General features: G+C 36.8%; 1 protein-coding gene across 2 annotated transcripts; it reads left to right on the top strand.

Moving 5' to 3' along the window:
- Positions 1–2997: 2997 nt before the first annotated feature.
- Positions 2998–120443, top strand: smg7 (SMG7 nonsense mediated mRNA decay factor). Of its 2 annotated transcripts, XM_028811344.2 has the most exons (23): positions 2998–3578; positions 47747–47778; positions 59168–59285; positions 59503–59635; positions 66535–66706; positions 70534–70605; positions 73549–73699; positions 78668–78803; positions 87714–87876; positions 91100–91256; positions 91368–91438; positions 91610–91670; positions 92113–92232; positions 92522–92957; positions 93043–93190; positions 96452–96819; positions 97461–97847; positions 98614–98763; positions 115279–115365; positions 116182–116341; positions 116801–116971; positions 117284–117432; positions 117973–120443. In XM_028811344.2, the coding sequence occupies exons 1-23, from the start codon at positions 3550–3552 to the stop codon at positions 118084–118086; spliced, it is 3585 nt and encodes a 1194-aa protein (XP_028667177.1). In that variant the 5' UTR covers positions 2998–3549; the 3' UTR covers positions 118087–120443. The 2 variants fall into 2 exon arrangements, with proteins under 2 accessions (XP_028667177.1, XP_028667178.1); XM_028811345.2 differs by lacking the exon at positions 98614–98763 and having other exon boundaries at positions 3000–3578.
- Positions 120444–128154: the final 7711 nt, after the last annotated feature.

A 128154-nucleotide genomic window follows, 5' to 3' on the forward strand; every position in this document is an offset into this window, starting at 1 on the left:
ATTTTACAGTTGCAGATCACAGAAAGCTGTTTATTGCTACTTCTTGTGCTGGAGTTGGAAACAGTAATTAATGACAAGTATCACATTTCTGGTTACTACCTTTGAATCTGAGGCAGATGTGTGGCTTCATTTCTTGGAGTACCACAAACACAGTACAAGTTACATAGGAGAACATCCATTTACGCACATATACATAATATTTATACATTAAATAGCTAAAGAAAGTAAGAGCAGGAAAAACATTTTACATGGGTAGAGAACAGAAAACAAGGAAACTTAATAAATAACAATGATAACTTTAAATACATAAGAAATAAACATAAGCCAGACTTGACTATAACACTCCAATTCATGGTTTGTGTAGGATTTTCACATTTCTCTCTCCATTTTCTACTTGTGAATTCTCAAGAATGGTAGTTTCTTCAGACATTAAAAGGAAAGAGAAGATTATCATGACTTGCTATTCAAATAGCGCACCCTAAGAAGAACTAGCATTTCATTTTGGATAAATTACTGCTCAATATGTCTGTTCCTATTGGGATACAGTTCAGAAAATAAATTAAGGAATATATGAATTAATATATAAAAAATCAGTTGTTAAAATTCCCAAAAAATGTATTATATAGAATGAATTAAAGAAAAATTGCCGTTAGTAAGACAATTCAGTACTTAACTATTTAAGACTGGAAAAATGGTGGCACAAAGCAATTTATTTCCAAGAGGTGGTACACTAAGAAAAAAACAATAGTACCCCGGTCTAGAGCAATCTGAAATTAATAAAATGTTGCCATGAAACTTTGTTTTCAGCTATGACAAAGAAAATGTGAGTATGTCTTTGACAAGTCTCCACCCAGTCACATTTATGGTTAATTAATTTTTTATAGATCTACTTTAGAGTTGTGGGGATGCAGGGAGTATGCTGGCAGCACCAATAGCAAGATAAGAACAAACCAAAGATGAGAAAGTACATATCAGGACTCACTTAGTTACTATCATGTTCTAATTATGGCCAGACTGTCTGGAGCTGTGAGGAAGAAGTACTTAGTCTTAACACTGAACGTGCATACAACTGTGTAGTATTAGAATGTTCATACTCCAGGAACCACATTTGTGTGCAAATACTGCTTTCCTGCAAGACTCTGTTTTTCAGAAGATGCAATCCACTAATTATTAAGATAATGCAATAAACTAATAATTAGCTTTAAATGGGTTTTTAACTGTGGTTCAAACACAGATAGTGTGTTTCAAGAACTTTATATAAACACACCTTGAAATAAATCAGATTATAAAAGAAACTATAAATCAACTTCTATCAATTATCAGTTTCAACGTCTTTTTTTTCAACCTTTCAAAGTATATTGTGTGTATTTTTTAAAATAATTATGCCGAGGTTAAAGATTGCTTTTCAACACTGCTATTTGGTCACGTACAGTATGCATGAACAGTCTGCTGTAAGCATTAACTGGGAATAATAAATGCTGTTATCCAAAATCATACTGCGTGACAGCTGTTAGCAGAAACCAGATTCGTAGCGTTGGGTTTATATTGTTGTGGGGTAGAGGGGAACTAGGTGGTGTAACATTTTGGAGATCATTAACTTAATAAATTTGGGAACCCCCGCCATAAGTGAGCTCGCCTTTTTTAGCTTAGCTTATTGATTTGGAGGACCCTTTTTGAAGTGTTTTTGCAAGCCCAGTACACAACATCGTTGAAAATCGCAAAGGCCATCACAGAGTTGGAGAATAGGTGAAGGATGCCACTAGCCACATTAAAGAAGCGCAGTCTTCTAAGGAAAAGGAGTTGGTTCTGCCATTTTATATAGTTCTAGTTTCGAGACGTATCGATCTTCTAATTTTTTTTTTTTTGATACTGCATTGTACTTTAGTTTCCTCCACAAAAACAATGAGATGGTGCATGAGCTAATGGCGCTATACAAATAAATATTGATTTATTGTTACGTGTGCTTGTTTTATTGATGTTTATAACGAAAGTGTAATATCCAGTATATGACTTCCTAATTTCGAAAATTCAGATATTGCACATCATCTAAATGTTGCAGTGGCATATGTTTTAAAATGACCAGGTATGCTCGTACAAGGATTGTGTTCAGCATTCGGGTATACGTTGTTTCTTTCATGTGGATGGTGCTCCATCCCCGTTTAATTGTCGCTTTCCATCCAGTGCTTCCGGATAATGATAGGTAGTTTGGTGCGCCCTGGCGACCCATATCTGGATAAAGGAAGCTACATTCAGATGCTTACTGTGCAGCACTGCGTAATACGTTGCAAGACTCCTGGAGTGAAGGTGTGGCATTGAGCAGTGTCGTAACGTGAGTGTCCCACGTGGCTTTTCAGTGCACATCGTCAATATTTTGCAGTTATTTTTAATCATTTAGCAAGTCCCAAGTCGTGATACATAGGTTCCTTTTCTATTCCAACTGTGATAGAATCGAGAAGCCTTGATGTGCGTTATGGGCCTGGGGCGAAGTATTCAGAATTTATTTTACTACAGGTTTTATCAGTTCAATTGTGGGTTTTAAGCAGGACGAGACCGTAAGATCCCCTTCAAAACTGGTCCTATCGAGTGTACGTAACCATTTCTAAAGGATCCACAGCAAAACGATGCTCTGGACATGTCAGAAGCATCACTTAACTGACAGTTTATAAACTGTTGTGTTGTCCTCGATTCGAGTCTACCTTATGCTGCCAGACTCATGCTCCCTGCTTCTCTGCAACGGAATACCACGCGTTCAAAAAATCGGATGAGGCAGAAATTAAGAGAGCTGTGTTGGATGCTTAAACCACTCAATAGAGGAATCCTCTGTGCAGTTATTCTTTCCTCCGGAGGAGAGATGGCGCTAGAGAATTATGTTTGTATATGAAAGTTTCCTCCGTTGCGCGGTTCCTCAATGGTTTCCTGGCGGCGCCGTATTGCGGACACTCATAGAGAGGGCGGGGGAGGGCATAATGTACAGAGGAGGATTCAGCTCTGGAAGCTGTTAGGGCTAGCGTCCACCATTTTGGCTCTAGCGATTCTGTCTTGTCATTTTTTCTGTCTGCCCGGCGTTTGAGCCACAATGGCGTTAGTCGTATAACCTCCTCGACTCAACAAGCCCGCGGGGGAAAGAGATAATACTGGGGGTAAATATTCGGGCAGTTCGTGAATGTGTTCTTTCTGTGGTTGTCTGTTGGGAGTGTTTATTATTTTTTACTGACAGGTGCTTTCATAAAGGGCCCATTGAGGCTCGTTTTTCTTAATTTCTTCGAAACGGAACGAAGGTTGGATTTCTTCCTGATTACAGGAGAGTTTCTTTGACAACAGACGTGCAAGGCGATGTGAACGCGGGGGCAGACAAGCGCCAGTTTGTTGCAGCGCCGACATCGCGACTCGCTGTAAACCTTGCCTACATTTAAATTGCCCTCTGTTCATCGGAGCCCGGAGATGATAAGTTTCCCCGGTTTGGCCACTGCTGGCGACGGTGAGAGGAACAATATGGCGCCGGGATTCTCTGCCGCTGGACCAGTCCGAGCCTGAAGCCGGGGACGTTACATGATGAACCTCTGCGCGCAGTACTTAAGGTACACTGGCTTCCTTCAATTTTAAAATGCCTGTTGTGATTTAATGTTACCTTGGACGTTTTTAATGCCAGAGGATATTTTTTCCACGGTGCTGTATCAAGAGTATACAATACAGATTGTCGCGACATACAATTTTGGCGATAGGTTAAAATTATGTATTGTCCGTCTTTTGACTTGTGGCGTGTCGTCCGTAGACACAGTAAAGCAGGGTGTTTAGCATATCCAGAAACAAGTGGTGAGTCTGGAATGACTAACTGGGCAGCTTTGTTGTGCTCTGACTATTGAGCCTTGGGTTTGTAAGCCACTCTGGTAATTTTCATTTAGAACCTTTTCTCAGAATTGTGGGTCTCCTCCAGCTTAATCCCAAATATCTTACAAAAGGTGGGGATAACTTGCTTGACTTGCAGCGCAGAATCCAGTTGTATGTTTACGGTTTCGATTTTTTTGTCTCAGTCACGTGGGTTCACGTTCAAGGTTGTAAAGCGAATCATCACTGAACATGCTTGCTTCAAAATTTTTTTAATATAATGTTGTACTTATAGGTAAACTTAACGAGGGTTGTAAACCAACTAATTGGATCTTTCATAAATAGTCAAGATGATCCAAAAACCAGAAGCTTCGCTTAATTTTTAAGGACCCCTTGGGAAGGTTTAGTGTATTTTCATACTCTTCCTGCTTAGAAGCGATTTCAGTATCATCTTTTCACCTGCACGTGGGAGATTAGCTTATTGAGCGCGGTATTTCAAATATATTCGACATGAAAAGGGTGCCCATTATTCATCGCTTCCGCACAGGACTTTTCATCGCACCGCTGGTAAACGTGGTACTTTTGCTGGGTTGGTTTGAACGACATTGTTGTATTCTGGTTTCCGGATCACTCATCGTGGCCTAGTTCCTGGCAGAGCAAGCATGTCACGTTTAAGGTCGAATAGAGTTTAAGTTTTAGATTACATATTACATTGGTAAGGCAGAGAAAGATCGAAAGCCTGTTTCCGGTACAAACATGGCAACAAAACATCGCCCTGCTATAGTTTTCATACTAATAAACTGCCGCAGTGATGACATGCCAAATAGTGAGTCGGTATGGTTCCATTTGTCAGTTGCTTCCTGCCAAATGCTGAGCCATTTGAAATCTACTTAAACAGTAGATGCTAAAGCGATTATTCAGGTGTTTTTGTACCATTTTATATTTTAATAGTCTTTTTAGGTGAGATGTGACAAAATGAATAGCATTTTGTTTGCCATAGGTCAAGTGGAAAGTTTTGTTTTAATTACTATTCTGTCCTTTGTTGTACAATAATGTTTGAATTGGGTTTGATCTTCACAAACAGGGTTTTTCGAACTTTTCCCCGTCCTAGGGTAAAAAAGTGAAGAGTTTTCATTAAATCCTTGTTAGTGTAGTTTATATAGTTCGTTTCAGATGTCACTTCAGCCAGCCACCTATACATGTATAGAATTCCTCGTTTTGGGAAGACTTTACCTGAATGCCATGTGCAATTTATTTAGTCAGAACAAAATGTAAATTTTATGTTTGTTTGGCTTGTAAAAATTTGTTTTTGTGTGCCATATAACAGTAAATCTTTCAGAGCACCGTGTTGTGTATACATACGTCTTAAGTAAAACACAGTGTTGAACAGCAATCTTTAACCTCGGCATAATGTGAATTTGCCCTTGGGGATCTATCTCTGTACTTATCTATCATTTAAAAAAATGCACACAAAATACTTTGAAAAGTTGAAAAAAAGACATTTAAACTGATACTTTATAGAAGTTAATTTATAGTTTCTTTTATAATCTGATTTATTTCAGGGTGTGTTTATATAAAGTTCTTGCAACTCACCATTTGTGTTTGCACCACAGTTAAAAACCCATTTAAAGCTAATTATTAGTTTATTGCATCTTAATAATTAATGGATTGCATCTCCCGAAAAACAGTCTTGCAGGGAAGCCGTATTTGCACAAAAATTTGGTTCCTGGAGTATGAACATTCTAATACTACACAGTTGTATGCATGTTCAGTGTTAAGACTAAGTACTTCTTCCTCGCAGCTCCAGACAGTCTGGCCATACTTAGAACATTATACCGTAGTAAATAAGTGAGACCTGATGTGTACTTTCTCATCTTTGGGTTGTTCTTACCTTGCTCTTGGTGCTGCCAGTATACTTCATGCATCCCCACAACTATAAAGTAGATCTATGGAATTTAATTAACCATAAATGTGACTGGGTGAAGTCTTGTGAAAGATGTACTCACATTTTCTTTGTCATAGCTGAAAACAAAGTTTCATGGCAAAATTTTATTATTTTCAGTTTTGGAGTAGGCTAGTTTAGAATTTGTTAATCCTAATATTTTATTGTAATCAATGCATAAATATTTCACAATTAAAACAATTATACTAAAGAATAGAAAGAAAACTTTATTAAAGGTTTAAGTTTGAAATAATTTTGCATGATTTTTGGGCATGTTCATGAACACTTAACTACTCTTTTGTTGAATAGTACCCAACATTTGCTTTTGATTAAGATTTAATATTTTGATTTATGTGAGCTCTTAACAAGTAATGCATCATGATGTCTCTGATCTGTGTTGTTGTGGCTAAACTGTTCTTGTCAGTCACAAATTTGAAGGCCTTCAGCCATTTCATCTCACTGAACTAAAGATCATCAACTCTTAAGACCTGTGACACACTACACTACTTTGTCAAAGAGCATGTCAAACTTAACAGCAGCAGTTGCTGGGTCTCTTCACCTTGAGAATGCCAGATTAGATGATGGAGATCCCAACTTGTTCATTGCTTCTCAGCACAGCTTCAGATTTCCAAAGTATCATGAGCTCACCACATTTTGACAGCTTATTAACATGCTGCCTGATAGCATTAGTGGTTGTACAAATGTTTTTCAGTTGTGTTGAGTTCAGCTGTAGTCTCTGACAGTCTTTTTCCATTCTGTATTGGATTGACAAACTTGAGACATTGGACAGACAAACTTCTCTTCTGCTTTCACAGTCCAGAACACCTGTTTTACTCCATTCAGACTGAACACCTCTTGGTTGTCCGCTCTCACACACATGAGCCAACTTGGTAACAAAATCTAACCTGTTGAATTTGTTGTGGTTTGTCACGGGCTACTATGACTGAGTCACTGGGGATGGTCACAATATATGATTTGTGGTCACAGGCATGTGCTGCAACTGTCGACAACTTACTGAGGTTATGTACATGATGGCTACTATTGGAAAAAAAATTTAGAAGATTTAGTGTGATGGGGGCTTAATTTGCATGGCAGGTTTCCTTCTGTGTGTGGTCCTCAACTGTTGCGTATGGAAACCCAATTTTATAGAATTATGTCTTTGTTTTAGGTCATGACTCAAGTGTTTTATGGTGTTTATATCTTGATTTTGATTTAACTGCTGTTAAGAAATGGTTTCTGTTTTCAACAGTATACTCGCATATGTTTGGAATCGTCTGTATTGCTGCATGACCTAATTATGCATCACTTGGTCAGATGGTTTGCAATAGCACTTACAAATGTAGAACAAATGAAATAACTTCCTCGAATTGTAAAGTATTAAAGCATCTGTTCATTTTCTAAACACATTTATCCAAAGCAGGGTTATGAGAAAGCTGGAGCCTATCCCAGCAAGCATTGGACACAGTACATGAAAAGTATTAAGATGTACCTAGGAGTGCTCTGAACCCACACTCTTCTTGGATGTCATTTGTAAAACATTTGTAAATTTGAGTTCATTTGCGTTTAAGAAGGCTGTTCTGATAAATTTTCATGCTGGACTCATTAATGCTGCGTTAAACCCAGATTTGATCGTAACCAGCTGCATAGGTTCATGATACCCCAGTCAAGTGTAGAGAAAAGCCAAGCAAAATGACACCTTTTATTGGCTAACTAGAAAGATTACAATATGCAAGCTTTCGAGGCAACTCAGGCCCCTTCTTCAGGCAAGATGTAATCAAGTACCCCAGTCAAGTGTAAATAGTATAGTCACGTTATTACAAAGAGAGCATAAATTCACACCCTTTAATGTCCAGATACTACCATATAAGATGGTAGAGATTAATATGGATATAAGGTCTTCCGTAATGTCCCAACAGAGACAAGAAAAAAGGAAAAAACTTTTCGGCTTGGCTACTTTGAGAGAGGTGGTTATAGCTAAGTTGGACAAAAGGACAAAACTTCTAGTGACAGTAGTGAAGTAACCAAATCAAAAACTTGAAAAGAGATAATACATTAACTAAATGTCATTCACCATATAAACTGTCCTGGAAGTCAGACAAATGGTTTGATTTTGAATTGAATGACAAAAAACATATAATTTTACACAATTAAGGCTTTACAGCTACCAGAGGAGGCAGAGACTGTTCTGAACATTCTGCAACAGCTATTCTCTATGTCATTAGAGAAATGTTATCAAGCAGTGACCTGCCTCTAAATTCAGATTTTTTTTTTTTTTTTTTTTTTTATGGGCTAATTTTTTTAGAGACCAGGTTGTTTGTATAGCCTGATGCCTTTTTCAATTTTATTTGTAGAGCAGATATTTGAACTTTTCTTGCACTGCAGTGTGTTTAATGCCGGCTTTGTTATTATGGAGTTTAATTCTCAGAAGATTTGTTAATCAAGGTATTGCTGTATTTAGGAAAGAGTCTTACTTTATTATAACTGCTCTTATAAATGCCAACTTTCTTTTATTGTGCCCAGATTGGCAAGATCAACAACTAGTTCTTCATGCATTTGCTCTTATTAAGGTACACTGGGAATATCTGACAGTGGAATGCAGTAAGGACTATTTCATGTCTCTGTTGTGTAAGGCATAGCTAACCAGGATTTTGCACAATTTCTTTAACTGATGTCACATTATGTGATTTCTAGTTGTGGGGTAGGTCAGATTTGCTGACCACAATGGCTGTTGTCGTCTCCGGACCATGTCAGTTTAAACAAATGAAAATTGCTGGGTGCGTCTGCTCTACCAAGTGCATGATGACCTTCCAGCACAGTTGTCCTCGCCCCATTTTGTGTCTGCTGATAGCCCACTGCCCGATGGAGCCGATGTTGTACAAAGGATTACCAAAGTATGGCGAGTTCAACTACAATCTCATCCCTTTTTTTCTTTTTCTATTCTGTTGTGTTATGTAAAATACAAGACATCGGACTGACAAGATTCTCTTGTGAGGTCCAAAACACCTGCATTCCTTATTGCTTGTTGCTGCATTATGTGCATTGTACTTCCAGATGAGCATTCATTGGTTGTCAGCTTTCACGCAAACAGAGTTCGCCCTTCTACTAAAGACAAAATCAAACTTTTTCCTTGTCATAGACAGTTGCAGAATAGTTGTGGTCATTTGCTGGGCATGTTATGTTACATAAGTGGATCCACGGGGGTCTGCTGCTGAGGTGGTGATTTCTTTAGACACCCTTTGATAATGTAATGTAAATGAAGACTACAACTGAAAATCTCTGGAAAAGTCACATAATGCAACATAACCTTTAGGTGTAGAAAAATGCTGCCATTTGCATCCAAGCATAGCTAATTTTGCTTTCAAACATCAATGGTGCACTCAATAATGGTCTGTATAGTTGTATGAGCATCATTAAAAACCTTCTTCTGTTATGTCTATGGGATGAACAGTGGAGTCATCAGGTATGGCTTCAATGGGTAAACCTTGTTACCATTGGTCAGTCTTTGGTTATTTAGCTACATCTTAAATAACGTACTACAACAGCCAGTCATCCCTTACACCTTCATGTTACAGATAAGTGGCAGTGGATTAAGCTGTTGTACATTTCACAGACCACAATTTTAAGCAACGCATAATTTGTGTTATTTGAGCTGGAAATGTGTAAAATAATTTCATACTTATGTATGAAAAAGCATTATTGAGTAGAGCCTTGATTTATACATGTGTACAGTATGACACAGGTGACATTAGGTAGGTTGGCAATCCTGTTAAAACCCTGCTTTACTTCAGTTTGCTGTTTCACACCATATGTAACTGAATGGAATATACAGTAGTATTAGTAGGGCTCTGAATATTTTTTTTTCATTGTATTTTTTCCCCCTCTTAATTCTCTGGTTTATTTTTTGTATTTTGACATTTGCTTTTTTTTACTCCGTTTACTGTAAGAAAGTATTTGTAAGCATCTATAATAATACAGACAATAGCTAAGTGAGGCTTTAAATTCTTTATAATGGCACTTCTGCATTTTTTTAATTGAAATTACATACTTGTACAAATTACATTTACACATATCCAGTAAGAGCAAGAAGGTTGTTAGACCATACATTGATTGAATGAATGATTAATGTTCACTCTATAACTGAAAGTAAATAGTTTATTCAAACATAAATAACAGTATGATTCACAGCTTAAATAATCTAAGTTAATTTAACTAACAGGGCATACATGTTATATGTTCTTAATCAGTTGTGTGAGATTCCATCTCTGATGTACACTGAATTTTGCAGTACTAGCTAAAAGTAAAAGAAGGTAAACTAATAGATATAAAAGAGGAGGATCTCTAAAAATTTGAACCCTCCTTTTGGTGCTGAAGTAAACCAACCTAATATCTAAATAATATCACCATTCTTATACAGGAACTGAATCTAATAAGTATTTCCCTACTCGAGACTGGTGATTAAAAAAAAAAAAAGAAAAAAAAAAGCTCTTTTTACTGGTGCAAAATGTTACTAAAATGATGTAAGCTCTATGGAGCATTAACAAATCTTGCAATACCTTCCACCACACCATCCTCAGTCAGTTTAAATATGGGTGTTCTTTTTGGGTTCAGAATGTCTGTATTGCAGGGAAAGCTTTTGTAACCCTCTCCAGAATTGTATTGCCTTGTATCAACTAATTTTTAGTAGCTGTTTAGGGCTTGAATAGTATCTTTTAATAGGGATGAAATAAACATATTGGGTAATTGAATATGCAGATAAATATTACTATGATTAGTTGGCTTAGAGGAACATTCTAATTTGTAAATGAAATAGACTCTAACAAATGATGCTTTTCTTTTTTTAATAGTTTTACACTGCATTGACTTTTACTATTAAGTTTCCAGGGAAATAAAGCTTTTTTTTTTTTTGTCTAAAGTTTGAAATAAATTTCAGAGTTGAAAAAGGTTCAGTAAATTTAAATAAAATTTATATAAGTCCAGCTGTGTACTCAAGTACATATTTTTAGTTTAAAGATGCCTACTGGGAACTTCAGAATATCATAATATTGAAAAAGGCAACCATGTCAGCATGTTCATACTGTATTTCAGGCTTGCTGCAGTATAAGAGATGCTCCAGTGGTGTCAGTTTAGCAGGAATATAAAGCAGCATTTCTCAGGAATAAATAATGTAGTGATGACAGCAGTGCACCAGATTTTCAGCCACCAAAATATTCATATAAAAATGGCAAAAAAGACCAACTGAGCATTTTGCCAAATTTGTAAAAATGCATATTTTATTGCTAAGTGTGTGATTTCCCACCCCCTCCCTCCAGGTAAAACTCTTGTGATGGTTATGGGTGACACTTTCAAACAGTGCTTGCTGTTGTATGTGGAGTGAGTGATAGCATTACATGGCATTGCACTGTTGTGTGTGAACTAGTTTTGTATTAGTTCTAAAATTATGACTTAGATATCGATACCAGCTTTCCGACCTTAGTACCAGTATGAGAATGGTTCAAAAGCAAATAAAGTATAACTCTGAGAATACCTGTTTTATTCCAGCCTTCCTGGTGCACAGCTTCCCTCTTGATAGCCATGAGGATTTCATCTAAGTGTTGTTTTATGAAGTTTCATGAAGTACATAAAATGCATGTTTTTTCTGAAACTACAATAGTAAGTGAAGAGTGAATGGGGGTGGGAAGATTGAGAGGAAAGCTGATGTTCACTTCTGATACTGAAAATTGCAAAATGCCAGTACTGTACCTTTTTAAAAACATTTTTTGTACTTTTCCAGTACTGGTTATACCACATGATCCTAGTGTGGACACCATCTTATTTTAGATGCTTGTTTTCAACAAGCAAAGAGAAGTAGTGACATTCTGTGGGAAACTACAATGCTTTTTACTAAAGCAGAGAAAGAGAACAGGTCATACTAGGACAATTTAAATTAGGTTGCAACGCAATGCTTTTTAAACCAGTTAAGTTTAAAGTATAAGTTCAGAAAAGTCTAGCAAAATGACACCTTTTATTGGCTAACTAAAAAGATTACAATATGCAAGCTTTCAAGTCAACTCAGGCCCCTTCTTCAGGCAAGATGTTGATTAGGTTGTTGAGGTGTTGGTCAAATCGGTAGTTCAGAAATAAGTGTAATATGATCAGTCAATCAGCCGTTGGTGATAAGTCTTAACTTTTAGTACCTTATGATTAACAGAGCTGATGAGATAGACTGAGTGAAGAATAGAGATGTAACAAGAACAATATTTTGGTTCTAATTTGGTACCAAAGCTCTGAAAATGTAATGGTACCAGCTTTTTTACAGAAACGGTAGTACTGATAAATTTGGTACTGTGCTCATGCGTGACGGTAGATGAATTACTCCAGAATGCAAAATAATGCATGAAATAAACTTGAGTGATACTACATAACAAAGGGCTTATAGTGTTGATGATACAGCGCCTCATCAACACACGTTGAAAAGAAAAACAGCAGAGATTATGTCTGGAAATGCTTCTGTGTTTGCACAGGAAAATTTCAGTATAAAGGTCATCGTACTTATTTAAAATTAATAATAAAAAAAAAAAAGAGAGACACACACACATTGGTTTGCATTTTTGTCACTTTTATCCCATTATGGAATTAATTCAGAAGCAGATTTGTGCATGTTTTGAGAACTAAGTAATGTAACTAATCAAAACGGTATATCATTTAGCTTGTATTGTCACACATTGTAAGATACATTAAATATGTAATTATTACTTATTTAATTATTATCAATTATGGAATTGAATTATTTGTAAGATATTTGTTAGGCAGCATAGAATGGTGGTCTGTAGGGTAATGTTGGATATCAAGAAGAAAATGAGAGTGAACTCAACACTAAGGTTGAGATCAGGGAATAGGTAAGACAGACACAGGGTGGCAGTGAACTGGGCAACTACAGCAGAAGTGGAAAGGGAGACAGCTAGAAGGGTGCTTGGTGTGATATCTGGACAGAGGAAGAAAGACAGATGCCTGGTGGTGGAAAGAAGTGCAGCAGAGGATACAGAGGAAGAGATAGGCAAAGAAGAAGTAGGATAGTCAGAGAGATGCAGAAAGTAGACAGGAATACAAGGAGACAAGGCGTAAGGTGAAGAGAGAGATGGTAATGGCTAAAGAACCTGTACCAATTGCCTAGACAGAGGGACCAAACTGAGAAAGATGTGCAGCAGGCTAGAGTGCTAAAAGATGGAAACATACAAGCAAGGAAAGTATGTTAAGCAGATGGAAAGACCATTTTGAAAGGCTGATGAATGAAGAGAGAGAGAGTGAAGGTTGAATGATGGAGAGAGAGTGAATCAGGAAGTGAAACGGATTAGCAAAGAGGAATTAATGACAGCTATGAAGTAGATGAAGAATGCAAAGGCCGTTGGTCGAGATCACATACCTGTGGAAGCATGGATGTGTTTAGGAGAGATGGCAGTGGAGATTTTAACCAGATTGTTTAATGGAATCTTGGAAAGTATGAGGATGCCTGAGGAGTGTAGAAGAAGTGTACTGGTACCGATTTTTAAGAATAAGGGGGATGTGCAGACCTATACTAACCACAGAGGGATAAAATTGATTACCCACAGTAGGAAGTTATGGGAAAGAGTAGTGGAAGCTAGGTTAAGAAGGAAGGTGATTGGTAAGCAGCAGTATGGTTTCATGCCAGGAAAGAGCACTACAGATGCAAAGTTTGCTCTGAGGGAGTTGATGGGGAAGTATAGATAAGGCCAGAAGTAGTTGCATTGTGTCGTTGCAGACTTAGAGAAAGCATATGACAGAGTGCTTAGAAAGGAGTTGTGATATTGTATGAGGAAGTCTTAAGTGGCAGAGAAGTAAGTAACAGTGGTACAGGATATGTATGAGGGAAGTGTGACAGTAGTGAAATCTGAAGTAGCAGTGATGAATGTATTCAAGGTAGAGGTGGGATTACATCAGGGATCAGCTGTGAGCCCTTTTATTTGCAATTGTGATGGACAGGTCGACAGACCAGATTAGACAGGAGAACCTGTGGACTATATTTGTTGATGACATTATGATCTGTATCGAGTATAAGGAGCAGGTCAAGGAGAGGTGGAGATGTTTTCTACATAGGAGAGCAGTAAAGGGCAGTAGGAACAACACAGAATACATGTGTGTAAATGATAGGGAGTGAGAAGAATGGTGAGGATGCAGAGAGTAGAGTTGGCGAAGGTGCATGAGTTTAAATACTCTGGATTACCAGTACAGAGTAACAGGGAGTGTGGAAGAGAGGTAAAGAAGAGTGCTGGCAGGGTGAAATGGTTGGAGAAGAGTGTCAGGAGTAATCTGTGACAGACAGGTATCAGCAAGAGTTAAAGGGAAGGTCTATAAGACAGTAGTGAGACTAGCTATGTTATATGGATTGGAGACTGTGGCACTGACCTAAAAACAGGAGATAGAGGTGGAGGTGGCAGAGTTAAAGATGTTAAATGTTTGCATTGGGCGTGACAAGGATGGACAGGATTACGAATGAGTACCTTAGAGTGTCAGCTCAGATTGGAAGGTTGGTAGACAAAGTCAGCGAGGTGAGATTGTGTTGGTTTGGACATGTGCAGAGGGGTGCTGGGTATATTGGGAAAAGGATGTTAAGGATGGAGCTGCCAGGCAAGAGGAAAAGAGGAAGGCATTTGAGGAGGTTTATAGATATGGTGAGAGAGGACATGCAGGTGGTGGTTGTAACGGAGTAATATGCAGAGGACAGGAAGATATGCATAAAGATGATCTACTGTGGCGATCCCTAATGAGAGCAGCTGAAAGAAGTCGTCTTTGTCACACATCTGTAAGAGGATAACAAAATTATTGCTTTTAAATAGTGTCCTATAAATGAACAAATGCTTTGTTTTCATTCTCTACTTCTAATGAGCTTCTGCATGTCCATCAGTTCAAGCATCTCTCTTTGTTCTAGCTGGTGCATATAGTTCAGGGTCATACTGTGGTGTGACTTACATGCATCCCCTGTTACTCATATAGGACTGTGGGATATGGGAAGACTGCCAGCTTAAACAGCAGTTATAGCAAGAAACATTGATGCAAGTGTCAAATGAAGTGGTTGTTTGGCTTGTTTACACCGGCGATGACATTAGTTGCTCCCTTTGTTGTTAATACCAAAAAAAAATTTATTTTGGTTGTCTGACAAAGCAGCATTAAATGCATATTGTTACAAAAACAGCTTTAAAGAGTTTATTTAAATGGGATATTTTTGGAATTGTCTTTTTAATTCACTAATTAAATAGTACACATATAAGGTTTGCACTTTTAGCATGGATTTTAAACAGTTTTCATTTACTGAACAGAACATCTCTGAGACTAAATTCAGAATTTTACACATGCCAAGATAAATTGGGCAGTTTGATATGTAATTTTTTGTAAACATTATGATGAAATCTCTCCCCCGAAAGATTATAAACCCTGTTTGTTGTTACACTGTGGGGATCCCATCTCTCCCATTCATTAAAACTGAAGCTTTGCATTGTATTTTGAAATTTATGAGTGCTAATACTTGTTTACTTAAGATAGTTGGACAACTAATTGTTGGATATACCAGTATTATAACGCTTTTGTTAATGTTAGTATTTGTATGTTTTATTAAAGCAAAATGCACAGTATTGTTTACTTCAATAAATTCAGACGCTTAAATTAAAAGCCATTGAATGGGATTTCTGTTTTTGCCATTCTGTTGAAACATATAGAATTGGTTTTGGTATCGGAATACAAAAACTCTGGTATTGTGACATTCCTAGTGAAGAATTCAAAAATATTAATAGTGGATATCTGACAAGTTAAAAAAAAAACCTTGTCCATTGCTCCAATATGGAATTAATCTTTTGCTTACGCATTTTAAATGTAATTGATTCATAGCTGTAGCATGCAAAATATTAAAAGAAATAATTGCTTAAATTGAAAGTTCTACCACTAGTCTGAAATCATGACTGAGCTCCTGTTTGAACTTTTAATGATGAAGGAATTATGTGTTAATACTGCTGTGCTGAACAGACATTCAAATAGTGCAGCTGATACTGACAAGATAAAAGAAAGTAAAGTTTTCACTGATCTATGTACATGTGATGATACCACTTCTACTAGTACAACTACTACTTATTGCTACTACTATGATACAGAAGCGAAGGGCCTATAGTTCTAAGTCTTAGTCTTACACATGTGCAGTTAATAGTGCTACTAAAAGTGAGTTTGTAAGCATTAAATTTGTACTGCTCTTTTTAAAATGTTATTAAAGAATTTAAACACATTTAACACAACACATATTTAAAGAGTATAGGGATATTGTTTTCAATCGTTTGTTGTTTAATGAAAGACATAAATGCTATAGTTAAGGCCAGTCCTGTATTTTAAATGAGTCCACAGACATGAGTAATGTCTGGTAGTTTTTGTTGATGAAACAACAAAGACAGATTATTATTGTATTATGAAATAATGGATAGCAAGGTAGATACCTTTTTAGTGTTGTTCATTTTTCCTAAATGTACTAATATAAACCTCACATCTCACAACAGTAAGTGTCAAACAAAGCAACTTTTAGGACAGTCCTGAACATGCAAAGATTTGTTGTTGACGGGCTGCAGGAGAGTTTTTACCCCCAAGCTGTTAGACTCCTTAACACTAGGCTGCCCCCTGGAACCTTCCACACTGCCTCAACCACTTCTAAAAACAGAACTTTTATACATGTAAGCCACTTTCATGGAAAGACTAGTATGCATGTAGAGAAGAACTGAAAATCTCATACTGACCTTTAAGTATTTTGACACTCTTGTTATACTTACCTGTCATTGTTTACACATGTCTTAAACAACTATTATACACTGATAATTTCTGTATTATCTATATCTATTATTTATTATTTATTATATTACATATCATACACATTAATATTGCTGCTAGTTTTTTGTCTTGTCTTTGTAAAATGTCTTGTCTTGTTTGTTTTTTAATTTTAAATTTAAATTTTAATTCTATTTTTTAATTTATTTACACATCATGTTGTTACACTGTGGACCCTGAGCTTCACAATTTCGTCTATCTGTATACTTGTATGTGGTTGAGATGACAATAAAGTTCACTTTGTAGCTTTAATAATTGCTGAGATTACTCCATAAATTTTAACTGACATCATTTGCTTGTTCGTGTGGCACTGATAGAATGGTGATTGGGATTTTATTTTTATTGTATTGTTTAAAGAAATATCTTTAAGTAAATTAAAACAATTTACCCTCACATATGCAAATAAATGAATCTATGATAATTTTGTATCACTTTGTGAAACTTGTTAAACGCTTCCCCTCCCCAGTCTAACAAAGTAAAGCCACTTGATATTACCAGCTGATCAAGTGCCCCATTTTGAGTTTTTTATTTTGAGGATACAGATCATAAATTAAGTGATTAATTAGATACTTATCTAGTAGTGAGTGAATGATCTATTTCCTGTAGTTAAAATAACAAACCACAAGTGTTAGTTGAAAAGGGCTGTTTAATTGTTCTCTGTCCACATTTGGCCTTCGGCATTTTTCTCTACATTTTTCTTCCCCAACATCCTAGAGCAGAACAATGTCTGAATGTTGCTCAATGTAAGAAGACGTGAACAGCACATGTAACAAATTGACTGAACAATATTACGAGAATGCCACATCAGCTGTGAGAATGACAGAGGCTGTGATTGTGCATTACAATCATCCAGCTCTGTCCTGTTCAGCAGGATGCACAACAATGCATCTTGGATGATTGTGAAGACATTCAGGTATAAATGTTACTGAAACACATTTGAAAATTGTGCCAAACATGACCTTCATAACTGTGAAAATTCATTGTTGTTTGTAAGATGAAAAATGTCATTAAATGACTTTCGTTGAGTACCCAGATATTCATAAAACAGTTTTTTGTAATTTTGGGAAGCATGTATATAAATCATTTTCATCAGAAACAAGTCTGGTTTTCCTCAACACATTTTTTTTAATGCGGTTTTCCATCCTGGGCTTGGTTTGTGGTAGCTAAATCCATGAAACCTGAAGTTACAAACACACTTTCATAATGGTTTTAGCTGGGGCCATCCATTTGGCTAAAAAAGTAAGGTTTAAATGTACCATATTAGCTCTTAGATATTTTGTTATTAATTTTTTTTACTTTTTGCTTGTGTTGCATCTGCAAAGAAAGACATGCTTATAACTTGTGCACTGATTATTAAGCAGGGGAAAACTATAGCCTTCAAATGAAAGTGACACATGAAAACAAGACCTTTGCAAAAAAGTGTGTCACCAGGGACAAACTGATGAATTTAAAAATTGAGAGTGCACACAAAAAATGTTGACAAAAAGTTAAATACAAACCTTAAAAAAATAGAATAAAAAAAATAAAATAAAAATGACAAGGTGTGCAGGACCATGTCTGACTGACAAGTTGAGTCTTGTGGACTGGAGGAGAGTGACCAATGAATAACAGATGAGACTAAATTTAACTTGTTTCCATTTTTTTTCCATTTTATAATTATAGCAGAAATGTGATACAGGTAGTGGTGTGCGTTATTGGCAAAATCTGTTTTGTAGGATTTTGTTGATGATAATTACACAATATTTTGCATCCTTCAAAAATGTGTTTGTAAAAGTCTTTAATTGTACTAGCTCTGGCTCACTCGTTAAGAGAATATTAATTGCTGCTTATTGATATTACTGGAAAAATGTATTTAAGGAAAACTAGTCATGTACTTTAAAAACAAATGATTCAAGTAACAATAAAAAACCTCTATCATTAGTACAAGTATTGCTGAGATCAAACAATGTAAGTAAAGTACGACACAAAAATTACCGGACTGGGCTTGGGGCTTTCCTGGCAAACTGTCTGGAGGTCGCCGAACGTGAATCATAGAACTATATCCCCTCCTACACGCCCTCTCAAACTGTCGACTGGCTAGGTATATCCAGTGAATAACCCAGTTAGTATTTACACAACAATCGCTACATGATTTGCTACTATAATGTCAGGTGAAAAAATCAAATTGCGAGTCAACATCAAATTTCTCATGAAATAGAACAAAATGGCCACAGAAACTTATGAAATGATAAAAACACTGCATGGTGATAACAGTTTGTCTTGCACACGAGTTTTTGAGCGGCACAAGTGTTTCAAGGAAGGACAAGAAAATGTGGAAGATGTTCAACGACAAGGTCGGCTGGAGGTGGCATTTGGGGGAGTTACTTGTTCCCAAAAATCAAAAGTGACCTGAATGGAACATATTTTTCTTCAGTGGATGATGTAAAGACAGAAACGGCAAGCCTGTTGAAGAGCCTCAAGCAAGAAGACTTACAGTACTGTTTCAATCAATGGAAGATACGTATGGAGTAGTGTAGAGATCAGGAGGGGGAGTATATAGAAGATGACAATGTTTAGAATGCTTTATCAATAAATATATTTTTTTTTTACCAATCCGGTTATTTTTGTGTCTCACCTCTTATAAGTAAACCATTTAAAAAGGGGCTATTTGATTTACTTTGTAAAACTTTGAACAAAGACCAAGAAAAACTATTATAATTAGAGCAACAGACACTACTGCTTAATGTAAACAAGACATAATACTAAGCATAATTGAACTACACGGCATGGGTAAACATTCAGCTACTCTCCTTTAAAGTTAATTGTGCAACATACAAGCAAGAATACAAATCGTAACATATTGTACTGTAAATCACCAAATCCAATCTTCAGGTTCTGTCAAATACTGCCCAAACAATTATAGCTTTTAATGGGTGCACACAGTAGGCTACATGTTGTATATCTGCCTGGAGACGTCCATGAGTGAATTTTGTTTAAAACTGGGTGGGAACAATTAGACGGATCGCTGAGTGTGTCATTTCTAAACCAGTCCAAAACCATGTGAGGGTAGCACTCAAATTAGGGGTGGTGATTTTGAACTGCAAAGAGCAATGGTACTGTTGTTAATTTGATTTGACAGAGAGCAAGTTTCTGATCCTGATAATCTTCTATGTTCGTGAAAATGTGAATTTTAAAATATACATCCAATGTAAACAGTGTCTCACCCCATTAAAAGGAGGTGAAAAGACTGTTTAACAGAGTTGATAATAAAGAGCCATGGGAGATGCAGATTTCAATTCTCAGTGCAGAGTTGTAAAATGTTTATCCATAGACTGCAATACTTATCTACATGCTGTACCCTGTTAATGACATATAGTGATGCAATAGTCAAAATGACTGAAAGATATCATAGCAGATAGTGCTGGGCGGTATACCGGTTCATACCGAAATCCGTTTTTTATTTTTTTATGATATGGATTTTTCTTATACCGCAACACCGGTTTAAATTGCCTAAACGATGTTCGGAACGTGGCGCAGCGGGAAACTGTTCAAGTGGCGACCTTTTTCACTGCTACACCGCTAAACACAGATTTGTTGCACTAGGGCTCTTTTTCACTGCTACACCACCAAATAGGTAGCGGTAGCATTGCGCGGTGAAAATGGACAGAGAACATTCCGAAACTAAAGCCAACGATAAAGTTGAACATGATGAACAGAAGAACTTTTGCCGGAAAAAAGGAGTCACGTCCGTCGCCTGGAGATACTTTAGTTTTAAAAGGTCAGATGTGTAAATACTGTTTCTATACTACTGGATAATACTGCAAGCCAAGTTGTACTTGTTTTGTTTGGTTTCAATACAGTGTTATGTACCTGGGTACTGTGTAATAGTGTGACGACATGTTGACTTTATTCTCAACATTTCCACTTTAATCTTGACGCTTATGACAAGAATAAAGTCGACATGTTGACTTTATTCTCGCCGTTTATGTCAAGATTAAAGTCGACATGTTGACTTTATTCTCGTAATTTGTCATTAAAGTAGAACATCGTAAACTAAGCTTCATCGTAAAATGAATATTTAATTTACTAGATTTTCTCAAACCCCGTCATAAGTTATATAGCACATTAAATGCTTTGTGTTAAGTGATTCTTAAACTGACTTCTTCTTGCACTAAGAGGAGGCGCCGGCAGCGATCGCCGCACAGAATACATTCACTTCATGATTTTCCTGCTCTCTGAACATTTAGAATGCTAAGATAAATACTTAATATAATTTTCATGGTGAAATGCATTAAAGCATGCATTAATCATATGGGGGCACGGCGGCGTGCCTGCCTTGCATTTGCATGTTTTTCTGGTGGGTTTACTCGGCGTGCTTCAGTTTCTTTTCAAAGTCATGTAGGATGTGGGGTTTTGTTGTGCTATATTGACCCTGCTAGTGTATGTTTTGCTTGTATTCATCCTGCGATGTGCTGGCGACTCGTTCAGAGATGGGCGCAACTCTGAATGGATGGCATAATTAAACACGTATAACGAAGATATTTTTAAAGTTCTGAACACTCTGTGGGCTAAGTTTATAACTAGTTTTAATTTCACAAAGACGTTTATTGTGTGGTGATTGGTTATGTGGTGAAAGAAAAAGGAAGGATAGGAACTGGGGTTTTGGTATGTCAGATAGAGACAGCATGCATGCAATAAAGCTCAGAAGAACATGCATTGAATTCTGTGTTCATGTCTCCGACCAGCAGATCACAAACCCAACATTTACACAATATTTAAGTTAAACCTGTGCGATAGCTATTCATACATCCAGTTTTTTGGAGCCTCGTCACACCTGCCATAAAGTTCTCTACACTGAACATACACCTGGGGACCCCTTACTGCGAGGGAGCAGCACTACCGCCTCACTACTGTGCATGTGTAATACCTGCTTTAATGCATTTCATCATGAAAATATCAAGTATTTATCTTAGCATTCTAAATTTTCAGAAAGCAGGAATATCATGAAGTGAATGGATTCTGTATGGTGATCGCTGTCTTCTCTTGTGCGGAGGAAGTCAGTTTAAGAAGCGTAGTGATTGACCACTGAGTCGGGGAACGTAACACAAACCATTTAATGTTGTGCATTAATTTATGACGGTGTAAATTAAGTAATTGATTAAACATTGATTTTAGGAAGAAGTTTAGTTTACGACATTCTACTTTAATTATGAAGTAAACTATGAGAATAAAGTGGAAATGTTGACTTTGTTCTCGACATATAGTTTGTTTTTTTCTTCCCAGTATAGCTTAGCTTTAAGCAAGGTCCATATTAATGCAGTTTGCCTAAATGATGGTTCAGTTGGTAAAGATGTCATCACCAAGTTGCACTTGTTTTATTTTATTTTAATTTGGTGAATACTGTGTAATGCACCTGGGCTTGAAGTCTTGAAGTAATAGTGCAACTATCAGTAATAATACTATTATTTATTTTATTATTATTTATTAGTTTAAATATTATGCAGTTTAATGATGATAAAGTTGTTTAAAAAGTCACTTTAACGTGTCAGTGGACAGAGATTGTTAACATTAACAGAAAGTGTAGTTGGTTTACAAAAAATATTTACTATTTATTCCTTTTCTAAGACATATTCAGTGCAATACAACTTTTGACAAGCACTTCTGGATATTTTACTAAGTCTAAATGCCTCTTTGTATGGTTGAAAATATGTTGTCAAAATTATAGTTTGTTTTTGCAAAATTTGTTCAATAAAAAGGTTCTATATTTTGACTGCATCTGTCATGCAATGTGATACCTTCTCCATTAGTGCCACCCCCTTGAAAACTATCACTTTATGGGGCAATGCAAAACTGTATTAATACTTGTGTGCACATTAAAATGTTTTTTTTGTACAATGTACAATACTCTTGACAGTGGAATAGGTTATTCTTAGCCAGTAATTGCAGTGGAAAATGTGGTTAACATCCAATCATGCATGGGGAAAAAAAATACCGTCGAATACCTTGAAACCGGGATAATTTAGAAAAATACCGTGATATAGAATTTTGGTCATACCGCCCACCCCTAGTAGCAGACAGAGACTGATACTTGGTTCCATGTGTCCCAGAAGTGCTTCTATCTCTCCTGTTAGCAGTGCTCAATTAGTTATTAAGCTTCAGTAACCTTATGTTACCATGTGTCCCTAACAGTGTAGCCTCCTTAGTGTTGTTTACTTCAGTAAAAATGAATCAGAAAAGTTGAATTTTTTTCAACAAGAAAATTTTTTTCTATATGTAACAAACATGTAAATACCAAAACATCAAAATAAAGTAGGACGGGTATGTCTAGTGTCCACTGCTGTATTGATGTAGATTTTTGTACATGTCTTTTGTGTGATTTGTTTTGAAACAGTTGCCAACGCACAGCCTGATTCCACTATCTGAAGAGTAGAAGTTTCTTTGTGCACTTTCTTTGCAATATTGTTTCTGTTGCTTGTGTTGAGAGAGTAGAATGTCGGTGCTGGATTAACATGATCAATGCGCCCCTTGTGTTACTTCCACATTTCTCCTAACATGAACAGTGCTAAGAGTTGTACCATCTTTTTCTTTTTTTTTGTCTTTGCACTCGATTGCAATCATTTTGCCATTTTTTCACACAGCTTCTGTCGCATCACAGTGATGCTTCACATGTCTGAATTCAGTGATTTGGTTATCCTGTGCCATATCATACTTCAGTTTCACTTTCCATGTCAGTGTTTAATGACCAATTCACATTGCCATTAATATTGCTGGAGTTGAGCAATTGTTCATTTTTAGTTTATTCTTAAACTGCCTTTACTGCTTTTCTTTGGCCATTGTGTTTTTCGTTCTCACGAATAGTGATGCGTGTCCATAGAGTTACCATAAAGTAGTGTTGGGCGGTATGACCAAAATTCTATATCAAAATTCTGCGACCTGTTCTAAACACAACTGAATCTATTATCACACTGTTTCTCAGTTATAGCAAGAAAGTTCTATCTCTTACTAACTTATAGGGGGAAAAGACTATACCATTGTCTATGACTATGGAAGAAATTATATTCTATTCAAATTAAGCAAACATTAATCTGAGTTTAACTCAAAACTTTAACTTTCTAAGATTGGCTCTTACACTTTTTATTGAATAATGTTTGCAAACAACTTAAACTAAAATTTTGACAACATATTTTCAACCATCCAAAGAGGCATTTTAGACTTAGTAAAATATCCAGAAGTGCTTGTCAAAAGTTGTATTGCACTGAACATGTCTTAGAAAAGAAATAAATAGTAAATATTTTTTGTGAACCAACTACACTTTGTTAATGTTAACAATCTCTGTCCACTGACATGTTAAAGTGACTTTTTAAACAACTTTACCATCATTAAACTGCGTAATATTTAAACTAATAAATAATAACAATAAAATAAATAATAGTTCAACTTCCAGTAATAATACTATTATTTCCAAGACTTCAAGCCTAGGTGCATTACACAGTATTCACCAAATAAAAATAAAATAAACTAAAACAAGTGCAACTTGGTGATGACATCTTTACCAACTGAACCATCATTAAGGCAAACTGCATTAATATGGACCTTGCTTCAAGCTAAGCTATATACATAAATAATAAAACTGCAACTTGCATTTATAATGCTGTTTGTGGTATAGCCCTACAGAAGCATATTAGGGCCATGATGAAGAAAAAAAAATACGGACACAGTGAAGAATTAAAAAAAAAAACTATGTCGAGATTAAAGTCGACATTTCCACTTTATTCTCGTAGTTTATTTTGTCATTAAAGTAGAAATGTCATAAACTAAACTTCATCCTAAAATCAATGTTTAACTCACTAGATTTTCTCAAACCCCGTCATAAGTTATGAAGCACATTAAATGCTTTGTGTTAAGTGTTCCCCGACCCAGTTGTTAATCACTATCTTCTTTTTAAACTGACTTCCTCTTGCACTAAGAGGCAGCGATCGCCGCACATAATACATTCACTTCATGATATTCCTGCTCTCTGAAAATGTAGAATGCTAAGATAATTTTTCATGATGAAATGCATTAAAACGTATTAAACATGCACGGTAGTGTGGCGGTAGTGCTGCTTCCTCGCAGTAAGGGGTCCCCAGGTGTACGTTCAGTGTAGAGAACTTTATGGCAGGTGTGACGAGGTTCCAAAAAACTGGATGTATGAATGGGTATTGCACAGGTTTAACTTAAATATTGTGTAAATGTTGGGTTTGTGATCTGGTGGTCGAAGACACAAACACAGAATTCAGTGATGAGCAGGCTTTCTTTATTGCATGCGTGCTGTCTCTTTCTGACGCATTAAACCCCCAGTTCCTATCCTTCTTTTTAGTTTCTCCACATAACCAATCGCCACACTATAAATGTCCTTGTGAAATTAAAACGTTATAAACTTAGACCACGGAGTGTCCAGAAGTTTAAAAAAAAAAAAAAAAAATCTTCGTTATACATGTTTAATTATGCCGTCCATTCAGGGTTGCGCCCATCCCAGCAAGCATTGTGTGCAAGGCAGGAGCAAATCCTGAGCGTGGCGCCAGCACATCGCAGGGTGAATACGAGCAATACATACACTGGCAGGATTAATATAGCATAACAAAACCAGCCATCCTACATGACCTTGAAAGGAAACTGCAGCACGCTCAGTAAACCCACCAGAAAAACATGCAAATTCAAGGCAAGAAATACCCGGGACCCCATTGCTGCAAGGCAGCAGTGCAACCTCCACGCCACTGTGCCCCCACATGATTAAAACATGCTTTAATGCATTTCATCATGAAAATTATATCAAGTATTTATCTTAGCATTCTAAATGTTCAGGGAGCAGGAATATCATGAAATTAATGTATTCTGTGTGCTGCCTGCGCCTCCTCTTAGTGCAAGAGGAAGTCAGTTTAACATGGCTCGGGTAACATAACATAAAGAATTTAATGTGCTACATAACTTATGACAGGGTTTGAGAAAATCTAGTAAATTAAATATTCATTTTAAGATGTTTAGTTTATGATGTTCTACTTTAATAACAAACAACGAGAATAAAGTAGAAATGTCGACTTTATTCTCGTCATAAGCGTCGAGATTAAAGTGGAAATGTCGAGAATAAAGTCAACATGTTGTCACACTATGACACAGTACCCAGGTACATTACACAGTATTGAAAAAATACAACTTGGCTTGCAGTATTATCCAGTAGTATAGAAACAGTATATTCACACATTTCAACATAATGGTCCACATCCGACCTATTAAATCCAAAGTATCTCCAGACAACAGACGTGACTCCTTTTTCCAGCAAATTTTTTTCTGTGTCATCATGTTCAACCTTATCGTCTGCTACAGCTTCAGTTTCAGAATGTTCTCTGTCCATTTGCACCACGCAATACCTCTACTAACGCATGTAATGATAATGATAAATTAGACTGGACTGCCAATACTGATGCGCTGTGCAAGAAAGGACAAAGCCGGTTATACTTCCTTAGAAGGCTGGCTTCCTTCAACATCTGCAATAAGATGCTGCAGATGTTCTATCAAACAGTTGTGGCGAGCGCCCTCTTCTACGCAGTGGTGTGCTGGGGAGGCAGCATTAAGAGGAAAGACGCCTCACGCCTGGACAAACTGGTGAGGAAGGCAGGCTCTATTGTTGGCATGGAACTGGACAGTTTAACATCTGTGGCAGAGCGAAGGGCGCTCAGCAGACTCCTATCAATTATGGAGAATCCACTGCATCCACTAAATAATGTCATCTCCAGACAGAAGAGCAGCTTCAGCGACAGACTGCTGTCACTGTCCTGCTCCACAGACAGATTGAGGAGATCGTTCCTCCCCCAAACTATGCGACTCTTTAATTCCACCAGGGGGGGTAAACGTTAATATTTAACATTATACATAGTTAGTGTCTGTTTTTTTTTCACCTGTATTATTATCATTCTTTAATTTAATATTATTTATTGTATCAGTATGCTGCTGCTGAAGAATGTGAATTTCCCCTTGGGATTAATAAAGTATCTGTCTGTCTGTCTGTCTGTCTGTCTGTCTGTCTGTCTGTCTGTCTGTCTGTCTGTCTGTCTGTCTGTCCGTCCGTACTCCGGTTTATGCTTGTTTAGTGGTGTAGCATTGAAAAAGAGCCCCTGCGCAACACCTCTGTGGCATGTGTTTAGCGGTTTAGCAGTGAAAAAGGTCCCCCTTAAACAGTTTCCCGCTGCGCCACGTTCCGAATGTTGTTTAGGCAATTTAAACCGGTGTTGCGGTATAAGAAAAATCCATATCATAACAAAAATAAAGTTTTCGGTGTGAACCGGTATACCGCCCAGCACTACCATAAAGTGGCGGAAAGCAAATATTTATTATTTTTTCTGCATGATATTTTATCGACTACATGGTAGCACAATACTGTCATAAGTGTTATTCAGACTTAACACTATATAAAGCATATTGTAAGTCACACATAGTGTGACTTATAGTTAACCATAATTGCCTGAGCCTGAGTCATGCTTGGGGTTAATGCCAAGGAGATTAAACTTCACTGACTGGAGGAATTGGGGGGCAGGTGATTCGGAAGAAGCCCTGTTGTCATGTCTAGCCCTGTAATGCTAGACAGATATGTGACATAGTAAATGCGCATTCTCTCAAGGCATATTTTTGACTGTTTTTTGCCAAGTGAGTGGCATACTCTGTCAGAAATTAAGATCTTATTGTACATAAACAAATGTCAGATTATTTTTTTTCTCATTGTGTATTTGTATTAGCCAATGAATCATGCACTGTTACTTAAGACATTATTGAAGACTTGAATGAGTGTGACTCTTGAAAACACAGCCTTTCACAAAAACCAGGATTCTTATAAGTGCACACAAAGTGAATACATGTCCTGCAAGATGTGTTTAAACCAGAGCAAAATTACTGGTGAATGTTTAAATACATTATGATAGCTTTGTTTCTTTTCATGCTTCTAGATGTAAAGAAGTATTACTGTGTTTTTTTTATTTTTTTTATTATTAAACCGAGGCACTGCGAGTTTAGACATGCTTCACAAAGAATGTATTTAATGTTAAATTTTAATAATCTTTACATATTTCCACAACATTAATAATTTCATGGATGGCTGTATTTGTAGCAACTTAGTAAAATTTTGTAAAAATGAGGTTTGAGTGTTTATGTTAAAACTAGTACAATAACGAACAATACAGAGCAAATTTTTAAAGCAGAACATGGAGTGAAGTCGAAGGACCTGTTGTACAGTGGAGCAGTCAGTCAAGAAGTAAATTTGGAACAAAGCTGTTTTTCTTTTTTAGGTGTGTTCACGTGTAATATGAAAAATACTGCTGTGGTCATGTCCTTCTCTCTGTCTGAAACAACTCTCCTCCCAGTGGACCGAGGTTTGTTAAAATTTGGCAAGCTTATTTTTCAAGGAAATTTGTCAGAAAAGTAACATTTTAATTCAAATACTGCAAATACACATTTGGAAAATATTTAATAAAAAGTGATAACTCTTTGAAGTCATAAGAAAATTTAAAAAATGCTCAAAACATTGTCTCCAAATCATCCTTGAATGTTGCACCATGTGTACATTTTCTTACCTGTCTCCATTTACAATTACATGCACAAACATGTCACCTGAGTATTTGTTTTTAATTAATGTAGGAAGGTTCATGAGAATTCCAGACACTGAAAGTGCTCTTAAAAGCAGTAATTTTAAAGTTATTATAATAAACAAAATCAGAATTATGGAAGTTATTTTACATGCCAGTAATTATAATGGAGCCAAGCTTTTGTTTGGTGTAATGGATACTTCCATCCATCCATCCTATAAACCCAGTTTATCTATATTACTAAACAACAGTTAATTTATGTGCGGCGGATGCACCGAAGCGCATGCGCACTGCGGCACAGCGCCCCAGAGTCAAACGCAGCGGGTTCCCAGAGTCAGTAGGTGGCGCCCAAACAACACAACCTGTAGCACACCAGAAGCAAAGACATCACGGCTCCACAATGAAAGAGCTCAACTAACGGAAATAGAAAACGAGCCCGTATGGATAAACACAATGAACGAGCGAGCCCACAACGCGCTTTTGACACAGCACAGGCAAAGGAGGTACGTATCCAAATGGAGGGAGCTCAACGATTAGTAATACAAACACGAGCCCATATGGCTACGACCTGTAAACGAGCCCGTATGGATAAAAACAATGAATGAAGGCACCCACACAAAGAAACCGCTTTAGTTCAAATAGGGTTATTGAATTAAATGGAAACTTTACCATGCCTACGACCTGTGAACTAAACCTGAGGTAAAGCATGCATGCCAGGTTGTACAGCCGCCCGGACGCGACCGCCCACACCACCGCATATACGACGACACAGCCTTAATAAAACAAAAATGAGACTGCATGAAGAAAAACAATAACAGAAGCGCGTTGAAATGAACTGTCCCAGGATGCACCCACCCTCTGATATTTCATCACGCAGCGGCTTCCCACCGAGGCGCATACGTACTGCGCCGTGGCGCACGCCCCAGAGTCAAATGCAGCGGCTTCCCAGACTCGGTGGCTGGCACACGATCACCACAACCTGTAAACTAAACTTGCTGTGCTCCACTCTGCCAGCAGTCGGTGTCAGCAAAGGCAACGGAATCACGTCTCCACAAAACGAAACCGCTTTAGTACAGATATGCTTATTTAATTAAATGACATTTCTCCAGACGCACCCACCCACCATGATATGTCATCCATCCTCCATCCAAATATCGGACGGAACAGAAACTGATTGCCATTCTTGGATTTACGATTCTCTAGAGAATCGCGGGCTTACTTGTAATGGATGATTCACAGTTCTAAAGCAGCAGTAACTCGGGGATTTCCTGTTCAAGAGTGAATTGGAACAGAATCCGCTGCAGACAAGTGTATAGAAATCTGTTCTTAATACAACTGTAGATTAAAAACTAGAGCTGTGAGGCAGAAAAGTCTGTCCTGATACATTTGACCTAATAGCCCTACTTTTGTTGCTAAGGCTATATGTTTGTATATGTATTTTGTTTTATTCATACATTTAAACAAACAAGCTGTCAATTTCGATTGATACATCTTGCTATTGGAGTAATAGCAGCTAAGCATTCATATTATTACTGAGCCTTATCTTTATGAGCCAGAATACACTGAGGAGATGCACCAGGTAGAGAAAAAAAGAGAAAGGCATTAACTGGAGAGGCAAACAGGAATTTATAACCTGTATTTTGTGTTAGGTGCACTTAGCAATTTGTAGTGGACATTTTTTAAATGTCAAATATTGCTTATTAGGAACACCTTTAATCAAACGTTTTGGGATGTGTTACTGTTGCTATTGGAAAACAAAGCTGTGCCTGAAGACAAAACTACTTTTTTTCTGTGAAGTAATGAATTTTGTTAGCAGGAATAAATTTCTGTTTTTTATTAAAGAGTCAAACATGCATTTCTCAATTCTTTTTCTTCATTTTTTTAATTGATTGGAACTAGAAATCATTGTTTGAAAGATCACACAGAGAGTTTTCATCAGAGTAAGTCTGATTGAAACCTCATCCAGCCACAGAACTTTAGGACAAACGGGGGGAAAATACCTCCAAATTAAGCAATTATACCAATTAAAGCACAACGTCAGAGACAAAACAAAACCTCAAAATGATGTATAATAATATTAGTAATTAATATGTAAGACTGATGTAATAAAACTCTGCTATCACTAGGGTTGCGAGTGAATTTTTTTTTTTTTTTTTTTTCTTGGTGCACTATCAAACAATGCAGTATATTTGCACTTGACTTCCAGGATCAGCCTACACATGTTTTTGAGTGGTAACCTTGTATGTTATTACTAAAACAGACAGGCTTCTAAATCACAGTCTTTCACAGTATATTTTCTAGACTGCTGCTCTGCTCATAGATGTGCAGCCCACCTTAATAGAAGCACAGGTACCTGTGTATGTGGGTGTGTGTTTTTATGTGTCCATCTGGTTGCTATGTCTATGTGACATACAATTTGGTATGGGATTTGTAAATGGCCCTGTTAATGTTTGTGATGTGCCATCTTTTGGAATGATAAAAGGCATTTAATAACTCCACACAGTACAAAATACATTCCAATACAGTACACCCTCGAAATTCGCATGGTTACGTTTCTAGAGCACCCGCGAATTGTGAAACTGCGAATTATGGATGCGGTTAAAAAAATTACTATTTTTAGTTTAAACCCTAAATATGCCCCTAAAACACTTTAATTTCATGTCAACCTCAGCTTAATACATTACCTAAAAAAAATGTAAAGGTTAACCTGTATACCGTACAGTATTATGCTGATAATAATAATACATTTATATAGCGCCTTTCCCGTGCTCAAGGCACTTACTGATATGTCACCCGCAGTGCTAGAATGTAAAATACCGAAGTTACCGCTATACAGTGCATCCGGAAAGTATTCACAGCGCATCACTTTTTCCACATTTTGTTATGTTACAGCCTTATTCCAAAATGGATTAAATTCATTTTTGTTCCTCAGAATTCTACACACAACACCCCATTATGGCAACGTGAAAAAAGTTTACTTGAGATTTTATACACTGCCAATTAACTGTAAAAACTATTTAAAAAAAACAACTGGAACAATATGTACGAGGTGCAACTGATGCCATTGATGAAATGCAGTAAATCACTGAGCCAACTGCGCTTGAACTGGCTGCATGCAAGCACACAGAGGTAAACGCTGATGCTGGCAGGCTAGTCTAGTGCAGCGGCTCAATCCCAGAGACAGTGAGGCTGCAGTGCTGTAGGTGCCAGCAGTGGTCATGAGCTGGCTGCTCAACGAATGTACGGCACTGACTGATCAGCTCCGGCGTGCTGGCAAATGCCACTGGGAAACGACAATAGCCTGTTGCGGTGGTTTAAGGATTAAGAAGAACAAAACGGAAAACATGAGAACACTCAGCTGGAGATGCGTCACAGGGCAGCAGTCAATCAGCAGCAAGGAAAAATGAATAACGCTGTAGTGGTCTGGTGCCGCTAAGATTCACACCGTCGAGAAGACGGTGATTTATTTATTTTTATGGTGGAGATTCCAGCAGCGCACCCAGCCTTGACCCGAACCATACGCGGATTCACAACTTCACGGGTTTTTAAATATAGTAGTAGTATTTCCTAGTCTAAGAACAACAAAACAAGTTCGGTGACTAAGTGCGTTGTAACACGGGCTGTGATTTGTTACATGGGAGGGAGACGACCAGTGATTGGTGCTTTGACTGATGCCTAGATCCCACAGTATCTCCCCTGGTCATTTCGCTTCAAGCTTTCTCGCCGAGCGGTTTACTTTACACTGTGCTGTTGAACTTTGCTTCAATTTTCACCCCCTGCAATGGCTCCCAAACGTGCTCCTTCTTCCAAGGCTGGTGCTGAGCCTAAACGACAACGAAGAATGATGATGATCGCTGAGAAGGTGAAACTTCTGGATATGTTGAAGGAAGGGAGAACGTTCGCGGCTGTGGCCCGCCAATATGGCGTGAACGAATCCACCGTTCGCTACATCAAGAAGGAAGAGGCGAACATTAGGAAGACGGCTACCATCACCTTTCGCAAGTCGCCGAAGAGAGTGGTTACGGCTCGTAATAAAACGATCGTCCGTATGGAATCTGCTTTGGCCGTATGGATAGCCGACTGCCAAAAGAAGAACATAACCTTGGATTCGAACATTATCCAAACAAAGGCTAAGAGCCTGTACGAGACCTTTGCCGCTAAGGAACCAGAGGACGACAGTGGCGACCGCAAAGAAGATGAAGAAGATGTAGAAGATCCGCAACCAGGGATGTCCAGTGATTCACCACGTAAGAAACTGCAATTTTATGCTAGCAAAGGGTGGTTTGCAAAGTTTCAGAAACGCTACGGCCTAAAAAGCGTTTCCCTGCAAGGCGAGGCTGCTTCGGCTGACACGATCGCTGCTGAAACTTACGTGAATGAAACGTTCAAGAAGATTATCTCCGAAGGTGGATATCGGCCCGAACAAGTTTTTAATATGGACGAGATGGGCTTGTTTTGGAAAAGAATGCCGTCGCGAACTTTCCTGTTCAAAGAAGAAGCAAAAGCCTCTGGCTTTAAAGCATACAAGGATTGTGTGACCCTCGTGATGTGTGGCAATGCTGCGGGATTTTTGTTAAAGCCAGGGTTTATTTACAAGTCTAAAAACCCAAGGGCTTTAAAAAAACAAGAATCTGCTTCCTGTACATTGGATGTACAATCCAAAAGCCTGGATGACGAAGATGCTGACCTCCGACTGGTTCCACCAGTGTTTTATCCGCAAGTGAAGGTGTATCTAGCAGAGAAGGGCATGACATTCAAAGTCCTTCTCATTATGGATAACGCTGGTGGTCACGCTACTGATCTGTCGTATTCAGGGGTACAGATTGAGTTCCTGGAATGGGACGACGATATGGTTTGATCGGTCCAATTTTGCAACAAGGTCGACGACGTCATGACCGCCTACAAGCTGCTCTTCAACCAGAAAAAGAAGCAGCAGCAGCAACTGCCGATCACAATGTTTTTGCAGCCTCGCAAAAAAAGAGCCAGTTCCTACTACTATGGATACACCTTCGGAAACTGTGGAGGAGGTGCCCCAGGAAATGGCACCGCCGTCTGAAGAGACGTAAAATACAGTCATCGGCTGTGCAGTAAAAGTCATCATCACCTTCATCGTCATCATTTTTACTGCGCAGCATATTCATCACCATCATCACGTCATATATAGCTACGTGTACTTCGATATACAGTAAGTGTAAGCTTATCTACCGATTTCATATTGCTTAGCAGTTGTCCCTGTTATTAATAGAGTAAAGGGTGGGATGTAAACAATACAGGGAGGGTTTAAAAACGTCCAAATACACGTTAAATAATTAAATAAATATGGTGTCCCTACTTCGCGGAAATTCAGTTATCGCGGTCGGCCTTGGAACCTATCTCCCGCGATAAGTGAGGGATTACTGTATTATTATTATTATTGGATGTCACTGGAGCTGAATTCATTTGCTATATGATATATACAGTTGTTCATAAGTAAACCATTCTTGCATTAGATCATTTCCTCTTTTTCCAAGTGACTTGGCTTTTGTTGATTGTCATTGCAAAATACAGTTTTTACAGAAAAGTGTATTCTTTTGAATTGGTAATCCTACTTTTGCTTTTTCAATTCTGTTTTTTCAACAGTTCTATTCCACCATGGCTTGTTATAATAGACAAATGCACACTCATATCATAGGATTGTTTCCTCCTTAACAGTGCTTGCTTTTTTACCCATTACATTCTGTGTTGTTGTTTTAAATTGCCTACAGAGCGACACAGCACTTACAGAACGACACAGCACTTACAGAGCACGTTGGATGTATCTCTCGGTTGCTTGACTCTATTAGCCCAGATGCCTAGCTACTTCCGAGGAGCCGGGGGAATGATTGGCCTATGGATTACTTATGACACCAGACCAGTAGAGTAAAGTGGAACTGGGTAGCATGCATGAGTGGGGGGAAAAGGATGAAGCAGCTTGGAGTACATATTGCCTTGTGGTGGAAGGTGGTCATTATAATATTGTCACTGAAGCACATGCATGCATTATCAATCTAGTGGCAGCAGGGAATATATTTGCAAAAGAATGAAAAAAGCTTCTGCATCATGAAAGAATTAAAGTGTCGTTTTCATTTACTATTGCCTTGTTGTCTACAGAAAAGGAACAGCAATTTGCATTTAGGCGTCAACACTTAATATCAAAAATGGTGCTTGGCAATGACTTTCTGAGACAAATCCATGCCACTGACCCTGATGAATGCTGTTTAAGGAAGAATGTGGTGAAGTAAAGCGTCCACTGTTCTTTTAAAATTGCTGAATGTCACAACAATATTTTGCTGTCTTTTTTTTAAGTTTTTTTTTTTATGCACCTTCTTAAAATTACTTCGATACACTGTTTTGCCTACGTATGAATCTTAAGACCCTGATTAATACTAGATAATATTCTTGGCTTGAAAAATAGATGTGGAAGTTTTTTGTATATGTTAAACAGGTTTACAAAAGGTTTAAAAATTGATGTAAACTTTTAAGTATGATTTAAGTCTGTACCACTCACTAAAAGAAATACAATGTTAAATGCCTACACCCTTCTCAGTCCTTGTTAAAGTGGCCCTCTTTGAGAGAAAACTGACATTCAAATTTATTAAAGTGTACCAAAATGACCCTCCTTAAAGGACAAGTTTGGTGTTTTTTGAGTCAGTTATTTCTTCAGTCATGGAATATATAAATTTGCCACATAAAATTGTTCTCTTAAGTGAAGCATATTTTAAAAAAATTACAAAATAACTAGCATGCTCTTGAAATTTATAATAGAGGTGAGGGATTTATTTTTTACAATGATAAATGCAGAAATATTTGCTATATAACATGGCACATTTTGCAATTGGACTTTGTGTTTTCTTCAGTCGTTCATTAATTTTCCAAACACACCTTAGTCAATATAGAAACCTGACCTGGGTGTTGTGCGAGGATAGCATAACATTTCCTTTTAAATTTGAATCTGGAGAATCAGCATAGTTTTATATAAATGAATCAGTAGTTGAAATTTGTAGATAAAACATAAAAAGTAGCTCAAAATACATCAATAGACAATGAAAAATTTGCACTGTCCACTCCATGACCCTTAGTGACCTTAAATTGGATAAAATGGGTTGCAAAAACAGGTTCATTTTATGATGCAACTTTTTCATTGTAATGACAAACAAGAAATGCTTTGCAAAAATCCATAGGTTCTTATTGGAATTCTTTGACAGATCAAATGGGTAAGTAGAACGGGCAGATTTTTGATAACAGAAGTCAACAACAACAAATGTGCACGGAGTTTAGTATTTACTTAGGACATTATCAATAATGTAGACAATAACAATTTGACTAGATATCATTGTCAATTATTTGTTTACATTTTCAAATGAAGGTCTAGTCTTTTTAAACCTGTTTCCAGAAACTTTTTATAGGGTCTCACTCAGGTCTTGGCTGCACCCACACAGAAAGGACCTCAATTCTTGTCCTCCACAGCTGCAGCACAGGTTTAGGAGCAAAAATAACACATTTTTAAAACTAACAAGCAAATTAAATGCTCATATAGCAATGCATAGGTTTTTAAGGTCAGTACTCAGTGATGGAACAGGGCAACAGTAGCTGTATCAAGTGTAAAGTATGTATTTGTTATTTTATGATGGGTCTCCTGTGGCAAGTAGCAGCCAAAAAAATAAAGTGGAACTTGTTATGCTTAGCTTCCTGGGGCTGCAATTTATTCTGTAGTTTGAAAGTCTCTGCTTGCATTCTTGCCTTCTCAAGTCTTGTCTTCTGCAGTACTTTGTATGCCTGTGTGGCACATCACTGCTAATTGGGTTTCAAGCCCACCTGTCTTCAGGGCAGTCAGCTGGCTGCTGCAGTATTATAGCATTTTAGTTAAATGCTGTTGCAATTTAATATCTAAATACTCTTATGCTGATTTTACTGTGATTATTTCCATGAGATGATGCTAGTGTCCTATGGGTAGAGTTGCCACACGGGGTCTGCCACTGCAGGTATGCATCAAGACTTAATTTTTCTTTTTTTTTTTTTTAGGTTTTGAGTAGTGCTGGGTGGTATACCGGTTCATACCGAAAACCGTTTTTAATTTTTTTTATGATATGGATTTTTCTTATACCGCAACACTGGTTTAAATTGCCTAAACGACGTTCGGAACATGGCACAGCGGGAAACTGTTCAAGTGGGATCCTTTTTCACTGCTACACCGCTAAACACAGATTTGTTGCACTAGGGCTCTTTTTCACTGCTACACCACCAAATAGTGGGCGGTAGCATAGGTATGCCGTGCGGTGAAAATGGACAGAGAGCCGAAAAAAAGCATTCACGTCTGTTGCCTGGAGTTGCTTTAGTTTTAAAAGGTCAGATGTGTAAATACTGTTTCTATACTACTGGATAATACTGCAAGCCAAGTTGTACTTGTTTTTGTACTTGCTAGTGTATGTTTTGCTTGTATTCATTCTGCGATGTGCTATCGACTCGTTCAGAGATGGGCGCAACTCTGAATGGATGGCATAATTAAACATGTATAACGAAGATATTTTTAAAGTTCTGAACACTCCGTCGGCTAAGTTAATAACTAGTTTTAATTTCACAAAGACGTTTATCTGTGCGGTGATTGCTGCAGGCGCCTGCTCTTAGTGCGGAGGAAGTCAGTTTAAGAAGTGTAGTGACTAACGACTGGGTCGGGGAACACTTAACACAAAGTATTTGATGTGCTGCATTAACTTGTGACGGGGTTTGAGAAAATCTAGTAAATTAAACATTGATTTTAGGATGAAGTTTAGTTTACAACATTCTACTTTAATTATAAAATAAACTATGAGAATAAAGTGGAAATGTCGACTTTAATCTTGACATAGTCAACATGTCGAATTTATTCTCGACATATAGTTTGTTTTTTTCTTCCGTGTCCATATTTTTTTTTCTTCATCATGGCCCTAATGCGCTTCCATAGGGCTATACCACAAACAGCATTATAAATGCAAGTTGCAGTTTTTATTATTTATGTATATAGCTTAGCTTGAAGCAAGGTCCATATTAATGCAGTTTGCCTAAATGATGGTACAGTTGGTAAGATGTCATCACCAAGTTGCACTTGTTTTATTTTATTTTAATTTGGTGAATACTGTGTAATGCACCTGGGCTTGAAGCCTTGAAGTAATGGTGCAGCTATCAGTAATACTATTATGTATTTTATTGTTATTATTTATTAGTTTAAATATTATGCAGTTTAATGATGGTAAAATTGTTTAAAAAGTCACTTAAACGTGTCAGTGGACAGAGATTGTTAACAACTGAAAGTGTAGTTGGTTTACAAAAAATATTTACTATTTATTCCTTTTCTAAGACGTGTTCAGTGCAATCCAACTTTTGACAAACACCTCTGGATATTTTACTAAGTCTAAATGCCTCTTTGGATGGTTGAAAATATGTTGTCAAAATCATAGTTTAAGCTTTTGCAAAATTTGTTCAATTAAAGGTTCTATATTTTGACTGCATCTGTCATGCAATGTGATTCCTTCTCTTTAGTGCCACCCCCTTGAAAACTATTACTTTATGGGGCCATGCAAACCTGGATTAATACTTTTGTGCACATTAAAATGTCTTTTTGTACGATGTACAATTCTCATAACAGTCTAATAGGTTATTCTTAGCCAGTCTACTACAGTAATTGCAGTGGAAAATGTGGTTAACATCCATTCATGCATGGGGAAAAAAATACCGTCTAATACCGTGAAACCGGCAGAACTTAGAAAAATACTGTGATATAGAATTTTGGTCATACCGCCCACCTCTAGTTTTGAGCAGCATTTGCTGATCATTTCTTAAACTTACCAAGGCACTGTAACAGTTTATGATGGAGATTCAGTGTATTTAATTGTGATATCCTAACTGGTTAAATACACACACAACTAGTATTATTGTTCAAATGCAGAAATAATTGTTTTGTCATTGAAGTCAATCACTTGTTAATTATAATTTATTTTTAGCAAAATGCTCCCTTATTTATTTATGCTACATATTTGCCTTTATGTTGCCCACATTGCCCTCTGCCAAGATTTTCCACTTCACACTTCCAGCCACAGTGACAACCCCTTTGATAATGTTGCAGATTCCTTTGACTGGTGCAGACACAGAGCAGCCAGACCCTTCTCGCAGCAGAAGTCCATAAAAGAAGTGAAAAATTTAGAGCCCCAAAGAAGTATAGGAGGCTCTAATTTTCATAGAGTTGTGTATGGCAAAGCAGAATACAAAATGAGTAAATAGAGAACACTTGAACACACACATCCACATTCACACTTTAGAAATAACCTACTGATTTACAGTGTGATGTTACTTTTTTTTGGTATTTGGTACACTGTATTAATCCCTGAGTGGAAATAATCTTTTTGCATGACCCTTGGGGGGTCAGAGTACAGAGTCAGCCATTGTTCAACACCTCTGCTGCAATTTTCAGGTTAAGGACTTTATGTGATGCAGCTTCACAAAAAGATAATGTATTTTCGTAGAACAACTCTAAAAACATTAATAATTCTTCCTGTAACATCTTACATTTTCATCTAGCTCGTCATAAGACTTGGCTTTAATGAACCATCTACCAAAATAAGAACTGCTTCAAAACATTACAAATGAAAAATGAGTGCACAGTTCTTTTAATTATGAATAAATGTTTTGGGTGGATTGAACTGTTTTGGTAATGTATATTGGCTGTATAAATTAAATTATTTCTAATTATAACATAAATCTGAAATTTACTTCTGTCTAGTATATCCAGTGTTTGATGAGAAAAATGCTTTCATGCTTTGATGTCAATTCATATGGATGCCATGACTCATGCTAAGCTGCTGTTCATGCAAATTTATTGAACTGGATAACAGTCAGCACCTCATCACACTATTTTGAACACAAGTTCACGTCACAGCTGAGTTGTTTAGAATCTTCTCCAATCAAGTTACAAATTTTGGGTGTTATGCCCAGTACCCACCAGTGCCATTTGAGAATGTCATAAGAATTGACTTTTTAGTGCTAAGCCAATACCAAAATGGCGAAAATGTTTATAGTATGAACTAGGGATGGACAAAATGTCCTATAAATAATCTTGCAATATTTTAGGCTATTTCATGATACACAGTATCTCAATATTTTGAAATCTCCTCTAAAGCACTTTATAAATGCTTGATTTAATACTTTGATTCATACAGTCGCACCAATATGATGATTATAGTAGTCTTTGCAGTCTGCAAAATATGTCTGCATTAAATCATTCTTGTTTGTATTCATTAGTGGTTTCTATTGAACCAATTTTAAACTTTTATGCAAAACAAGGAAATCACAACCAAGTTAAATTTACCAAAATAGTATTTATTCAAATCTGGTAATACCACAAACAAACATTTCAAAACAGCAGAAAGTGCACTTTTTGCGCATAATGTTAGTGTCAACAAGTCGGTTCAATTTGTTGTATAGTGGGTCCCCAGCTCCCATTAAAGGCCAGTTTTTTAAATAATCACCGCGCTCGTGGCTTAGCGAGGGGTCGTGGTGGTTGTGTGGCTGCAGCAGTTCTCAGGGCGATTTGTGATGTGGGCGTTTCTCACCTAAGTGCACAGGTGAGAGACTGCCCGCATCCGTGATTGTTCCTGGGACTGCTAATTTGCTGCAGCTGCTATGCCCTCTCGATAAGTAGAAGCGCAAGTCGGCTATGAACGGGAAAGAAGAAAAAGAAAAGGAAAGAAAGAAGAGAACGGGAGGTTGCAAGAGAAGGCAGGAAGCAGGTGAAGAGAGCTGGTGTGAGGAAGGAGAGCGAGCGAGCGAGCAAGGGCAGGCTCGAGTGAGAGAAAGCAGGCAGCTGGGAAGTGAGCCCACAAGGGGAGTGTTTGGCTGACACTCAGTGGGGCTGAAGGAAGCGGTCGCTCCAGCTGAGTGATTTTAGGAGCTGGAGTGACCAGTAGAGGAGATGACTGACCGTTGAAAGGAGCGGGAGTCGAGGAGGCTTTGGGATGGTTTAGCCCCAGCGTGAGCGCCTTGGCTGCTGGGGAAATAACCCAAGTCTTGGTCCGGTTTGGAGCCCGACGTAGCCAGGGATCGGAGGGCTACCGGACCAGAGTGAAAGGCAGCTGTTCCTGCAGGTAGACGACTCTCCTGTTGAGTAGCTGGGGAGCCGCCATGGTAAAAGACGACACCGGGCTTTGTGTTTTTAAAGGATTGCTTCCTGTGCTATTTTACCTCGTTGTTTTTAGAAGATTTTTCCATTTGTTTTTTAACCTCCACTTTTCACTTCTGGTATTATTGGATTATTTATTTATTGAAGACTATTTTGTAGACACTGCACTTTATTTATTTGAACACTGTTTAATAAAAGCACCTTGCACTTTTGCACCATCCCCTTACTATGTTGTGCCTCACTGCTAAGCTCATCGGTAACATTACCGACAGTGTAGGGTTCAAGGTCTCCCGGACAGATGATGGGAGCATGCAGCGAACCCGCATCGTCACAGACATACAGTGGTATCTTGAGATACGAGTGCCCCAACGTACGAGTTTTTTGAGATACGAGCCGTCACTAGGTTGATTTTTTTGCCTTGAGTTACGAGCCAAAATTCGAAATACGAGCCATCAAAGAGCTTGTCGCTGCATATTCCGAGGAAATGACGATGGAGGAGTTGACAGAACTACAAACACGGCAACACACGGAGGTTATGCAGGAGATCGGTATCGTGGAGGAGGTTGTCTTTTAAAGAGAGAGAAAGGAAGTGTTTGCAATGTGGGAAAAAGATTTGAACTTTAAAGAAAAAAAACACCCTGAAAAAGTTACAACTGTTCATGCAGCGGCGCTATTTAATGACACTTGTCTATCACTTGACTTTGTTGAAAAGAAACACCAGTTGCAACTGATTGTGCAACGGCGCTATTTAATGACACTTGCCTAACACTTGACTTTATTGTAAAGAAACACCAGTTGCAACTGATCGTGCAGCGGTGCTATTTAATGATTGACTTTATTGAAAAGAAACACCAGTTGCAACTGATTGTGCAACGGCGCTATTTAATGACACTTGCCTAACACTTGACTTTATTGTAAAGAAACACCAGTTGCAACTGATCGTGCAGCGGTGCTATTTAATGACACTTGCCTAACACTTGACTTTATTGAAAAGAAACACCATTTGCAACTGATCGTGCAGTGGCGCTATTTAATGACACTTGTCTAACTCATTTCAGAAGCATTCTAAAGGGGAGGACTAAACAAAGCTCTTTGGACAGGTTTCTATTGAAACCAGGGCCGGATTAAGAGCTTTGGGGGCCCGTAGCACATTTCAAATTTGGGGGCCCTTTTGGTCTGCATCATCTGAAGTTTAGATTCTGAACAGTTCAAACCGGACTAAATAATTATTTTACTCTTGATTATAATAAGAATCTTGTAATATTTATGTGAATTTTATGTATTGGGCCCCTAAAGTTTTGTTGTGTAAGAAATTTACAGTTTAAAAACGTAAAGAAAATATTTTTAAAGACCAGTTTTTCAATGCTACACTTTTTCATTAAATATTGGGTCCACCATTTGGGGGCCCCCAAAATTGCGGGGCCCGTAGCATATGCTACATGTGCCTATTGGTTAATCCGGCACTGATTGAAACGCCTGGAGAATGAAAGTGACGAAAGCGTGGCAAAAAGAAAAAAACTAGTGAAGAAGAAAATTAAGTTAAGCAGAAGTGAAAGAAAAAACATTACAATATGCTAATCGGCTTCGCCAACATCTATTTATTTCTTTAGATTCTCTTTTATGTATTAGGTTTTATTTTGTTTGTATACAATATTTGTTCATTATAAATACATTTTTCTTAAGTTGAAAACATTTAACAAAAAAATGGGGTGGATTTTTGGGGGCTGGCACGAATTAATCTCATTTCAATTAATTTCAATGGGGAAAATTGATTTGAGATACAAGCATTTTGACTTATGAGCTCGGTCCCGGAACGAATTAAACTTGTATCTCAAGTTATCACTGTATGTTTCTTTTCAACAGTTATGTTGTGCTTTTTTTTTTTTTTCTTTTTCAGAACCAATTTGCTCACCTTCGTCATCCGATCTCAGCAAAAAAATCACTCTTGCACTTTTTTTTTTTGCTCTTTCCAGACTCTCACCCTTTAAATCCACATCGAACCTGTATGCATAACATGCCTGCCCATCCAGACCATTCTCTTATGTGAATGCAAGTGTGTGTGACGTATATATATGAGTTGTTTTTTCCAGAGGGATCTAGGGAGAGGGCTGCAAAAGTGTAAAGTTTAACTGCATCTTACAATCAGAGCTGTATTTCCATGGTACAGTCATGCACATTCCAGGAGAGAGCTACAGCAGCTTCCTTTCCTGTTTCCTGGATTTTGGCAAAGGATAAAAGGACATTCACAGGCTCTGAAAGCATGAATGACTGTATATGGGCTGTTGTGGATGAGGTGATACATGACGACAAAATTAAGTGTAACATCTGCTATTAAAAATATACCCCCTCATACAATTCAAATATTCGCAGGGTTGAAATTCTTACTATGTTTTTGAAACACTGTTCGAAGACCCGAAGAAAGTTCATGCCTATAACAGTAGATGAGTCCACAGACAAAACTGATGCTGCACAATTGTGCATATACAGTATGTCTGTTTTTTTGATGGCAAATGTTTCCAAGAGAAACTGCTGAGCTTAAAGCCGTTATAAGCGCACACACACCTGGTGAGAAAGTCTTTGACAAAATTTCAGCTTTTTCCAAAGGCAGTGATCTGGATATGAAGTGTGTGTGCATGGTTATGGGATGGACCTCCATCCATGGCGGAAATAGCAAGTGGTTTTGGTAGCACGATGGTTCGCTATTGCATTTCAAATGATCTAATTGAATTGCATTGTGCATCAACTGTGGATGCGAGCACTGGTTAGAAAACGGACGGATGCTTGGATTGGTGGACATTTGTAGAAGTGCTTATTACAATGAAAAAAATGAATGTGAAGCATTCATTAAATTATTGGGGGCCAGATTGGACACTAATAGTGATTAATCTGATTATCTTTTCATCTCCTCTTATAAAGGCGTGACAATACAGGTTAAACAATTGCACCTTATTTGAAGGATGTCATTATTGTGCTCTCAAAGCACACACAAATCAATTTCTAAACTAATTCCATAATAGAGTAAAAGCAAGAAAGTGAGCCTATTTTTTTTTTAAACAAGATGTTATGATTCCTGCACTTGCACCCTGGAAATTCCATCTGCGCAAGCACAAAACTCTCTATACTGGTTTTCCTTTCAATATGTGTTGATGCAATGCTATATATTTTTATATGTAGTTTCTCATGTATATTATTATTATTATTGTGCCTTATGAAGTAATTTGACTAGTTGAGGTCACTCATGAGCATAATACTTTCTTGGTACTACTGATACTGTATATAAAAAACTGGCACCATTATGCTTTCAAAACTTTGGCATAGAATTAATATTGGTTCTCTTGACACCCCTAGTAAAACTACATATAAAAATGACACGTAATGCTAGACTTCTGCAATAATTAGTACATTTCAAAAAGAATAACAAAAGTAATGTCTGAAAATCCTTTGTGTTCAATGAATTTCAGTGCACGATTGCCGGAATCATGTTTATCATTTAAAAAAAAAGACAAAACATTCATTATGGAGTTAGCTCAGAAATAGATTTTGTGATTGCTTTGAGAGAGCACAATGTCACTGATTAGATGTAAGTGAATGTGTTTTATCATTTTAGATGATTAGTGAGATAGAGCACTTCTTAATCCCATATCCTACACTGCTATGATAAAGAAACGGAGGCTTTGAATTTTTTCTCTGAATGTTCATCTACAGTTATCCGACTGAGCGTCTATCCTTTTCCAATGTACCGTCAAGTTCATTCATATTGGACTGCTAGATGTAGAAGTACCCGGCATAAAGGTAATGCTAGAAACGAAATCGCCATTTGGCTTGTCTTCACTGGTGATGAAATGTGCCGCTCCATTTGTTAATACAAAAAGAAAATTTTGTGTTTCGATGCTTTGAAGCAAGAAGCATATCTTTCTAGCACTACAACATGTACTGTTTTAACAGAAGTGATGTACAGTTATAGCAATACAGACAAAACAGCATACTGATTACATATCTACAAATGTTAAAATTTGTATCATTCATTTGGTTTTTGAAGATAAACTAATGTTTGTTAGTATTAACTAGGGCTGGGAATCAAAAAAAAATTAATTGCATCATTGTATGTATGTAATCGCAATTAATAGCATCTTATATTAAAACGTAATTATAAAATAAGTACATAAATCAAATAAATAACATTGAATCACAAAAATAATGTAGAATCAATACAATGGATTTTAAAAAATTTAATAGCATAATTAAACTTAAACAATAAGCCAAAACCTGAACTTTTAACAAAATACCACTTTGAGGAAGTATAGCCTGAATTTGAATGCCTTCCTGAAAAGCATGTTGAAAAGAAGGCATTAAGAAAATGAAACCAATGTATTATAAGCACCTGCAAAAATAACAAGAAAATCTTGTGTGGTCAAATTGGCATAGTATATAAAACACAGACAAAGCAAAACTAAACAATCAAAACGAATGTAGACTTTGAATACACTGCTAAAGGCTGATTTAAATTAAAGTACAAGAGTCTCCTAAATGGGCATACATTAAAACTTGTGTTAAAACTCTTAAGTACTATCCTCAAATGTTCATCACCATCAACGACTTGATAATTATACTCTATACAAGTGTGTTTTGTCTGGTACTCTGTAGAAATAATAGTGTAGTGCACCTGGTTCCAGACCTGAGAATAACACACTTCTCAGGTGGTAGAGACCTGTCTGAGAAGGATGAGTCTACCTGGAGATGGCTGTTTAGAGACATGGCACTTAGAAAGCACTTAAGCAACCAGGAGATGTGTCGGTGGGTCCGTCTGTCTGGGTGCATGTTCGCCAGAGACTCTCACACAGCCGAAGGACAGTGGGCATACGAGATGCCTCTGACCTTGGGTCAATGGAGTGAAACAGAGAGAGGACCTCCTGTGTGAGTGGGCAAGGGGACAAAGCAGCTAGAAAATGCGTCCAAAGTTACTCGCAAAGTGCTGTGTCTGCAAACCCCAGTCTCCAGACTCATTTCTTTCAAAGCATCTCTGGTCGTCCCAACCCTTCTGACAAATGAGCATGCATACGACATTTAATGCTTTTTAATTTTTTTTTAGTTGGTAGAGTCGTGGTGTGCCTTGGGGTTTTTTTTTTTGGATTACTAAAAGTATGCCACCACAGGAAACAAGGCTGGAAAACACTGCTCTACACCTTTGCTTCTGGAACACAAAAAAATTCTCTCTGGCAGCTGTCTTGCCTATAAACTGACACTGTTTATTACTTGAGTAGTTATGTTGCATTCTTTGCATAAATTAGTGAAGATACTGCAAACTGGAATAATGGATAGGGATAATCATTACACTTCTGTTTTGTAGAATTTTGACATTACTGTATATTAGGGCAGTCAGCACAGCAAGTTAACCTGAAAGACTGGTGTGTCAAGTACAGAGGTACTACACTTTTTTTGGTTTTACTGCCACTCAAAGATAATGTATTTTGCACTTAGGTGTATGACATTGATTCGATCTTCTTACAGAAAAGTGAAATGGGGGGGGGGGGGACACAATTTTTATCATCCTAATTTTTCTCTAGCATTGCCCCAGAAAGCCAAACCTCCCCCCCCAACCCCCTTTCCTCCCACTGCCCTGCATCTATATCAGTGTGTATAAATCAAGAAAATGAACAGCAATATTATGAGGAGATCACTTCATTGCCTGCCCTGGATGCGACAGTATTTTTTAATGCATTAAACTAGCCACATTAATCACAAACCTTAACGTGTTAACGTTCCTAGGCCTAGAATTAACCCAACCATGTGACGTACGTAGTGAAACCACATGTAGTATGCCATATATCTGAATGTATGTTGGCGAATGTAATGTGCCCTCTCAGTTAAAATTAATTGAATACAAGTAATATCATTTCAGTAAATTTCCTAATTCTGGATTTGTACACAGGCTAAGCAATAACAAAATCTGATCACTCATGTGAGATACTTTGAAACCCGGACAACAAAGGCTGTTTCTAACAAGAGTTCTTTAATAATGGATAAATGTAAAACTGGCAAGTCTGATTTCACACATGAAGCCTTGAAGTTGGAACCAACATAAACAAGGGACAGATTTGGACAATTAAAGCCTTGGGTGTTTGTGACATTTGTAATTATATCAGTTTGACTCCTCCATTTAGTAGTATTCTTTTTCTTTTTTTACCAGCTAATAATGTAAAAATAAGCACTTGTTGTTTTAGTAATATCCAATAGTGGTATTTTCAAACTAGATTTTAAAATCCGTAGTGTTACAAAAACAGCTTTTAAAGAGTTTGTTTAAAATATCCTGAATTATTTTGGAATTCACAAATGCATGGGCACAGAAATAATAATTGATTTTTTTTTTGAAATTTTAGTTGATTTTTAAATTTCAGTCTTTTCAGATACAGGTGAGAGAATGTCAGATAATCGAATCAGAAATTGCACATAGTAAGATAAATCATTTTGTCTATTATGATGCAATTCTTTATAAACCCCATGCTGAAATCCCTCTATAACACCCACCCCCTGTTGTTATGGTGGGAGAATCCCCATATCAGTCACACATTATAATCAGGTCTTGCATTTTAATTTGATATTAATGATGGCCAATACTAGTTTACTTTAATAATAGACAATACTTAATTATATACCACTATTTTAAATTTGCTGTTACATTTAGTGCTTATATTACATAAAAAAGCACAATATTGAGTAATGGAGTTACTTTTAGTTAAAAAGTTAGAGAAGAGATTTCTGTTTTTTGTTCTGGTATTGAAATATGTTTTGAGTAGCGAAGAATTTAATTGGTATTAATATCAACTACAAAAACTCTGGTATTGTGGCATCCTCACTGCCATTAGTACAACTCTTCTACACCTTTGTGTTCATTGTAATCATTTTAATATTCATCTGTATAATTGATTGTCAAAATATTCTTTTGTTTCAGCCCTATTCTAAAGCAAAACCAAGAAACTCAATTAGCTTTGTTCTGTATCTTGCTTGTATTTTTATTCCATCCCTTAATTCTTAGTGCTGCTTTATATGAAAGGTATGTCATATCATAGATGATGTCTGCTAGGATCATAGATTTTCTAATATGGTTTATATTAAGCAAATTAGGCAACTAAATATTTAAGTATTTTTGTAAATCCCATCAAACTGTTTTATAGAGAATGCATTTGTAAATTTGACATTTTTTGTTCAAAATTCAATACACATCACACTTTTGTCCAAGTTTTTGGACATTGAAATCTATTTTATTTATCATGTTTTTCTATTGAACTTAAGTAGAGAACATCTAATGATTAAGTGTTATAGGTACTAGTACAAGGGGTTATGGATTTTAAACCTACTTTTTTTTTTCAACAGGCAGGCAGAGGCCCTGAAGGCTGATATGACTGGTAAGTTCTTAAACTTTCCAATATCTCATAGAGATTTCATTACTGAAAAGATGCAGTGTACCACATCCTTTCTTGCATTCAATCTACAATATAGTAAGTCAATGTTATTGGCACGCTTGCATTTTAGATAAATCATATACAATATCCTTAGAACTAATGGGAAATCAGTATATTTTCTTAGGATGTTCAAAGTTATACAACAAGAACTGTCTGTTCATCTTGCTGCTTTTTCACAGAAGAAAACGAAAGTGAGTGGGCAGTTTTAAAGGCACCCATCCTTAATGCTTTATGGCAATGGTAACAGCCACCACATGTTTCTTCTAACCATCTTGCAGGTTTTTAATCGTTATTTCTTGCACTCTTCAGTTCAAATTGGATGTCACTTGTGCATTTTTGCTAGAATACTTTTAAAACCTGAAGATTTCAGATCTTTTCAAAGGTTTTTAATAGGGTTGAGATTAGAACTCCTTGCCAAACTCCTTGTTTTTCATCATTCTTTTTAGTCTTTGGTCATTGAGCTGCTGGAGGACCCATGATCTTTAACCCATACCTAATTTTCTGATACTGAGCAGCCTATGTAGCTCTAAAATGCCCTGGTGAAAATTCTAATTTCATGAGTCCTTTAATAAGGTTAAACCCTCAGCACAAGAGTTGCCTAGCCAGCACATCATCATTATGGAACCTCCATCATATTTAAGTACGTATATAAGTAGTATGTACATTTCTTTATAAGCTTCATTTCATTGCTTTTAAACAGTTGATCTAAATTGCATTGTTCTCTAGGTAGGTTTCAGCAAAGATCACTTTTGCCTTTTTATGTTTATTTTTCAACATTTCTACCCCTCCTGGTCCTCATCAAAAGGTTGACATATTGTATGTAATAAAAGTAAAGTGCAAGGGTGTCAATAATACTGACCAAGGCTAATTACACAGTTTTCTTATCCTCAGGTTCATGATTGTTACTTTTTTTTTTTTTTAAATATTTATTTTATTAATTTTCATTGTAATCATTCCATACAAACAGATCAATTTATAACCCAACAAATTTGAAAACAAATCAAACCCCACCCCTGAGAAGGAGAGCTTAGCTAAAGGAAAATTTCTTTAAGCTTTTTAATAAGGCAACATTAGACAAAAGAAGGGGAGAAGTAAATATCTATATAAATAAGAGATGGAGAAGGGAGTTAAATGCAATAATAGTTATTTCTCTTATTCTAAAATAATATTGATTAAATCCTGCCATGTTTTGAAAAAATTTTGTACAGATCCTCTAACTGAAAATTTGATTTTTTCCAATTTCAAATAATATAAAACATCGGTTTCCCACTGACTTATAAGAGGAGAATTAGGATTCTTCCAATTTAACAAAATAAGTCTGCGTGCCAAGAGTGTAGTGAATGCAATCACCGTTTGCTTGTCCTTCTCCAATTCCAGTCCATCTGGAAGGACACCAAACACAGCTGTTAGTGGGTTAGGAGGGATTGTGATACTAAGGCTGTCTGAGAGGCACTTAAAAATTTTGGTCCAAAATGATGTTAGTTTGGTGCAGGCCCAGAACATGTGACCCAGTGAGGCAGGAGCTTGGTTGCAGCGCTCGCAGGTTTTTATCCTGGCCTGGAAACATTTTGGACAGTTTTAAGCGAGACAGATGAGCTCGATATATAATTTTTAGTTGAATGATTCTATGCTTTGCGCATATAGAACTCGAGTGAATTCTCTGCTTTGCTACCTTCCACTCCTTTTCTGATATATTGATTAAGAGATGTTCTTCCCAATGTCCTCTTGGGTCTTTGAAAGGTAGGGACTCTAATAAGATTTTATATATTGCGGAAATAGTGTTTGTTTCCTCGGAATTGAGCAGTATTTTTTCCAGCATTGTGGAGGGTGCAAGGTGGGGGAAATCGGGCAATTTCTGTTTAACAAAATTTCTAATTTGAAGATAGTAAAAGAAATGTGTAGCTGGGAGGTTAAATTTTGAACGTAATTGTTCAAAAGATGTAAATATGTTGTCTATATAAAGATCTCTGAGCATTTTAATCCCAAAACTTTTCCAGGTATTAAAAACTGGATATACTTGCGAAGGTTGAAAGAGGTGGTTCCCTTGCAGAGGTGCCACTGATAAAAGATTTTCCATCTTAAAATGCTTCCTAATTTGGTTCCATATTCTGAGTGAGTAAAGCACAATTGGGTTATTAGTATATTTGCGATAACTTTCATTTATTGGAGAGCAGAGCAGGGAATATAAAGAAGTACTACAGGATTTTACTTCTATTGCAGACCAAGCCTGGGTATGTGCATTTATTTGTGTCCAGGTTTTTATGGCTTGTATGTTTGCTGCCCAGTAATATAACTGAAAATTAGGTAAAGCCATGCCACCTTCTGCCTGAGGTCTTTGTAGGGTCGCTCTTCGGATACGTGGGTGTTTTGAGTTCCAAATGAATGAGGTTATTATTGAATCTAACTGTTTAAAAAACGATTTATTGATATATATTGAAATGTTTTGAAATAAAAAGAGAAGTTTAGGAAGGATATTCATCTTAACAATGTTAATTCTTCCGGCTAGAGTGAGATGAAGGGTTGACCATCTATGCAAGTCTTGCTTAATTTTTTCCATACAGACGCCAAAATTTTGTTGATAAAGAGCTTTATGTTTACTTGTGATATTTACCCCTAGGTATTTAAACTGATCTGCTATGGTAAAAGGTAGGGTGTCTAATCTAATATTATATGCTTGTGAGTTCACTGGAAAGAGTATACTTTTATTCAGATTAATTCTAAGACCAGATATCTTTTGAAATTCTGTTAGTGCTGTTAAAACAGCAGGGACAGTGTTTTCTGGGTCCGATATATATAAGACCATATCATCTGCATATAGAGAAATTTTCTGTTCCAGTCCTTCTCTGACAGTCCCCTTTATCTGATAAGAATTTCGGCAGTGAACCGCCAGTGGTTCAATAGCGATTGCAAACAACAGTGGCGACAAGGGACATCCTTGTCTGGTACCACGTTCTAGTTTAAAGTAGTCTGAGCAAATTTTATTAATACAAACTGAAGCTTCTGGACTGGTATACAGTAGTTTGATCCAAGCACAAATATTCGGGCCAAACCCAAATTTCTCCAATGCAGTGAAAAGGTAATTCCATTTGATCATGTCAAATGCCTTTTCTGCGTCTAATGATAGTAATATCTCTGGGGTGTTTGATTTTGCTGGTGAATATATAACATTAAACAAGCGTCGGAGATTTGAAGATAGATTTCGGCCTTTAATAAATCCAGTTTGATCTTGTGATATTAGCGAGGGCAGCACTTTCTCCATCCTTCTAGCTAGGATTTTTGAGAGTATCTTAACATCATTATTCAGGAGTGAAATTGGTCTATATGATGCACATTGTAACAAGTCCTTATTTTGTTTAGGAAAGACGGTGATTAATGCTTGTCGAAATGTTTGAGGTAGTATTTGGTGGTCTTTAGCTTCTGTAAATGTTACCAATAAGAGTGGAGCTAGCTGAGTGGAGAATTTCTTATAAAACTCTACGGGGTAACCATCAGGGCCTGACGATTTCCCGCTTTGTAGTGACTTTATAGCGTCTAGTAATTCTGTTAGCGTTAGAGGTTTATCCAGTTCCTCAGCACTTAAAGCATCTATTTGTGGTATTTGTGAATTATCCAGAAATGCATTAGATTGCGTGTTGTCTTCTTTGGGCTCAGTGGAATATAAAGACTTCTAGTAATCTGTAAATGTGTGCATTATTTTATTATGGTCGATGATTTCTTCTCCATTCTTGTTGGTGATTACTGGTATTGCATTGTGAACTTCTTGTTTATGAATTTGTTGAGCTAAAAGCTTATTAGCTTTTTCTCCGTGTTCATAGTAATGCTGTCTAGACTTATAAATAAGTTGTTCAGTTTCTTTAGTTGTTAAGATGTTAAGTTCTGTATGCAGGGCCTGCCTTTTCCTGTGAAGAGCTTCACTTGGACGCCTGGCTTGTTCTTCATCTATTCTAGTAATTTCATTTCTTAGCTCTGACACTTTCTTGGTTTCTAATTTATTTCTATGGGAAAGATATGAAATAATCTGGCCTCTTAAGAAGGCCTTTAGAGTTTCCCGGAGTGTTCCTGCAGAAACCTCTGTGGACGTGTTTGTCTCTAGGAAGAAGCTGATTTGTTTGGATATAAATTCTGTGCAGTTCTCGTCTGCCAATAAAAGAGGGTTAAGACGCCATCTGCGAGGTGAGTATGAGGGGCTTATTGATTTTAGCTCCAAGACTAGAGGGGCATGGTCAGAGATAACAATTGTGTCATATTTGCATGTTTTAATTGTAGGCAGGAAATTATTATCTATAAAAAAATAATCAATTCTTGAGTAGCTATAATGCACTGGTGAGTAGAACGAATATGTTCTTGAGTTTGGGTTAAGAAACCTCCAGGGGTCTGATAAGTTGTGATCATTTAAAAACTGTGTAATTATCTTTGCAGATTGTGACTTTTTAAAATATACTATAAAAATTGCTTCTAGTTCACGTTGCAGTTAGTAAATAGATTGTATGAGATTTGACTATTTTTTTAGTGGCTTGTTTACACCGTTAGCAAGTATGTAAGTGTTATATATAATGTAATCTTGTATATAGGTTAGGGCTGGGCAATATAGAAAAAAATCTTATCACAATGATTTTTTCATATCAGTCGATTTTGATATATATCACAATATAAGTCAAATCACAATATCTGTCAAGCTTAAAGGTTCCTTTTTACTCTTAAAGTGTGACGTGAAGATATCATAAGGTGAATTTTGTTTAAATTATTTATTTTCTGTATGAAGTAGAACATGACAAATGGACTGTAGAACGTTATACAACTGTATTTCAAATAAATAAAATATTTATATGTAATAAACTGAAATCTTAATTCTGTTCAGTCAAAAGCTTCAAGTGTTACAGGAGAATACAAGCAAAATGCACAACTAAATTCTTTGGTCAATTCCAAATAAATAGGCAATTCAACTTTAAAGTCTACATTCTAACAAGTTAAAAGCTTTTAAGTTTTACAGGAGAACACAGTAAATATGTTGGTCATTTCCAAATAAATAAAATTAAAATCTTATCTCTAAAATCTTAAACCTAAAAATAAAATTTTAAAGCTTTCAACTTTTACAACAGAACAAAAAATCATTTCTTTTGTCAGTACCAAATAAAGTAAATAAGTAAATCTCAAAAAAACCTATCTCTATACTGTCTCCTTTCCTTTGTATAGATTCAAACTGTATTAAGTGATTGAGAAACAAACCCACAAATAAATAGACAAACTTTCTGTATGTTTCCTCAGTATAAATTCAAGCGGCTTTCGAATGTAAACAAAGGAGAACATAAAGAAAACTGACATCAGTTGTTGTCAGGTTATGCTCCACGGCAAAAAAAGGCACAAGATTTTCCCAATAATGCAGTAAAGTCTGTAAAGTCAGCATTGTGTGTGCTCTATAGGATGGCACTACTTCAGATGGTACAAAAGATTTAGTGATATTACCTGTCTCTGTGGTAACATGCTTTGGACACAATTTGCAGTGTCCGCTACTTGCTTCTTGTCAGACTTTAAATAGCCAAAATATCTCCACACTACCAAATTCCTTGGACCCTTCTGTTCAACAATTTCCTTGTCTTTTGAGCCTTGGGCTATGTCCGTCGGTGTGTCTTCTTTGGTAACATTGATTTTTTTTTTTTCTTTCAGTTTTTGTTAATATATTCTTTTGTCATTTTCTTTTATCTCGCTTACACTCCTGACGTACTACATTATCCCAAACATTTACATATGTTCTGTTGTCAGCTACTACTCCTACGCACAGTGCTGTGTGAGTCAACATAACCTGTTGTGACTATCACTCTATTCCAGCTGCATGATTGGTTTGGTGTGGCACTGTTCTCATTATCATTGGCTTTTTGTGTTGTCTGTCAAAGCATGGATGGAATAATTTCAACCTATATTGTATCAACCATGTCTTATATTTCTATTGAGGAAAAGTTATTTTTTGAGAATTGTCTATCGTTTTATTGCCCAGCCCTAATATAGTTATACTATTTTGTATGCTCTTAGACGTTTATGATGCTCTCTTATTCAGTGAGTAGTTTTTAAATTTCATACATCATGCCAGTGTTCGCTACATAAGAAAATTAATGTGTAAATGAGGTCCCAAAATAATATTTAATTCGTGTAAAGCTTATTTCATATTAGACAACTTTTCCAGCAATTTTTCAGTCCTGGCCTTCATTTACATATTTCTTAGCCAGTCTTAGGCTCACTCCCATGAAGCCAGTCAACTATGTGATGTACCCAATGACTGAGACCAACTAGTCTGCAACTGGCTAGTATATAAAATCAAACGGGTTTGATTTTCTCTTTGGTGAAGGGGGTGGGCTCTTTACATGCGAGGGCTGAGAACCAGTTAGAGTTTAGTGTGTAGTACAATGCATAGAATTTAGTGACGAAGAAGGAGGAACAAATTAGGATCCTCACAAATAGAAGAATAGCTCATCTGTCAGTACATAAAAGAAGAGGTATCAATGTGAAGGGTCCATTATGCAGCACGTGAGCTGTGGACTTCACTAACATATTTACATACCATAACAGAGTGGAAAAAGAAATAAAGAACAGAGATTGCTGCTGAACCCACTGCAGCTGTTAACACATCATACATTACTGCTCTGTCAGACAGCATGCCGTTGGTTGTTAGAAAAAGAGGTGAGCACAATTGCAGTGTAAGATAGGCACTCATTCATTAAATGTGGCGTGATCTGCAATTTTCAGTTTTGCAATTTGATGATGTGCAGCATCAAGATCCGTAACTGTGATCAGCAAATCTGACATATTCCATGACAGTTGTGTAATTTGACATTGTTTTAACTTTCTGTTAATGCATATTACAGTTCCTTTAGTACATTCATAGCTGTTTGACTCCAAAATCAAGTTCTTAGTTTCTTTCCTGTAAACATGAAGCAATATAATTTATATATTTAGCTTCTATACTATAAATGTCTAGATTAGATTATATACGCTTATTAATCCCATAGGGAAGTTCATAATGGGTGTAATGTTTTTATCCTTTTGCTGAGCTGTACCTATTTATTTACTTGTGTCTTTCCTGAATGTCATTTATGCAATGGAAATAGTATTTGGTTTAGCTTGGGAGCCCAGTTCTGGTCTGGGAAAGCTACAGTGGCTACAAGATTTCACTGCAGCCAAATTCTTAATAAAACCCTGGTTTATGTCTTTTGCCAAACTCTCTTTAATTGTTTTATGTATCTTCATATTACAATACGTAAAACACAGTTTAATCAAATTACAACCAATTCAACATTTCAGAAAGGATGTAGTAGACCATAATCAACACTTAACACCGCACCACTTTCCAGTCTTGGAATAAGCCAATAATGAGACAGTTCTTCATGTATAATAAAACATCGGAATAACAATGGAACAGTATCTCAGGCATATAGCCCTATTTTACAACAATAATAATAGATTAATCTTTATATTTAGTGAAATTCTGAAGAAGCTTTGTGGCGGTCCTTGCAGGAAAGTTTGATCTAGTTTTATGTAAGAAATTGCATTCCCACGTAATTGTGGAGATTTGGATGAGATTCATCTAGTTGAACAAGATAAACAAATGCATTGAGAATGTAATGTTTATGACTTTTTTAGTTTTCATTTTATTTTTATGCAGATTATGTAATGATTAGTATTGGCCTGAGAAATTCGCGTTTTTCACTTGGATATGCTTTGTTTGCCCTTGACCTTGTTCACCGAATATTTTCCTGGGAATTTGCCTTGTGGCCAGTTTCAACAAACATTGTTTTCCCAGTGCCCCATGATGCTTTGTAAGGCCAGAGTGACATCACAGACTTGTAGCAGCTATGCATAGACATATCACGCGTGCATATTCCGTCTCCTTACATTTAATGTAACTACCGAATCTGCTTCACATGTGTAATGTCACTTCCTAATGTGTAGTCCAGCTGGATGTGCACCCCACATACGTTTAAATATTTAAAAACAAAACAAAGAAAAAAGTATTTTAATTTGTAGAACTAAGCTGAACATAGTGGAGAATATTATGGTTATTGCCATCGAATATGTAATACTGATCCCTCTGCGTTCACTTGCTTGCCATTGTACCCCATGGCTAATTGGGAATGTGCATGTATAATTAGCCATATGCCACAGTTAAGAGTCAAAACAAGCGTTAAAGAAGCCGTCACTTCCTCTTCCATTGTGTGAAAATAAAAGATTTATTACTATTTACAGGGTGTTTTCATCTTCTTGATGGAAGATAAAAGTGAGAAGTTGTTGTCTCCAGGGAGCTATTAGGAGTTTTAAAATCTAGACGCGTCAGTACACCCTCTTACAACGGGTGTGTTATTGTTGGTCTAAGCTGAGCCTTTACGGTGCTCCTAATGTGCGCATGTGTGACAGTTTTTTACACAAGTAAAATCTTTTACCTTTTTGCTCCCCTTTACTCTTTTTTGAACTTCCTGGGTACATTTTTAAAATGCTCTAGCAAATAGTTTTTTGGAGAATCAAATTTAGATGCCTAAGGGAACTTGGAAACATTTTGTTGATGGACCTTGGCAGGGTGAATAGACATGCCCATGTCAAAGAAAGTGAAGCTCCAACTGTTTGAACTTAAAATCAGTAAGTAAGGGTCAGTAAAAATTTTCATCATGGCTGTGAGACAGCCTGTTCTTCCTAACACAGGTGTTTCAGAGGTTGTTGGAGTTTGCCATGCATTATGTATTTCAAATTTTCTCAATTGTATCTTGCGAAAGACAGTACAAGAATATCAGTTTCTACGCATTGCTTGCTATTCACTTTTCTGTATTCCTGAAGAAACAGTTGTGTGTATGGCTTTTTAAAGTGTACAAGAAAGTGCTGCAGAGGGGTCTTGTCATTATTCTTATTAATTATTAATCACAATATGATTAGAATCAACAGATCTATTGTAATGATTAGCAAGCCTGATTCTTAAAGAACACTCTTCAGGTTAATGGGCAATAGCTGCTGTAAGTGGAGGAGTAACTCAAGTAACTCAGAGTTTTAAACTAGTTGAATTGTTCTAGGGTAATGAGAGTAAGTGTGTTGGGGAACATTTCTAGCTTTTATTAGCCTTTCAAGCTGCATAAGCAGACACCAAGGGTTTCTCTGTCTTAGCCTTAAAACAATGAGAGTGTAACATGTGGGTTCTGTTCCCCAAAAGCCGCAGAATAAGCTGTGGCAAAAGTTTTTTAAAGGAATACTTGACTGCCGGAACCCTTTCCCTCAAGAATAACTAGCAACAATTTGGTAATCATCATTTTGGTTTTCCTAGATATGGCAATCTTAAATATGTTAAGTGCACAGTACACAAGTCATCAAACTCTTAAACAGCTTTGCAGTAAAAATGTGAACTTACTCATGAAAATTTTTTAGAATGTTTTCTACACTGATCAGAATTGCACAGTGTAAATTAGCTTTCCTAATAATCCTGTCAAAAATGGCTGCTGTATATTGAAGGTATAGAGATGTATTATTTCCGGTATTGGCTGTCAACCAACTACAAATGAGTTTTTGAACAAATAATGCTTATGTTTATTCCAGTGGACAGGATGTAGTTTTAATTTTGGCAGTAAAGTATATAATTTCTTAATTTGCCACTAAATTTAGTTTACTAAGGTGCTAAGTACAAGAAAAGATGTGGAACAGTTCAAATGCATCTGAGAGCTTCTCGTTTTTATAAAGATGTCTAGTCAAAGAAGTTCATAGTATTGCTAATATCAATTGGATTTAATTTTGGAAGTTTATTATCAGATTACCTTTTGTTCTTAATAAAACTCTGGTTTCTTATTTTCAACTGTTAATGTGGTGTGATTTTCTTATTGCTTTGTGGAATTATTTGCATGAATTGCATAATGCTTTCAAGCATACATTCCAGATAACCTACAGATCAGTAGATCTTATTTTTGATACTGTAATTTTAAGATGTAGTGCATCATTATTAAACCTCGTTGAGTCCCTTTACCCTTTAATTACTTTTTGTCTCAAGAGGAGACAAAGGATTTTTCACAGTCAAATTAAACATTAGTTATTTGTCAACAAATATACATCATTATTAACCTGTATATTCAAGCAGGTTCTTAGAATGGCAGTTAAATCTATTTAGTTGCTTCGTAGTTTTCATCCTAAAGTGAGACTTTTCTGACACACAAAGGAGTGGATTATTGCTGTTAAATCTTCTGAAACTGTTTAACAAGCAATTTATTACTTAATGGTTTCACTGTGTGTGGCAAATTAAATTTGAATTAATGGTTCTACAAACTCTTAATACTTTTACAGTTGGGAGGAAACTCCTGGAATCAATTAGAGATAGAAAACCATTGTTCAGGATTATTGGTTCAATATGGGTATTAAACTCATCCAATATGTTTATTCTATCATAATTAATTACTTACATTAAATGTTGCACAAATGAGCATATTATCATATTAATTATACTTGATTGATATACCAAGTCACTTTTATGTTAAGTGCTCTGCACCGTTAAATGTTTTTGTGAGTCTGTATGTCAAAAAGGGTTTTAGCCACTCTTTAGGACGGTCAGCCGTTTTTTTTTTTTTTTTTGGTGTGTGTACATTGGACAGCCTAAATATGTGAAATGATACTTTTCAGATAATACAATTGTGTTTAATTAAATCAGGCAAGATTAATTTTCTAGAGAAAAGAAATGATTTTTAAATGTTTGATTATTCTTCCGGGAGCTGTTTGGGACAAGGTTTAAAGATGATGCCTTTCCCCTTTGTGTTACTGTATTGGCTATTCAATCTCCATTTTCATTTTGTGCGGAATAACTTTTTATAAATACCTCTAATACTCAAATGTTTCAAGAAGATGCATGATGACCATTGTGATGTGAATGGTTTCTTAGAGTAAATAGTTTTTTGTTCTTATCTGTACTTTTAATCAATAAAGAATATTTAACATAATGTATGATGTGTAATTGTCTTAATTTCTGTTTAAAGTGCTGTGTTGGTAATGTTATTCCAACTAGACTTCTGTAGGCATTATAGCTACTATTTAAGTTAGTCCACACAACTAAACCATGTCCCTAAATGTTAAGGTGTTTGTTAGAACCTTTTGGGAGTTAATGCATTCCATGACCAAAATTTCTAATTTGTTACTATGTTGAAACGCCCTTTTTTATATAAAATTGTATTAAACCCCCAGTGTTCTCTTACAGAATTACACATTATGGTATAAGTACATTAAATTAGGGTTTTTGAGTTTACCTTGCCACCAGAAAGGTACAGTATTGAATTGTTTTAAAATAAACCTTGTTTTTGTTGTGGTTTTCATGTGTTCTCATTTTTAGATTCTAAACTAGGTCCAGCAGAAGTCTGGACATCAAGGCAGGCACTGCAGGACCTTTACCAGAAAATGCTGGTGACAGATTTGGAGTACGCACTTGACAAGAAAGTTGAGCAAGATCTGTAAGCAACCGCATACCTTGAGTACTTTATTTTGTTATTGGACTTTATTTTATTATTGGCTTCCATGCATTACAAAGCTGATTAATTATGTTTTATTTTATTATTATTTTTATGAAATAGAAAAAAATACAATATACTTTGAAAAATTAAGATCTTGAAATACACTTCCAAGATTAATATTTCTTTTTTTTTTTCCTCTTTCTCTTAATATTTTTAGTTGGAACCATGCATTCAAAAATCAAATAACAACACTACAGAGTCAAGCTAAAAACAGAGCAAATCCCAACAGAAGTGAAGTACAGGCCAATTTGTCTCTTTTTCTTGAGGCAGCTAGTGGTTTCTACACACAGGTAAGTGAGGATCACTTTATTTAAAGTACCTAATGATAAAAAGTACTCCGCTCTAGTAGTTACCTGAAGATTTAACTTTAAAATGCTTGTAATGTCCTCAGCATTAAAAAAAATCTGTAATTGTAAGAGAGAGTTAGATTCTAGATATAAAAATTCTTGGCTCATTTAGTCAAAGATCATTTGTGACTTAAATTTGTTCATAGGGATGGAAGAAACTTCTAAATTGGCAGTGATAAGAGGTTTGAATGTGAAACCCTGGATTAAAATGATTTAAAAAGTTAAAGTATTTGTAAATATTGAATTCTGTTTGCATATGTACAGTAAATAAGTAATCAAAAATAATAGCAAAGATGATAAAATGAATTTTATCTCCTAATACATCTTTTCTATCAATAAATATGCATAATAAAATTCAGTATTAATTTACATTAGAAAAACTTGGTTGTATTCTTTGTTTTCAAAATGTAGATGATTTTTAAAATGTGGCCCTTGTTGCTGAGTGAAATATATAAGATTTTTTATTTTTAGATTGTCCAAAAATGTAATTTTTTGATTAATACTTCCTGTGCTATTGCATATTTTTAGTTTATTAAAATATGTGGTAATAGTTTAAGCTGCTACCTGTACTATTTTGAAAATAATCATTCTAGCAGATTGTGGCTGTTGCATGTAAAATATTATATGGTTTATTTTTTTTAAGTTATTTAATGTTATCTGGTAATGGTGTAAATGCAAGATCAAATGACAACTTTAGTCTTTCAAGAACGACAGCTCTCAAAACATTTATCTTCATAAAGCATTTTGTGTAAAGTGTTCCGAATTGAGGGGTTTGCAAGTCTTAGTAATATTTGTGAGAAAAGTATTTATTAAACAAATTTAGTCATTTGTACAGTTGTATACAAGTGGAATTTTTTAATGTAATGAAACTATATGCTGACATAGACTATTCATAGTACCAATGATTAAAAAAATTTAAGTGCATTTTTGGTGTGTCTATCACATATTCAGTTGTCTGTCCTTTCCCTGTACCTGTACTAGAGCTAGTGTAATTGCATTTTGAGCCCATCACCTGTCCATATTTCAATATGTAAAGAATGGTTACTGTGGAATATGGGGTTGTTCTGGCAAAGTTTCATGATTGCTATACATTATTTTGAGGTTCCTTTAATAATGGACTTTCTTTTCAGTTGAACTTTGATAGTAAAATGTGGTGGTTCACTGTATGACCATGACATTAAATGTTAGTTCACTACTTTTAGTTTAGAACATTTTAATTTCATTTAAAAATTAGAAAAGGATATTACCTTTGAAATTTGATTAGGGGTGTTTTCTATAAAAAGTACATTTTACTCTTAAAACTCATCACATCATGGTTTCATGCACTGTCATTTTATTTAGTACATAAACACTGTTTAGGCTGGGGTTCACAAACTTTGTTCTGGGGACCTACTGTAGGTTTTTGTTCCAACCAACTTCAGTTTTTAATTGGACTCCTGAGCTCATTTAGTGAACGGTTATTTCCCAGATTCTGTGTTTTGGGAACAACGTAGAAATTAGAAACCAAGTTTGGTTTAAAAAAAAAAAAAAAAAAATGTACTAAGCAGTCATATGGGAATAATGTATTTTTTTTCTTTTTAACAATATTTTCATCTTGATTTTCATTCTGCTCTTCCAGGTGTAATTGTTTAATTAATCCATTATTTACTAATTAATGGGTCTGACCTTAAAGTAGTTGCAACCTTTCGTGCTTCAGTTTTGTGTGCCTGCATGTCTGCTCTGCTTGGTTTTTAATTGTCATTAAAATGAAGGGAGCAAACTGCACAAAGAAAGGACAAAATATAATGAAATCAACAAAGAGTTAAGCATTTAAATCTATAGCAAAAATAGAAATATTTCTAAATGTCGTTTAAATTTAAAAATCATGCTGCTGTTCTTTTCTGAATATAGAATAAGAGAAGAGGGGAAAAAAAGCTAATTAAATGAGATAAATGTTATCAGTAGTCACTGTTTATAAATCTGGTTGAAACAAAAAACCTGAAGCCATATTTGATCCCCAATCCTGAGTCTGAGAACCCCTGTTTTAGGCTATTAAGAGCGATCAGATTCAGTATATTCGATAGCTATATTTGCAAATCTATCTGTAATGTATGTTTGTATCTCTGTGTAAATATATGAATACAGTACTGTGCATAAGTCTTGGGCAGTTGTCAAAAAAGTGTTGTAAAGAGAAATATTTTCAAAAATATGCCATACAGTAAATAGTGTTTAACTTCCTAGAAAGTATAGTAGACAGAAAAAACAAATGAAATCAGTGTTATGTTAACACCCTAGCCCAGTTGTTCTCAAACTGTGAAAAAAAGAAAACAAGAATCGAAAATGTGAAAAATACATCTATTGAAACCAAAACAAATTAACTTAAATTACACTCTGATACTAGAAAAATAAATATAGTTAGATAAATGTCGATAAAAGTTAAGTAGGTTAAATAAAATATGCATCTGTGATATATCATTAATTTAAAAAGAACAAATTAGTATTAGTGGGCTCCTTTCAAAAAAATGTTGGGGGGCACGATTAAAACTGTTATGAAAACTCAGGGTCGCAAATACTTAAAGGTTGAGAAACACTGCCCTAGCCCTTAAAGAAAAAGAAAAAAAAATCACTAATTCTCTTGGATACCCACTTTTACACAAGCCTGCAAGAACTTCAACTGAGCTTGTCCTTTCCTACAGCAAGTAAACTTCTGTCTTTCACGGCCAAAAATTTGAGTACCTACTGCCATTTTTTCAGCACATCAGTCCTTGTAGACTGTGCAGTCACCTGTTTTTTTGGCGGAGTCAGTTTTGGAAAATTATCTCCTTCCAAATACCCCCCGCGAAAGGTGAAAATCCGCGAAGTAAAAACTATATGATCATATGGTTATTTTTATATATTTTAAGCCCTTATAAACTCTCCCACACTATTATAAACATTTCCCGCACAATTATACAGCATAAACCCTTTGTATTCTCTTAGATATTAGGTAAGATTTGTTGAAATTATGTACGTATGTAAACACACTGTTTATATACAGTAAAACCTAAATATTATTTTAAAGATATTGAGCGTCTCCGATATCACATATGTTACAGCCATTACGACAGACAGGCCACCAGCAACAAATACGTACAATGCAAGAAAAATTGTATACAGTAAAATGTGTGTGTACAGTGACACTAAACTATGTACATGTAATATGTACTGTACGTAGAAAATTAATTATGGTTACTCACCAACAATGACACAATGACTTGTCCGATAACGATGAGTTTAATTTTACTGCACAACAAAGGAGAGTGTTACAGCTCTTCTAAAGGAGCCTCTTCAGGCGATTGTGTAGCACCGCTGATGTTCTTCTTCCGGCAGTCTTCAATCCAAATCCCTAAAGCAAATTCCATCCAGACTACCGCCTTATTACATCCACTTACAACTCGTTTTGTGCCCTGGTTAAAGGACACTGTGGCCGTAGATCTTCTATGCTTTTCCTCCTTTTTAAATAAAAACAATCGTGGACTCATTGATGCCATAATGGCGTTCTACAGCGGTGTAGCTGTTCCCTGCCTTCAACATATCCAAAACTTTTACTTTTTCGGCAATCGTTAGCATCTTCCGTTTGCGCTTGGGCTCGGCCCCGGAAGCAGTAGTAGGAGCAGATCGTTTTGGAGCCATAACAAAGGGCTTGACTATGCACAAAGATAAACAAAAAAGAGTACAAAAGTTAACTCTTTACACAGCGAAACACGTTAATGCTGAATGAGCAAGACGAGACTTCCTGGTTAACGCAGTGGAATCGAATAGGGCGCTTTGTCACTGAGCCAGTCAGCACACAGGAACTTAACTGCGTGATCTGATTTGGGTAGCTTCTCAGCCATCCCCCAATAGCGTCCCTTGTATGAAATCAACTGGGCAAACCAACTGAGGAAGCATGTACCAGAAGTAAAAAGACCCATTGTTCGCAGAAACCCGCGAAGCGTTATATATTTAGATATGCTTATATATAAAATCCGCGATAGAGTGAAGCCGCAAAAGTCGAAGCGCGATACAGCGAGGGATTACTATAATGGATAGGAGTACAACTCCAACTGTAATTTTTGTGACTTTTTTATAGTCTTAACATTGTAGTGAGAAGTCAAGAAAAATTACACCTTTCATTGGCTAACTAAAAAGATTACAATATGCAAAATTTCGAGGCAACTCAGGCCCCTTTAGGCAAGATCCGAATTGCTTTAAAAGCTTGCATATTGTAATCTTTTTAGTTAGCCAATAAAAGGTGTCATTTTGCTTGACTTCTCACTACATCCATAATGGCTAACATGATTCAGTACCCTAGTACTATAAAAACATTTATATGCAAGCCCCAAGACACCAACTACAAATGTAATTTGATTTAAAATTGACACTTTTAAAAGATTTATAGGTGATAGTTTTATTAATATGTATTGTATTATAGCCTAAATAGTAAGGCAAATTTAAAAAGTCACATTTAACTTTTGTTCTCATGTGATATAAAGCACAGAAGGCATGTTCTCAGTAGCTAAAAGCAGAAAAAAGTAAACATTAACAGCTTCTTTTGATTAACTGTAAAGTGAACCATATTAAAATGAATTTGTCCTAAAGAAGGGAATAGCCTCAATTAAATCCTTTTTCAGTGCTGCTGTCATGTGAAATCTGAAGATTCATCCATCCATCAATCCATTTTCTTAACCCTGCCGTTCAGGGTAGGGTTGTGGAGCAGCTGGAACCAATCCCAGCAAATCTTATTATTAGAGAGCAGTGGTAAAGCTGTAACAATAAAAGCAGCATATTGAACAATTTTATCTTGACAATCTTGTCCCTTTTAAGGCTCGTTTATACTTCGCGCTCAGAGCGCATATGCGCATGCATCATGGCTGCCACACGGTCCTAGCATTTATTTGACATGTCCTCTGAGCACTCCTCAGAAATTAATGCAATGTGTGGGCTAGTTGCAGTACCAGCAAAAAGTCGGGGGGCACAGTGTGATAAAAGTCGGAATGTGACTTCAGGGTCTCTGTTTACTATCTACATGTGACAGGATGCCACTTTGAGGATCCTCCGAGATCGATGTGCATGCTTCAATGTTTGATAAATAGTTCGATGTGGTGAAGCAAAATGCCGACATACAAATGCATTCATGGCGCTTTTATATTCACGTGTCAAATATTCCCCATCGTAATGACACAATACATTTTAAAGGTTTTTGCATACCATCTTCAGTGCTATCTTTTAAGGACATGGTGAAAAGGTGAATTTTTTGATTAAAGTGGATATTTTGGCTTTAATTTCAAATTGGTCACTTTAACCTCGTAGTTTACTTTATCATTAAAATAGACCATTGTAAACATCATCTTAAAGCCGACCCAGTTGTTAATCGCTACATGCTTTTGGGGCTTCCTCCTGACCTGACAGCAGTAATCGCCACATAGAATACATTACATTTATGATATTCCAGCTCCATTCACATTTAGAATCCTTAGATTTATACTTGATATCACTATCATGATGAAATGCATTAAAGAATGTATGTTGCATTTTACAGATAAATTGTTAATTTAAATAATGAAAACTGATAATAATTACACGTTATGGTGGAATGGCCTGCCTCTCTGGGAGTCGCGTCCCTTCTGTTCCCTGCCTGGAGTTTGCATGTTTTCCTGGTGGGTTTCTACTGTGTGCTCCGTTTTCCTTCCAAGGACATGCAGGTTTGGGGATTTGGTGACGCTAAAATGACGGTGTTCACCTTGCAATGAGCTAATGCCACGTCCAGTGATTGTTTCTGCCTCATGCCCGATGCTTGCAGGAATAGGTGCATCCCTGGATTGATGGATTAAATCAATAAACTTCCTATTCAGAGATATTGCGGCAAGGTGTCCTTGGAATTTAATGGGTGTTTCAGGCAATTCACAACACAGCAAAGCTGAACCTGTTCTCACAGTGATAATATCTCGTACTCCCACCTGATGGAATCTTCCAGATTTATGTAAAGTACATGCACAGGTATGAACAGTACAACACTTGCGTAGCAGCAGCGAACGCTAGAGCAAGCGTTGTGTCGCGTGAAGTATAAACCTGGCCTTAGGGTGTAAAGTCCCCATACACACAACCTTTTTTGAGTCCCCCGTTATCACAATCTTGTGTTGCAATACTTTATTTACGAGCTTTCTTATTCTCTGTATAATATGAGACAGGAATGCAAATTAAAATTTGCAATACTGTAAATCATTAGTTACCAATCATTACATGATATTGATGCCTCATGTAAAAGCTATGGTTAGAATCCTAGCCTATACTAAAGTTGGAATCAGGATCATAGTTAAAGCTGAAGTTATAAGCTGTTTTTTTTTTTTTTTTTTTCCTTAATTGTTCCACATCCGTGACGGTAACACAAGTCACTGCCTTTACTAAACATGTTAAATATCAGTGTTGATACTGTATACAGAACATCCCTCATCTTAAATGTGTACATACATACAAGAGAGAAAGCACCTTTATATTTACTTATTTGGCTGACCCCTTAATCCAATGCGACTTGCAATATTTATGATACAATTTGTTACATTTCTTTTTTTACAGTTAGAGCACAGGCAGGTCAAGTGACTTGTTCATGGTCACACAGTGTCAGTAGCGGGAATTGAACCCACAACCTCATGATTTAGAGTCCAAAGCCTTAACCACTACACCACACTGCCTAACATTTTCCTCTTTAAAACTAAAATAACAAAAGTAAATGGTAGCCTTTGTTTTACAGAGGTAAAAGTATATTGTAGGTCATTACTGTTGAAAATATATGCATTGGAAATGGTATTTTTGTAAAGATTTTATATTCTTAAATTTTTTTTCAGTTGCTGCAGGAGCTTTGCACGGTATTCAATGTGGATTTGCCTTGCCGGGTAAAATCTTCACAGCTCGGAATAATTAGCAATAAACAGATTAACACCAGCGCCATTGTAAAGCCACAGCCAAGTTCATGCTCTTATATTTGCCAGCATTGCCTTGTACACCTTGGAGACATTGGTAAGTCCATATCCTTTTTTTTTTTTTTAAATATATATATGGTTGTTGCAATGTCCTTGCATAAAATGCTGCTGCTTCATTCATTTTTTTACTCCTTCATTCTCCCTTTGGGCCTCATAACATGTATTTGATTAATGTGTGCCCTCTTACCCAGTCAATTATCTACACATACCAGTACCACCTCAGTCTGTGTTTTTATTTTTTTATATTTCATTTTATTAAAATCAAAAACATTCCATACATGCAAGTCAAGTTTAACAAAACTGGTTTGAAATAAATCGATACCCAGTCTGTGATTTTAGCATGCTACTTATTACATTCTCAGCAATCATTTCAAGTCTCAAACCTTCTTCTTTGTCATTAAAACTCCTGGAATTTTTGAGATCATTGATATTCTAAATCACCATCCTAAATCTCTCAACTTTAACTACTTTTATAATGCTAGTAAGTTTTTTTTTTTGTAGTTGCCAAAGAAGAAAGACTCCAAAGCTGTTTCCATGCACTTATTGTTTTTCTTATGGCTCAGTCTTCATATGTATTCTACATTGAATTTAGTAGCACAGTTTCTGATATTTACCCATACTAGAATAGTAGACGACGTCTGTCTCCCATATTTTCAACAAGCAGAGGTTTTGCTAATTACTAATAGTCAAACCCTCCTGCACGTAACCTTTTTATGAACATGCTTCCTATTTTCACTTGTGGGGAAGAAGAATGATTTGTTTGTTATTCAGTTAATTATCAGGTTCTCCTTTCATAAAGGCAATAATTTAGACAATTTAGTTGTAGTCCCACTTTATTCACCTTTCCTTTCTCTGTAGATTGTTGTTCATTCCCATTACATTTGTATTATGGTAACTGAGCCACACTCATTTTAGGATGCAGAGTAATGTGTATTTATCGTTATTGCAAAAGAATTGTAAAATTGGGATAGTTGCTTATACAATATATCAAAATAAAAGATAGGACATAAGGCAAACATATACTGAATAACACAGTAGAGGTTGTTCCTAGTTTGTTTGACTAGGGCTTTTCTGGAATTTCTTGATTTTTACCGTTTTTTTAGTGTGAATTTTAACATGATGTCACAGTTGGCTCAGTCCTACTCTACGCTCAGCTGATCATTAGGATGCTTGTTGAGCTTCTTTTTTGTAATCATATAAGTTAAAGGTTTGTAAATGCCCAAAGTTTATCTGACAGTGAATCATGAGCTTGTTACACAGTAACAGTTAAACATGATAAAACAGGTCTTTATTTGGCTGTTTACTAGGTATATAAACCACATTCATATATTACTGGATAATTGGAAAATGCAAGTTTACCCAGTCAGAAATTTAATGTTAATGTCCTAAAGGTGGGAGCACTTTGAGTCTAACAGCAATAATCCATATAACTGTGATGTAACCTTTCATCTCAGTCAATAATCTTAAAAATAACTTGTTCAGCCAGAAGTAACATTTTTATGGTTGAATTTTACTAGGAATTATGTGATGCATATTTAATCTATTGACTGTGTTCTTTATGTTCTCCTAAAAATTACACATAGCTTTAAATGCTATTTGTACAGTCCCAAGTAGCAAATCAGCAGCAACCTCACATTTTCCCCAACAATCTCATTGGAAAGTCACATGAATTTCTAGATGTTGGAAGGTGAGACGTCACAAATGAGAATTCTAAAAATATCTATAGCAACATGAACAGAGTGAAAGTGCTAATCTGTCTTTGGTATAAGTAAAATACTTTTAAAATACCAAGCCATTAAGGAAGATGCCCAGTCCAGCATAGGGGTTTGTTGTGCTCACGGTTTAAATGAATTACATAGTGCAATTATTATCTTTTCACAATTGTGTGGTTTTTGCTTTCCTCAACTTACTTTTGCTGTTGGGTTTTTGTGATGTCTTCTATGGTTTCGTAGGGGAAAATACAACTTTTACTAACACACATGCTTAAAGTTTGAGAGTTCTTTATTTTATTAAGGTGTATTCCACCAGATTAGGTGCAGTCATTCACATATTGCTTACGCTTGAAAGTTTGAATCTTAGGGATGGTGTCACCACACTTGCACCAGGCTATTCATATGCTTGAAAAAGAATAACTTCAAGATAAGAATAATTCTGAGGCAAAAATAGAGAGCATGTTAGTGTCTTGGCTCCAGAGAGAACACAGAGGTGCATACACCAAGCTTTTACAAAGAGGTGAAACCTTTGCTGGTTGGATCAGAATCCAATATAATCCATTCCTACAGTACTTGTAGGTTATAGGTTACAGTACTTATAGGTTCCTGAGAGGATTCTTTTGAGCAATAAACAGTTCAGCTTGTGGTTAAAAAATTAAGATGAGCATCTTTTTAGGCACCACTTTGATTAGCAGACATATCAGTACACTTTGGTTTACACCATTATTTAGGTCAGATCAATACAGAAGACAAAGCTGACTGAGTATGGGCTAACACCGTAGAGCTACAGATTGGTTCAGTTTCTCAATTTAGCTTCCTGGCATGCAGATGAAGAATGAGGTTGCTGCCTTTCTGCATCTCTGTCAAGTCAGTTTTTTTTTTTTTTAGCAGAATAATCATTGTGTGCTGCAAAAAGCCTAGCAAAAAGCAAAACCTTGTCTTACACTGTATGCTGAAGAAAATTATTCTGTTAACTGTCCATATGGCAGGCATTTAACTCTTTCACATGTACCTTCTTTTTCTTTTTCTAATTTTTAGTAAAACACCATGACATGTTAATTTTTCATGTTTCCAAAAGTGTATATCAGCATTTTTTCCTGCCTGTATATGTCTCGCAGTGAAGTAGTATTGTGTTGGTTCTTGCCTGGGCATAAACCAACATTCTCTCACCCTATAGTTTTCCCCGTCACTCAGCTAGTCACCTTCATTGGCTCCAATAATATAGCCATTTTTTTAGATAATCCAGCCACTTCAAATCATGCTGGCCAATCGTATTCTTTTTCTTGTCATACGTATGAAATTCTTTCATACACCTTCTAGGACTTCACTGTGCTTTTTTTTTCTAGTTGACCTTTTTGCTTGCTACTTTTTTTTGACACTCCTGTAAAAAATCACCTCTCACTGTGAGTTGCCTTGTTTATGGTCTACCACCACATCTCCATGTTTTTTTTGGCTGTTCTTTATAAAGCACTAAGCTGCTGCTTCTTTGTTGTCAATCATGCATTATCCCATATCTTCCTATATGTGACTAAAGACAGATGATTTTTTAGGCATGTGATACACTGTTATCTCGGCAAATTCACTTGGCTAGTCCTCATTCAACTTCCTTAATCAGTAGCCCCAGGAAACTGTTTTTTAACTTTTCCTCAAATTTCTGGCCAAAACAACTTTGCTATTATCCTGACATGATTAAAAATTAGCAAATGACTTGTAAAAGAGTTTACAGTCAATACTGAAAAAATCTAATTTAAATAGCTGGTGTATTTGTAATCCAGATTTTAATATTATTTCACACTGCTGTATATTTTTCAGATAGTATAGTAGCACTTTATTTGATTTCTGATAAAATTATCCATCTCAGTTTTGTGATTTACTGATCAAAACTGTCATGTGGCAGTTAAATATATATAAAAAGTGCCGTTCACTCTGGAGGGAGAATAAAGGATAACTGAATAATACAGTATATTTGTTTCTCTTTCTGAGTCATTGTGCTTTTGATTGTACTATTTCTTGGTTCTTAATAGTATCTTGATTATCCAAATTCTCTTATCATGTATTCTGTTAGTTATGCTAAGTGTTAAAGCTGTGAATATTTAATAATGGATATATTTTAGACTGATCTCTCCAAATTATTTTTTGTTTTAATTTGCAGCACGCTACCGTAACCAAACAAGTCAGGCAGAGTCTTACTACCGACATGCTGCTCAGCTTGTACCTTCAAATGGTAATTTGTGTGTGTTATGTGTGTGTGTATGTATGTATGTATGTATGTATTTATACGATATACTTTATAGTATTTAAGCTGTAGATGTAAGGATGAATGAAATGATCAGCATGATGCCTTAATTTTTTTATGTCAGGTTTCATTTATGATGCATTTTGAAATATCCTTTTTGCTCTACAGAAAAAAATGTTAAAAGCAGTAAGATTTTTAATGGCAGTGGATGCACGAAGCAAACAGTTTAGCTGGCATCTGTGAATTTCTTTGTTGTGCACTTGGCATGTAATTAATATGATGATTGGAGAAAAAAGCATGCACAGTCCACTTATCAAATAAAACCTCAGAGTTAATGGTATTTCAAGTTATAATGTACATTTTGGGTTTCCAGTGCATATTTATGATAGGACACATTTCCTCCCACACTTAGTTTTTTTTTTTCCAGCAGCATGCTGGAAAAAAAAAAGTGTAATGGTATTTCTTTCTATGCTGATCAATTTTTCAACATTTAGGCTGGTGTTCAGCTTCTTTTACTTTTGTGTGAAGGCATTGTTCCTTTGTTTTCAACTTTCTTGTAAAATTATTGGAGGGAATTACAGACTCTGTCAGAGTCTGACACATTAGTGCCAAATCCAGATTCAACAGTCCCCCTTTTTAAATGTGGGCGAATGTGTAACAGGGCTGAAGTGAGTTAGCCTATTACAAAAAAGAGTAAATGTGCAAGTGGCCTCATTCCCATGGTGTCAAAAAAAAAAATTACTCAGGATAGACATAGATCTCCTTTAGTTAACTATGAAGACTTCTTTTTCATTGCAGAAATTTCATACTTGCGTCACAGTAAATTAAAGGCATTTTCCAATAGAATTAAATCTCTTTTTACTCACAGTTTTTAAGTTTTGGTCAGTAATAGCAGATTTCCATACACACAGTAAATTGTTTGCTTCCAGCTTGGGGTGGGTAGAGTTCCTCTATATTGTTGTTACAGGGGTAGCTCATCAAATGTTATGACCTCAGCTCACTTTGTGGATGCAAGATAGATGCTTGCAGTGAAGTATCTGCTTTTTAAGAGTCTCCCACATAGGATCTTGTTATGTTGATTTAAACATGCATTAAACAACCTTTTCCCTAGTTGTTCATACTTGGTTACAAATACATACACAAGGGTGGACAAATCGGTGGTCTGGAGTGGACAACCAAACTATAAATTCACAAAGCCCAGTGGACTACCAGATGTTTTAGATTTTGGTCCATCCACTATTTCCTTACTCACAAGCAATTTGATAAAATAATCTTTTTTTTAATGTATGATCTCAACTTTGGTGTTGCTTTTAAAGAGAGCTGCTTATAGCACACTAGACTGCAGTAACCCCTGTCTGAAGCCATTTTGAAGCATCCGCACTGTTTGCGAGTTCAGAGCAACAAAAATGACATCGGATGCGGCAGGCATTTTCATCATGTGCTATACACAATTTTTTTCTAACTATGCAACGATGGGGGTTTGGCACGGTGTTCCCCTAAATATTGAATTTTGAGGATACTTTTTCCTCAAAGTAGTGTTGGGCTACAGGGAGTAGACCAAGTCAGAGAATGCAGTGTTGTTTGATAAATGGCCCTTTGTTTTCAGGATTGTAAAAGTGAGAAGGCACAGCAACATTACAGTTTTTACTAGTCAGCCTACAATATCTAACAAATGATGATGCAGTGCTGTGTCATTTCAAGAAGTGTAAAGCTTAGACACACAAATGTACACTGAAGCAGCAGGTCACTCTCTTTTCAACTGACAGGGCTTACCACAGCGGAGAAAATTACCTAAAATATTCAGCAGCTTGTTGATCACATGTGATGTATTGAATGTTCAAACAATTCTCCAGTGACAAACCTTTCAAGTGTTCATCCTAGAAAATGAACATTAGCTGTCCGATTTCAAAAGGATATACTCCATTACAAACATTTTAACTAACTTTTGGATTCACAGCTCTATACATAGATCACTGGCTGTGGTCAGCTAAACGTTTATGACACTGTAAAGACGTATTGCACCTCAAAATAACCTTGAAGTCGAACTGAAGATGTTTTTGACAAGGGAACTAATTTCCAGGGTCTAAAATAGGCCTGAATACAATATTAATGCATTATTAGAGTACATTAGAATAACACCACACATCAACATGATATAGTCCTTTAAAAATCAACTTCTTGCTAAAATATTCTCTACCAAGATGCTGTGGTTTTTATATTATGAAAGAAGAGTGCAATGCACTTGTGTACAAGAAAACTTTACAAGTAGAAAGTTGCAGGTAAACCTTAACCCCATATTATATATCTGAGCTTCCATAAAGTGTACCTGGTCTATCAAGTTTGCAAAGTTGGTAGCCTATCAGACTACCATTTCCATTAACAATTCGTTCACTCCTGCAGTAATTTTTTTTGTTTTGTTATGTATGGTATGGGGAATAATTTCTTGTTTTGCCAGAAAGGCTAAGTACTGACAGTTCTTTCGTACTTTAGTCATCATTTATTTTTATAGCATTGTGAACAGGAAAGTATCAGCTTAATCACAAGAAATTATACATTGCCCAGCTCTTGTGTTTTATGTGTGTGTATAGGGTTTGCTTTTATAATTTAGTATTGCATAGTAAGCAATACTGCAATCATATCTCTTTGCAGATTAAAATGTTTAAGAATATTAATATACACTAATATTCAACATTTTGGAATCACTAAGAAATTTTAATGTTTTTCATAGAAAAGATACCATTAAATTGATTTTAAAATACATCTAGGACATTACTAGTATTGCAAATAGCTAATACTGCTTGTAGTTACAAATTTATTATTCAGATATGACTGCAAAGCCTCATTTTTAGTCAGAAAATGTATGGGTGATTCCAAACTTGTGAATTCTAGTGTAAACTTTGACAAGCAAATTTAACAATATATTTTTTTTAGGGCAACCCTACAATCAGCTGGCTATTCTAGCTTCCTCTAAAGGTGATCACCTGACTACAATCTTTTACTACTGCAGAAGTATTGCTGTAAAGTTTCCATTTCCTGCTGCTTCCACAAACCTTCAGAAAGCACTGTCAAAAGCTCTTGAGAGGTATTAACTCAAAAATATTGCCATTTTTTATTTTTTATGTATAGCTGTACTTTTTATACAATTTTTTTTTTATTCTTTCCCACATAATAAGTAAAATCTTGTTTACATTTTGTTCATGCATATTTAAATTTATTTTTTGCCAATAAGTCTTTTAAAATTTACCCCAGTATTAGATACTTATCAGATATTTGTAGCCAGAATAAAATATAAAAAAACTGCTAAAATTATATGATTCACAATTAACCATTTCTTTTCGAGCCAAAATGAATCATTGATTTATTTGTAGTTTTTGACACCTTCATGATGGAAATTATTAACCATCAAATTTGACTCTCTTAAGCGGATTTTAAATGTAGCTAATGCTGCTTTACACCAGTTAGGAACTTGGAAATAGAAAGAATTTTCTAATAACAAGGAGCTCACATTCAAGTTCACGCTTCTGTAGTTTTTTCTCTGTTTTCCAGCAAAGTGCAAAATACTGTGTATATATGTGTGTACAGTATATATGTATATACTGTGTGTGTCTTTGGTATATAATATACAGTACTGTGCAAAAGTTTTAGGCAGGTGTGAAAAAATGCTGTAAACAAAGAATGCTTTCAGAAATATAAATAATGATTATTGTTATCAATTTACAAAATGCAAAGTGAGCGAACAAAAGAAAAATCTAAATCAAATCAATATTTGGTGTTAATACCTTTTGCCTTTAAACCAGCATCAATTCTTATAGGTACATTTGCACAAAGTCAGGGATTTTGTAGGATTATAGTCAGGTGTATGATCAACCAGTTATACCAAACAGGTGCTAATGATCATCAATGTCACACGTAGGTTGAAACACAGTTATTAACTGAAACAGAAACCGCTGTGTAGGAGGCTTAAAACAGGGTGAGGAACAGCCAAACTCTGCTACCAAGGTGAGGTTGTGGAAGACCGTTTCATGTCATTGAGCACAGCAACAAGACACAAGGTAGTTATGCTGCATCAGCAAGGTCTCTCCCAGACAAAGATTTCAAAGCAGACTGGGGTTTCAAGATGTGCTGTTCAAGCTCTTTTGAAGAAGCACAAAGAAACGGGCAACGTTGAGGATCGTAGACACAGTGGTCGGCCAAGGAAACTTAGTGCAGCAGATGAAAGACACATCAAGCTTATTACCCTTCGAAATCGGAAGATGTCCAGCAGTGCCATCAGCTCAGAACTGGCAGAAACCAGTGGGACCCAGGTAGACCCATCTACTGTCCGGAGAAGTCTGGCCAGAAGTGGTCTTCATGGAAGAGTTGCAGCCAAAAAGCCATACCTCCAATGTGGAAACAAGGCCAAGCGACTCAAGTATGCACGAAAACATAGGAACTGGGGTGCAGAAAAATGGCAGCAGGTGCTCTGGACTGATGAGTCAAAATTTGAAATATTTGGCTGTAGCAGAAGGCAGTTTGTTCGTCAAAGGGCTGGAGAGCGGTACAATAATGAGTGTCTGCAGGCAACAGTGAAGCATGGTGGAGGTTCCTTGAACATTTGGGGCTGCATTTCTGCAAATGGAGTTGGAGATTTGGTCAGGATTAATGGTGTTCTCAATGCTGAGAAATACAGGCAGATACTTATCCATCATGCAATACACTTATCCATCATGCAATACCATCAGGGAGGCGTATGATTGGCCCCAAATTTATTCTGCAGCAGGACAACGACCCCAAACATACAGCCAAAGTCATTAAGAACTATCTTCAGCGTAAAGAACAACAAGAAGTCCTGGAAGTGATGGTATGGCCCCCACAGAGCCCTGATCTCAACATCGAGTGTGTCTGGGATTACTTGAAGAGACAGAAGGATGTGAGGAAGCCTACATCCACAGAAGATCTGTGGTTAGTTCTCCAAGATGTTTGGAACAACCTACCAGCTGAGTTCCTTCAAAAACTGTGTGCAAGTGTACCTAGAAGAATTGATGCTGTTTTGAAGGCAAAGGATGGTCACACCAAATAGACAGATACTTTATTAATCCCAAGGGGAAATTCACATACTCCAGCAGCAGCATACAGATACAAAAAACAACATTAAATTAAAGAGTGATAAAAATGCAGGTAAAAATAGACAATAACTTTGAATAATGTTAACGTTTACCCCCCGGGTGGAATTGAAGAGTCACATAGTTTGGGGTAGGAACGATCTCCTCAGTCTGTCAGTGGAGCAGGACAGTGACAGCAGTCTGTCGCTGAAGCTGCTCCTCTGTCTGTAGGTGACACTGTTTAGTGGATGCAGTGGATTCTCTATAATTGATAGGAGCCTGCTGAGCACCTGTCACTCTGCCACAGATGTCAAACTGTCCAGCTCCATGCCTACAAATGAGCCTGCTTTCCTCACCAGTTTGTCCAGACGTGAGGTGGCCTTCTTCTTAATGCTGCCTCCCCAGCACACCACCGCATAGAAGAGGGCGCTCGCCACAACCGTCTGATAGAACATCTGCAGCATCTTATTGCAGATGTTGAAGGACGCCAGTCTTCTAAGGAAGTATAGCCAGCTCTGTCCTCTCTTGCACAGAGAATCAGTATTGGCAGTCCAGTCCAATTTATCATCCAGCTGCACTCCCAGGTATTTATAGGTCTGTACCCTCTGCACACAGTCACCTGTGATGATCACGGGGTCCAGGAGGGGCCTGGGCCTCCTAAAATCCACCACCAGCTTCTTGGTTTTGCTGGTGTTCAAGTGTAGGTGGTTTGAGTCGCACCATTTAACAAAGTCCTTGATGAGGTTCCTATACTCCTCCTCCTGCCCACTCCTGATGCAGCCGACGATAGTAGTGTCGTCAGCAAACTTTTGCACGTGGCAGGACTCCGAGTTATATTGGAAGTCCGATGTATATAGGCTGAACAGGATCGGAGAAAGTACAGTCCCCTGTGGCGCTCCTGTGTTGCTGACCCCAATGTCAGACCTGCAGTTCCCGAGACGCACATACTGAGGTCTGTTTGTAAGATAGTCCACGATCCATGCCACTAGGTATGAATCTACTCCCATCTCTGTCAGCTTGTCCCTAAGGAGCAGAGGTTGGATGGTGTTGAAGGTGCTAGAGAAGTCCAGAAACATAATTCTTACAGCACCACTGCCTCTGTCCAAGTGGGAGAGTGATCGGTGTAGCATATAGATGATGGCATCCTCCGCTTCCACCTTCACCTAGTATGTGAACTGCAGAGGGTCGAGGGCGTGGCATACCTGTGGCCTCAGGTGGTGAAGCAGCAGCCGCTCCATGGTCTTTATCACATGTGACGTCAGAACGACATATACTATATATTGATATATTGATTTGATTTAGATTTCTTTTGTTCATTCACTGCATTTTGTTGATTGATTGAAAGTAAATGATTAACACTTCCATTTTTGAAAGCATTCTTTGTTTATAGCATTTTTTCACACCTGCCTAAAACTTTTGCACAGTACTTTATATAAATAATACACACACAGTGCCTTCCCGAAGGTTTGGGACAGAGACATTTTTCCTTGATTTACCTTCTGTTCCACAGTTTAAAATCAAGCATAAAGTTTGATATAGTTGGTGACACAGGTGCTTGTGATTAAGCAAGTGTGTATTGCTTCATTAGTACAGGCACAAGATACCTAGGCTTGCTTCTGCCTACAGACTACCTTTGGAGTCTGTAGTTGCCATTGTTAAACATGAAAACGAGCACTGTGCCAGTGAAAGCCAAAGAAGCCATTATGCAGCTGAAACACAACAATAACACGTTGGAAAAATCTTAGGATTACCTAAATCAACTGTGTGGAATATCATTAAGAAGAAAGAACGTATCCGTGAACTCATTAATCGCAAAGGGACTGGTAGGCAAAGACAAAGCCCCATACACCTGTCTGACAGATCAGAAATGGTCTTCAGGTGGCAGATTTCTATGTGTCAGACACTAGTATCTGCAGAAAGCTTCATAAAAAGTAATACAGAGACTACATTGCAAGATGCGTACCACTAGTTAGACACAAAAACAGGATGGCCAGAATACAACTTGCCAAAAAATACTTAAAAGAGCCTGCAGAATTTTGGAAAAAGACAACACAAATATCAACCCTGTATCAGACTGATGGCAATAGCAAAGTGTAGAGACAATAAGGAACTGCCCAAAGCACACCACCTCATCTTTTAAACATCGTGGTGGGGGTGTTAATGCTTTGGCGTGTTTGGCTGCCACAGGTACTCGCATAACTTCTCTTAATTGATGATGTAACTGCTGTTAGTAGTTGCACAATGAATTCTGAGGTGTATAGAAAACTCTTATCTACTCAAGTTCATCCTACAACAAGAAATGATCCCAAACATACTACTATGGCAACACATGAGTTTTTCAGAGTTAAAAAATTTTATATTTTTGAATGCCCAAGCCAGTCTCCTGATTTAAATCCAGTTGAGCATGCATTACATATGCTAAAGAGAAAACATAAGGGGACAAGCCCCCCAAAACAAGCAGGAGCTGAAGACGGCTGCATTAGAGACTTGGCAGAGCATCACCAGAGAAGATACACTTAGGACCTGGTAATGTCTGTGAATCGCAGACTTCAAGCAGTCATTGCATGCAACAAATATGCAACAAAGTATTAAATACAGGTATGTTTGCTTTAATAGACCTACCATTGCTATGTCCTAAACATTATGGTGCCCTGAAATGGGGGAACCATGTAAAAAAAAAAAACTGTCATCAATTCTACATGGTGTGATGGAAATTTATGCAAATACCCTTAAATTAAAGTCTGCAGTGTACATTTTAATCACATCTGAATTGTTTGATTTGTAACTTTACACTGTGGAGCAGAGGGATAAAGTGAGGAAAACTGTCTTTGCCTCCAACATTCTGGAGTGCACGATATGTATTGCTTCGTGTTCTTTAGGTTCACTCCTTAAAAAATTACCCTATTAACTTATTTTACTGTATAATAATTAAAATTGCATTATTTTGACTTCTATTTCTTTCAATATAGTCGGGACGAAGTAAAGACTAAATGGAGTGTATCAGACTTCATTAAAGCCTTTATCAAGTTCCATGGCCATGTGTATTTAAGTAAGAGTTTGGAGAAGCTAAACAACTTGAGAGAAAAGCTTGAAGAACAATTTCAGGTACAGTTTTCATTTAAATCGGGCTCAGCTTGTTTTTCAACTGTTCATTTAAATCTTCTTGCACATTATAAAATATATGGTTTGTGTTATGGAGTTCATTTTTGCTATTTTTTCTTTATTGCCTTGGTTAAACACAATTCAGCAGCATTTTTAAATGACTTGCCACCCCTCTACAGTGTCTATAGATTGTCCGTAGATGTCCCACCACTATGTACTGTATATTAGTGGCTCATCCTTCTTGTTAACTGAAGTCTACACTTCATTAGACATGCTTAACTGATTATAGTATCTGTGTATTCAGTCTTGACTACAAATTAAAATCTTTAGAAATTAGTCAGTGATTTTAAAAGGCAAACTGCATTTTTACTTCTGACATTCTGTTATCACAAATCCGATTATGCACTGTGTATTGTTTACTTTCTTATATTCAGTTAACAAACATATGTACGAGGGCATTCAATTACAAATTAAAAGTTTAGTTTTTCTTAGGACAGATGGCTATAGTGTGATCATTTCTATGTTATGGAATGAACATAGTATTAGGGAAATGTATTGTAAGTTGGAGAGTGTTTCTTTATCAACAACTCTTGGTACACTGATGTTAAACTTGGGATAAAGGGAAGAAGCTGCTTACCTCGTGGAATTTCTGACAATCATTGCAAACCCTTTTTATCTGAAATGCATCTTTTAGATGATCAAGTTTTAGCTGCTGAGAATAAATATCTGGATTCCACAGGTGTTACCTTGGATGGCTTTAATAACTCCATCTTGGCATTGGATTTTCCCAAATATTAACAGCTGGTGAAATGTTTGACTAGAGAGGAGAAAACTCTGGATCACTATTACAACACTATTTCTGATGCTTATCCCTTTCCACTGGCCCTTTTGGGCAACTCTGCCATGACATTTCTTATCCCTTCATATAGACAGAAATTGAAATAAGCTAAACCAGGAATAAAACTAGTGCATGAGTGGATTAGTGAGGCTGTGCGGGAACCTATAGGACCAACTGGATTCTTCTCTCTAGGAAGTATTTAGAGATGTCTCTGATGGATTTACACAGATACAGCTGCTTCTTACTAAAGTTTTTGTCAGGAAGTCTATATTCCAAAGAAGATAATTATCTAATGCAATAATGTCAAATGCTGGTTTGCTAAAAATCTGTAAAAGTTAAGAAAAACTGAAAATGAAGCTTATAAAACTGGAAACTAAAATGTTTACAAAGAGGCTAAGTATCAACTAGACAAAGTAATTAAGGAAAAAGCAAATGCAGGGCCAAGCTGAACAGACCTTCTCCACAAATGAATGTTTGTCCGATATACTTTAAATGTGATAACAAATGCAAGCTCCCCCTTATACAGACTAATCCTTTTCCATCAGCCGTTCAGCTGCACCTTCCTTCTTTGCTCTTGAGGTGATAGAAATGTCATAATGGTCCTGGTTCAGATAACTTCTCTCCATCCACACTAAAGCATTGTTCTCATCACTTAGCCCCAGTATTTACATAAATTCTTATTTAGTCTTTTTTCCTGCTTCAAAAAACCTGTATACCAACACCTAAGAAGCAAAATACTTTTCATCTGAATGATTATAAGGTAGTAGCACTGAACTCTCTAATAATGAAGTCATTTGAATGACTTCATTCTTCAGCATCTAAAATCTGTCACAAATTCTCTCCTTGACCCAATTCAGATTACTTATCGTGTTAACAGGTCAGTTGAGAATGCAATGAACATGGCTATCCTCTATATCTTGCAGCATTTAGACACTCCAACTGCTTATGCCAGGAGATTATTTATGGATTTCAGGTTTTCATTTAATACAATCATACCAGAGCTTCTCCACAGCAGACTTATTATGAATGTGTACTATGCCAGATGTCTCTGACTTTCAGTGTAACAGACATCAGACAGTAAACATGGGTATCAGTCAGGGTCTCCTCAGGGCTGTGTTCTGTCCCCAATAGGGGTGTATGATATTGACGAAAAATGATACCTCAATATTTTTTGGGACTTTGACGCCAACGATAATTAGACAATAATTTGCTTCCTTTAAGAATGTGTTTGTAAAAGTCTTATTGATCTAATTTCGCTAACGTAGCTTACTAATGAGATCAATGGACACAACAGTTAAGGGAAACAGATCTCATTAACGTAAAACAGGTACAATAACATAAAAACATTAAAGTATTACTGAAATCAAACAGTGCAAGTATGAGTAAACCATTTCAAAGTAGCCTACAGGATTTACACATTTAAACATATACTTATCTTTAATGTAAACAAGATAAGAATCCAAAGGGAATACAATTCTAATCAAAACTGAACTACAGGGCATGAACATTACAGTCTGCATAAACATAAACTGTTCTCTTGTAAGGTGAATTGTGCAGCATACAAGCAAGAACAAAAATCTTACATATTGTACAAAGTTCTGTCAAATACTGCACAGGAAAAAAAACTATAGCATTTCTAAACAATTTCTGACATATTTCACAAAGATACAAAAAAAAAAACAACAAACCTATAATATTTTAAACAAATTACTAACTTCAGGTTCTGTCTAATATTTCATAAAGATATCAAAAAAAAATAAAACTGCAAAATCTACTACGGAAACTTCAAGGTTTGTAAATGAAACACCAGTCTGTCCACATCATCTGGCTTCAGAGCAGCATAGCTACATGTTACAATATTTTCTGTGGTGCTGTGAAAGCCCTCTCAAAAGGGCTGCTTGAGGCAGGTACTTTTTTGCAAGTTTCCCCAATTTGGCGATATGTACTTCTTGTGTTTTTCACCACACAAGTGGATTTTCATCATTGTCCTCCTCAGGTGTAATAAAGTAGCTCTAGATCTCTTTTTCAATTGCAGTGTGCAGAGGCTCACCTGACCTGTGGTGTGTGTGTTTTTTTTTTTAATAGCTGCCTAAAGACTTTTGTGCTTTTTTGCTCCCTCCCTTGTGTCATCACCTGCTGCAACTTCTGCAGCCATTGGGGAGGGATGAGGAGGTGCAGAACTGTGTGAGTGTTTTAAGTAATGAAAGAAGAAACAAGCTTTAGAATTGAGGACCGCCAACCAGATTGCCATCTTTTGAGCAACATTAGTTTTTTCAAAGCTAAACCACCTCCACACGAGTTCAGGATGACCCCCCCCCCCCCCCCCATAAGACGGCTTGCAAAATAAAACACATAGGCATATGCTTCTTACAGAAATAAAAAAAGTAATTAATACAGGTTTGCATTGCCCCATAAAGTGATAGTTTTCAAGGGGGTGGCACTAATGGAGAAGGTATCACATTGCATGACAGATGCAGTCAAAGTATAGAACCTTTTTATTGAACAAATTTTGCAAAAACAAACTATAATTTTGACAACATATTTTCAACCATACAAAGAGGCATTTAGACTTAGTAAAATATCCAGAAGTGCTTGTCAAAAGTTGTATTGCACTGAATATGTCTTAGAAAAGGAATAAATAGTAAATATTTTTTGTAAACCAACTACACTTTCTGTTAATGTTAACAATCTCTGTCCACTGACACGTTAGTGACTTTTTAAACAACTTTTTCATCATTAAACTGCATAATATTTAAACTAATAAATAATAACAATAAAATAAATAATAGTATTATTACTGATAGTTGCACTATTATGTTCAGTGTAGAGAACTTTATCGCAGGTGTGACGAGGCTCCAAAAAACTGGATGTATGAATGGGTATTGCACAGGTTTAACTTAAATATTGTATAAATGTTGGGTTTGTGATCTGGTGGTCGGAGACACGAGCACAGAATTCAATGCATGTTCTTCTGAGCGGGCTTTCTTTATTGCACACGTGCTTGTCTCTATCTGATGTACTAAAACCCCAGTTCCTATCCGTCCTTTTTCTTTCTCCACATAACCAATCACCACACGATAAACGTCTTTGTGAAATTAAAACTAGTTATAAACTTAGCCTACGGAGTGTTCAGAACTTTAAAAATATCTTCGTTATACATGTTTAATTATGCCATCCATTCAGAGTTGCGCCCATCTCTGAATGAGTCGCCAGCACATCAAAGGATGAATATAAGCAAAACATACACTAGCAGGGTCAATATAGCACAACAAAACCCCACATCCTACATGACTTTGAAAGGAAAGTGAAGCGCCGAGTAAACCCACCAGAAAAACATGCAAATGCAAGGCAGGCACGCCGCCGTGCCCCCATATGATTAATGCATGCTTTAATGCATTTCACCATGAAAATTATATTAAGTATTTATTTTAGCATTCTAAATGTTCAGAGAGAAGGAAGATCATGAAGTGAATGTATTCTGTGCGGGGTTCGCTGCCGGCGCCTCCTCATAGTGCAAGAAGAAGTCAGTTTAAGAATCACTTAACACAAAGCATTTAATGTGCTATATAACTTATGACGGGCTTTGAAAACATGTCGTCACACTATTACACAGTACCCAGGTACATTACACTGTATTTAAAACAAATAAAACAAGTACAACTTGGCTTGCAGTATTATCCAGTAGTATAGAAACAGTATTTACACATCTGACCTTTTAAAACTAAAGTATCTCCAGGCTCTCTGTCCATTTTCACCACGCAGCATTCCTATGCTACCGCCCACTATTTGGTGGTGTAGCAGTGAAAAAGAGCCCTAGTGCAACAAATCTGTGTTTAGCGGTGTAGCAGTGAAAAAGGTCCCCACTTGAACAGTTTCCCACTGCGCCACGTTCCGAACGTCGTTTAGGCAATTTAAACCGGTGTTGCGGTATAAGAAAAATCCAGATCGTAAAAAAAAATAAAAAACGGTTTTCGGTATGAACCGGTATACCGCCCACCTCTATGTTTGACCAGATTAATAATTCTTTCAAACTGTTTTTTTTTTTTTTGCCTTACACATACGGTGCTCCATACGAGATTAATTTAAATTACATTTTATGTCCGAAACAAAGAAGCCTCTCAGTTGTTAATCCATAGTGTACGGACAGCATTAGCCCCTCTGTCTGTTGTCATGCAAATCATGTGGTCTTCTCGCAGCAACCAGGATGCCAGCGCATCTTTCAGATCTTGCACAATGATGTTTCCTATATGGTCTTCTAGGAAGTTGGATGTTTGCAAACTGTAGCTTTGCATTTGCCAGGCTTCATGAAGGAGAGGTATGGCACGGATGTTTGGTTTTACTATAAATCCATTGTTTTGGCAAAATGTGAAACTTTCTGTAGTTTATGCGTAAGAGTTTGGTGACATGAATCATACAATTTAGGCAGAGCTGTTTGAGTGAAATATTTTCAGAAAGGCAGTGTGCATCTTGGTTCTAAAGTTTTCAAAGTTGCTTGGGACTGTCCCTCTCAACCACTTGATTTGGCACGATATCTTTTGTGGTGTAATTGGTGATGGCATTTATGTCATGCCATGTGTTGCTTTTCATGTAGTATGGCACTTTTTTTATAGAACGATTCTGCTAAAGTTTTGTTGTGTTTTTGTGCTTGTACCTTGCGTGATTTAGACATGTTGTGGACAGCCGACTAATGAAGCTTTTCGTATGCTTCATACTCTGTGTGGTATTTAGTTTGCAGATGGTGAAATAAGGTAGTTGTCAAGCTGTCTTTAACGGCAACCAATTTCTGACATAGTTTGCAGATTGTCGTCTTTTGAGCAACATCAGTTTTTTTTCAAAGCCAAACCACCTCCACGCAAGTAAGGATGATCCACATTTTGCAATTAATCTAATGATGTAGATTGCGAGGCTGCTTTATCCCCCCCTAATGTTGTTTGCTCACTCAATTTTAGACAGCTACACTAGCTTAACTTGTGTTGCACTGACCACACATGCACAGTAGTCTATGCTGTTAGGTTACATGAGACAGTGAATACATGGATTCCCAAGAAGTGCGTTTTGTTATTTTTTGCAAAGTGAGTGACATGCTCAATAACTTCAGCTCACCCATCATTAACACTAGACTTACCAAAGCCTACAAAAAAACTTGTAAACCCGGTCCACCTTAAATCTGTTCGCACCTCTAAGCAGCAAGTAGCCTACTATCCCATTCTCCCACCGCCGCAGAAACACATGCATTTCATATGTGTTCCATGTCTACAAAGATATGTATAAGTGTAGGATAACAGGAAATGCAAGAAATATTGAACAAATACCTAAAAGACAAACGTTTTTCATGTTTTAATATCAACGACAACATTTTGGCATGAAGTGTACAATGTGTGAAGACTGAACTCCAAATATCAAATAAGCACTTTCACAAAAGGTTCAAATATAATGCAACAAGTGCACTTTTATTCAAGATTATAACTGAAGAAAATGAAATCTGGTTAGTGTGGTTTGTTGTTGCTACTTCTTTGCTGACTTCTATCCGAAAGGTCGTGGGTTCGAGCCTTCCCGTGTCCCCAAATAAACATGCTCACAAATTACATGTGCAATTCCATGAAAAATGCCAGATGACACTTCAGTACGCAAGCAATGGTACGAGAATGCAGTCAGTCTTCTTTTTTGGGCACATCCACCATCCACATCCAAACACTAGTGTGGAGTGTCGCTCACGCACTGAACCACACAACAAACCAACAACAAACCACAGTTTGTCATTTGGAAACGGTCATTCAGAGTAATTTCAGCCTCCAGTCTCCACTTCCTCACTATTCTGGTGGTAACAGGATACTGTCTAATAACAGGCTTGTAGCTGGGAATAACATGAATCAGGTTGTGGTCAGATTTGCAGCTACTAGATTACACTTAAGCATCTTTAACATTTGAATGCAGCAGGTCCAGCTTGTTATTGCCTCGAGTGGAACAGATCACAAACTGATAGAAATTTGGACAGCAGAAAAGATTGTGGGACTGAAACCAAACTCCATTGAGGAGGTTCTGTATACATCACGGGTCAGGAAATGAGCTTGAACTATAAGCATTGAGGCAACCATCTCTTTCAGTTATTACCATCAAGGAAAATGTTACTGGTCATTAAAGGCAAGAACTACTCAACCTTAAACAGTTACTTTCTTACTGTAGTCACTATGGTTAGACACAATCTCTGATTTCCATTCTTCTCCATTCAGTAAAAATTACTTATTTTATATAGGACTTACCTAGTATATTATTTGTTGGGAATGCAGTTCTACTCTACTATATTGTTTTATATTTACCAGCATGTGGTGGACTTTAATTTTGATGTAACAATGAAATGTTGGTTTTTGACAGTTGCTTAATGATTTTTTCCATTGACTTCAACTTCAATACTTATGTCTTTATTTTTCATATTTTTATTTTCTAGGACTTATTTAGGATCATACATTTTTGTTAATATTATGTAATTTAAAATGTCTGCTTGCCTATGTTTGAGATATGAGGGTTATTATAGATCAGTGCTCCGCAACTTTTTCTCACCTACGACACACCAAAGTTCTTCCTAGAATTCCGCGGCACATCAAAAGCCAAAATATATAGCAGTGGCGTAGCTGGGGGGGGGGTCCGCTCCGAGCGCCAGCTATTTAGGGGCGTCCAAACTACGGTAGTTTCCTTTTTTTTTTTGTTCCTTGAGGAGGCGCAAAAAAAATTGCTTTCAGCTTTGGGCCGTCAAATTTTTCACCGCCCCGGGCAACATGATCTCCAGCTACGCTACTGATATATAGATATTAATTTAATACACAAATTTTACAATAAATTTTCATTTTTTATTATAAGTATACATTTATTATAAGTATACATACATAAAAACTATACTATATTTACTTTTATGCAATCTTAATAATTATTATAACATAATGACTGATTAATGTGATACCTGCGCTTGTTTCAATGAACACAAAAGTTTTATATTCGGCTCAATATTTGACAGCGCAACCCGAAGTTCTTGGTCAAGATCTTTTAAGAATGACCGCTTATCATTTTTAATTAACACAAGAGTTGTTTGTCTTTTTTGGCGTAACTGGGATGGTTTGAATTTAGATGGCGATTTAGTTTACTGGGTGCCATTGCCTCGTTTGATAGCTGATCGCCGCAAATGATGCATTGTGGCTTTGGAGCCGTTTCGTCACCACACCACGAGAATCCATATCGAATGTAGTCTTCGTTGTACTTCCATTTCACAATCTTTTGTTTTTTTTTGCAACACTTGTGCTGGGTTCTTCATCATCTGTACGTGAAGACGAATCTTTTCCACGTAAAAATTTATCCATATTTAAAGGGGTATAAAACTAAATATGAATCACACGAAGAACGTTAACCATACACAATTCAGCAACACAACTAACAGTAATGAATGATAACTACTGTCGCAAGACGAGTGAATGCGACGTAGCACGACTAACACGTCGGCTTGAATTGAATCTAGGTGAGGGCACGGAGCGCTCTGCCTATCAAAGCATACTACGGAGTTGTCTGGCGACTACGTAGGGCCTACGTCGTGGGCGCCAGGCGATGGGATTTATTATTTCAGAGAAAAGACACATACAATTATGAAACCTTTAAAAGGCTATTTACGCGAATATTTCATTGCACGTATTCTCGTTATTGTGTTTCTAAGGAGGACCGTTGAAATATTATTTAGTTAGAAAATTGTCTTATTTGACCGCGTCACACCTGTATCGGCTCAAGGCACACCAGTGTGCCGTGGCACACCGGTTGCGGAGCACTGTTATAGATGAGTAACTGTATAAGCTTTATCTGATCCTTCCTGTTATGAAATTCACAGTCTAGGCATAGATGTACAAGTAATTTATAATTTAATATGTGAGTTCAGTCTAGCAGTAAATTTTAAACTGTATTGAGCTGTATACTTGTAATTTAAAATGTAACACAACTGCCTTCTTAAGGTTAGTGTAGCAATCAGTTACAGTAGTATACAAACATTACCTACGTGTGAGAATTTTAAATAAAGAAAAATTACTTGCTTATCTTTACAGAGGCTTATACTTCAAAAGGCATTTAGCTCTCAGCAGCTTGTTCATATCACTGTTATTAATCTATTTGAACTTCATCACCTCCGAGATTTCAGCAATGAAACTGATGATCACAATTTTAGCTCAGATGAACAGCTTAGCTGGATTCAACTACTGGGACTTTTCAGTAAGTAAAGATTTTTTTTCAGTTGTGCATCTTTTTGCTACCTTTATGTTTGTTCATTTAATTATTATTTCAGTCTTTAATATTTTCCTCTCTAAAATCCAGTTGATGTCTTTGCAGTGTTTCCTATAGAAAAGTTTGGTTAGTGGGTGGTATTGATTACTGACCTTTAAGAGATTGGGGGTGTTTGGTATTGGGATGGGAGAGGGTTATATTTATTGTCTTAGACATGTGAGATAGATAATTAATGATAGGAATAAATTCATGTGAAGAATGTGTTTTGCAAAAAAAAAAAAAAGCTGTTCTCATTCATCTTGCTTGGCCATGAATTGGATATGTATCAGATATAGGACCACATGTAAATGCAACTCAAATCTGACTTGTGTCACATTAAGGCAATAAATCTGATTTTAGTCATTTCAGCTTGATAATGTGAACAATGCATAACAGAATTAGAGAAGGGGGAAAAAAGTTGCATACTAACTTTTCAATGGACATAGTATGGTGGGTAATATTACATGAATTCTGCAAGTACAGACAGACCAGACTGTTAGACATGAAAAATTCCCCCTTTATGCAATTTAAAAAAATATGAAAACCATATTTTATATTTATATTTGGACTGAAGTATACCATGATACTGAATCAAATACTTTTACCTAAATACCATAGAAAGTGAGCATAGTGATGCATGCAAATGTTTATTTTGCATAATATATGAAATGGGAAAATATGGATCAAGATACATTTAACTATTAATCTTAAGCAGTGCCTGAAGTAGAAACAAATAAGGATCAGTACTGTCTCATTGGCGGCTTCTTTGTCCTCCTCCCGATGCCTTACAAATTTACATTTATTGTGTGCTTAGGCCCTCCCTCAGAGTTTTGATAACTATAATGTATGCATTTAATGCATAAGATCAGACAAGTTGGGGTACTCTTCAAGGTTAGATTGGGAGAAGCTAGTACACTGCAGCAAAAAAGGTATAAAGTTGGTACACCATAATGGTGCGTAACATTCTTAAAAGATTCAGAATCAGTGTCATTAGTTAAGAATTCACTCAGCCACCAGTTTGGAAAGTGCACATTGAAACATGCTAGCAATTTCTTCCATGCTGTATTACTTTGGAGTGTAAAAAGATCATGAAGATCTCAGTGCTGGAGTACCCCAGCTCTGAGTTCTGTCACAATATTTGTTATACAGTGATCCCTCGCTATATCGCGCTTCGCCTTTCGCGGCTTCACTCCATCGCGGATTTTATATGTAAGCATATTTAAATATATATTGCGGATTTTTCGCTGCTTCGCGGGTTTCTGCGGACAATGGGTCTTTTAATTTCTGGTACATGCTTCCTCAGTTGGTTTGCCCAGTTTATTTCATACAAGGGACGCTATTGGCAGATGGCTGAGAAGCTACCCAACTTACTTTCTCTCTCTCTCTCTCTCTTGCGCTGACGTAGGGGGGTATGAGCAGGGGGGCTGTGTGCAGCTGCTTCCTGAAGGACATGCTGCACAGTGCTTCGCATACTTAAAAGCTCAAAGGGCACGTATTGATTTTTGACTTTGTCTCTCTCTCTCTCTCTCCCTTCCTGCTCCTGACGGAGGGGGTGTGAGCTGCCGCCTTCAACAGCTTTGTACCGGCGGTGCTTCGCATACTTAAAAGCCAAAAAGCCCTATTGATTTTTTTTTTGACTGCTTGCTTTGCACTCCTTTGAAAAGGAAGATATGTTTGCATTCTTTTAATTGTGAGACAGAACTGTCATCTCTGTCTTGTCATGGAGCACAGTTTAAACTTTTGAAAAAGAGACAAATGTTTGTTTGCAGTGTTTGAATAACGTTCCTGTCTCTCTACAACCTCCTGTGTTTCTGCGCAAATCTGTGACCCAAGCATGGCATTCTAAAAATAACCATATGAACATATGGTTTCTACTTCGTGGATTTTCCTATTTCGCGGGTGGCTCTGGAACGCAACCCCCGCGATGGAGGAGGGATTACTGTATAGAGCTTGTGTTGTAGTGCAGTTTTTAGACTTTCTTTACGAATACTGTCAAACCTCTAATTAGGTATTTTATATCATCTTTGTTGACTGTTGGGTTAATTCAGTTATTAGCAAAAGCTGATCTCATAATAAATGACAACTCTGTTATCTACTGTATGTAATTGGGAAATGATTTACAGTGGGGGAATTATGCACCTGGTTTGGTTCTATAATAGATTTGGCTTTTCAGGGCCTTTTCATGCACTCGAAGCGAATAAAGTTTAAAAAAATAAATAAATAAATAAAAAAACATCTTTGTGTTCTGGCCCTGTAGATAAGCCAAACACAATTTTTTGGGTCAATTTTTGATCCTAAAATTCTTGGGTTATCTGCAAGCATAGACAGTAATGCTCAAATCTTTAATGGCATAAATAAAAATCAAAAACGCTACATACAACTTAAAGCAGTTAAAGTCCTCGAGTGCACCTGAATGCCAACGCTACATTGGCATATTGCTACATTACAACCAATGCTACATTTTCTAATGTGAAATAATAATTAGGAGATCGGAACACTGTTGTTTTCTTTTTTTACCTGTTAATTTACTGAAAGGGAGTGTGAATTGTGGGTGTATTTTTTACTTTACGCACTACTGAGAATCAAGTTATTGCCTAAAGAAGTTTAAGAATTAACGTCTTAAAACAATTTGCAATGAGTTTTAAATGCGTAAGGCATGAAATTTTTAAGGACTTCAGTTACTAAAAAAAAGAAAACTCTTTAGGTTCTGGAGCTGACATCTTAAGTTACAAGATTTTTTTATGTAGTTTCATGCAGATTCCATGTCACACATTGCACTACACAAGTAGGGTTAGGATAATTTTGGCAAAAAATGGAATGCTGAAATAACAGGAGCACTGTGTTAAAGTAAACAAACACCATTGACAACTCTGTTGCGGCATGTCCCCTTTGAAAATTCAAAGTGATGCCTTTGGTGCCTAAGGAATACTGGGCAGCTGATTGGTCATCATTGATCTACTGAAAATTAGAAAAATTTAATAAGAGCAAATCCAAAGTAGAATGTTTTAGCAGAGTTTCATTCAGTGTATTTTGCCAGAAAATTAAAGAATGTGATTCTGGTTATTCATTTGATTTAATTTGTATTATTATTAGAAAACAAAATTGGATGACAGTGTCATTTTATAAAATGTGTTACTCTGAAAGTTCTTTAACCTTTGTTCCCCCCCATTAGTGTCTTTCCTTGGAGTAATGTGCAGCCTTGCTCTGTTAAATGCAAATCGTGAAGAATTATTGGCTGAATGTCCACTACCAGCTATCAAAGTTTCTTTGGACTGGCTAAAACTTAGACCCAATGTGTTTCATGAGGGAGCTGTTGATGAAAGACAGTAGTGAGTATTTTTGCAAGGAAGAATATGTTGGCTTTTTAATTAGCTTTTACGATTATTAGCAAATAAGCAGTACTTTTTCTAATTTCTTCTTTAATATGATTTTTTTATTAGTATTTGGCCTTGGTGGGTTTCTCTTCTGAACAGCTTTCAGCCAAGAGATTCAGATATCACATGTGCTTCAGGTACTTTTTATTTCTATATGAATACATATTTGTTGAATTAAGTTAAAGTATATGTAAAATGTGGACGTTCCTTTTTTTTTTTTTTTTCTTTTAATTTTTGTGTAGTGGTTAAACAATTACTTGTAATACTTTTTCTCTTAACGGTTTACCTTTTGAAATTGTACTTTATAGCCACCCCCCTCCCAGAAGAGTTTGAACTGCAGGGGTTCTTGGCTCTTAGGCCTGCACTCAGGTAATTTCTGGCTTTTAATAAATATAAATTATTTGTTTATAGACAAATATTTTAAAGTTTTTCTCATTGTTGTCAATAGGATTTATTACTGTACTTGTAGAATTACTTCAGCTATAGCTTCTCTCTTGCTTGTGACGAAAAAAAAACACCTTTTCAAAAATTTAGTTAGCCAATAAAATATGTCATTTTGCTTGGCTTTTCTCTACATTCATAATGGCTAACACGGTACAACACCCTAGTACTAAAAATCAGTACTAAATTAGTTTTTTTTTTGGAAAAATTAAAAGGTGAAGCCTATTTGATCACTTTTTTAAGTAGAGTTTTAATGAGTTAACTTTTGATAAACTTTGCTAATGTTTTAAGTTGTCTCTATGCTAGTTGAACAAACAGCCATTATTTACATCTTGAATTTATTTTAACCATTCTTCTGTAATCTTTTTAGAACCCTAGATTTCTCAAAGGGTCATCAAGGCATTGTTGTGGATAAGGAAGGTCAGCAGCTTAGAACTCGTCATCAGAGACTAATCTGTCTTGGCAAATGGATTGCAGATAACCAGCCAAGGTATTCTATTCAATTTAATGTCTGTTCTATGTAGAATCTTAAGTTAATTAGTGTAGAGTGTTAACTACCTTTCTCATTTTTCTCTTTGTATTAGTGATCAATTTAGTTACAAGATTTTAATTTGTCTTCAGACAGTAAAGATTTTAATTTAATTATAAAAACATTTTCTTTAAACTTTATCATGTTATGTCCTCTAAGTATGACATCATTTTATTTAAGCATTTTTTTTCTTCCAGTAGTGTATTTACAAAATCACCCCCCATATCCCCCAAATGTTTTTATCTTTTAGGCTTGTTCAGTGCAGAAGTGAGGAAGGTATACTCATTTTTGTAACTGACATCCCTGAATTAGTCATTGAAAATCCACCAGAAAGCAAAGATGGCCCAGTTCTACAGGAATCTTCCAATGCTGAGCAGACATCAAATGACGGCAGCCAAGGCTTAAAATCTGTCTTATCTATTGGAAAAAATCAGAACAGTAACTCAGATGCTGGAGAAAAACCAGTTGTCACATTTAAAGAGAATATTAAACCTAGAGAGCAGCCTCGTGAACTTGTCCGAAATCAGCACCTAAAAGAAGGGATTAAGGAAAGAAGAGATTTCATTAAGGGCACTAATATGGTTAACAAAAATGAACTGAAGAAAGATAACAAGAGAAGAAGTGATCCTAAAAAGAATTCTCTTGACAAGAGCTTGGAAACTGGCAAGCAAAATGCATCAGTCCAGGTACCTGGATATTACTTTTGTTTGACTTGTTTTCTGTATAGATCATTTGGCCTTGGAATATAATGTTAAAATGTCTATTTTTAAGGTGAAATCACAGTCTGATGTGAGAAAGACGCCTGTGTCGGAAGCCCGAAAAACTCCAGTAACTCAGACCCAGACACAAACAAGTAGCTCTTCTCAGTTCATCCCAATACATCACCCAGGAGCCTTTCCACCTCTTCCCAGTAGACCAGGTAGTTTGGAAATTTTGTATTCCTTTTAGAAGAATCATTAGATTCTGTCTATAACTGGCTATGACTTTTTTGGCACCGTACAGCTGTCATAGTGTCTTTCCTTTCAGTGCGAGAAGCAATGCAGTTGATATCACAGGCAGCAGTGGGAAATAATTGGATTTTCAGCACTGGTGTTAACAGATATGCAGGGCAAGGAATTGGTAGACAGAGGATGGGGTTTTTGAATTACTTACATAAATGCTCTAAATTGCATGATACAACCCTGCTGCTTTTAAAGCCTTAGCTTTTGTAGCCAGCAGCTGTATTTTCTTGTGCCTGTAGTTTTTCTTGTAAGCCCTTGACTATTCTACTTTTAACTGATGCTTGCATTGTAGTAATGCTTGAACATTTGGTTGTAAACGGTGTTCTGCTGTTACAGCAACAATTGTCTACTTTTGAGTTTCTAGGAAAGTTATTTAACGTCTTCAAGCCATAGCATGACCTGAAAAGTTACAAGTAATTAAGCAGTAAACAGCTGAAAAATTCTTAAATGCATGTTGGATTCAGTGTTTTTTGGAACTGTTTTTCACAAGTAAATGGATTATTAAATGTCTCGAGGTAACTTATATAGGAGGTCAAGTGTGTGAGCTAGTTCTTGAAGTAAGAAACATGGTCCTCTATAACCATTCAACCCCCCCAAGGTTTTAAAAATTCACTTTTACAAACTGAGATTGAAGGCACTCTTTCTTTTAGGACCTGGTTCACTTACAAACTACAGCCCTTTCCTCTTTTATGGAAGTTTGTTCTTTACCTGTATTTCCTTTGAGCAATCACATACTCTCTTATGGCAAGTTGCATTAACATTCAGTGCCTTCCTTTGACTAACCATAATTATATTCTGGGGGGTCAAAATTATCATTAAGGCAATCTATAAATAATTTCACCTGAAAAAATTTTAATTTCAGATATTTTTTTTTTTTTTTTTAATATTAAATATTGAGACTTTCAGAGAACTACAATTTTAATATGCACTATTCAGAAATTATTAGAGATCTGTACTGTACAATATGTGTAGCTCTGGGACTTTTTATTGACTTCTTTAGGGCTTTTGGTTTGAGCTGTCTGCGATTATATTTTGAGAAGTCAATATTTATTTATCATCCGGGAGGGGCTCAGAGTAGAGCCGCTGCTCCTCCGCATCGAGAGGAGTCAGATGAGGTGACTTGGGCATCTGATCAGGATGCCTCCTGGACGCCTCCCTGGTGAGGTGTTCCGGGCACGTCTAACCGGGCGGAGGCCCAGGGGAAGACCCAGGACACGCTGGAGGGACTATGTCTCTCGGCTGGCCTGGGAACGCCTTGGGATTCCCCCGGAAGAGCTAGAAGAAGCGGCCGGGGAGAGGGAAGTCTGGGCATCTCTGCTCAAGCTGCTGCCCCCGCGACCCAACCTCGGATAAGCGGAAGAGAATGGATGGATGGAATATTTATGGCAAGTGGTTTAATATTTCATTTACTGTGCTAATTCTCTTTTTAGAATCTGTTAAAATAGGAACTGGTGTGAATAAGATTAACATGAGATAATCAGTGTTGAAACAGCTTGCCATATGCTTGCTCATGCATCTTCACTTTCACTAAATTTAACAAATATGTCAATATTTAATTGAGGAAGCATTTTATCAATTCTAAGCCCCGCAAAATATGTGTGATGGTATCAACAAACTGGAATTTTTGTTTATCTTCAAATTTGCAGGATATGTTCTACAGATAGAACTAGTTTAGGTTTTCCAGGACTAGACACATTTTATTTTACTAGCCAACGCGCGGCGTAGCATACGGCGCATATTTATTTGATGGGTGAACACTTCCTGAACGACACAGTTGTCCAAATGGGGTGGGTTTGAAGATATGACTGTGAAGGAATGAAAAGATGGAACTCTGGAGAGAGCAACATACAATTGTCCGTGACTGAAACTGGGTTTGGCAGATACAGGCATATCGTTTTGAAAGTATGTCCGTGTGCCTTATTAATTGTCATTGCAAAGGCCAATCTAACTGGAAATTATCCGTGTAAAAGTAAAAGGCAAATTTGAATCTGATGGGGTCAGGGATATCCAGGGAATAAGGACAGTTTGTGAGGTAGGAGCTGCGATAGTTTTACACTCCAGTACATTGTGGTGAATGCTATAATAGTCCGTCTAATGCCATCACAGAGACTTCTTGCTGGCATGAGGTTTCTGAGAAGCATGACGAATGAACCTATTTTAATTTTGAGTTTATGCGGAGGCATGCCAGAGGGAGTAAGACTGTTAAGAAATTCTTCGGGAAATAAAACTTGATCTGCAGGATTGTCTGTGACGATGGAGGCAACGCTGGTGAAAGTTACTTCGTTGGTAGGGATAAGTTTCAGTACTTGTTTATTACGGTGTAGCGAGTCTTCGTTGGTGACGCTTAATATAGCTCGCGTACTGAGTTGTTCCAGAGTCACAGTTGAGAAGTTGATGTCGCCATATAGTTGTTGAACGGGATCAGAAATAAAAGGAAAATAATGTGAAGGTAATGGACGTGGGAGGAGTGTTAGAGTTGGCGGGCGGGGCTCTGTTGTGCGTGCCATGGTCGGCTGCTTAGTGAAGAGTTGGAGGGCGTAGCTCTGTCTTGCTTTCCATGGACTTAGTGAATTATATATATAGATTCTACTAGTTCCCCAAGCCACCAAAAATTCTTTGTTAAAATTGCTTACTATAGGCTTAAACATGTTACTGCTGAATACCCTGACATTTATTAAATTAGCTGCAAATGAAAACAATTTCATGCCTACTGTAAACAAGGCCTAATCCCAGTAGATGTGAACTCCCATGTTTCTGAGATCCATTCTTTCATGAGAGTACTTCTGCGCATCCAGAAGGGTTATAGTCATCCCTAGTGTGATGATAGAATTCTAACATTTAACATAAATGACATTCCTTTAACTGTTACAGGCATTTCTTTCTATGAAATGCATTTTTATAAAATTGCATGTTTATCAGTACACAACCCATGATGTAATGTAATGAGTTGCAACTGCATGCTATTTAACAATTGTTTTGTTATCATCTACAGTACTTTGAAAAATAATGCAATAGTGTATATTTCAGTCTTGTACAAAAAATAAAGGTGTTTTTATTGATTATACAATAATTTAAGTTCTAATTCAAGATGTATTTTAATTTGTTAAAAAGAAATTACATCAGTTGTAGTTGTGTAGAGAGAAAAAAAAAAGTGCCTAACTCATTTTATTTTGTTACAGGATTTCCACCCCCTGCCTATGTTATACCTCCACCGGTTGCGTTTTCAGTGAGCCCAGGTTTTACATTTCCTACTGGGGTATCTGTACCTGGAGCATTTCTCCAGCCTGCCACACACACTCAGACAGGAACCCAGGTTCAATCGGGGAAGCAGTCCCACATTCCTTATAGTCAACAAAGACCATCTGGGCCAGGATCAATTAGTCAAGGGCCTCCACAGCCACAGGGCCAACAGCAAACAATGCAGCAACAGGGACAATCCCCAGCACAGCTGCAGGTGCAAGCTATGTCACAGCAGCAGCAACAGTCCCCAACTAAACCTGTTCAGCAACTGGGGAAGAGTCCTCCTCATCACCCTGGAATTCAGCAGGTAAGCCAAGAGTTAACCTATTTGCATTGCAACACAACATGTTGATTGATCATTCAGGTTTTACTTTTGTGGATTAATGTACTTTTTTGTGCTTTAGACATTTCAATTAATGTTATGTAAAAGTGTTAAAAAGAGACACTTGTTAATGTTGGGTTGTTCCGCTTCAACATACAATATTTATGCAAATGTTTGTTTAATTTTGATATTTGATCATACATCAGTTAATCAGCCAATTAATGTGTTCGACAATATTAGGGTATTTTTATAAAATCCATTAAGATTTAATACGACAGTGCCCACCTCAGCAAATAAGATTCATGCTTTTTATTCTTAGGGGTAAACATACACTTGCTGTGGTTTTCTTGAGGTTTGGGGGGAAAGGAAAGAAAAGATCTGTAAATAGTTTCTCAAACCCTCAATATTGTGATGTACTGTCACTTTTAATAGATTTAGAAATAACCAAGATAGATTTTAAATGGTAGTAAAGAAGTCTGTATGGTAGTATGTTCAAAAAAGTGTATTTTTCTCTCCATCCCTACCTATAGCCTACTAAATTATGAGTATTCTAGTCCCTTGTCAAGAGCTTGTCTTTTGTAATTGTAGTCAGTAAATTAATTACATGATAACGATTGCCTTAACAGTACATTCAAGCTGAGCAGCAGTCAACCCAACTCTGGAATCAACACCAAGTACAGCCTCCTATTCAGAAAGCACCATTGCAAATGCCTCTGAAACAGCCTTTTTACATGCCACCTCAGGACCCTTTAAAGCTTTTTGAGCAATCTCTCCAGTCTGTTCAAATGCAGCAGCAACAAACTAATATGGACAAGAAACTGAAGTCTTTTCCTGCAGAGCCATTTTCCCAAAGCTCTTCAGAGGTAAAGATGCAGGACTATTATTGGGATACGCCATACCGTATTACTGACAACAGGCAAATAATGGGTCAGCAAGTAAACAGTGACCGATTGGGCAAACGGCAGCAAGGCATTTTTCGCTCTGACCAAGACAACGTTCCAAGGTCTTTTGAGGTAACAAGCCATATTTCATTTAACTTCAGTACCATTTTTGGATGTGTAGCATTGAAAGAATTAATTAGTTAGTCCTTTCCTGGTTTACTGTTCTCATTCTTTATACCGATCTGTCCTGTGCTGTTTTGTTATTTAACCTGAATTTTGGGTTGCGGACTATTTCGCTTTATTAGTAGAACTGGCCGTGATAGACCTGCTGGTAACAAAGTAATTTTAATGTAAAATTGTTTTTCCTGTGTGTATGTCTCACAAAAATGTTTGTAGGTAATAGACTTGTTAATGCTCAGAATTTGCATTGTACCAGTTTACTTTGAAGTCCTATTTTGAATCTATAAAAAAGCCAACTTAATGTAATTTAAAGATCCTCAAATGAGCTTTGCGTTCTGTGTGTATCATGCAGTGTTGGCGGATAAGGTTTTGTCTGGTTGTAAAAATAATGGCAAAACATTTCTGCTGAAAGGTAACCTCAGCTTTTCATATTGTAGTGATATGTGACCCTCCAAACAAAGAATAGTACTTTTTCAGTGGGTAGTAAGTGTGCTTTTTAGAGCTATTCTTTTTCTTTTCACACATTTCTTATAGTCTTTATATGACAATATACAGTATAATATATTGTATATGTGTCAGGTAATGTCCATAATTTCTTAGCTTAGTGGCAGTGTTCACTTAAATCTTTCCTTCCCTCTCTACCAACTCTGATTCCTCTTGTGTGTTTTCTTCCTTGCTTCTTTCTATCCTTCCTTCTGCTTCATTCCTGTCTTTGTAGGATTCCAAGAGCTCCCCTCTGCTACCTCCTGACCTGTTAAAAACACTAGCTGATTTTGAGGAGGAGGAAGAGTTGGCATTTGCTAAACCCCATGATTATTACCAGGCCTTGGCTGGCCCTCTGAGCTCTGCTCCTGGAAGAAACCTATTTGTATGTAGTCTCTCTTAAACTTTATAGTCTGTCTTGTTTTCCTGCTCTTTCTGGCTTTAATGCTTATTGTGTACCTGGTTTTCCACTAATGTCGATATTATATAAGCAGTGCTTTTTTGTCAACTAAGGATATGTGGGGTCTGTTCGAGAAAACGTTTAACACTATTTCTAATCATTTTTGTATTTTGGCAAATGCACTGTATAAAAGTAAGTAAACTTATTGTTACTCCAGGAAATGTTCACAATGAACAACCTAAACCCTTTGCATGTTATGAGATATTAACAAGAATCTTTGTGTGTGTATGTAAAGAAAAAAAATACTTTCTGAGCATCATTGAAAAATATTTGTAACTTTAATGTGAATATAAGGAATATTTTTATTAGCCCAATTATTAGTTTTTTATATTTCATACTGCCCTCAGTTGATCTTCATTTCAGTTGCTGTCTGATAGAGAGCCGAGGTAAATTGTAGAACACTGTAGTCTTGCGTCCTCCTCCTGTGGTTAAGTTCACGACCGTGTATGCTTCCAGGTTTTTTCTCGCCTAATTTCAGAATTTTCAGCAGCTAAACAAAGCGTCTGTCATTCTTTACTTTTAATTAAAGGATCTGCAAAGCTTTTATGTAGCTGCCATTTAAGCAAAATGGCTTACAAGTCTCTAAAGAAGAGAGAGAACTTTATTCCAGGCACTTAATTTATTAAGAGAATGCTGTATAAAGCAGTCCCTCATATACAGTGGTGTGAAAAACTATTTGCCCCCTTCCTGATTTCTTATTCTTTTGCATGTTTGTCACACAAAATGTTTCTGATCATCAAACACATTTAACCATTAGTCAAATATAACACAAGTAAACACAAAATGCAGTTTGTAAATGGTGGTTTTTATTATTTAGGGAGAAAAAAAAATCCAAACCTACATGGCCCTGTGTGAAAAAGTAATTGCCCCCTGAAGCTAATAACTGGTTGGGCCACCCTTAGCAGCAATAACTGCAATCAAGCGTTTGCGATAACTTGCAATGAGTCTATTACAGCGCTCTGGAGGAATTTTGGCCCACTCATCTTTGCAAAATTGTTGTAATTCAGCTTTATTTGAGGGTTTTCTAGCATGAACCGCCTTTTTAAGGTCATGCCATAGCATCTCAATTGGATTCAGGTCAGGACTTTGACTAGGGCACTCCAAAGTCTTCATTTTGTTTTTCTTCAGCCATTCAGAGGTGGATTTGCTGGTGTGTTTTGGGTCATTGTCCTGTTGCAGCACCCAAGATCGCTTCAGCTTGAGTTGATGAACAGATGGCCGGACATTCTCCTTCAGGATTTTTTGGTAGACAGTAGAATTCATGGTTCCATCTATCACAGCAAGCCTTCCAGGTCCTGAAGCAGCAAAACAACCCCAGACCATCACACTACCACCGCCATATTTTACTGTTGGTATGATGTTCTTTTTCTGAAATGCTGTGTTCCTTTTACGCCAGATGTAACGGGACATTTGCCTTCCAAAAAGTTCAACTTTTGTCTCATCAGTCCACAAGGTATTTTCCCAAAAGTCTTGGCAATCATTGAGATGTTTCTTAGCAAAATTGAGACGAGCCCTAATGTTCTTTTTGCTTAACAGTGGTTTGCGTCTTGGACATCTGCCATGCAGGCCGTTTTTGCCCAGTCTCTTTCTTATGGTGGAGTCGTGAACACTGACCTTAATTGAGGCAAGTGAGGCCTGCAGTTCTTTAGACGTTGTCCTGGGGTCTTTTGTGACCTCTCGGATGAGTCGTCTCTGCGCTCTTGGGGTAATTTTGGTCGGCCGGCCACTCCTGGGAAGGTTCACCACTGTTCCATGTTTTTGCCATTTGTGGATAATGGCTCTCACTGTGGTTCGCTGGAGTCCCAAAGCTTTAGAAGTGGCTTTATAACCTTTATCAGACTGATAGATCTCAATTACTTCTGTTCTCATTTGTTCCTGAATTTCTTTGGATCTTGGCATGATGTCTAGCTTTTGAGGTGCTTTTGGTCTACTTCTCTGTGTCAGGCAGCTCCTATTTAAGTGATTTCTTGATTGAAACAGGTGTGGCAGTAATCAGGCCTGGGGGTGGCTACGGAAATTGAACTCAGGTGTGATACACCACAGTTAGGTTATTTTTTAACAAGGGGGCAATTACTTTTTCACACAGGGCCATGTAGGTTTGGATTTTTTTTCTCCCTAAATAATAAAAACCATCATTTAAAAACTGCATTTTGTGTTTACTTGTGTTATATTTGACTAATGGTTAAATGTGTTTGATGATCAGAAACATTTTGTGTGACAAACATGCAAAAGAATAAGAAATCAGGAAGGGGGCAAATAGTTTTTCACACCACTGTATATTTTTTACAATAGCATTAATAAATTCTTCGTTTCCCAGGCCCAGATGTAATTCTCAAATGAGAATACACATCTGGGGACAACTCGTTAAAAAGCTTGTGGTGAACGGTGGCGAAATCCACCTCAGCAAAGGCTATACCCATAGGGCTACTTTCTAAAACAGATCATTGTGACACATTGTTTACTTCAAATGCATATTTTGAAGTTTATATTTTCACAGACGTGGCTGTCAAATCTTTTAGCCTTACATCGACTCTTACACTATTATCGTAATTGTGAACAAGAGAGAGCACACAGAGCACCTGTAATGTTTTTAAATGCTCATTTTTATTCTTATTTTAGAGAAATATTTTTCGCTTGTAACAAGTTGCTTATTTTTAACATGTATGCATGACTTACATTTCTATGTCTTTTTTTTTTTTTCTAGGGGTCTTTTCGGCTTTAAGCAGTTTATCATAATCTGTAGCTTGCTCTCTATCGAATCAGGTTAACGAGAGTAGCCATTGCTCTTTGTATTTTAGAATCAACCTAACCCACTTTGAGCACTGCTTCCATGAGGTGTATTGGATTGGTTTAGAAATGTGACACTCCATGAGCTGTCTAATTGTTCCTACACAGTTTTAAGCAAAATTCACTCATGGTTGTCTTGAGACATATGTATTAGATATCTGGCCCTGCAAGACCAATACATTTTTAATCCAGTTCTACAAAAGCTTTGAAATGTTCACTTTTGTTTTTATTTTAAGCAAAATAAGACCTTCTTTCCCATTGTGTCATGGAGGGTGGATTAAGGTTATTCCAGCTGAATAAGGTTAAATGACAGAATAGCAGTGTAGTACAAAATATTAGAAAATATTTTAAATGAAAATGTCCTCTTAAACAGTGCTCTGACTAAACCTGTAAGTGGATCGAGTAATTGTGATTCAAAAACTGTCTGATAAATAAACTAATATTTTCTTTCCAAATATTATCTGAATGTAGGGTATTCCCAAAACATGACCCAGCAAGGCAGGTACCAGATGACACTTCACATCTGGGATTTTGTCCTAGATAATATTTTAGATAATCTTAGTTTGTGTGCATTGTACAATTGCTAGCTAAATTGCACAATGTCTTGCAAAAAAAAGATGAGTATATCTTGATGATTTTTGTTTTTCTCTGAGATTCTTAATTAAAGGTCCCTGTCCTAATTTTGCATTTAATTTGTTAGGAATGCACTCTTTGATATAAGTTTGAAGAGCCTTGAAATGCTACGTATATCTTGATTATTATTAAATATCTTCTATCATAGATGTTACTGGAAAGTTGTTAAGTTTGATTTTTTCCTTGAACTTTAATTTACACATAGTAAAAACAGTGTTTATAGGAATATTTATATTTGGAGAATAATTGTTCAAAGTTTACATAAAATATATTGCGATCTTTAATTATTCCTGCAAGTGGAGCACTAGCTAGTTATGTGCTAGTTATGTGACATGCTCAGAACCACAATTGTAGGCAGAATCCGATATTAAAATGGTAGCCAGATGCTAAAAGTCTTGGATATGTAGTTGAGCTGTAAGCCAATGTGACCAAATTCAGTCACATATACAGTATATAAAATATAACAAGGTATGGTGAGCAAATATTGAATGAAGATTGTCCTAGTTATAGGAATTTAACAGGGATAAAGTTAACTACATAAATTAGAAAACCACCAGTGTAATCTTCATACTTATCAAACCTTGTCACCTTCTAACATTCTCTCGGCTCATCAATTTTTTGTTTTGATGGTTTACAATGCAGCAGCCTTGCTAGCATTTGTGAATAGCACTGTTAATAAGAGTGTATGATTTGTATAGCAGCCTCTTTTTGACTTGAGTTTGGAAGTATGCACTAAGTGCTCTTGCAAGTTTTTTGGCTAATTTCAAGGCTTGAAGTTCAACAGTCCTCACAGCTTTACTGTTTTCTAGGAACTGCTGAAAACAAGTCTGTTTACTTCTGTTTTAATTTCAAAGAAGCAAAAGTAGCTTTATGCAGTGCACATATGAAATTCTAATTTATTTGTTTTGCTCAAACTTTTGCTCAAGTTTTTCCTGTAGATCCTCAGGTGTTTATTTTTAACAGATTTTCTTTTATTAAATACTCTGTACTTTAAATAAGAATGCTGTTGTATATCTTAATCTCCTTGTTAATTTCTGTAAAAACCTGAAAGGAATCGATCTGTGTGTGACAATTACACGTAATTTAACATGAAATGCACATGCTCTTGTTAAATCCCAAAAAGTGCATTCAAATAAATGTAGTGTCACTGAAAATCAAGGTTATTTCATTCATTATATGAAAAAGTATCACAACTACTAAGTATCTCTTGATATTGTCCACATTTACCTTTAATATAGTTGATTAAAGGCCAGCGGTAGCATTGTAATACCTGAATAGTTTCTTAGCCGAGACAGATTAAGACTTGCCTACCTAATAAATCTGGACTGCTTGGAAGAATTGAACCAAATTACAAATGCTTTGTACATATTAAAATTAGCATTTAATTCTTACAATAAGCAAATATTTTTTTTACTATGCTGTTGAATCATTCCATTCTTGTTTAATCAAAATTAATGTTTGGTTTAATCCTAACAAAGTGTGTCACCTACATAGGTGAAACATATTACAAAGATGCTTTTCAAACAGTAAAAAGTAGATTGGAAACCTTGTGAAAACTGAGAGGAATTAACTTTACCTAAATTTTGGCTTTACTCTGCAGAAATACTTGAAAAATGCCAGGATCATTGTGTAATCTAAGTAATGAAGGCAACAGTCAATTTCTTAGAAACAAGAATGACCTTTTTAAAGTATTGTGCTAATGCTGTATGTAATGCCCTGTGAAGACTGGGCAGATTTTTCCCACCAATTTGCAAAACTTGTAGGTACTTAATAATCTCACATTTTATTGTTAACGTTGATCATGATTATTAACATGGCATTGAGTCTTAATATATTAATGAAGATAATTTAAAATATTGTATGGTTTATTTCAAAGGTAGTGTAGGTTTTATAGCTCTAATGCAATTTTCAAATTGAAAAATGTAAACAGTAATGTGCTAACCTTAAGAATCTATATACATGGCATTATTAAAATTAGAACACAGTATAGATATATAGATTTGATTGAAATTTGGTGGCGTTGTAAACAAAACCGAGTTTGCGGTCTCTTTTGTTGTTGTTTATCATTGATATTGCTTTAGTGAATGGGACATTCGTCACAGAGCTGACAGTGATCTCACAGATAAATGGGGGACGTGCCAGTTTTATGCAAATGACAGTGCAGTGTTTAGCTGTGATTCATTTTTTACCAATAAAATTGACACACTATGGGCTTGCCCTGTCTCCTATGCTGAGATGCCAGGTTCCAGTTTAAATCTTTTAGCTTCATTTAAGCCTATTTTAGAACCAGAGCTATTTGATGTGATATCTCAAATGAAGTTTTCCTGTTTTTCCCTTGCTATTCTTCCAGCAAAATTTCTTAAGGAAGTCATCAGATCTGTTGGACTGACCATTTTGGCTGTTATTAACAGCTCTCTATTAAGTGGCTGTGTACTTGTGTACTGCAATTGGCCATCCTTTACTTAAAAATCTTGATCTAGACTTAGGCCTATAATGATTTAAATTAGACAATCTCAAAGCTCCATTTTTATCTCTATGGTGCTCGAAAAGGTTGTTGCTGGTCAAATTTTAATGGTTATAAATAAACACAATATTTTTTGAAAAATTCCAATCGGGATTCAGAGAAAACCACAGCACTAAGACTGCATTCTTTAGGGTCTCCAGCGACCTTCTTAGAAATGAGGATTCGAGCAAGACCTCAGTTTTAGTTCTCTTTGATCTAAGTTCAGCCTTTGACAACAGTGATCACTCTATATTGCTACATAGACTGAATTGTTGGGTTGGTTTACCTGGAACAACATTAAATTGGTTTTCTTCTTATTTGTCAAATCTAAAATTTAAAGTTGGCTGTGGCAATACAGTATCTTCCACTTACATCTTAAATTATGGTGTACCTCAAGGTTCTATCCAGTGTCCCTTATTATTTTCTGTTTATATGCTACCCATAGGTATTATTAGAATGCATGGCATTCAGTTTCATTGCTATGCCGACAATGCACTACAGCTTTACTTAGCTTTGGATTATAATAATGCTTCATAACTGTATTACTGACATAAAGAACTGGATGTCTTTTAATTTCCTTTAGCTAAATTCGGACAAAACAGAAGTGCTAATTATGGATGATCGACAAAATGCTAATCTGTTTAAACCTTCCCTGGGAAACCTTGCTCTTTACTTTAAAACAGTTCGCAGAAGCCTAGGTGTTCTTTTTCCACTACATTTTAAACATCGAGTTTCAAAAAACTGGTTCAGTCTCGTTTTTATCATTTAAGAATTATTGATTATGTCAGACCCATACTGGGCTTTGGGGACACTGAGAAATTAATTCATGCTTTTATGACTTAAAGGCTGTATTATTATAACTCCTTGCCCTCAACTCTTATCAAAACCAGTCTCTCTAGGCTGCAACTGGTACAAAATCCTGCTGCAGCACTCCTCACCAGATCTAAGTCCTCTGCTCATATTACCCCTATTTTAGCCTCCGTTGTTTGCCATTTAGTTATAGGATCCAGTTCAAGATCGTACTTTTAACCTATAAAGCTATGAATGGTCTGGCTACAGTATATGTTAAAGATTTATGATTTTTTTTTTTATCATACAGGTAGACCTCTTAGATCATCTGACCAGTGCTTACTTGTTATTCGACATACTAGAGCCTTCTCTGTTATGGCCCCCAATCTCTAGAACTGTCTCCCCCTTGATATTACAGCATCAAATTCTGTAATTACATTTAAAACTTGATTAAAAACATTATTTTAGACAGGCATTTCTTATTAGGTTGTTTTTATATCTTTCTATTATGTATTTTATGTTTATTTGTTTTTAGCTATGATGACTTTCAAATTCTCTTATTTTTTGTTGTTCAATTTTATGTGAAATATTGTAATAGTTTCTTTATTGTATTTTTTTATGCCTTTTTGTTCTGTCAATGGTAAGCATTTTGTGCAAATAAAGTTGACTTGACTTGACATATCACTTAAAAAAGATGAATTTAGGAAGTGTTTGCCAGACAATGTGGGTGTACTCAATTTCGCATAACTCATCTAGTAAGAAAGGTATTTAATATTTATTACCCTTGTATCTTATCTGTAACCTTGTGTAAGTGCCGAGGTGTGGACTGCAATTCGTTTCAGCCAGTGCATTACTGCAGACTATTTCATCAGTGCTTACATAGTTTAAATAAGAACAAAGGTGGCATGTCTTCAAAGGTAGCAATTGCTGCATGTTGTTTTTTCCTTAAATCACTTTGGGATAACTATTTAATTGTCATACTGGATTACAGCATTTATCTTAGAGAACTGTTTCTCAACTTTTTTGGCCTTGGGGCCCAGTTTTACCTTTTTAAGTTCCTTGGTGACCCACAGGCAGAATTTGAAGTGGTAGTGCCCCCCACTTTGAAGAGCAGAGGTGGTGAGGTCCCCTTGGGTGAAACAAGTGAAGTTAAAACCAGGTAAACATATTGTGCAGTGCTGTCAATTGCTTCTGGGGTATTTCACATGTGACAATAAATCTGAGATAAACTGATTACACTACATGTTTTGTTTTCTCAGTGTATAGCCTTGTGTTTTTGAAAAAGCCAACACTGTTATCCACCTGCATATTCTCAAGTTTGCAATACCAATCAACAATCCGTGTTAAGTGCTTTTTGAAGTTTAAAAAAGGAAAACAAAATACAGTGAAAATTATGGTGCCAAACCACGATTAAATAAAATGAAGACTGTGCTTTTGACTGAGTAAAAGGAATTAGTAAATTTTTTTTTACTTTTTTGTGCAGTTTTTAGCTTTGAATGAATCAAGTTTAAACCGCCTTTGTAACATTGCCAAATACCACTTTAATATGGAGTTCTGCTGAAATCTCATTCATACCAGCACCACCAAAGACTTTATGTACCATGTTTTAACAGTACGCAGCTCAAGTTGTCTAATATGAGCCCCAGAAACAAAAAATACAAATATTTTGTGCAAAAAAGTACTTAGTTACGTAGTACTTTTGGTAACACTATAACTTCGGCCCACTGACTTAGAAAAAAAATTAATAAGTGGTCTGACGTTTAAATTGTTATCATTAACGTAGAACATAAGGCTTTTTACACAGCTGGTTACACAGGAACTTAGTGTGAAAAAATGTTACATGAATAAAGAAAAAGTATTAAGTTTTGGAATTGGACAATTCCAGTAACATGAAATTAGAAGGAAAAAAAAAAACTTGATTGAGGCATTGGCCAAGCTGATGTTTGGGATACACAAATTAATGGTATGTTGACCAGTCTTTTAGTTCAGGAGATGTACTCTCAGAGCATCCAGCTACATTGCTTTACACAATCCGTGACTCTCTACACACCTGGAATGTCAAGGATATGGGATATATAAAAAATTGCTGTGTTTTATTATAAGTGAATAAAGCATATGATAAGGAGGGTCACTGAGAAGAAGAACACAACGTAACAGGAAAATAAAAAAAATAGCAGAAAGGAATAAAAATGCCAGTGTACTTTGTGGGTTACTTTTCCAACTTGTACAGTACATCTCCTAAGTCACATCAGAGTAGACTACCTTTACCTACCTCTTCCTTTCTACCTCCTGGTTCTCTCTCCCAGTCTTTGTCAGTGGATTATCTTCCTAATGGTCACCCAACCTCTCTTTCCAACTTGTCATATTTGCTGTTATTGAAACCTCAGTCTGGAGCTTTCAGTCACAAACATCAGTGTCTGAAAATCCCTTAGTCTTGGAACAGCTGTGTCTCTTGGAAGTCACAGCTCTGACCCATCTTCTGCCACTAGCCTGGCTAGACGAATTACATTGCCTTAAGTCCTCAACATCCACTCTGCTAAGGTTACCGTCTTTCTTTGAGGTTTTTTTGAAGGTTGCTCTTCTGTTTTGGTGGTCCACACTTGTTCTCCATTGGGGACCACCTACTTTTTTTAAGATGAGGATAAAACCAGTAATGTACTTTAATTATCATGTGTATTGAAATAAGGTAAACCGTAAAATAAGGGATCTGTGCAATGTCTGTTTTAAAGTTACTTCCATGTTTTCATAAGCAAAATGAAAGCTGTTAATAGGAAACAAGAAAAGAATGCTATATAGTACATTTTTAGTTCAACCCTAACTTTATGCAACTTTCTGAAACAGTAGAATATGCGGTAGTATACAATATTATGCAAAATTGTCAGGCCCTCCAAAAATAGTTTTTCATTTTTTTTAAAATATTTTTTGGTTTGGCCTTCCACAGAATGAAATGGATAAATTCACTTTGATACACAACTGTATATAATAATCACAGGTTGTCCGGTAATAAGTATTCTACGGGTCTTGTAGGATTTGGCAACATTCTTTTGAATTTGTTCACATTTTGTTCTTTTCCCCATCTAAGTGATCCCACACAGCTTCAGTGTCTATAGTATGATGCTGTTAGTGGTTCATTTGCATGCCTGCTCTTCAAGTAGGTCCTAATTAAGTTCAAGGTTTTAATGGGTACAGCATGATGAATCAAAATGTTTATATTTCTCATTAGCCATCATTATATCACTTTTTACTAGATTCCCCTTTAAGTTACTGGTTGAAATGTATCCTTCGACCATGATAGTGTTGCTTCTCCGATGTACCACTATGTAGCATATCTACATCATTTTCAGTGTAGAAAAGCTTCAGCTGATTTCTCTTCTAATTTACTGGTATCTTTCTGAGTCATAAATTTAAATTTGGAATCTTCTCTTTGTAAGACTTTCTGCCAATGGTTGTCACTCCATACTTTTTGTGATCTTTTGCATACTCTTATCTGTTCTGCTTGTTGCCCATACATAAGAATAATTTATTTCACTTTCCTCACAAGATCATTTCTTTTATGATAAATTTGCATAGTTAAAGCTTGTTGGCAAATATTGAGTATGTCCTTTAAGGAAATGATCTTTATGTACTATGCATCAGATGCATTTAGCTTTTTTTGGTGTTCCACTGCATTGTCTGTCTTCAACTTGTGTAGTTTCTTCAAATGTCTTTGTCCACTTGAACACCACATTTTGAAATCAATGAAGCCTAGGTATCCACTGACTTTGTTCTATGCATGCCCTAGATCTGAAGACCAAACTGAAAACATAGTATGGCATGTAGTGGGGCTTCTTGAAAGGTGGATGATCATACTCTTCATCTGTGTTAGTTGCAGGTGTGTGATCAGCACCTTGACAGTATAGATCATTTCTTGTCACCCGCTCATGTCGATTATTTTCAAATCTCTTTGTTTTGGTGTCAGAAAGGTTGTCAATCTGTAAAGCCTGAGAAGTGGGTATGGCAAATTGTTGTTAACCGACATATTGGTTGGTTACAGACAAGACAGAGGCAAAGTCTTCATGTTATTCCTAAACCAAGTTCAACCTCACATAATAACTTGAGTTCCATCTAGTCTCGACAGATTGCTTGAGTGACTTTTAAAACTTGCCCTACTGCCCTGAGCATTTGAAATATGTGATGAATTTCGTGACATCAGTTAGATCCGAGATTCTTTTCATTATGACAGGGGCAAATGCATTTGACAGTGTTCAGTTTAGTATGTGTGCTTTATAGTTCAGCCTTGTGAATCCTCAGAGGGCAAAAATAATGTTAGCTCCACGATCTGCGACAATGACCATGTTCTTAACCATTGCCAGTGCGTCAATACCAAACACTTAGAGGTTTTTCAGCCAGTGATTGCGAATGTTATCACCAGGTCCTGCTTATATCAAATGATGCTTTTATAAAAAAAAACAAAAAAAAAAAAACACTCTTGACTGCAGTTGAAACGTCATTAATGTAGTGAATAGTTGCAGTGAGAAAGGACATATTGTGGTAATTTTTCTGCCCAGATGTCCACTGTAATAGTACATCAATACTTTCAAGTGATAGGATTTCATCAGCAACGTTAACCTGTAGATCCTGTGCCATCCTTTCACTCTGCCTTGATATTGTTGCTGGGTTTTGTAGTATATCACTTACACTGAACTTTACCATGTTGGTTGCTTTGTCAGCTAAATGCTTAGCTAGATAAATTAAACCATTTCTATTAATGGTATATGGTTGAATGTCTTGACAAATCAATGCGCTTTTCAACATGTTCTTTTATGAACCGCTCTTTTACTTTGTATTTTGTAAAACTCAAATTTTGTTCGTCTCCTTACATTGTGGCATGAATGAATCCTGCCTCAAACCAGAGGTCCCTGTCTTATGACTGTTGAACAGGAAAACTTTGAGGCACTTATCACAAAGATCAAATGGAAATTTCTTTCTCTCTTTGTCAACAATAAGTGAAAATGATTCCCACACACATCTCACTGGGCTATGGACAGTTTCTTTATGTTAAAGTAGTTACTTTTATGGCTGATTTCCACTTCATTCAGTGACTGCATGTCTGGCATTACCTATTCAAGAGTGGATGTGCTCTTCTTGTCCAGGGGTCGCCAACTCCTGTCCTGGAGGACCACAGTGGCTGCAGGTTTTCATTCTAACCTTTTTCTTAGTGACCTGTTTTTGCTGCTGATTAACTTCTTTTGAACTAATTTTAATTGACTTGTTCTTGAAGACTAAGACCCCTTAATTGTTTTTTTTCTTAATTAGCAGCCAAACAACAATGAGATACAAAATGAGCCAGAACAACTGGTGGTGTCCAAAGTACCATATCTGAAAATAAATAAAGATGAAGGCCTCATGAATGTTGGTCTGCTGAGGTCTCCAAAATATTTTAACTGTGCTCTTAGAAAGAGAAACTCAACAATTTCAGAAATATCTGCTAATGCACCACGAGAGCAGCAACAAGCCATGGAATTAAAGAACGGGTTTAATTAACAACAAGACTCTGCACCTCATTAAGCAACTGGTTGGAGTGAAATTGGTTGGAATTTAAGGCCCTGACTTAGTTGGTCTTTTGTCGGCTTACTCACTTCACATCTAATTTCTGTTTGAGTGCCAGTTAAGGAAAGAAATTAAGCAATTCAGTGGAACAAATCTTAAAGAAATTCAATTAAAATGAATTCACAAGAAGTTAATTAGCAGCACAAACAGGGCACTCGTTTAAAAAAAAAAAAAAAAAAAAAAAGTTAGAATGAAAACCTGCAGCCACGGTGGTCCTCCAGGACCGGACTGACGACCCCCTGCTCTAGTCAGAATACCAGTGTTGATTAAAACCAGAAAACACCAGCCCTTATTTTCTTTCACCACTGGTCACTTGTGGAGTCAATAACCAGGGGATGTGATGTTAATGCAAAGTTTGGTCGGCTGTAGGAAAGAACACGACCTACTAGTCTGTATCTGTATTATATTATTTGATACTATCTGGGGCTGGGGTTCAAAAAGTAACTCCAGCTTGCAATTTTTTTGTAATTGTAATCACTATCACAGAGACTGCTCCTTGTAACTCAAACAAGAGCATCATATAATGTGCTGTTGTGCTCACCTGACTATAAGCTTTTTTTTTGTTTGTTTTTTTTTTTGCCTTGAAACATCTTTCACTGCGACTGGTGTTACTGCACTAGTGCACAGCTATTTTAAATAACATCCTCATATGCACTAGGCAAGATTTAAGCTGACCCTATTTCAGAAGAACATCAAGCCAAACAGAAAGCTAAGTTTATATACATATGGAAAAAAATGGTACTTCAAGCAGTAGTCACTATTATGCAGCTGCCTTTACCAGCTGCTATGCATATGCTCCACAGTGTGTGTAATAATTGATTTGAAAACTCATTTAAAAGGAAAAAGATACCACTGCAATTGCTTTTACAATGAAATTGCACTTATTAGAATATTGATTAAACATCATAACAGTAACACATTTTCCAGTTTTCTCAGAGGTTCATCTACAATCTGACTCCTTGAATACAGCCTACTCTCCCACCTCTGCTCATATACTGTTAAATTTAGTCCCATGCCACAAAATCAAGAAATGGGTCCCACTGGAATTTCCACTGGAATGTAGATTTCTATTCTAGTCTGTTGTTTATTCATACTTTCTTGTTGTGAATCGGAAATACTACGGATTTTATGCTCACTCACACACACATCCTCATCTACACTCCTACTCCCACTAACTTGGAGTTGTCAGTTTACCCAAATTGTATGTGTTTGCATGTTTTTTCAAACAACCCCAAACACTACACCGATAACAACAGGGTATGAGATTCAAAACTATTTTTTATTTAAATGACAATCGCTTTAATGGCAGTCATTGTAAATGGACTTGTCAACGTGAATCTGTTCTTTCCCCAGAAAACATAAATGCCAAGAATCTGTAATAAATATATTTTCAGTTTTCTTTTGTTGTCATAAACGTACCTCAGAAGAATGGAAGGCATATTTTTGAAATCAAAACATTTGCTGCTTTTAAGGCTTTGTTTGGGCTGCTGTTCATTTTAAACCATAGGAACAGGCATGGTATTTCTGCTATTTATAAAAATTGCTTCAATTAAGAACACAATTTTTAATGGATAATTAATTATTAATACTAATTTTTTATTATTAAAAAAATGACTAAGTGTATTAACTTGGTCTTAAAGGTGTTTTATTTTTCTATACTAGAAATAGTTATGTATTGTGTTTAATTTCAAACAAAAAAAGTCTTTGCTTTAGTATAGTATTTTATTAAAAGTAAGGACTATGAGCATATGTTTACTCCCTTGTTAGTTTTTAAGTATTCATTGTTTTGAATTTACTTTTTTTGATGTTCCACCTTTACCATGGCTTTATTCTTCCTTTTGTTAATAATATAGTTCCTCTTTAGTAAAGTTACTCAATAGTGGAAGTGTTTTGTGAAATAATATTTTTTTGTCCTCTGTTTGAATTACTGTTAATGAATTCTTCACTCGGTTGCCTTGTTGTTTGTGACAGATTTGGCAACAGTATGAGCAGTACTCGGGTATGTCAGAATACCCAAACGACAATTGTTAGAATAGCTGTTTCACTCTTTTGAATTATTAGAATCAGAATCAAATTTATTGGCCAAGTATGCACACATACAAGGAATTTGACCCTTGTCTTGGTGATTCTCCTATTATAAGTTACGTAATCGACATACACACAACAGTTAATCACACACCTGAGATAAAAAAAACACAAGACAGAATGTGTGTGTATACATGTACGAGGGGGGACCTAAAAATAACCGGAAATATTTTTAAAACATGTTTAATTTAATTTTCTGTACAAACTACAATTAGTCTCCTTCAAAGTACTCTCCATTGGCGGAAATACACTTATCTAACCGTTTGTTAGATATCAGGGCGTTTCCTTCTCACACTGTTGCGCAACCCACTTTTACAAAAAAATTCACTGAACACAAGCACAACCTTCCAGACTGATGGCACTTGGCAGACTGACTTGTGAGGAGTGTAACTAGAGCGCCCTAGCAGCCCAATCACGTACTACAAGTACCAACCTAACAACAACAAAATTCTGGTTATTTTTGGGTCCCCCCTCGTATATGCATACAAAGTGCAGAGTGCAACTTAGTGCAAGAAATGTTGAAATAAACACTAGGGGAAAAACAATTATTAACAATATGTGAACAGTATTGCAAGACCCTGGGAGGCCCAGGAGATGAAACTAACCATTTTTGAGCTTGCTGGCCTGTGGGGAAAAACGGTTCTTATATCTGTTTGTTTTGGTGTATATTAATCTATAATGCCTGGCTGATGGAAGAAGTTCAGAAAGGTTGATACAGGTCATGTAAGGTAGGCAGATTGGACCCAATGATATTTTCAGCAGACCTGACTGTTCGATGAAGCCTGTTTTTTTCATGTTTTGTCACTGATCTGAACCACACTGTTTTGGATGAGCTGAGAACTGACTCAATGACTGCTGTGTAAAACTGAATCAGCAGCTCCTGTGGTAGGTTGAACTTCCTCAGCTGTCACAGGAAGTACATTCACTGTTGTGCCCTATTTATGATGGTTCCTACATTGGTCTCCCATTCCAAGTCCTGGGAGATTATAGATCCTAGATTTGTGAAGGTTTCCACAACTTTGACAGCAGTATTAAGTATGGAGAGAAGGGATAATATTGTGGGACCTCTCCTAAAATCCACCAGATTGTTATGACTACACCAAAGGGCCTGCTGCTCGACCTCCTGTCTGTATGCAAACTCGTCACCATTCCTGATGAGTCCAATGATGGTTGTCTCGTCCGCATATTAGAAAAGTTTGACAGAGGGGTCCTTAGAGGTGTAGAGGGAGAAGAGCAGTGGGGAGAGTACACATCCCTGGAGGGCACCTGTGTTGATGTTTCACCTGCTGTTTCCTATTGATCAGGAAATTGGTGATGCAGGTGGAGGCAGGGATGAAAGCTGGGTGAGTTTTGAGTAGAGGAGTTGTAGGATTATTGTGTTGAAGCAGAGTTGAAGTCCACAAAGAGAATCTTTGCATATGTCCCTGGGTTGTCAAATTGTTGCAGGATGCAGTGCTTGTTGGCTGCATCATCCACTGACCCCTTCTCTCAGTAAGCAAACTGAAGGGGGTCCAACTCGGGAGCTGTAATGTCCTTCAAGTGAGCTAACACCAGTCTCTCAAAGGTCTTCATGACCACAGATGTGAGAGTAACAGGCTTGTAGTCATTCAGTTCTGTTATACTGGATTTTTTGGAGACTGGTATGATTGTGGTTTGTTTGAAGCATAAGGGATCTTAACACAATACTAATGATTTGTTTAAAATCCGATCAAAGACAGGCCAGTTGATCAGCACAGATTTTTATACTGGAGGGTGAGACCCCATCCAGACCGGTTTCATTCTTAGTGTTTTGTCCTTTGAAGAGCCGACACACATCCTCTTCAGAGATATTTAATGCAGGTTGAGTGGGAGAATATGTGGGAGGGAGAGTCCTATAAATCTGTGTATGTAGAGGGCTGGAGATAATGCCCATTGTATTCTGGGGTTATCAAACCTGCAGTAAAAAGCATTCCGTTTCAATGCAATATAGTTATTGCTATGTATGAATACATACAGACAGTAGCTGAAGCATAATTTTTTTTATCCTTTTTATTTTTTTCTCCACACCCGTCTAGCTGCCAAATCAGTCAAGGCTGGATAGACCATCTGAGCTGATTTCACAGCCACCTTCTATTCTCTCACTGTCAGGATTTTCAATGCAGGTAACAAAATATTTTGAAATCCACTCCTCATTAATATATTTGTATAGTATTGATTTTAGAAATAGAACAGTGGTAGTACCACAGTTATGTTCAGTTTGATTTGGAAAATCCCTTCAGAGCTAGTCATGAGTAGTAATAACCAATTACTTCAAGATACATATAAAAACAGATACATTTTGAGTAACACATCAGTGGTTAAAACTGAGTGTTTGTCTAGCAGTTATGTAGACCATGTTGTTAGACCTTGCCTTCTAGACTTTGTTTGTCTTTATTGTTTACCTTCACTTGACTGTGTTTAGCTTTACCTTTTGATGACACTGTGTTTAAAGGTTCTAAATTAATTTCTTCTTTGCTTTTCAATTGTAATGAAGTGTTGGTCATTAAAGGGCTTATCAGTTTCTGAATGTAATTGTATAGCTGTGTGTCATGTTCTACCATTCTGTTCTGATCTCAACTCCATATCAAAAATAATTCTTCTTGATCATGATGGGCATCTCCTAACGTAGTAGAGGATGTAAATTATGAAATAGGGTGTCATTTTCTTGTGCACTTTTATTTATAAATTTCAAAAAGCCATGTTGCTTGTAGTTTTTCAAGAGCTGTGATTTAAAATTGAGTTTTATGTGATGAGGAAAATTTGGGGAAATCATTGTCTGTATATTTATTATTTTATAATCATATTTATAAATATTTTGAATTGTGTCCATTAGGGTTGTCAAGAAAATACAGTAAACTTGTTTATGACGAGCAAGATGTCAAATGTGTGTTTTTATCAAAATTAACTATTTCTTTCTGTACCCTTTTTGTTTGATTCAGGAAAATTCTTACCCAAACAGCATTTTCAGTGAGGCATATGGTAAAAATATAACGGCGAGCACAAAGCCTGAGGGTACATCATCTGTGTCTCATCAGGAACCTTCCCTTTATTCCTTGTTTGAAGGGACACCGTGGTCACCTTCTCTTCCTGCTAGTTCAGGTACAATTACACACTGACATAAGTTGACATTGGGTTACACTTACACAATTTGAAGTTTCATACGCAAAATAAGATCAGTTTGTGTATCAATGAATACTTTAGACAGTTCTACAATGTGTACTTTTGACTTCATTGCAATTTTGCGTACGCCAAAAAGTAGTAGTTCTGTCACATTATTATTTAATATCAGAAGTGCATACCTTAATAGTTTCTAGTGCATGTAAAGTGATGCCCCCATTATTAAAAAAATTCTTTACATGCAAAATGCAAGACATTTGAACCCTTAGGTCTTTTTAATTGTTACCTTGCCTTCTAATATTTATTGGTTTGTCTAATATTTTCATGCACTGTAGATTTTTGTTTTGTTCAGTTAATTTTTTTGTCTGCTCTTATAAGTATTGTTTTTTTAAATCTGCGTCGATGATAAGTTGCAGCCTCATTTTTTTCCGCCATCTGTAGATCACTCAACACCAGCAAGCCAATCTCCACACTCCTCAAATCCCAGCAGTCTGCCGTCTTCCCCACCTACTCACAGCCACAACTCCGTCCCTTTCTCTAATTTTGGACCCATAGGGACTCCAGACAATAGGGACAGGAGGGTGAATGACCGTTGGAAACTGGAGAAATCTGGTATGTTTAGCTTGATAATAACTTTTGTTAACCTGTCTTTTGACTATAAGTTTAACAATCAGGATTTTTGCACAGACAATTTTTAAAAGTTTGTTCTTAAGTTGTTTTTGACTCTTTCTTCTGCAAAAGCACTAGTTTCTTAGTGTAATCAAGTACTGTACTAAATTTTGTGGAGTAATCCATTTTTCTAAAAAGTAGTATTAAGTAGGGATATATTTCAAAACTTCTATCAGTTTGTCAGTATATTAAAGATTTGAATGCATTTTGAAGGTGCTTACATTTGGTTTGGACATTGGTTTTAATGTTTTTCAGCCATGGGTGTTTTTGGGCTTGACTATTTGCCCTCTACATCTTCATCTGTGGTGGAAAACAGCTGGCATCAAAGTGCAGCTCCCTGCAATACTTGGGCTGCACAAGAATCTCCAATGGATGACTCCCCTGTCCTACTGGATAGTCTAAAGGTATAAACACTATATCCTTAATTATTGTATTGTTGCGCAGAATTACTAGAACCAGATTTGTTTTCTTTAGATGCCTCATTACTAAATTCATTTGTTCCTTCATTAGTGAACATTTATTTGTTTTCTATTTGATACACTGTTTTCAGTTTTTTTGTGGTTGAGATTTCCATACACATTCACTACAGAGAAAACAAACATGCAGCTATAGAGAGATGATAAAAGCTGTGCAAAGACGTGACTAAATTGAGAGAGTTGCCTTTAATGTAAATGTACATTTCCCTAGGAAATTATAATTAACTGCATTTGTTTTTGTAATATATGTGAACATCTGGCTACCTTACCCCTTTTAATTAAATCCCTACAAGATAGTTTTCATATTATGGTGATTTTTTTGGATATTGCTTTGCTTGATCTTATCAATTTTCAGTGTGCATTCATGTAATTAACATTTGGAGTATTTTGTTGCATATTTTATTTTCTCCTTCAGATATATTTGCCTACTTTGTAATGTTTATTTTTTTCTCCTCCCTTTATAATTAGTCAATTTGGTCGAGCTCTATGATGCATCCTGGGCCTTCAGCACTGGAGCAGCTGTTGATGCAGCAAAAACAAAAGCAGCAAAGGGGGCATGGCACAATGAACCCACCACATTGAAGGGTTGGATGAGCACAACTTGTGAAATCAAGCTCCACTGAATTAATGGCATGTGGTTAGGTGTAAACTACCCACACGGTCCCCCCAATGCGGGTGGCAGTCCTCCTCTCTCTGAGTGTCTGTGACAAGAGGGTGTAAGTGCGCCACCAAGCCACTGAGTGTGCACGAAGCTGCTGTTGAGCAACAAACGGATTTTTACTTTGGAAATAAAAATCTGAACACTATCATGCTTCCTGACAACCTCAAGGGGAAGGACCATCATAGTCTCGCTCAGTTACCTAAAAACCACTCATCCACAGATCCTCCAGCAATCCTCCCTACACGGTATTGGGTATCACTCTATGTAGGAATGAAGAAGGTGGAAGAGATAAGCAGTCAGGCTGGTTATGTTAACAATGCTGTTGGGTTTGATTTGATTTTAAAAGTAACTAATAAATGCTTTGCTGGCTAAGAAAGTATGATGGAAAGTCATAATTTAATTTTCAAACCAATAGAAGTAATTCTTTTATTTCTGTTAAACACAGAAGGTTTTTGATTTGAATGCAGAAATGGTGGATCCATTCTCTTTTAATGTCCTGTCAACCATTTGAAGGACACTGAGAGATGCTTTTGTAAATGTATTTAATTAAATGGAGCTTCTCTCAGTCTTGCTTGCAAGAAAGAAATTTTGTGAAACGAGAGAAGATTCTTCACAACTCACTGCACCATTAGCTGAGGACTAGGTCTAGATGTTAATGTCAGTAGCTGCAGTAGAGGCCACATTTATTAAGTATTGTATTTGTGATTTGTTCTGTAACCATTCTATCTGAAAAAAATCCTGTGTAATGCACAGCTCAGCTAACAGGATTTGAATTTTTTTTTGTCTTCATCCCCTTTTTTTGTCTTTTTTGTGTTGCCCCTTTCCAAATTAATTATTTGTTTTACTGTAGCTTATCAGCGGATTAGTTGACTCTTTAGACAGTACCAACTTTGACCTTTCCCAGTGTTTTTTTTTTTTTTTTTTTTTTGTAGCTTATTTGTAATGTTAGATGGCTTTCTGTGTGCCTGATTAGTTTTATTTCATGGTCAGCAGTGTATTTTAAAAGCAAGGCAAGTAAATGGGTCCAGCACAGCTGCCGGTTCAGCAATATGGGAGATTGAAGTGAAAGTTTAAAAAAAAACAAAAAAAAACAAGGAAGTTGACAATTACACATCTCTTTCAGCTCCCCTTACATGGAAAAAGCTGGTTTAGCGGTAAAAGACAAAAGAATGGAAATATCCCTTAATGTTATCAACGGATACAAACCTACGGGTTATAGATGTACAGGGTTAAGAAAATATATATATGATGGTTATTTTTTGTCTAGGAAGTAAAAGAAGGTTTTTTTTTTTTTTAATTGGTATTTAAAAGGCAAAGGAAGTATCATATCTGTGTATGAGGGAAGATAAAACTAGCATTTCTTTTTATTTTCATGTAGGAAAGCAGAGTTTTATTAAAAAAAGAAAGAAACTTTAAAATGAAATGTCTACTTGCTGTGTGATTTGTGCTTTACTTGTTGCATTCAAATGTAATGAAAAATATCGGGTACTGGGACATGTCAGGTAGAAAAGCAAGTATGTGTTTTCAGTAATAAGGGGCCAAAGTACTCTACACAGATGTGCAGCAACTGCATACCATTAGTCTTTTGCCACAAACCAGAAAAATGCCTGTTCTTTGAATAAAGAACTATTTTGTAACTTTCCATTAAGCAGATTCTGTGCAGTTTATGCCATTATGTAAAATCCTTCTGTATTGCTCAAATCTGTCCATCTCCTAAAAATGAGCCAGTGTGAACGGAGTATGTGCTAGAGTGTGAACATCGGACCTAAAGCCTAGAACTGCCTGTGCTTACTGATCACAAGACAGTTGGCAAGTCACTCTGCTGCATTCACTGTTAGAGAACTGTCATCAGTTTCTGAACATTTGTCATTCTGTGTAAGATCTTGACACAACATCCGACGTGGTTACATGCAGGTACAGTTCTGCATTGGGGCAGCTATTACATTCTAGTGTTCAGCAGAATTGCATACACCAACACTATTTGGCACAATCTCCTTCATATAAGTCATAGTGTCCCAGTTACCTTCTTAAGTAAGTTACAAGGAGAGAATCACTTTAAAAAAAAAAAAAAACAAAAAAAAAAACTGCATGAGAATATGGTGTTTTGGAATGTTAAATGTTTTATGGGAAAGAAAACCCTGTCAAATTACAGGTGAATTGTCAGAATCTGGTTTGTGTTATAAGCTTTTTGTGTTTTCTGTCTTTCTGTGCAAGACATTTTGCAGCAATTGCTGGAATCAGCTATGCCTTTAATAAAGTAAACCATGTTCTCCCCAAACACTGTTGCTTGTTTCTTTGTTTCTTCATTGTTGCTAAATTGAAATCTTTCTCAAATTTTCTGACAATTCTAATTTGAAGCATTTCAAATATGGTAAAAGGTCTCATTTCTGTCACTCAGAACGTGCATGTTACATTGTGACAAGCTTGTATGCAATATTGTATCTTTTCCATATCCTTTCAAAAATGATACGTTTTGAATAACTATGTTTCAAAACTTTGCTGAAGTTTTTGCTGTACTGGCATTTCAGTACTATCATGCTGTAACTTTCAAGCGTAATGCCACATTAGGTAGAATACAAAATGACAACCATTCATTTGTGAGGTATGGTCTTTTCACATTTAGTCTTATGATGTTGTACAAACACATTTTATTAAAATTAGCAGTTACATGTCCTCAAATAGGGCAATTTAGTCCTAATAGTATGTTTCATAGTATTAGTACTATGAATGTACAACAATGTTGCTCTGTCAAATTTTTTTCTATAGAACTTGGCATTGAAAATACTGTGTTTAAAGTTTGCATTTAATATACTGGTTATTAAATCTGTTTGTATAAAATTCAGACAAAACTTAATTATGATAGCCACTTTATGAAGACAGCCTACCTAATGGTGAGTTAAGTCCCTCATTTGCCTTTAGAATGGATTGATTATATCAAGATATATGGTGTTGCGCCAGACTTGAACGGTGGGCATCTTGTCGTTCGGGACCGACCGGATTCAGACTTGAGGAAGTCAGACATGTTGACACGAACACAAAAAGGTGTTCTTTCAAAACAAAAGTAGGTTTTATTTACAGGTGCTCAAAAAAAAAAAATGTCCCAATCAAAAACAGTTAATTATACTTACAGTGAAGCTGTCAGTCCCAAAAATAAAAAATAACGACAAAAGTATATACACAAAATTGTAGTCTCCCTAAAGAAAAATGCTCAGGGAGAAGCTGAACAAAACACTTACTTCCTGAATCCAGTGGGGGGAAAAAACAGGGCATATGCAGGAAAAACAAAGTGCACCACAAACCCAAAATCTGTATAAGCACCTTCACCAAAATTTATACTACAACTACGTGATATCTATTTATATACAAAAAATATTTACAAAATAAGGCACATGCCGCTGTTCGGTATACACAAAAATGAGCTGTACCACCACACTACCGAGTCAAAAGACAAACTCCAAGAGGCAGGAAGTACGTCTTATACTGTCCGAAGAAATCTTTGCCCAATCCTGTAACGCGCGGCTCTCTTCCACCTATAGCGGCGGACGCAGGTGTATTCTGCACAGGCGCTGCACTCAACCGCTGCAGGATCTGTATTAAATAGGCTGGCAGCGGCGCGTGCAGCCCAACGCGCTCCCGTCAAACGAGCCGGATAACGTTCTATTAAAGCAAGGTACTTTTCTTGGGGATCCCCTTCACATACTAAGGCATGCACAAACTTAACCAAACGCTTCGCACTTTTCCTTTCCTAAAAAGAACCACTCGGCCTGATGATGGGGTCCTCCTGGAGGCGCGCTCGAGCCGTCGCCAGCATCCAGCTGCGTGCACCTACTGAAGACAAACTTTTTGCGAAGTGCACCCTGCACTTTAACGACTTAAACAGGTAAGTGCTTTAACTTTTATTTTGCGGCAAAATTGACTTTTGTTTTAACAAGTAATGTCTAGCAGGCACATTACCACATATGAATTCAATAAAATGTAGAAATTTCAGAACAAAAATTGTAGACCAAGAAGAATTTAGTTAGGCCCAAATTAACCGGTGGTGTGCCGTTCCAGAGATCCTTTAATTAGAGTATCTGAACTCCGAAGCTAATATGCCACAAATATGCAAATATTCTTCGGTTAAGGCACTACACATTGTTTTTCTTGTACACTGGAATGGTAGTTGTCCCAATAAACATTTCCCAGACTCTATTAGTACAGTATTGCTGGAAATACAGTGGGGCAAAAAAGTATTTAGTCAGCCACCAATTGTGCAAGTTCTCTCACTTAAAAAGATGAGAGAGGCCTGTAATTTTCATCATAGGTATACCTCAACTATGAGAGACAAAATGAGAAAAAAAATCCAGAAAAACACATTGTCTGATTTTTGAAGAATTTATTTGCAAATTATGGTGGAAAAAAAGTATTTGTTCAATTACAAAAGTTCATCTCAATACTTTGTCATTGCCAACAAAGGGTATATAACAGAGGTCAAACGTTTTCTGTAAGTCTTCACAAGGTTTTCACACACTGTTGCTGGTATTTTGGCCCATTCCTCCATGCAGATCTCCTCTAGAGCAGTGATGTTTTGGGGCTGTCGCTGGGCAACACGGACTTTCAACTCCCTCCAAAGATTTTCTATGGGGTTGAGATCTGGAGACTAGCTAGGCCACTCCAGGACCTTGAAATGCTTCTTACGAAGCCACTCTTTCGTTACCTGGGCGGTGTGTTTGGGATCATTGTCATGCTGAAAGACCCAGCCACGTTTCATCATCAATGCCCTTGCTGATGGAAGGAGGTTTTCACTCAGAATCTGACGATACATGGCCCCATTCATTCTTTCCTTTACACGGATCAGTCGTCCTGGTCCCTTTGCAGAAAAACAGCCCCAAAGCATGATGTTTCCACCCCCATGCTTTACAGTAGGTATGGTGTTCTTTGGATGCAACTCAGCATTCTTTCTCCTCCAAACACGACTAGAGTTTTTACCAAAAAGTTCTATTTTGGTTTCATTCCTCTTCTGGATCATCCAAATGCTCTCTAGCAAACTTCAGACGGGCCTGCACATGTACCGGCTTAAGCAGGGGGACACGTCTGGCACTGCAGGATTTGAGTCCCTGGCGGTGTAGTGTGTTACTGATGGTAGCCTTTGTTACTTTGGTCCCAGCTCTCTGCAGGTCATTCACTAGGTCCCCCTGTGTGGTTCTGGGATTTGTGCTCACCGTTCTTGTGATCATTTTGAACCCATGGGGTGAGATCTTGCGTGGAGCCCCAGATCGAGGGAGATTATCAGTGGTCTTGTATGTCTTCCATTTTCTAATAATTGCTCCCACAGTTGATTTCTTCACACCAAGCTGCTTACCTATTGCAGATTCAGTTTTCCCAGCCTGGTGCAGGTCTACAATTTTGTTTCTGGTGTCCTTTGACAGCTCTTTGGTCTTGGCCATAGTGGAGTTTGGAGTGTGACTGTTTGAGGTTGTGGACAGGTGTCTTTTATATTGATAACGAGTTCAAACAGGTGCCATTAATACAGGTAATGAGTGGAGGACAGAGGAGCCTCTTACAGAAGAAGTTACAGGTCTGTAAGAGCCAGAAATCTTTCCTGTTTGTAGGTGACCAAATTATTTACTTATTTTCCACCATAATTTGCAAATAAATTCTTTAAAATCAGACAATGTGATTTTCTGGATTTTTTTTTCATTTTGTCTCTCATAGTTGTGGTATACCTATGATGAAAATTACAGGCCTCTCTCATCTTTTTAAGTGGGAGAACTTCCACAATTGGTGGCTGACTAAATACTTTTTTGCCCCACTGTAGAGTATTATGATTTTGAAAAAAAAAGCTCAATCGCAGACACTGCTGCCATGAAAATTTGAACTTTATTGCCTCCAAAGTTCATCAATCCCATGGCATCCAAAAATTCTTATTTCTTGCAAGGATGTCCATACGTGCCATTAAGATCAATTGCCAGTACCACCTTGCATCATAAATGTGCTATGAAAGGTTTTGTCATATTCTAAACCTCTAGCTGATGTAAGCAGAAAGACTTGTTATCTTTTCCAGTCTCCCAAGTATTTGCTTTTCTTAGCTCAAAAGCGCCCATGCCTTTCACTGGCAGGAGTGGTATTTAACAAGGGGTCCTTATCCCCCCTTGGAGCACAAATAAGCAGCCATGTATTCTTATCGATATTCACGCAACAAGGACTGTGCACTGGTGTTCAGTGCATACACTCTAAAAAAAATATATAGCTAATTCTTTACTGGGTTATGTGGTTCCTTGCAGAACCATTGCTTGACAAAGACTCATTTCAATCTAGGAAGGGTTCTTACATATAAAATCGGTTCTTTGAAACACTTTCTAATATGTAGAAGAAACCTGAAGTCTTTAATATATAGTAGGCTACCTAGCAGATTAAGAAAACCTAGACTTGTCCTCTGTTACTATACTTGTGCAGCAAGAGACCGTTTAAAATCATGGCCCATTGATATTTCACAAATCTGTTGTAATCTATTTGCGGTTAAGAAAAATTCTTTCAATTTACTGTATGTTGCTCTTTTCAAGGTAAGCAATGTGCTTTACACAGTGAGTGGGGAGTCACGTCAACCACCACTAAAGTACAGCAGCCATGTTTGCACCAGTACACTCGCCATACATTAGATTTTAAGTTGTGGAGGGGTGGCAGATAGCCAATCAGACATAGGGGATAATTAGGGGGCCAGAATGACCAGGCAGTAGTGGACATTTTCACCAGGACATTGGGGTACACCCTACTGTTTACGAGGGATCCTTTATGGCCATAGAGAGTCGGGACCATGGTTTTAAGCGTCATTCGAGAGACAGCACAAATTAAAAAAAAAAATAAAAAAATTACTGTACTGGGATCCACATTCAGACTACAGGGTTTAGGCGCCCCCTGCTGGCCTCACCAACACCTCTTCCAGCAGCAGCCCAAGCTTTCTCCTGGTTGGTCCCCCATCCAAGTACTGGCTGGGCCTGAGCATGCTTAACTTCAGGTGGATGACGTCTTCTGAAGTGTATGTAGTATGGCTGCTGGCAGATTTACTGCATGGAGCCACAGATCTAAATAAATGGGAGTTTCTTTCTGGAACCTTCATGTGGATGGGTCTTTTGGAAACCAGATGTTGTTCCCCTATGGCATCGCTCTAAAGAATCACTCTGGGCCCATTTTGTTTTTTTTAAAAGCGTAGGGGCAGATTGTGCTACAAATAGCGTGGATGGAGCAGAACTACGGCATCTGTGGAGCTGAAAGAGTGGCTTAGCGTTATAACGTATGGCAAAGACTGTGTTGTGGGTTACGATGTATCTGTGTCTGCAGAGCCTGAGACTGAAATTAATTTCTTTTAAGATTAGTGTCACCTTTGGTATTCCCATAATATTGTACAATAAATAGCTTCCGAGTTACTTGGCCTATTTTGATGAATGAGTAGGTTTTTACTAATATTAATAGCTAGATGGGGAACTTGGTGCAACTGTTTTTTTTTCTTTTTATGGAGTCTTTATTTTATGATTTGATGGTGGTGTTGATCATTTTGCATGTATAGTTTTATTTCTTTTGGTAACTTCAATTTATTGCAGATATCTTGGCATGCAGTGGTGTGGTATTGTTACTATAGTTGAGAAAGAGGCGATTGTATTTACTACACTAAATATGTGTTAGGGTGGTTATTGGGGGTTTTATTTTTTGGGAATCCCTTTTATCTTTTTTTTTTTTTAAACTTTTGTAATTTTATTTTAAAAACCCTTAACATAGTAATTCAATGTGTCTCTGATACGGATAGCACAGTGGTAGCTTTGCTACCTTGCAGCAAGGACACTGGCTTCTCATCTTGGGTCTTTCCTGCATGGAGTTTGCATGTTCTCTCCATGTCCATACTTATTTCTCCCACAGTCCATAGACATACAGCTTAGGTTATTTGGTTTTGGTAAGTTGGCCCGTGTGTGTGTTTGTGTGCGTGTGTGTTCACCCTGTGATAGACAAATACCCCATCCAGAGATTGAGCACAATGATTGCGGGGATAGGCTTCAGCTCCCAGATAAATGGGTTTTATGGAGATGGATGGATTTCTCTGACACAACAAAACTCCAGGCCAAGTTTCAAATTTATAAAACTAAAAAAAAGGAGGCCCGAAATGTGCAAATGCAAATTTCTACCCAAATGTCAGGATTTCTAAAAGAAAACTTGACTGGGGAAACGTGCCCATATTTACAGCAACTCCATCCATATGCAGGATTTTGGAGAAACTGGGAAATGACATCACCTTGGTCAAGTAGGGAAATCCAGGTAATGACGACTCACGGGTATAATAATTCATATCACTAAGCCGTTATTATAATATGCGTTGACATGCTAAACATATAAAGCCTCAAAAGTGATGAACATGATACTCCTAAATTTTAGTTTCCTTTTAAGAGTGCCAATTCTGCATATTTACTCTGGACAACTTTTTTGTTTTATCATTGGTTTGTATTGGCTGCTTGTTGTCACTTCTCAGGAAAGTGACAAATATCTCAGCCAAGCTTCACTCTGTCATCTCTGCTGTGCTGGAAGCCATTAACCAAATGACAAGGCGCTACAGTGGATATAAAAAAATCATGCAACCCTTGGCCTGTTCAACCCGTGGTTCATTTATTTTGAGGCAAAGTTGCTCTAGCAGAAGTGATGGTGTTGTACATGGTGGCTGGCTTGTTGGTAAAATAACTGGCTGAACCCTCAGTTTTTATATGGCCTGTGCTATTCATTACAACAGCAACGCCGTCATTACGTGTGCCAGGTGATAGTGACTACCTGTTCAGACGCTGGCGCCTCATGTCTTTCCCTGACCCTTCACTTCAGTACTGTGCTTGAATGCACCATTGAGGCCTGTGGTGGTGTCTTGATGCGTTACCAGCCTATGAAGATCTGCAGCATCGTGACTGCATATGTGCAAAGTTGTTTCAAGATGGCAACTGGGAGGGGTTTGAGGCACATTCGCATACACACATGTACAAGATGATTGTCATTTATGAAGGGTAAATTGTGTAGAAATGTGCATACATCAGCTTTTATAAATCTTAAACTTTAATCTTTCGCACTGCAATCCACTCCAAATTTTATTAAATGAGACCCATGCTGTCCATCATGGTCTGAAGCAGCCACAACCAATTTTACTGTGAGACTTCAACAGAGATTTTAGCTCTCTACCGAGTACTTCTTTGAAAAATGCTATGTTTTACCAAATTTTAATAACAGACCCTCCACTACTCCTAACAGACTATCAATCGATGCCATTCTTACGTCACTGGAATTGGACTCTGCTGTCTATGAAAGCTATACTTCACCACAAGCATATTTGGGCTACACTAGTAAGTACATGATATAGTAAAGTATGTATTTAATGGAGCCTAATAATTCATGTAATTGAATATATTATACAGTATGCTACAAAAATACTTTATAAAAAAAAATGTGTTAACTCTCTTTCGAAGTAACTAAACAATGTAAATTGCAACAACTGTCACATCAGTTAACTAAGTCCCAGAGTGCACCTGAATGTTTTGCCATGCATACATTTTCTAACTTCTTGTTACTGGTAGTTGGATTGCTCTTGTATCTCAGATAATTATATGGCCACCATACCTGGCATGAGTTTCTAACTGACCTCAGCATTCTCTGACACTGCTAGCTGCATGATTTTATGTGGTATCCGACTGTATGTTTATTAATAATGCCATAGAAACCACCCATGGTTGTCATGATGCACTTGTGCCAGGGACCCTGGTGCTCTCTATCAAACCCTTTGCCTTTGCCTGTTCTCCCTCCAAGTTGAGTGTGCACACACACACACAACGACCACACACTGAGTCCATTGACATTTACCTACCTGTTTTAAGTGGTACTGTCTGCTCATGTGATGTTGCCATTCACTGGCCACTTGAGCATGTGGGAAGGGCAGGACAGACAGGAAGGTCACCAGACAGGAAGAGGCCATTTTGATCTTGCACCACTAT

The sequence above is a fragment of the Erpetoichthys calabaricus genome, chromosome 10, assembly GCF_900747795.2.
Source record: "Erpetoichthys calabaricus chromosome 10, fErpCal1.3, whole genome shotgun sequence".
In the NCBI taxonomy this organism is placed as follows: Eukaryota; Metazoa; Chordata; class Cladistia; order Polypteriformes; family Polypteridae; genus Erpetoichthys; species Erpetoichthys calabaricus.

Excerpts from the sequence above, each read along its gene's own strand:
- smg7 (XM_028811344.2), top strand. The coding sequence starts at position 3,550 with ATGATGAACCTCTGCGCGCAGTACTTAAG. Across the intron at positions 59,286-59,502 it reads AAGAAAGTTGAGCAAGATCT|TTGGAACCATGCATTCAAAA; the intron begins GTAAGCAACCGC and ends TAATATTTTTAG. Across the intron at positions 78,804-87,713 it reads AGCTTGAAGAACAATTTCAG|AGGCTTATACTTCAAAAGGC; the intron begins GTACAGTTTTCA and ends TTATCTTTACAG.